This window comes from Tachypleus tridentatus, chromosome 13 (genome assembly GCF_004210375.1).
Source record: "Tachypleus tridentatus isolate NWPU-2018 chromosome 13, ASM421037v1, whole genome shotgun sequence".
NCBI classification, from domain to species: Eukaryota; Metazoa; Arthropoda; class Merostomata; order Xiphosura; family Limulidae; genus Tachypleus; species Tachypleus tridentatus.
The window spans coordinates 48,870,024-48,990,084 of NC_134837.1; the positions used below are offsets into that span (position 1 = coordinate 48,870,024).

A 120,061-nucleotide genomic window follows, 5' to 3' on the forward strand; every position below is an offset into this window, starting at 1 on the left:
AAGTGAAGATTGACAATTAATTTAAATATTTCCTTTTGAAATTAAAGCTTGTGTTAAAATCTTATTTGTACCATTGTTTTCAAATAACTACATGTAACTCCTGTCACCATTATATAATACCATACCTACAGTATTGTCAAAGAAGGATTATGAGCTCTGTATGCTGAGGGTGAAACCTTATATATTATATATAGACTGATTTAGTATAAAGAATATACTTTTGGTCATGTAATTACACTTCATGAAGGAGATTGGAGATTAATTGTTTCTTTAAAACAATGTATTATAATGAAATCTTTTTGAAATTTCAAAGCTACAAATTTGTACAAATATTACATACACACACACACACACACATGTATGCAAGTAATAAAATATTCTAGATGGTCTTACTTCCTCACAAACAAATCTCTCTTGATATCTTAGTTTGCCCTCTAACCATTGCTATTTTTTTTTTTTTGCATGGTAGTCTTCTTTTCCCCAACAGTTTTGCACACCTTCAGAACATGAGCTGGTCATGTGACTACCCTTACCAATCCTACTGCACTATCTGTGCTAGAACAGCTAGCTCACTCTATTATTCTAGTACAACTTGCACTTTCTTGATCAGCATTCTAGTATACAGATGTGTGTTTTTAATTTGTACATATGACTACTGAATTTGGATTATGTTTAATTAGATTTTTATCAGTTTTAACTTCCTATGTTTAATTTCTGCTGTTTCTACTATTTGTTTTAGAAATAACTCCATTTTCCAAATTCTAATTTTTCATATAAATATGAGATTTATTATGGCAGGTGATGCATTTCCATCCATAGTAGCCATGGTTTTGACACAATCTCCAGTTCTCAGGGTTGATGATGACTGTTGGGGAAACACAGACTTTGATTTTTAGGGATTTTTTTGTAGGTAGGTTCTAACTATTATGTGGAGATTTTTTTCTGTTGTACATTCCTACTTTTTCTTCACCTCCATGTAAACTCCTGGGTAAGGTATTGTTATTCTTCCCAGAATGTCCATGGTAAGTTTTACTCCCTCCCAGTAAGTATATGCACATTTAGCAAGTCATTTTAGCTTTTGGAGTGGTCTAATTTTCTTACTCTATATGTTTGTTTTTTCATGTTTTATATGTTCACTGTTTGGTAAGTTAGATTATTATACTTCTTTTATCATCTCATACTTTAGTTTCAATATGCGTTTTGTTTCATTTGTACATTGGTTTTGTTTAATTGTTTATATATGTCCAGGTTTTGCAGGTTCATTACTGTTTTGGATAATTATAACTTTAGCCACTTTTGTGGGTTTGTTGGCTCATTATTTGTACTTCCTTTCACTGTTTATGTTTGTAAGTTGCTTTTTTTTTACTACCAGTTGCATCTAATTTGTGATTGGATTTGAGTTTCAAAAATAATTATTTTTATTAACTGGTTGCCTTTTTATTCTCATGTTCTTCAGGGTAGGTTTTATTTTTGTGTTCTTTGTATTTTTTGAGTGGACTAACAAGTTTAACGTTTTTTGTTTTTTTTCTTCTAAGTTCATTTAGTGGTTTTATACTTTAGGTGTTGCTTATTATTTTTTGTTTTAAGTCCATTTTCATAGTTTTATAGGTTTGTTATTTTTCTGGACAACTGTGGTCTGTGGATAAAGCAGATAAGAATTTTTTTTGTCTATCCATACTGACTCATGGCTCCTATAATTAGGGTCTTTCTGTATAGGGAATTGCAGACACCCATAGCACTGTATTTGCTGTGTCATTCCTCTGGACTCTCCAACATGTATTCCATTCCCTTTTCTTCTAGTGGAGTAGAGGAGTCCTTTCCACTTCCAGTTCCCAGTTGTTGGAGTGGTAGACCAAGGAAGATTCCTCCTGAGTAGGTTTTGTACAATAAACTAAAATTGAATTTGTAGATTATCTGTACCTACTCAACAACAAGAGGGCTAGTATTATTATTTGTACTGTGATACTGAACAATGATTACATTGTAACATAATCAGGATCCAAGGTGCTTCCCCTGAACGTTTTTGCTCAGAATGACTGCACTTGTTGCTCACAAAATTCTTATGAAAGGCATTTCCACAGGATATTTTCTGCCCAGATGGACTGCACTTTACATAATGTCTTAACCCAAGGTACTTCCCCAGCATGATTTTATACCAGCACTTGACCATATCATATATATATATATATATATATACCAAAGGTGCTACCTCCTGGGTGTTACCAGGGAAGACCTTCTCTTAGTCTTTGGTCCTCCTGCTTCTGTAAGGATCAAAGAGAGGGGGTTGTTTTGGCAAGGCTACACATTGGTCACAGGTTTTTAATCCACCACTTCCTTTTATCTGGAACTGGTGCACTAATATGTGGTCTATGTGGCATTCAGATCACAATCCTCCACATTTTATTATCATGCTGTCGTTACAACCTAGAACGAGGACACCATTTTAAAGATATTTGTAAGGAGGGTTTATCCTTGACTTTGGCCCATGTTATAAGTGATACTGCTCATCTCACTCATGTTTTTATGTTTTTAAGAGCCATTGGTCTTTTACACTTAATTTAAAGGTTTTTTATCAGACTATATAGTGTTTTAGCATGGTTTTTTATCAGACTATATAGTGTTTTAGCATGATGTCTTTTACATATTTTAATGTTTTAACACAATTTTTTCCACACATTTTAATTTTTATTTTGACTTGAACCCAGGACTGGAAAGGCCAACTTCAGGTGACTGTCAGCAAGGATGCACTTCTTGCTTCAGTCTTTTTGGCAGTTCCTAATTTTACATATTTTACTTTTCACCTTAATTGCCCTACACCTATACGGTATCATATCTTATCTGGTGCAGATAACATTGTAGCTTTGTGCCAATAAACATTGAATACCTACCTACCTACAGAAAGGTATGCAACAGTTCTGAAAAATCTATTAATTTGCAACATAAAAGAGTATTAGATGGTTTTTATTTTAATAATGTGCTGTTATCACAGCATTCAAATCAAAAATTTACTATTTCTAATTCAGTGTTTCACACACTGTAAGTAACAAGGTCATTTACTACAGTGCAAAGATAAGCATTGCTAACAAAGTATATTTGTGTGAAGAAATGCACTAAGTTCATAGAGAAAAGTATACAAAATGAAAGAAGGTCAGCCAGTTACACAAAGGAAACTAAAACTTTAAAATAAACAAAGTTGAACAAAATACAAATTTCAGAACCTGTGTAAAACAAAATTACTCTTTGATAGCTGTATATGTGATATTTAATGTGATAAAGCCTGTTTGGAAGACCTAGCCAAAAGACTGGTGATCCACTCCAGATGAACTGAAAACACCAATAAAACAATGTGAAACAACCTCCAGAAAGAAGACAACTTCGACAACAATTCCATCAACAACCTATCTATCCAGGTAGAACTGAAAACATCTATTTCCCCAAAACACCTTCAGCAGTATCTTAAACAACCTTTTCAAATAATTTTCACACGAAACTATCAACATAATTTCACAAAAGAGTAAAAAACAACCTCACACAAAAATATATTATTTCTATAAACAACTTAATACAAGACAAAAACATCAAAATTCTAAAAGCAGATAAAGGCAATGCTATAGTTATAATAAACAGAAATGAATACATTCAAAAAATGAACATCTTATCAGATACAACCAAATTTAAACTATGAAACACAAATCCAACAAAACCACATGAAAATCAATTAAACAAAATACTACTACAAATGAAAAAATCCAACCCAATATCAGAAAACCACATCTGTACAGCAACTCCAAATCTCACAAACCTAATTGTCCACTATGCCCCATAATGTTGACCTACGAATCATTTAACTACAACCTCGGTAAATATATAGCATGGGCATTTTCTAAATATGTAACATCAGCTTGCTCCATTTTGAAAGACTCTTTTAACTTTAAATATATTCTTAATCATCTAAATAATAAAGCCTTAATGGCTAGTTTGATGTAATCTCCCTCTTCACAGAAATCCCAATGAATGGAGCCAGCAAAATATCTTTAGAACTTCATATCCAAGACCCCAACCCATTGATACACATCTACAGCAACCAATTAGCAGCCCTTATAGCATTTACTACCACCAAAACTAACTTTATGTCCAATAACCAAAACTACCTTAAAATAAATGGCCTAAGTATGAAGAACCCCATATAACTAGTTCAAGCCAACATTTTTATGACACAGATTGAATCACAAGCTATCAATTCAACCTTACATCCACCACTATACTGGTACAGGTATGTTGATGATACAATTGCTAGATTCACATCTACAGAACACACACTTACTTGTTTTTTCAATCACGTTAACTCTATACATCCCAACATTAAATTCACCTGTAAACAGGAAAAAACAAACAAACTAACCAACCAAATAGCATTTCTTAACCTTAAAATCACTGTAACTGATACACAATTCAAAACAGAAATCCACAGAAAAATTACCCATACTAGATTATACATTCCCTGGGACTCAGCACATGAAACAAAACAAAAACTCAACATATTAAAAAACCAAATAAACACAGCCACAAAGTTATGCTCACCTGATAAAATTAATGATGAAATCAACAAAATAAAACACTTCATCAACATTAACAAATTTCTTTTAAAAAAATGTGGAAAAAAAATATGCACATACCTAGACCAACAACAATAAATCCCAAGATGCTCCCAACATCAGCTAAAAAAATAACTAACATTTGGAAAAAACTTATAACAAAACACAACATTCCAGTAAACACCAAGTTTATTCAAAAACCAGGTTCAAAACTGAAGTCCATACTAAGTAAAAACTACACTGACAAACACAACATCAACATAATTTATAAAATACAATGCAACAACTGCCACAACTTCTATAGTAGAGAAACAAGCAGAAAAATGGAAACTAGATTAAAAAAAACACCTTCACAGATTTTTGAACACTGCAAGTCAAATAAACATAACACAATCAGAGAAAACACCCATATAGTAAGTAGGGAAACAAATATAAACAAATGCAAAATCAAAGAAGAAGCTCTACTTATACTGCAACCAAAACCAAAATTAAACCAATGTAAAGGAACACCTTTATACCTATACTAATTAATTACCTAACAACCAACTGCAACACCCCCTACAATCCTGTACCCATTTATATTCTTGTCCCTAAGACATGTCTGGCAATTATCATTTGCAAGCTCTCTCTTTCTTAACCTGCAGTTGACCTAGGAAGGTTGAAATGTTGCTCTCGCCTTGTCAATAAAAGTGATAATACCCATACCTGCCATTCCGAGATACAGAAACACCATCTGGTTTCTTCTATACCATTATATGCCCCCTTCCATACAACACTTAGACTTATCATGGTGGTGGTAGTGGCAACATCTACCAAATTTACAAGTGTTTGTACTTTATTCACTGTATCTGTAGACATGTGCTATATTTTTGTTACAAAGCTGTACAATATTGTCAATTACACTGCCTTCTGTTTTTCTAAAAGGAAACAATCATTACAAGCACTGGCAAAGTCAACACAGTTTGCGACATGTAAGAAAACATTGGACAGTTTCTTAAGCACACCTCTTGTCTGAAGTCTCTAAAACAATAAAACTGGTCATGATTTTTTTTCTTATGGTATCAACTAGCACTGAAACTACCAAGGCAATTCATCTTCTGATATAATTCAGTGAGTGATATGTGATAAAATGATTAATCACTTCAGAACTTTTTAGCAAATGGTTTTAAGAAAATATCTCAAAGATTGTAACATTGTTTAAACTCAAAATTCCTGCCTGAAATGTGTCCCTGCACGAGAATGCAGAGCACATGCCACATTGATAGAAAGCCAACAGCACCAGTAACTGCAAGTCTGGTAAACAATCAGTCAACCATTTCTCTATTCATGATAGCATAAGCTTGGTGTAGGATATTAAAAGTAAATTATAAATTTTCATACCTGAACCTATATCAGTAAAATACATTTGTACACTACATACAGCTGTAAAATGGTTAAGATATAACCACACATGCACTATACCCAGGTTTTTATAACCAAAACATGAACAACAAATGTTGTTTTAAAAAACAAAAATACAAATGTATTTGCTTAAATATGACTGGAAATAGATATCCTTACAACCATTATTATTAAATTTCATAACAATGACAGGTACTATTGATTCCCATATTTCAAGATTTATTCCACAGTCTTTAAGGAAATTACTTAAATTTTCTTCACTATGTAGTTATGGCTTTAGTGTTTTAAATATAGTCTTAGCCCAAGTGAAAAGATGTTCCAAATTTTTTAAATAAATATATATACACACAAGATGTACAATCATTCATGTTTCTTCATATTTAATTTCATCCATTCAGAAGTCAGACCCAAAACAATGATTCAGAAGACATTTTTGGAACAGGATATCAAGGTATGTGAACCTGTTACAAACAAGAACAGCTGAAGACTGAATATACAATAATACACAGTAAAGAAGCAGTAAGACATAAGCATCTAACAAAATATATTGAAAGAAAGGATCATATCAGATTCAAACAGAGGTATAAGTTAGAAAAAGACTTCCTCTGTTGATACAATCAAATCACATTAGACACTAATATTATGTAACAGTAAAATATTTTATTACACAAAGACTGGACAAAACAACAAAAACAGAGTGTATGGTTATAACGTTTCACCAGGTTAAGCTAATATTACCGATAGTAATAAACAAGTTTTTCTGTTACAATGATAGTATATTTCCTTAGTATAAGTAATTTAGTCAATAGTTTGACATCATTAACATTATATAACAATAGGCAATACGCGAGTGCTCGTCTCACATTAAATTAAAAAGTTAAAAAAATTCAATAATTTCTTGAGCAAGTAGTAATACTGCTATTTTTATTACAGTTTATCTTTTAAGTTACAGCATACACATGTGACAGAAGTGCAATTTATACATGGAATCACATGACAAACTATGAACATACAAAATAATTGATATAAATAAATATACAAGATGATGAAAAGTTGTTCAAAGCAGCATATAATTACAAAACCATCATTGCTATTTACAATTTATTATGTATTTTGACAAACAACAACTCACTTAATGAACAAATTATGTACACTGTGTACTTTTTAATACTTTATGCAAAAAACAAACACATTAAAAACATACCAAACAGCACATCAGCCATCATTTTGAAGCCTAACTACAAGTATTCATTGTACTAAACTCTAAAAAATACAATAAGATGACCTTGTGATAAACACAAATAGATTAAGACACCTAATGATTAATAGCTGAAACAGGTGTATTTGTTGCAAGAATAGAGCTGATCTGCCTCCTCTCCTGTGATTAATTTATTCTATTTAATTTTGAAATGATACATACACATAAAATGTGTAGTTATGCTGTTTGAACAGTTCTAATATAATACAGGAAATAATCAGGTAATTTTAACATTAAAAAATTCCAAATCCACAGATCTCCAATATAAATGGCCCTCTGCTCATACTGATTATAAAAATAAATTATCTTCAAAAATAGAAAAATTATAAAAACATGACTGCTTTCATAAACAGATTATAGGGTTTTCATCACTTTTATTTCAAGAACTCTTGAACCTATGGGTTTTTCTGGCATCACTATTTCAAGGATCAGTCATTAAATTGTTTACAACAATAAATCAGGAGGAAAGTTGTTTTTAAAAGACTGTAGGTAATCTTTGATTTGTCATTTTTCTATTATAAAAAGGCCATATTAAACATTCTACTTCAATGGTGATCACTTGGACATGTATGGAGGTTTGGCCAGAACTACCATCCTTTGTAAATAAATATTCTGAACAAAACGTCAAAATACAATCTAAATTTTCAAAAATTATTGAATCAACAATTAATGTAATCATTGTAAACACTTAAAAATTGAATTACTGAAAATATCAAGTTAGTTTTGGCTATACAGAAAAGACAACAAATATGTAGCAGCTAAACACATTTGTTGCACTTCTCACCAATTCTGAAACTATGACTAGAATGTCACGTGAACAGTCTTTAATAGTTTGAATATTAATCTAAACAAGTCAGTTTCCCAACTATTAAAGACTGTCCACGTGACATTCTAGTCAAAGTTTCAGAATTGTCGAGAAGTGTAACACTGTGTTTAGTGTAGTTTCAAAACATTCTTTTCTTCTCAGATAATTCTGGAATAAGTGAACCTCATAACTTTTACTTCCAAACCTCCCGATTGTTTTTATAGTAGAGCCACACTGATCTTTCTGCTCTGTCCTGGATTTTAGTGTTTTAAGTCAGTAAAGTTACCACTATGATCACTATCTAGAGACAACTTCCTGAAATGAAATTTGTAAACAACACTCTTGGCCTATATAATTCAAATACATCTTATGACATAAGTTGTCTTTTTTACAAAGATGTTGGTGACCTGTGGAGTACAAAGGTTAGGAACAGCATAATCATACCTTGGTATTTGAAGCTTGACCTTGGAATCTTGGGAACATTTTACGAAATTTCATCAAATCTTTGAATTCATAAGATTTGAGGACTTTATTTTCTAACCTTAAGAAATGTAAAAAGGTCCAAGGTAAAGTATGAAATATTACCTTAACTACTGATGAAAGTGTTGTCTGACTGGTGTCAGTGTCACCATAGTATCGACATGTACCAAGGGTCAATGTCCTACATTCTCCATACAACAAAACATGGCTTGTCTGGGTTGGTAAGGCTAATAATTGGATGTTCAAGTCAAGTTGCTTAATTGCATCTGTCATGTTGCCATGCTACAAATTTAACATCCTGTCATTAACCGTTGTACACTAGTGGATTCTTATAGTCAAAGGGTGAGCAAACTTATAAACCAAGAAACCAGGATATCCCAGCCCTTGCCCCTAAATGCATACTGCTTATTATATATTTTGAAATAATTTAACTTTTATTTAAGTTACTTTCAATTAATCAAGCCATTCCTCAATATTTCCAAACATTAGCACTTTTTGAAATAATTAATTGGTAATGTTCACTCTGCAACCTAATGTTATCAAAAGCACAGATTTGCAAATAGTAAACTCAAATCTGTTATCCATCTCACTTGCATGTAAGAAAAGGAAACTTTACTTTCAAAGTACAAGTAAAAACTCACTCTTTTGATAATTTTTATACTGCGATAGGTTAAACAATCTCAATTAATTTCATTATTAGCAGTACTGTAGTACTATTAATTTAAAAATTCTGCTCAGATCTTAGTTTCTCATCAAGCATAAACAGAACTTTTGAGAGAGTTTGGTGATAGGGGAGTATGCATTAGAACTTTAATCAAGTCATGTAGAAATATTACATTCGTGATTCAATGTGACTGACAGTTTGGTGTCTTTGTCATAAAATCACAATGGTTTGTATTTCATGAGGGCTTAAAAAAAACTGAATTATCATGGCAAAACCGAGACAACTGATGTCTCTAAACAGCTGTATTTACTGCTTTAGTGTTGCAATCAATGTTTGCATATTTTAACAAGTGTATGTCTGACTGAATAGAAAAAAAAAAGTGTTTATCTTAAAGGCTAAACACCAAAATGAAGAGTTTGGTTGTTGAAACACATAAAAGATGTTTTCTAAAATGTTAAACAATGTTTGTTTACTGTGCTTTCATTACTCTTCTTAGAAAACGTGCATCTGATACAGTGGACCTGCCATCTAGTGTTCAATGTTCATATTAAATTATACTGCATAACAAAGTTTTTGCTTTTTAAACACTGTTGGGTGCTCCTTATAGATTTTGGGCTGCTGATCACGAAAATCACATCCAAATTTGCCCATCACATACCATTTCATCAAAATCTTCAGTTTCACCAGGACATTGCTACAATTTAAAAACAATATCAGGGCAACTAGAATCCATCGATGCTTGTGGACTACTGTTGGACACTGCAATGTGATGCACTGGACATTGAATACAAACGAAAATCAGGAGCAAAACACTTTTAATTATGTTGAACTTAATAGTGTATTAGAAACATAAATGCAATTAAATACGTTATTGCCGGTAAACAGTTTACTGTCTATTTCTCAGAGTTCCTACGTGATGAAGCAAAACCAAAACTATATTTGTGTATACCCACCAGGTACCTGTCACAATCAACAAAAACTTTTCAGGAATCAAAACTTTTTAAAAAAATTGTTGTGCAGCATTACCTGCCTTTAGATGTCAAATTTGTAATAAATTGAATGTTGTTATTTCTGTTTTTCACATTATAAATAATACACTTTTATGAAAAAAAAACCTTAAAGTTCAAATTAACAAGAGGTTAGGTGTTTTTCTTATATGCTATAGTCTTTTTTTTCTCTCTTTTCCAGAATGACAAACTGCATACAAAACATATTACATTTTCTGAAAAACTCTAAGCTTTATATTCTGCCATGCAAGTAAAGTCACGTATTTAAATGATCAAAGTCATATCTTACAGCCATTTCTTCCTCCAGCTTTGGATGAGTGAAAGTAAACACTGAACACTCTTCAAGTTCATTGAAATCTTGATACTCAAGTTCCATTCTGTGTCAGAGATAAGTGACCATGATGTAACTAAAGGTTGCAGAGATATTGCTGTAGAAGTCAAGCCTCTATTGAAAACAATCAAACAAAGACGAATGGTATTTAAAATCCTTCAATAATGCTTAGCTAAAGGACCCAGACTTAAAGGAATTGTTGACGAGAGACCCAAATAATGTATTTATTATTATTTGCATGATAAGTTGAAGGATACCATCATGTTGGCTTTAATGAAACACAAAACCAAGAATGAATATGATTTTACATTCAGAGCTAAACGAAAGACAGCACAGATTAAAATGTTTTCTAACAATGAAGAGAACCAGATACCAAGGAAATAATAATGAAAACTGAAGTTTTGCTATCTGGATTCATGGTTTAGCTAAGAATGCCATTCCTTCAGGGCAACCATCTGACTGAAGTAATGAGAATAATGTTTCCGAACACTAAAAGCAACCAAAATATGAAGATAACCAAATCATCATATTTGATGGAAGATAGAATCACTTATAAAGTGAGTAATTCATTGTTCTCAATGTGCAACAATAGTAAAGTCTCTCTCTAATCATGGATGAATCCACTGAGATTTCCATCTCCAAATTCTTGGTGCCAGGATGGGATTCTACCACAAAAGGAAAGTAACAGATGCCTTACTGAAGACTGTTGGAATGAAAAATGTTTGTACTGAGGGCTTTTATGCTGTTGTCATGAATGTTGTTGAAGAGAAGTCACTTCCTTTCAACAGTGTAGTCACATTCTAAAATTGCTTTAAAATGATGGGGGCAAATACTGGCTTCAAAGGTTTACATTTATGATGTTTCATCCACAGATGTAAATTTCATCTATTTGTTCTCTGTGCAAACCATGCGAGGAACTGTCATCCTTTGTGATTGGAATCATTTGTCAAAGATGTATGCTGTTATTTTTCATGAAGTTGTAAGCGACAAAATGAACTAGACTTTTACTCAGGATATGGACTAAGCAACTCATTATAAAGTGCTCATATTTTCGCAAACCCAATGATTCCAGACAAGCTATTGATAGAACCTTGGAGCAAATTCTGAGTTCCAATAAAACTGTGTTGGCATAGCTGCCCAGTTCTACAAAACGATGACTATGGTTATAATGGAACATACACTTACTTTTTCCAACTATATTCAACCTAGTCCCCCAAAGGGACAGTGGTAAGTCTTCAGATTTACAATGCTAAAATCAGGGGTTTGGTTCCCTGCAATGGACAGCAGATAGCCCAATGGGGCTTTGCTGTATGAAAAACATATTCTACTTAAGTTTGACAAATTTAATGTTCAGTTTATTACTTATAACTAACTTACATAACTGATCACAAATGTTAATGAGAATGTGTCAATCAGTTCTGCATATATCGGCAACTCTAGCACGTTTAGTAGGGTAGGTCTAACATTGAAGTCATCTTAAAGGCAGAGTTTCAGAAGCTATCATCAATCACCACTGAAAATTTGTTCAGGAACGAAGTTCCTGTTTAACGATTACCAGAAAAATCAGAAATTCAAATCCCATTTGCTTAATCATTTCCAATCTATTAGATGCAAGTACTTTTACTTTATTTTTGTGGGGCCTAACATGGCCCAGTAGATAGGGTACTTGACTCCCAATCTACAAATCCTCATCACCAACCATAGTTGCCCTTTCAACCATGGAGATGCTGTAAGTGTGGCAGTCGAATCCACCACTTGTTAGTAAAAAAACTAACGTTAGAGTTAGTGGGGAATGGGGATTGACTATCTGCCTTTCCTCTAGTATATCACTGTTAAATTAGGATTGGCTAGTATACCACTTTTTCTAGGTTTCTGATTTTTTTATTTGTATAATCTAGAGATTTTCTAATTTCCAGAGTGGCAATGCTGGTTTGAAATTGATGTTGACAATCTCTCTTCATTAATACTTCCCAAGAGTGTAAGTGGAAAAAGAGATGTTTTGAAAACTTCCCATGCTCACAAGCTCAGAAAAAAAAAAAAAAAAGAGGAGGAAATCCTCAATAGCCACATCATTTGAGATTCTTTCAGGCAGGATTACAGTAAATTAATCTATGACACTTCCACCCCTTCTTCTTAGCCATATTTTTGTTCACTGGCAATACCAAGTAAAGGCCGTGTATTTACTCAATTTAGTTTTATTATTCATCAGAATCTCTATCAGTCTACCCTCAAATTGAAGTTATTTCAGGCAGGATTAGAGTAAATTAATTTACAAGACCCTGGATCTGGTCAAACATATCAATCTAAAGGGTTTGACCTTCTGAGTTCAAAATTAAAATTATATCCCAAATTGGCCAAGAGATGACAGAGCTATGAGCCAAGAATTTACACTTCAAACTTGCAAACCTCAGATTGCAAGTTGAGTATCCTAACCACCTGGGATGGCAGAGAAGAGAATGGCATTAACATACACCATCTAGTAAGGGGTGGGGGGAATAGAGTGAGAGTGATAGAATACTCACAACCATCTCCTAGAATAAACACTTTTAAGGCTGTTGGTGTTCATACGGGAAAGTTGACTGAACTATAGGCTGTAAAATGGTAATCAAACAATATTTTATACATTCATCACCTAATGGTAACATAAAAATAAAGTGTACTATGTTTAAAGTAAATACAAAACATTAATGCTTTGTACTACTTGTATATTTTCCTTTTTTATGTAGTTTCCTTATTAATTTAATGTACTATTCACAATTAGATTATTTAGTTGCAATTACAAATTGTTTGTGATGGCACAGTATTTGCTTCTTTACTGAGCAATTATACAGGGACAAATAGACCACAAAGTGAAAGCTATGGATGCTTAAAGGGTTGAAGAAATAGAAGTAACAGGGCAACAAAACATAAACTGATGGCAGGAAGGCAAAAGACTCAACAACAAACAACAAGATGTTAGTGTCCAAATAAACTGTTGATGTTCCTTCTCTGTACATGAAATAACTTTGTTACAGAAGCTCCATAACATAAAATATTGTAAAAAGACAGCTTGTTAGTTCAGTTAAAATAGTAGCAGCCCTGGAGAAAATCACCCCATAAAGCAACTTGTATGGACTACAATATTAAAAGGACAGAAAATATGCATCAACAAGGAAAATAAGTCCACAGGAATAGCTGATCGACCAAACTTTTGAAAGTTTTGGAGAAAAAAGAATTCAGAGATTGAGAATGGCTTATAGTTAAAATCTGAGCTGAAAAAACCAGTTTAAAATAAGGTTCATTACCAACAGAAATGGAAAAATTATTTAGAAGATAAGAGGTTCATATAGGTGTTCCCTGTACTACAAAAGTTGAGATCAAGAGTGAAGTGGCTGTGAAGCCACAGCAACCAAAGCAAAACTCACCAGAATACCTGTAGTATTTTGAACAGAAGGAATGTGAAAAGAATGATAGAATACTTGATTAACCATTTCATGTCATTCAAGTAGGGTCAGTATTTAAGTATCTTAGAACATTGCTAAGTGACCAGCTGAACTAAGTCAGTGAAAGTTTGCCAGGGAAAACTGTGAGGTGATCATTCCTGTTCTTTAAAAGTATAAGGCAAAGAAGCTTGGATAAAACATTAGGCTTGTTTACAAACAGGTGAGTAAGGGTAATGTTCTGTGATATTTATGTCAACTGAAATGTGAAGTCTCGCAGAGAAAACTACAGGTGATTCAACATTCACAACCCATATATGTTAATTAATGAGTGAACGAAACAATCACAGGGTCTTTTTGTAGATCTGTAGTCAATTGTGGAAATAAGACTTCAAATGATGGAACAGAAGCTTCCAAATTACCATCAGAATTAACAGTAAAGTATGAATTCATATGAAAATAATAAATGACCATTAGTACTAAAATCTGGCTTTGATCTGGAGGGAAGATTTTACATAGGCTTCTGATGCAAGCTGAAGCAACTTACTGGAAAAGTGCAGGAGGAAGAAAACTATGAGCAGGTATGAGGCAAGTCTTACAAAGCATCAAGAACATTCTGAACTTCAGGCTAGAACAGTGTTTTCTAAGCTTTTGTCATCTGCACACCCACATTCAATAAATATGGTTTTTTGAACATTCCAATTCTTTTCATAAATGAGTGAAAAAGTGAGTTAAGTGATAACATATAATACATGGATACATATTAAAATGTTACATGTTGTAGTAATTACTTATTTCCATTAATAAAAAAATACATTGAAATGTTTACTTTAGCATTTTCACACAACTTACTCTACCATAATCACATGTGCTCCCCCAAGAGATTATTTACACCCATCTAGGGTAGCAAGCAACATACTTTGTGATACACTGGATTATGTAATATTGAGACAATGTTATACTCAATGTAAAATGACAAACAGCAAGTCTGCCTGTTTTGGAATTATTCTTATCATTGTTAACCTGTTGTGTATAGTCAAATTTTACTTACTCTAATAGTAGTAGTATTTCTACTTTCATAATGGCACTCACAGTGTGGACAAAATTCTCTCTCTTTATTCTTTAGGTCGCAACCAATTTGTGACAGCACAACTCCATCACAATTACTGAAACAAAAAAAAGAAGAGAGTAAAATGTTCATAATTAGTAATTCATAACTAATATTTTTTATCATTCGTATTCGTTGCTGGGAGTAAATGTTTTCCCAAAATATCAGATTTTCCCCCATACCTTAAACCAAGATTCCTAAACTTTTTCCCTGATTTTTTCATAGTGCTTAACTGGTTGACGACAGTGGCATAATAGTGATGTATAACAAAACAATTTTTTAATTAACTCTTGTGGATTTTTGTTATATTTGAAACATATATGAAAACTTACAAATATATAATACCAGTGTAAGTTTATCTAATCAATAAATCAGTGATTTATACAGTTGTTCAGTCAGGTGTACAATAAAATTAAATAAACAATAACAGATAAATTAACAAGTTTTATGTTATTTCACAAGACACTTTCCTTCCTTTCTGATTTAAACAGATAAATACAGATAAATAAGGTTACCTATAGCAACAAGTATAATAAAAATTAACTTTATAAAAACATGTAGGGATCGATATATTTGTAAACTAGTTAACTTAGTAACACATAATGTGTTAATGCTACAAAAATGTATCGAAATAGGAAAGTCAAAACTATAAAAAAATGTGTTACTCGAAAATTAAAAAATAATTATCCCTACTTTGACAAATCACTGTAATTATGTTAGTCTGAACTAAAGTGGGGTCATAACATTTTATCATGAATGCATACTAATGGATAACCTCTGATCCTCATTCTACAACAAATCAACATAAAGCAGGTGGAGGAAAACATCACCACTGAACCCGATACTCCCAGGTCTACAAATGACTTTAAAAACGTGTGAGTTTGGAAAAGCATTACAATAATTCGTATTAAAACTATCTGTACTCTGTGAAACTTATATTTATTGCTTTGGGTTTCGATGTCTTTCGCGAGAACAGCAAGCATTGCATATCTTTGCACTTAGCAACAAATAAAAAAAACTTTTCATATCTATGCGATTAAAATAAGTTTTTAATTACCAGTTGAAGCAAGAATCTATTTTGTTGTTACCATCCAATAGTTTTCTTTACTAAGATACTGCAATTTACATCTTGAAACTACTGTCGAACCATCCTGGCTTGTTCTAACATAATTCTAACAGAATAAGTTCAAAGTTTTTGTTTGTGAAACACAATTAAACGGTTTTGTCTGTATTAATTTTCGACTCCAATTATTTTAATTATTTTGATTCCTTGTGATATTTTAAATACACCTGTCATAGAATTGTTATTCACCAAAATTTCCATTGTATTATGGTAAAAATTCATGAGAATCACGTGACTGTTCGAATGTGGAGAAAGAATACTAACCTTGGAAGTATGTTTCAGTATGTTTCAGACTTCGTTTTCATGAAATATTACCTAGGACACTTCGAACCCTTTGTCAGGATTTCCTTCACAACTCAGCGAGATAATGAAATGTTAAAAATAGGTGACCTTTCTTTCAGTGCGGTCCACTCCTTTATTTATAAGACCGGTTTCTGAAAATAATATCCTCCTCCCCAGAGAATTTGAAACCTAAACTAGACGACGAAAAAAAAAATCAAAGTAAAGCACGTGAAAGGATCATGTTACTCGAACAAGTATTAGGGTTTGGAATATTTAGCAGGTTATTCTGCATTTCAGTTCTAGAGTTACTTTTATTTAATCTGCCCTTGCATATTGCCTGCTCTTTACTGATATATGATCTTCCTTTGAATATTGTCCATTATTAAGCTTATATCTTTGACTGTTGTTTACTTTTAAGTTTACTCTGGTCTGCCTTTGAATATTTCACAATCATGAGCTTATATATGGCCTGCCTACGAATATTTTTGACTAATCTAAAGATGTGTGGTTTGCCTTTGAATAACACTTGATATTAAACTAATATCTTTTTTTTTCTTTTAACTCAAATATTGCCCAATATAAAACTTGTACTTTATCTGCCTTTGAATATTTACCAATCTGGTCTAGATCAGGATACTGCCTAGTCTCAAGCTCATATCTGGCCTGCCTTTAAATACTACGTAATGTGGTAAATAATGTTAAATATTTAATTTTAGCAAACAATATCAGAATTTTTGAAATTATTCACTTTGTTCTAGTTTAGTCTTCAACTTTAAAGTGGGGTCGAACGTGGCTAAGTAGTAGACTTGAAATACTACCCTCAGAAAACACCAACAGTTAGACAGACCATAAGCTGAAAACACCACTGTTAATTCAAAAACGCTACCTTTTAAGCTCACAATTCTGCTATGAGTCAAGTTTTTATTTAATTGGGTTATCCAATGATGATGCGTTTTTGTTACGCGGCACAGCGGCATATCTGCGGACTTACTACGCTAGAAACCGGGTTTTGATACCCGTGGTGGGCACAGCACATATAAGTTTATGCTTAATAACAAATAAACAACAACTTTTTGTTACATGACATTACAATACCAACGTTACCATTTACTTTTTCATTACGTTTTAGGCTCGGCATGGCCAGGTAATTGGGGCGCTCGACTCCAAACATGCTTGCCCTTTCAGCCGTGAAAGCGTTATAATATTGCGGTCAATCTTGTTATTCTTTGGTAAAAGAGTAGTCCAAGAGTTTGTTAGTGGATGATGATGACTATTTGCCTTCCCTTTAGTCATACAATGATAAATTAGGGACGGATAGCGCAGATAGCCATCGTGTAGTTTTGCGCGAAATTCAAAACAAACAAACTTTACATTTTGAAAGACTAAACTGAACAATTCAAGTAGCCTCACTCGAATTCTGTGCACCATAATTAAAGATCAAAGAACTGTTTGCATCCTGTATTATTTTCGCAATTATTACACTAAATTCCTCAATGGTTGGGTTTAAATCTAATCCACCTCTAAACATATTAAAACTAGCAACTTTTGACAATCTCTCAGTAAACTCTCGTTTGTTAAAACTAGTGTCACACTTATAAGCTTTTTATTTTACTTATTTGTTTGTCTATTTTTTTTCTTTTAGTTCCAAATATATTGGACAATAACCCTATCATAACGGTTAGAAACTTTCCATAAAAGTTAATCTCTCCTCGAAATTCAATTGGTGGCCTATAAGACAACTACTTGTTCAACTTACCAATGTATTTAGTTTATACAGAAGCATAATTTCTTTGTACTAAAGAACTGACTGTCACTATTTCAACATTAGATCCAATTAACACCATTTTTTTTTTACTTCAGGTATTCTGTCACCTCATTATTAGGTTTGCAATTTCTGGATAAAACACAATTTTGTGGCTTCTCTATAAATTGCACAACTTTATACTGAATTTCAGCAATATAATCTTTAGTCTCAGTCCCTTTATTTTAGCAATATATTTTTCTTACTGAATGTTATTCAATACCTTGAGGATGACGACTTATTTTGTGTGTGTGTCCAACCAAGATTTAGTCTCTCAAAATGGTAGGTGCGTTACTCTGCACTCGTTGTAGCAAAAGGATTCACAATTCCATGGTGATTTTACTTTTTCTTAAATGTCTCTCGTGGCTGGCATATTGCTGGTTTTTTTTTTTAATTCCCACTATCTTTAGAGACGTCTTATCGACATATATCTGAGTCAGAACATTTTTTTTCTTCATGAAGTAATTTTGAATTTGTTTCATTGTTTAACTACAAGTTAAATATGGAAATTTCTAAGACAATGAAGACGGAAAGGGCCAAGCTATAGGTTTTGAACTTTCCTTCCTTTCCTGTCTGTTTTGTGAAGATTCTACTCGATCGCAGAACTTAAACTGAACATTGGAGTCATATCTTCTTTTGTAGTCACGATCTCTCGAGATACATATATTTTCCAACACTTTTCGGAGTAACAACTACCACGAAGTTTTGTCAGGCTTGAACTGTAGCACGTCACTTTACAAAACATTCATCAGTAATAGGTACTGTATATTCTACCTCGGTTTTATCAGATTATCCTGATTTGCTTTTTTATTATCTCAATTGGCAAAACAATATCAGGGCCACGCAACAGAAAAAAGCAAAAATTCCATTGATTTATGGACATTTATTGTAAAAGCAAAGCAAAAAAGAAAAACATATTTTGTGGATTTTACAACACACTTTTAGGTATTATAACTAACAAGCAAAAATACCCGTCCTCAGTGAAGGGAAGAGTTTAGTTAATCTATAAATTTAAATTATTTCATGGACTTTAAAAAGGTTAATTGTATTGTACTCTTGGTTTCACTCAGAGCCAAGGTTCTGAGCTACTTATATCGCCCACCGTAGAAAGTAATTGCTGAGTTTTACAGCCGTGATAAGAACCACTCAACAATAATTTACATTTTTATTCCTTAAGTGACGTCACATTTTGAAATGCGAATGATAGTGTGATTACTTCTTAGAAATTCAGTGTAGAATATCCTGCTTGTGAAATAAAACTTGGCATCAACATTATTCACGCCTGTTCTACTGGCATTTCAAAAGTGAATGTTGAGCTTTGCCTGCGTGCGCAGCTTTTCAAATGGGAGACAGACCGCTCGGACAGAAACGGCGGTTGGAAATATATATGAGATACAGTGGTAAGGTTTCATTGTTCGAAGTGTTGTTGGCCTTCAGTATTAAGCCAAAACATTTAGTTTTTATTTGCGCATCTGTACTAATTTTATGTGCTTATTTCAAAAAAATATATACTATTTTACGTTCTCGTTATGTTCTTTTGACAAGTATTTTGGCCTGGCATGGCCAAGCGCGTAAAGCGTGCGACTCGTAATCCGAGGGTCGCGGGTTCGCGCCCACGTCGCGCTAAACATGCTCGCCCTCCCAGCCGTGGGGGTGTATAATGTGACGGTCAATCCCACTATTCGTTGGTAAAAGAGTAGCCCAAGAGTTGGCGGTGGGTGGTGATGACTAGCTGCCTTCCCTCTAGTCTTACACTGCTAAATTAGGGACGGCTAGCACAGATAGCCCTCGAGTAGCTTTGTGCGAAATTCCAAAACAAACAAACAGACAAGTATTTGTTGCTACAGTCTTTAAAAACATTTGAAAACTACGTTTAGTACAGATTCCTCTTTCGAAGTTTTTCATAGTCTAACTGTTTGACAGAAGAGTGAATAAGGGGATTTAGGGAATGAAAGAGAATGTAAGGTCAGTATGTCGTAATTGTTTGTGCGATGCAGGATTATTGTTTATATGCTGTGTTGTTAAAAAAGAACAAATACTATACAAAAAAATCTAAAAATCGCTGCAGGCCTTTTTTCTTTCTTGTGAAAGTGTTAATAAAACCTTATGAAAATATTATTAGGAGTAAAATATAGCAAGATAAATCATTGATTTTGGGCTTAAGGGTTACTATTAATTAGTTAAGTTGTATTTTTATAAAGTAAAAAGTAATTTACACACAGAAAAATGAGTAATGAGCCAAAATTAATTATTTGTGGACTTTTTTTGTTTGTTTGTTTGTTTGTGTAATTTCGTGACTAATTACAAACAATGAGTTCTCTTTGCTCTGCCCACCATGGGTATCGCAACCCGGATTCTAACGTTGTAAGTCTGCAGACGTTTCGCTGTGCCACTAGAGGGCATTTGTAGAAGATCAGAGCTATTTTTGAGCATTACTTAAAATAATAATGATAATAAAAACTATTTCATAATCCCGGAAGTAGTTTTATTTCAACCGTCTATAACCTTGATCGCTATTGGATCAGCGATTTTGTTATGGATCGTTCCTGCTCAAGGTCCACTCAGTCCTCGCTATTCTGACGAGTTTATTTCGTCATGGTTCGTTCCTGCTAAAGGTCCACTCAGTCCTCGCTATTCTGACGACTTTATATCGTTATGGACCGTTCCTGCTTAAGGTCCACTCAGTCCTCGCTATTCGGACGAGTTTAATGACGATATGAAAGCTGGCTGTTCTCTTCAACATTACTTCTTTCTAAAACTCGTTTCTTACTTTTTGTTCTTCATTAAATATGTCTAAGTACGTTTTTACTTCTTACATAACGGAAAAATGTCATCAGAGTTTGAATACGTTTGTTTGCTTGGTTTGCATTTTGCTCGAAACTACTCGAGAGTTATCTGCGCTAGTCTTTCCTAATTTACCAGTGTAAGACTAGAGGGAAGGCAAATAGTCATCACCATCCACCAACCAACTTTTGGACTATTATTTTACTAAAGAATAATGAGATTAATCGTTTCATTATAACACCTCCACAGCTAAAGGGGCGAGCATGTTTAGTGGAACGGGCATCCGAACCCGTGACCCTTAGATTGCGAGTCAAGCGTTCTAACTACCTGATCATGCCGAGTTTGTCTGTGCTCTGACCGCCATGGGTATCAAAACTCAGTTTGTGGCGTAGTAAGTTCAGGGACATTTCGTTATGCCATAGGGAGGGGGACTCTGGATAAGATAAACATTTGGTGATGCTCCACCTTTTGTTTTACTGTTAAGCTTTGGTCGTTTAGGACCAACAGTGTCAATGGAAGTAGGTTTGATTAACTTATTATTTTATTAAACCACCTTTTGTACCACAGTCAAACATGTAGACTAAAATAGGTAACAAATTGTGTTTTATCTTTAAAGTTTTATCTTGAAAATTAAATGATATACGTTCTATTTAAAAATATATTTTTCTTAATACTGTGAGTGTAAATTTTTTTTAAAACGAACGAGTCTAAGCATATTATTTTGAGATAAAGTTTTAAACTACATGTATCAAAACACAACCAATTTACCATGTTTGTTTACCATGTTATTAACTCTGTTACATGCTGGTATACAGTCTTTTTATCCTTTTACACGTTTGGTTAGTACCATGTTATTAACTCTGTTACATGTTGGTAAATGATACTTTTCTTAATACTGTGAGTGTAAAATATTTGAAAATGAACGAGTCTAAGCATATTATTTCAAGATAAAGTTTTAAACTACATATATCTAAACACAATCAATTTACCATGTTTGTTTACCATGTTATTAACTCTGTTACATGAATTTTAAACTACATATATCTAAACACAACCTTACACAGCAAAAAGCTAATTAACAATGTAATATGCAAATTAAAAAAAAAATACATTTAGTAAAAACTTCAGTTAATCTTGTCATATTTATGTCAACAAGATGTTTAAACATAACTAACGATAAACTAAATAATTTTACAAGTTTTTAAAATTAAATCCTATGTTTTAGCTTACTATCCTGTTACGTGTTGGTCTGGTATTTTACTAATAACTGCTATACTTTGGCCCACTGCCCTACTAGTAACGATTTTCAAGTTTCTTTATTATTCTATTAGAATGTGCTACATTTTGGCTAGTATACCATTAATATCTCTGTTACGTGTTGGAGAGTATTAGCTTATTATCCTGTTACATGTTTGTCTGGTATCCCACTAGTAATAATGTTCCAATTTGATTTATTATCCTATAAGTAACATTTTCCACTTTTATTTTGTATCATATTAGTAAGCGCTATATGTTGAGCTGTTACATGTCGGTATACAGTCCCATTATCCTTTGAGTACTCTGTATTAGCTCTGTTACATGTCGGTATACAGTCCCATTATCCTTTTAGTACTCTGTTTTAGCTCTGTTACATACAATCCTATTATCCTTTTACACGTTTGTTTAATATCCTGTTATTAACTCTGTTGCATGTTGGTGTAAAATTCTATTATCATTGTACACGTTTGTTTATCATGTTATTAACTCTGTTACATATTGGTTGAATGCTCTGCTGTTTTGTTAGATGTTGTTATAGTATCTTACTAGTAACTGCGTTACATATTGGTTTAATATCCCACTAGTTCGTCTGTTACTTGTTGATACAGTATCCTATGATCACCGTTACATGTTCATATACTCATTCTATTATTTTGTTACGTGTTGGCCTATTATTTCGTTGCTACTACCACAGGACTTCAAATATGAGGTTACAACTGCTACGCGGTTGTCATGATTTTGTTTCTCTTTTTCATCGCGATTTAGTATCCTAACGTTCTGTGAGATGGCGTTTTATCAACTTCTTAAAGGATATTTGTTATGTGTAGTGTTGACTTTGCCACAGCTCTTACAAAGCACATAGCTTTAGAGTTATGTAAAGAAATGTACAGGAAGGAACGCATTAGTCGACATAGGAAAAGAGTTGCGACTTCGTTACAGGATGTCATCAAATTATGTTTACAAGTTCATTTACATATCAATAAGCATGCTGAGTAATGCGTGGGCGTTTTATTGCACAAAACTCGCCTACGATGACATTTTGCTACCTATGAATCATGCAAAATGTTATTGACAAATAAAGTTTGTTTTTCTTAATGATGCACTGATGGCAGCGCCACCTAGCAGAGTTAGCAAAATGCGACTGAAAAAGATCAAAGGATCATTTTTGGAACCTCTTTTTCCGATGAAAATATAAAAGTTTTTGATTTATACTTAAATATATATTATTTTCAATTATTCATTTCACTGTCCAAATTTCAACAAACACTAAATTGCACGACTGTACGAATACGTTACATTTGTACAGGAACAAAACTGGTTTGTTTCTTGTTTTAATAACTTTCTCACAGTCTTGTTGGAGCTTTGTCAAGACTTGGCATGTATCATACTAGCTGCTGTAATGTATGCGACTATTATAATAACATATTTTTTTATTCCCACGCTGTATTCCCTACATGGTCTTCTCAGCGTACACGACACTCGTTAACAATCTTGGTAAATATACGACTGCTACTGAAGTGCCATACGTCACCAACTTGTCTGTATTATCACAACACGTACTGTATGTTTAGGAAACCTTACAAAACTAACCTAAACTAGACAAAAAGCAGGTAGTTATCAGAATCGATCTTCGATTCCTGGATTACTATAATCACATAATGAGACTTCACTGTCACGCTTATAATGCACCCATGGCCCGAAAGTGCGAAGCGCGATTTTTTGGCAATGAAACGCAAACCATGAACCTTTAGACTCACAATCCGGCATTCTAACTGCTAGGCCACAACCATCTCACGAGGTAACAAAATTTTAAGAAGAATTTTAAGAGTAAAAAAATGGAAAACGAATTGTAATAATCAACACAACTTCAAAACGAAAAAAGAAAGGTGTGTGTGTGTGTTTTTTATTGCAAAGCCACATCGGGCTATCTGCTGAGCCCACCGAAGGGAATCGAACCCCTGATTTTAGCGTTATAAAAGAAGGAAAAGCCACTTATGTGATTGAATATTCGGTGGTTAAGGCGCTTGACTCGCACGCTGCGTGTCGCAGGTTGGAATCTGCGTCTCACCAAACATTCCCCCCTTCAGACGTGGGCGCTTTATAATGGGACGTTTATTCCCATTATTCTTTTGTAAAAGAGTAGCCGAAAAGTTTACGGTTGGTGGTGATGACTAGCTTCCTTCCCTCTGGCCCGGCATGAGCAAGTGATTAGGGCGATCGACTTGTAATCGGAGGGTCGCGAGTTCGAATTCCTGTGACACCATATACGCTCGTTCTTTCAGCCGTGGAGACGACATAATGTGAGAATCAATCCCACTATTCTTTGGGAAAAAGAGTAGCCCAAGAGTTGGCGGTGGGTGGTGCTGACTATTTGTTTTCCCTCTTGTCTTCCTCAGCTAAATTAGGGACGGCTAGTGCAGATAACCCCCGTATAGTTTTGCGAGAAATTCAAATCAAACGTAAGTATTTATTTCCTGATTTTTACCTTTCTTAAATAAAGTAGATATTTACCCTTTTAGAAAAATTAAATGGATAACATAAAACATAAACTAAACTATGACATTGTTTTTCTTCCCTTAAAACCCCCACAAACAATAAAAGTGATCTATACTCTAAATATTAAACAAATTATATTGATGTTTGTTTGTTTTGAATTTTGCATAAAGCTACTCGAGAGCTATCTGCGCTAGCCGTCCCTGATTTAGCAACGTAAGACTAGAAGGAAGGCAGTTAGTCATCACCACCCACCGCCAACTCTTGGGCTACTCTTTTATCGATGAATAGTGGGATTGACCGTGACATCATAACACCCCTACGGCTGAAAGGGCGAGAGTGTTTGATGTGAAGGAGATTTGAACCCACGACTACCGCATTACGAGTCGAGTGCTTTAACCACCTGACCATGCCGGGACATTTTTGCAGAGAAAGAAATACACTTCCGAACAAACGGCTTACCCTTACGGATTCACTGTAATTTATTACATACACACGCAGATATACCTATAATAATAAAAATACGTGTCTGTGTATTTATGTTTGTGATAGCCATTACTCAAACAGAAAAGAACCTAGAAATATAAATTTTTTCATCCTTGCTAAGCAGACCCTAATGGTTTGTACCTTTGTATTATTGCACATCTACGTTCTTATCTTGTTCTGCGAAAATAACACAGAAAACAATTTGATCACCACAACTCCGAGAGGAAAGAACCTAAAAAATCTGAAATTTTGCATTTATGCTAAGTGACCCCTGAGAGTCCGCACCTGGGCATTATTACTTATCTTGCGTTTTTAATGACGCAAGCTAGCGAAGTGGTTCCGTATATAGCAACTTCTAATATACACTTGGATGAGAATGCGTTTAAACAGTTGCTTTATATCATGCTGTTTAGCAATAAAAGTATAACGCAATATTATTGTTCGTCTATGTAATAAAATTATAAAATGAAATCTATAAACTACAAAGTCTATAAAAAAGTTTTTGTGTTCTTATTTACAGGCTCCATTAATAAAAGAGCTTTATTATATTATTTGTTTTTATTATTTAAGTTTAAACTCGAAGAACGAGTCAGAGGGAAGTTTACCTTTATAAACAGGCCACATTCCGTCAAGTTCAACAGAGATTATAGAGAGTAGCCTCAAGGTGCAGCGGAAGCGGCATGCCGGGAGATGTTTCAGGAACTTGACCAGGAGAAAAATCTCATCATTACAACAGACAGCTCGTTCATATCAGAGATCATGAGAGCAGGTTGGGTATTTGCTGTGTTTGTGGATGACACACCCATAACTGAGAAGTCTGGAGCATGCACCCTGTACACAAGTAACATCAGGATGAAGTCTGGAGCATGCACCCTGTACACAAGTAGTACCAGGATGGAACTTGAGGCTGTCAAGTAAGCTCTTGAATGGCTTGTCCGAGAAGCTCCTGATGTCACCACAGTTGTGTTTGCTACCGACTCCATGGCAATGTTGCAGAGAATCAAATGTGGCTGGCTACATGATGGGTGGAGAGAGGCTGCACCTTATCTCCATGATAAATCTCCCACCTCTGTGTATGTCCCAGGCCACGCTGGTGTCAAGTACAATAAGAAGGCTGACTAACTGGCAGCAGCAGCAGAACCAACAGACCAGATGTCACTATTTCCTTAAGATATAACACTCTTGTGCCAACAATCAGCACGCCAGAGCATCAAAGAGTCTCTCATGCACTCAGAAGAGGGGAGATAGAATTCTCGGCCTCATGACTCCTTTTGGCATCTCTCGTGACAGCCACAACAAAGGTCCAGATAGATATCACAGGAATCAGCTGATCACCGGCAACATTAGTAGAAGTACACTCGACCTCCTGTTGACCGGAAGGGTCAAGGCGGAGAGGATTTGTGAACCTCTGGACACACCCGCTGGCCAACCCAAGTAACCTAAGTAACAATTCCATGAAGGAAGAACAAAAGTATACAAGTTATATTTTTCGTGCTAAAATGGGCTCAGAATACACATGCTGACATAGTCATCTCAAATATATCAACCTAATAACCCAAGTGAAGCCGGATACTTATCCTGTTTTCCAGTATCGTTAATGTATTTTACGGATGTTAAAATTTTCTGTTTACTTTTAACCTGATTTAATATACCGTAAAATTCCTGTGTAAAGTGCTCAGAGCAACCCTAACAGCCAACCAGCTGTTGTTTAGTGAGTGGTATATTGTTATATTGCTCATGTGAGTGAATACAATTTCCAATTAATTAATCGTATTGCTTAACTTATGATCATCAGTAATTTGTGTATACATGATTTTGGACATGTCCTGTACGTAAAACATGGGAGAATGGCTAAGAGTAAATGTTACTGTAAATGTACTATAATACAGGATAGTAAAATCATCCTACAACGCAGCACAAAAAAGCTTTCATGAATCCAAAAAAGATTTTCCCGATTACATTTGCACTGATCAGTATAAGCAAGCACCAGTACTTTAACCATGTAGCTTTTACAGTTCACTAAATGAGCCCGTTAAACATTTTTTATCTAAAGCCTAAACGTTAAATGTCAGGAGTTCAGTCTTTTGTCATAGATGGCCCCGGTAATTCACTGGTACGTATTGTTACGTATTATAATTTAGCTCGCACAAGTCTCCGATTTATTATGTTACGTACGTTACGTCTTACGATTTCAAAGAGCTGAAATTTTAATTTTAATTTAGAAGTTATTTGAACGTCGATATTTACTAGATTTATGATATTTGCCAACAAGACTGATATATACAATTTTCTTTTTTAACACCAATATATTTTAATATACTGAAAAAACAATACAATTTATAATAACGTTTATTACAAACAGTTATTACAAATAATGATTTATACACAAAAGTTTTACAAACTTACAAACAGTACTAACTTTTTTATCTGGGCTGGAACTAAATATTTTAACGAAGGTTCACGAGGAGAGAATATACAGGTACAATTCACTTAACGGGGAAGCTAGCTAGCTGCTTCACAGGCACCCGCGAGTTTTTCACTAACGAAAATATCTAATGTGCTCGTAGAAATACTAACGTCCGAAGTTAATTTTCTGAAGTTAAACGGCTTGCAATATTCGAAATCTGTAAAAGTTTCTGGTCTAATAGCTGTAGTTTTCCGATCAATAAGCGTTTATTCAGAATTTTAGCTTCCGAGGTTTATAGTATACTGACTGTAGCAAACCAACAACAATATTAAACTATCTCTCCGCGTTGCGTTGATTACCTTGTATAAGCTTGAGAAGAGACTTTGTAGAAAAATTGCAGATAAAGCAACAATACTGATATTTTACAGACACACATCATACATTGTTGATTCTTGCGCTCGAGAATATTCTACAAATTTAGTGAATAGTCGGGACTTTCGTTATACACATTTAACAATATAAATTGCATGAATTTCGAAATACATATTTAGCTAAAAGAAACATCGATATTAAAATAAATATACAATAATAAATCCGTTACAGTATTTATTTTTAATAATTAATATTTAAACTTAATATTTTCTGACATCCAGTGATCTGACACTGAGAAACGATTACTTCAGAATACAAGATGTGTTGAAGAAACATTCATACAGAAAATTCCACCTGAAAAAATACTGGAAGAATACTGCTTTTTCTTATAGTGTGAGCTTCATAGTCCAGGGCGTAGATTTCTTTACACCCGATGGGGAGGATGATATTTACAACCACTTATATGGACTGTTCAATTTGCAAATTGATAATCTCTGATTACGTGAACCTGAAAGCTGTAAACATGCAGTCACAGAGTAATCTTGTTGCCACGATACTTGGATGTATACTTAGGCCTGCTGACTGATACTTACGAAGTTACGAACTACAACTTAGATCGAAAAGCTTAGAAGCACGCCTATGTTAAAGATGTACATTTCGGCTATTGAAAAAGCCTACATCTAGGACTAATTATGTAATTCGATTGGTAAGAACACGAGAATCACAAGAACAAACACACAGTTTGTAGGCCTGTGATGCAATAAAACAATTCAACAGACGAAACTGTAGGGGGGATGATTGTATGCACCATACCCCCACCTAAAATGAAGGGGGATGTATACCCTCTATCCCCCCACCAAGGATCTACGCTCCTGCTTGAGTCAAAATATTCTGGAAAAATAATGTGTACTATACGTGGGTACTTACTGTGCGTTAAAATTAATGTTACGTACTCCATCATTTGCAGTAATGTTAAGGATAATATTTAATCAGTATTGCTTGTAGAATTGCATAGGTAATTTTAGGCAAAAGAAGCAAAATAATTTTATATGTCAATTTTCACAAACTCTTTCTCTAAATGCTTATATATTGATGTTTGACCCCGTATCCCTAAAAAAGCCAACTTAAGAAGGTTCATATACAGAGATTAGGGTTAGTTGTGTGTCTTGTTTTGTATAATCAGACGGTACATATATCTACTTGAGCTCAAGGCTAACGGGAAACTGCTGTGTCTAGAGTAAAGCGTAAAAACTAGTTAAAACTGGTTCAAGGACTAGGTTTTTATATATAGATTATTAAGAAGATTAGAAGTTCCTCGTGGGGCTGCATGTCACGGTATGCTCTCGATGTGGTATAAAACCAAACAATATTCGTTTCGTTGCTTAATAGGTAAATAACTTGTTTGTTTGTTTTGAATTTCGCGCAAAGCTACTCGAGAGCTATCTGCGCTAGCCGTCCCTAATTTAGCAGTGTAAGACTAGAGGGAAGGCAGCTAGACATCTCCACCCACCGCCAGCTCTTGGGCTACTCTTTTTACCAACGAATAGTGTGGTTGACCGTCACATTATAACGCTTCCACGGCTGAAAGGGCAAGCATGTTTGGTGTGAGTGGGATTCGACCCCGCGCCCCTCTGATTACGAGTAGAGTGCATTAACCGCTTGGCCATGATGGGCCGAGATAAATAACAAACAAGAATTTAACATTGCCGCATTCATGCGGAGGGCATGCTGCTCTGTTTTGTTTTCCATTTTTATTGTTCACTTGTTTTCTCCGATATTTCATCAAACAAACTTCATTTATCAATTATCTTAAATAAGAGGATTCGTGTGCAATGCAATGATTGGTTCCTACTTAATGAGCTTCAAAAACAAGGTTATCTTTTATTGTTATCTGATTTATCAAACAAATGACTCTTATTATTTTGGTTGATGAATAACAGGTAGTTTCTGCTTGTTTGTTTTTTTACAGAGCATAAAACTGCAGAAGGGATTCAACTGTTCCCCCCACGGTAACTGAACCCAGAATTTTAGCGTTATGAATCATCAAGCTTATAGACAAGCCACCTAGTGACTAAAAGTCGATTTATAAAGCAAAATAAAAGCCAATGTTACGTGAAAATGGAGATGGGATTCTCATTCGTAAAATCTTTTAATATATCATCAAAAGTACTCAATTTCGTAACAGTAAACATACTTAAACTTTAGTGTTAGGAATATCGAATAACCCTCAGATTATCAATGTATATTCATAACTACAGGTACTTGTTGCAACACATAGAATCACTTTATGGTTTTTCATTAACATCACACTCAGCGTAAAGAACTTTCTTATATTTGGTAACGAGGAATTTGCAGATGGGTCCGATCCTATTTGATAATTCTATTCATCTTCTGGACAAAACTGACATGAATACAACTAGCAGATGTAGCAGCGACGGACTTCAGAAAATTCACTGTTCTGTTGAATATAAATCTCCAAAACACTCAATGTAGTTCTTATTCGTTGGCCTATAATTAAATGAAAAATTATGAAATTATATCCGAGCATTTTATCAATACCTGATTTCAGTTCTTATATATACACTACTTATCAATTTCATTAACAATAATTTAATAATCATAATTTAATTATATTCTCGTTTTTAAACTTTATTTTAACATAACGATTATTTCTATGAATACTTGTCCTATTAAAGAGTGAGTGGAAGTTTTTTTTCTACGAATATATTTTGAATTTTGCGTAAAGCTGCAGGAGGGCTATCTTAGATGCCAGTCCTTAATCTGGTGGCCAGGCATGACCAGGTGGTAAAGGGACTTGAATCGTAATTTGAGAGTCGCCGTCACAAAAAAAAAAAAACATGCTTGCCCTTTCAACCGTGGGGAACGTTATAATATTACCGTAAATCCCACTATTCGTTAGTACAAGAGTTGGCGATGGGTGATGATGACTAGCTGCCTTCCCTCTAGTCTTACTTTGCTAAATTAGGGACGGCTAGCGCAGATAGCCCTCGTGTAGCTTTGCACGAAATTCAAAAACAAACAAACCAAGTAAATGTCAAATATTCTATAAATGACTTGCTTCAGATACTTTTTAATTGACTTGAGAGCTATTTGCGCTAGCCGTTTTTAATTTTGAAGTGATTGATCAGAGGTGAGACAGTTAGTCAGCACCACCTACTGCTATCTCTTTGGCTACTCTTTACCAACAAATAATTTAACAAATAGGAATGACTGTCAATTTATAACGCTCTCCTGACTGAAAAGCTACAACAGGATTCACTACCGTGATTGCAAGTCGAACGCCCTAACCACCAGCCCTTACCAGGTCAGCTGTTATTAAAAACGAATGATAGCAAACGCATTTATGTGTTATACCAAAAGGTTTGGTTCTTATTTATCGACTCTTTTTTTTTTCGTTTAATTAATATTATTAAAAATGTGATTTTTATTTCAAGGTTATTAAAAGATGTTCAAATAACATAAACATAAAAATTTTCAACTTCAGTGACTAAGACTGACAGATAGAGCATTTGACCTCGTCTTTGTTCCAAATACCAAGCTCTTTTGATCAGCTCACTGGGTGAGGGTAATTTCAACATCAATTATGGTCCCAAGATGCTATCAGACATGATTCACATAATCTGATTGAGGACATCAGAGATCTGATGTTATTTTTTGATACGTACTGTGAGCTGAATATATCTGAAATATCAGATTTGATCTATATACATTAAAAAAGGCTTAGTAGTTTATGTGATGACTTGCGAGCCCAGAACGTTTGGCTTGCGTCGCTTTGTCGCAACAATACTTTCACTTTGTTGATAAGGGTATGCCTAACAATAAATTGCATCTGTTAAAGAACACAACATGAATGTACCTCATCTGTCACGTTCCATGACAGACGCAGGCTTAACGAGTCACTGTGTTCACATACAGTAACTTAACAACTACCTAAGTAGCCATATCGTATTATGTTAATATAACTTATTAAAATATGAAAAACAAAACACATATTTATTGTATGTCATAGAAGAATGAATTATCTAAAACTGTTTAAGTAAGATAAAATAACATAAGTTTCATGTTAAATTTTGTTTATTTCTATGAAATAGAAACGTGGAAGTATGCAAAGCTATATAACATAAGTAAGTTGGAGAAACTAACACAGATATCATGCTAAATTTTGTCTACTGAAATAAAATAAAAATGTCGAACTATATAAAGTTATAGAACGTAGGTATACTACGATTGTAAGTATTCCTTTCAAAACGTCCAACAAACTGAGGCTTTGAAAAGTTTCGAGAGTATTTGTTATTCTGGCACTTAATTCTTTACATAATAATCTTTCTTCTATATAATATAAAAAATATGTTCTATTACTCAGAATCTATTTTAGTCAATTATATTAGTATAAGAAGACAGGGCTGCTGGAGAGGGGGACAGTTGTCCTACAACCTCCACACACCTATCCTTGGTTATATGACGGTTTTTTTGTTTTTTTTTTTTAATTTCGCGCGTAGTTACTCGAGGGCTATCTGTGCTAGCCGTCCCTAATTTAGCAGTGTAAGACTACAGAGAAGGCAGCTAGTCATCACCACCCATCGCCAACTCTTGGGCTACTTTTTTACCAACGAATAGTGGGATTGACCGTCACACTATAACGCCCCCAGGGCTGAAAGGGCGTGCATGTTTGAACCCGCGACCCTCGGATTACGAGTCGAACGCCTTAACACGCTTGGCTTGTTACGTCCCATGCCCGTTATGGGACGGTTAAAAATATTATAATTTTGTTGTTTTTTTCTGTTAAGTACAAAACTACACAACGGTCTATCTATTCTCTGCTCAACACGGGTATCGAAACCCAGTTTATAGCGTTGTGAGTCCTCAGGCATGACGCTGTGCCACTGATAAGACTCACACGGGTAAACTTAGCTGTCATATTAGTTATATAGCGACTCAAGCTTTTATTATTAACGTATTGCAACCGAAATAATATAAGCAAAAATGACAATGAATCATTAAAGAGATATACCTGAAAAATAAACACGTAAATATAATACATTTGTAACATTAGACTTCAATAATGAAAAGGTTTTTGTCCAGTAACAAACACATTGGATTAGCTCTAACATAACGACCCGAGCTAACATGACAACAATATATGGATGTCACAAATCAAATATATTGAAAAACGTTTTTAAATGAGACGTGTGTCCAGTTTTTTGTTTGTTTAGTTTGGTGCTGCATTATTTTGGTTTGTTTTACATTTTTTCTTCTTTGTATGAAATATAAGAAACTTCAACATACAATTTTTGTACTATTTGATAATAGATGGCAGCGCGTGCATCATAACTTGTACTTTACTTCGGGTGCTAATAGTTTGCATATTATCGTATTATCTCTTTTTTGTTAAAATAATGAAGGGGAAAAAAGGCAATAACCACAGTTCTTTTCTATTCACTAAAACCAATGATACCAACAGCTGGGAAGAATTTTTTAAAAAATTGATTATGATATCAGTATTAGGCAATAAAAGTAAGTTCTTTACTGAAAAATGAAACAAGAACCAAAATCCTTTAACCATCAACGTCATCTATGTTTCTCTAGCACTAAGGGAAAAACGAAACATATTACAAATAAAGATACACAAAAAGTAGAAAAAATTTTAATTAAACGGAAAGAGAATGAAAAAAAGTGAACAATAATATAAACAAAGCAACGAGGATAAAAAATACGATATGCGTTTAGTTTGAAGCACAACCTTACCTGATATAAAGAGGTTTTAGTTCATAATATTAAATTTTTACTAGATTAATCTAATTTACCACAAGTAAAAGCCAAGTCGAAGTTGTTGATTACGTCCGTTATTTTTTTTTGTCTTTACGTCCAATATGGAATACGAAAAAAAAGCAAAATTTATAGTGCAAAATGGCTCCAAAACTGATACCTGTTCTTCTCAAATGAAATATAAATATATATTGAATTAAAGTTGTATGTTTATGATTTTTACATCATATATTTTATTAGTATCATTTTTACTATGACCAGTCTTTTTTACATTTTCCAACCCACATTTGCACATTAACGGATACCCAAAGCACGTTTGCTAAGTTTGACCTTTTCACTTTTCGGACTTCTGTTGCATCTATATATAACTGTCACTCATAATTTTCATTTTCGTTTTTAACCGTAAGCTACTATTGAGTACCTCCAGGTGGTTAAGGCACTCGACCCGTAATCTGAGGGTCGCGGGTTCGAATCTCCGTCATACCAAACAAGCTCGCCCTTTCAGTCGTGGGGGCGTTATGATGTGACGGTAAATTCCACTATTCGTTGGTAAAAGAGTAGCTCAACTGTTGACGGTGGGTGGTGCCTTTCATCTAGTCTTACACTGCTAAATTAGGGACGGATAGCGCAGATAGTCCTCGTGTAGCTTTGCACGAAATTCAAAACAAAACAAAACAAACTGGAGAGAGATTATAATGTAGTGTTAGATGTTTCTTCAATAATTACAAAAGCTAGCATGAAGGAATTGTTGTATGATAATCTTTCGGCTATTTTTTATATTCGGTATTTGTTTTGTTCTTAATCGTCGAGGAAACTGTTTGTTTAAAGATGTATACAATACACCTACGTTCTTGCGTTTTGCTCGAGGGCAGAATGTATTAGAATATTATATCACAAACGACCCAACTATTAATGACTAACCTTGCTCCCTATGACGGCGGTAGCAGGAATGGAAGCAGTGAGCATAATAGTTAATAGCTTAAGGCAGTATAAAGCATCACGTTGTTTTATCACTTTCATGAAAACACCGGTTTTAAGACAGACATATTATCAGTAATCGCTGACTTCAGAAGTTAAACAACTCACGTCTTCCTCTCGAAGTGAAAGTAGACGATACTTGTAGATGACTCTTCTGTGAGAGTTTGCACTGAAGCTGAGCAATGTTACCGGTCTTGAAACTGTTACTGAAAACTGACATGGAAAAAAGAGGTTGATGGGACATCAGCGCTTCAGTAGTTAACTGTCCTTGCATCTTTACACCTGGACCGCGTCAGATACAAAACGTAACGTTCCACGTGGTGGTACACTAGCGCAGATTCAATTGAAGTTCGGCAAGCAAAAGGAAAGGACGTGGAAACACACGTAAGTAGAATTCTCGTGCGGGCCACGTTCCAAAGTTGGATAAGGTTAGAAGAACTTTGAGTGTTATAAGAATAAAACCGTGTAAAAGGCAGGATTTAGACGTCCTGGTATAAGTGGCTAGCGAATCAGATTTATTCTTATGTACTCCGTTTAAAAAACTGTAAATATATATTTGATGTCGAGGTAATACGTTAATAAATAATTCAGTAACAAAGTGACCTTGAATGTCCTTTCAAATTAAAAGGATTGTCATCAGTTTAACACTAATGACCATCGAGAAAAAAACCGATAGCAGTTGCTCATAATTACAAAATGTCTTTTATATGTGATGGGTAGTTTTGTATGTTTACTGAATTATCAGTATTTATTTGTTACGTCTACTACTCAAGCCTGCAATATATTTTTCTTACTTATCCGTGCAAAAAAAAAAAAAAAGAACTGTTTTAAATCATCATAACAACTTTGTATAATGCTGATGTCTTATCTAGGAATTATCTGATTAGTTGAAACTTTGATGCTAAACAAAACCGACAGTACTAAATTATTTTTTATATTTAGCATGTTAAAACGCTTTTTACCTAAATGTGTATTATTACCCTTAGATTTGTACTGTCAGCAACGGTTAGTAGTTTAGTGGCCTGAAGGAGATGTAAACTGATACGTTGAATGGCTATGCTCATAACAACAAGACACTGGGTGGGGTAAATATCTATATAACGTAGCCCTCTTTACCAAAGAGGGGGTTAAAATGTGTCCGAATGAATAACCTGCCATTTTCCATGGGCACTTGCCTCAGCGAGTTTTTTTTCTTCAGGTATGACGCTCTTAGAGTATTTAAAAACTAATTGAGGATAATGGCGAAGCTTGATCATTACATTGGGGCGTCTATGAATCATAGGAGGAGGAAGTTATGAATCTTGCAACGGACTTTCGTTATTTAAAGATGGTTACAACAAGCAACATTTCGTATCCTATATTAATTCACGCTGTACGCTTGTTTGCGAATTCCTTCCGTAGTTTCAGTTAGTAAGACCAAATTTGGCAATCAGGCTAAGGCTAGCCCAGCGGAGGTATCCTTAGCTACATGGTGTAGCTCCATAACTAAGGGGAGGTGGCTAGAACGCATCCACAAGATCACCGGTACATAATGTGGATCCACAAGTAATTTTGTGGGGTCGTCAAATTTTATTCTGGGTCGAGTTGTGAATTTCTAACCACAAAGGATGGCATTTATGAAATTTTGGCATATAAAAGGGGCTGATGAAACAATCTAACGTAACCAAACTTGAATCACGCGCTCATGTACAATGAGTAGACTTTCTCTTTCTGCTACGGACCTTCTTAGGTTTGGTTTGTTTTGAATTTTACACAAAGCTACTCGAGGGCTATCTGTACTAACTGTCCCTAATTTAGTAGTGTAAGACTAGAGGGAAGGCGGCTCGTCAACACCACCCACCGCCAATCCTTGGGCTACTCTTTTACCAACGAATAGTGGGATTGACCGAATAATTATAACGCCTCCACGGCTGAAAGGGTGAGCATGTTTGGTGTGAGGGGGATTCGAACTCGCGACCCTCAGATTACGAGTCGAGTGCGTTAACCACCTAGCCATGCTGGGTCACCTTCTTAGGTAGCTACAGAAGTAACTGCGGTTAATGGAGGGGCTTAGATTTATTATGTCGTCTGTAAATCACGAGGAATAATTTCAACCACGGAAATGGGCACAGGTATTTAATAATAATTGTAACAAGGAGTCTTGTTTGCTTATTGCTAAGTCGTCTTCAAGAGTTTATTTATAATTTATACCTTTTATCATGTCATGTGATATCACAGTACATTGTTACTTACATGATTCCTTGGTCAACCTTTATGCAGGGCCGGTCTTCGGTATTGTGAGACCATGGGCAGAGTTCGGTAAATGGGGCCCCCAAAATAATAAAATTCAGAAGTAGATTAAAAGGCATAGCATGTTCGACCCCGGGCAACTGTTCAGTTTGCGCAACAGGTAAGACACGCCTATGTCGTGATTGATGCATCACGACATGTCAATGCAATCATTTCGTGATGACGAGAAACCCACTTGAAGTAAAAATGTATCTCAAGACGGCTGGTATGGGTATTAACACTTTTGTTAAAATAAAGCAGAGAACAACGTTTCGACCTAAAGATAATCTAAGAAGTTCGAAACGTTGTTCTCTATTTTAATAAAAGTATTGATACTTATACCAACCGTCTTGAAATGCATTCATTTGATGACCCTTTATCACTTTTTAATACTTCTTATATATATATTATTATTTCTAGTGGTGGTCTGGTATATAAAGTTATAATATTTAGAGATTCAGCTAAAATTGTAGATTGTCTTTCCATAAAAGTGCTTGTTGTGTTGTTTTTATGTGTTCTGCTGTACCCGAGTTTTCTGTTTTTTATTTTACTTAACAGTTATGTTCCCGTTCTCTATATTTTAAATTACTTTTAGGCTGACCAAAAGCCCCTTGTTAGTACAGCGGTAAGTCTGCAGATTTACAACGCTAACATTAGGGGTTCGATTCCCCTCGGTGGGATTAGCAGATAACCCGATGTAGCTTTGCTGTAAGAAAACACAAACACACACCTTGACTAAAATAAATATTCCCACCTACAAATTTTGTTTGGTAAATCTCAGTTTTATGTACTAATTTCTTTTATCTTCAATATTCTTTAGCATTTATTTAATCTTGTTTATAGGTTTAAATGCTTTATTGTTTATTAAAAGCTTTAAATGATTGATTTGTTGTACTGGAAGTTAAGATAAACTTGAAGTTTTTTTTCCTTATAACTGGATCTTAACGAAGTAGTTTTATCTAACACTAAAACCTTTGCGAAATGTCTTAAACGCTCTGTCAACTACATTTGATTCAAATTCTGTTTCAATAGCTACAGACTTAATCAGAAACAGTTAATTACTTAAATATTCTTGTCTTAAACATATTTGTAAAGCTTTATAGACATGTATAACATACAGAGAGTTTTTGCATCTTTATATACCAACAATGAGTTATAAGAATGTTTTAATTTACGTATGAAATTGACAAGAATAATCATGAACCACAATAATTGTTTGTAATAGGAATCACTCGGAAATTTCACAAAAATTCTAATAGAACACACGGCTAAGACAGCTAAAATATAGTTAATAGCAGAAACGTTGACTTTATAATTGTTAGACAAAATTAATCTACTTGTTCTTCATACTATTATTGTTGTTGTTTCACAAGCTTACAGAAAAAACAAAACGGCTTTGGATATTTTATTAAATTCTGGGTACACCTACTAAAAACTCCTATGTAAAGCATAGGACTATTTTATATTGATTCTTGAAAGAAAATAAACAGATTTTACCAGTATTTTCAACACAACTGGTAAAGTTTCTCTTTGAAGCCATTCAAGCACTGAAGCCTACAACAAAAACGGCTACGTATGCTGCACCAAAAGTTATGCACAACTGCTAAACAAACTCCTGCGAAGGTTATAGTGCTATTTTTATGTTAATTCTTAAAGTCGAGATTTTCCCACTCTAATTTTTTTCTAGTTCTTCTCTATCAATATACATTTTTCGAAACTATTCCAGCACCGTTATACTAGCTGTAAATGCTTAGTTTTATTAGAGTGATAATGTGCATGTTTATAACAGTGTCTTCAGTCTTATTGTTATTGACTATAATTTTACAAGTTGCTACAGAAAAAACATGGTTACGAATATTTTATTGAAACCTGGGCATTAATAATAAACACAGTATTGAATAGGTTATAGGGTAGTTTTAAAATTAATTCAAACATCTTAGTTTTTCATCCTGAAGTATTTCTCTAAGTCTTTCACTTGCCGCCATTTAAAAATACAATGTTTTATTAATTTAGATTAATCTGAAATAATTTGTGCTATTTATAGCACATCAATTAGAAAGCGCCACATTGAGGATTCATAATTTCCAAGTTCTCTGTTTTTCATTGCTTTTCAATTTTTCTGTTGTGCCTATTTTTAAAAAGTTGATTTACGTGGCTATAAATATAATACATATGCGATGTTGTTGTGAGCGGCTTCCTTTGTACTCGATACTTGTTAAATACTTGTTTTACATCAAATCTCAGGCACACAACCACCTATCTCAGTAAATAATGGTTTGATAGAAGAACAGAGTCAGTGGAGTAGTAAACTGTTGAAAAAATGTAACGTTCAACTGAATGCATATGCACATATGTAGCTTAAAATGTATTCTCGTGGACTTAAATAACATAAGAAACGAGATAGTTAAAAATTGCTAAGTTAAAAAAGGGAATAGAGGGATCGTCAAAAAAGAGAAAAAACAAGTTGAATCAAAATGCCAATATTATACACTGCTGGCCAAAATCTTAAAGCCAATGAACATAAAGAAAAAATATCCATTTTGCGTTGTTAGACTCAACCACTTATTTGAGTAGAGTTTCAAAAGATGAAAATAAGAAAAGGGAAAATAAAAAAACACTTTTAGCATTTAATAGGGAAAATGTGAACACTATGAAATTAGTTTAAATACTAGCTGGTGAAAAGTTTAAGACCATATCAAAAAGAAGTCCTAAACAGGGTAGGAAATGCCCAACGATGTCTCCAGGGTAGGAGACCCAAAAGGTCTCAGTAGTGCGTTGCACAGCTGTCGTTGCGAATAGCTTCAAACATTCGCTTTGGCATGGTCGATATAAGCGTTTGCAGAAGACTGACTGGAATGTTATTCCAAGTGGTGAAGATGGCTTCACGAAAATCATGCACTGTTTGGAATTGACGTCCATTTCTATAGCCTTCCCTTGCCATCCACCCCAAACATTTTCAATGGGGTTCAGTTCGGACGAACACGCTGGATGGTCCAAAAAAATCTCGTTATTCGCCATGAAAAAGTCCTTTGTCTTGCGGGCATTGTGGATTGTAGCGTTGTCCTGCTGAAAGATCCAGTCATTTCCAGACAAGCAAAGGCCTTCAGTCGATAAGGATGCTCTCTCCAACATACCAATGTAGCCAGCTGCTGTATGATGCCCCTGTATAACCTGAAGCTCCATTGTTTCATGAAAGGAGAAAGCACCCAGATCAAGATGGAACCTCCTCCGCTGTGTCGTATAGAAAATATCTCCGGTGGAATATCCTTATCGTACCAGTAACGTTGGAAGCCATCTGGACCATTCAGGTTATTTTTTTTTCTCATCAGAGAGCAAAACCTTCGTCCACTTTTCTACGTCCCATGTTTGATGCTTCTCAGCAAAGTTTAACCGAGCTGTTTCGTGGTGTGGAAGGAGACGTGGCCTTTGAAGATGTTTACGGTTTGTAAAGCCTTTCTCCCGTAGATGCCTTCTTATTATTCTTGAGCTGCATTCTTCGTCCGTAAGGGCCTTAATCTGGTTCGACGATCGGCTGGTGTCTTGCTGGACAACCTATCGAATATTCCTGCTCAAAGCAGGCGAAATTTTCTTGGACCAACCACTTGAAATTCTCGTTCCGTATCCCTCAGGGTCTTTTAAGAAATTTGCAACAGCAATTTTACTACGCCCAATCTCACCAGTGATGGTACGTTAAAGAGACCTTGCTTTTGCAGCTCTACAATTCTGCTACGTTCAAACTCTGTCAACGTTTTAGCCTTTGCCATGTTTTTACCCAATGTTACATGTGACATTTCAGTGGGAGATGTTTACAACGCTAATTCTTGAACACAAATGACTAAATTTCATTACGTGTTTACCGATCAATGGTTCGTTTCAGTATGGTCTTAAACTTTTGACCGACAAGTATTTAGGCTAATTTCATAGTGTTCACATTTTCCTTATTAAATGCTAAAAAAGCTTTTAATTTTTATTTTCCCTTTTCTTATTTTCATCTTTCGAAGCTTTACTCAAATAAGTGGTTGAGTTTAGCAAGGCAAAATGCATATTTTTTCATTATGTTCATTGACCTTAAGATTTTGGCCAGCAGTGTATATTCAAGCTGGTAACTACGGATACTTAAGAAAATAAACAAACAAGGCTGGAAGTAGTGCCTACATTATTTTCGCAAGTTACGAATCTTTATTTTGACTCTATTTTTACAGTGCTTATTAATGTTAGTGAAGTCAAATTAGTGACTTGCAGCTTGAGCAAATAATATAGACACTATTTCCAGTCTTGTATGTTAACATTTTTTAAAGTTATTAGTTGTAGGCTTGAAAATATAATATTTGAATTTGATTCTACTTGATGTATTTTTTGCTATCCCTATTCCTCTTCTTCGTTCTTTATTTTATATCAACAATTTTTAATTATCTTGTAGCCTACATCTGCTTCAAGTCTAAATAAATAAATACACGGTAACTTGGAAATGCCAGTTTATAGAAAGTCCTTTGCTGATGTCATGCCGCCACACCAGGAATCATGCGATACAAAAACACACAAAATATCTGCATTTTATACATATGTATGTGGCGCTTTAAAAATATGTTCAAGACAGTAAGATTTAAGTAATGAACTATTGCTAATTTGATATGTAGCTCTTGAAATATGATTTGAACCAAATACAGTTGACATTTATGACATTTCGCAAAGGTTTAGTGTTAGTTAAAATTACTACGTAATGATCTAGTTATAAGAAAAACGAAAAATTAACTTCAAGTTTTTGTTAAATTCTAGGACTAGCAAGTCAATTATTTAGAGCTTTTAAGAAGAGTTTATCGCGTCTTTAAACCCATAGATAAGATTAAATGCTTGGGAATACTAAAGTTAAATAAAATAGAAGATAAGCTGATGTGGGGATAATTATTTTGCTCATACTAAAAGTAATTTAAAATACATATTACAAAAATATAATAATATGATAAAAATAAAATTATAAAACAGAAAATTCGGCTGTAGCAGAACACTTAAAAACAACACAACACAAAATGTTATGGGAAAACAAAGTACAATTGTAGTTTAACCTCTCAACATTTTAGTTTTAAATGTGAGAGAATCACTACAAATAACAAAATACAAGAAATGACTACTAAGAAGAGATGAAGGGCCATCAAGTTAGTAAAATAATATTTGGCTGACGTATCATAAAGTTTGATCAAGTTATTATGTAAGTAACAATGTTGTGTAATATCACGTGACATGGGGAAAAGTATAAATTATTGTGTCTTATGTAGGACATTAATACAATGCTTTTTTACATATACAGTGCTTTTTTAAAATGAAAGTTGTTGATGGCTTTAATAAAAATTTTTAAATTGTGTAAATATAAAATACCGATTTTGGTTATTTTATCAAATTTTAAACAAGCAAGGTTTCACGCAGCAACAAGCGAGAAATGTATCTCATAATACAGTCAGCAAACAGAACTTATAATTGCAGCATTAACAGTCACGTGGTAGCACTACTTGTGTAAGGATGGCTCGGATTGTTCATTGAATTGGTAATTTAAAGATCTACTGAATAAATCATCAGAGTTTTACAATGCTATAATGTTTCTTATTTTTAACAATATCTGTTTGATAATTCAGTCACAAGTTCTGGGAATGTTTGGAAGTATCATAAATAAATATTAAATTTCTTGTTCTTCTGCCCACCTTATTTACTACCTGATGACTCAAAAACCAAAACAATAGCGTCAACCAATATCACTAAAGTAACAGTATCCACTTCCGTAAGTATTATTAATAGCAAGTAGCAATTTTTTTTAAAAAAAATTATAACTGTAATGTAACCGATGTTATTAATCCCTGAAGTTAGTTTTCTTACACAAATTTGATGTTATTTTAAAAATCTTAAGTTCAGGGTGAAACAGGAATTACTAGCCAATAATAGATAAACAGTGAATGACAATTGATGTTACAGTTGAAAGCTCATTGTATATAACTTTGTTATAAATACAATCTTATTACGTCTATTCACTACATTAAAAATCAAGCAAGCAAGTAAAGAAAAAAATTTAGAAAGTAACTGAACGTGTAGATTATGTCAATCATTCAAAAACAATGTAAACAAGATAGTAGGTGGAGCAGTTGTATATATAATAACACAGGCAAGAATTAACACATAACAATATACATAACTATTCAATCATTTAATTTATCCTATTTTTGTCTGTTAACATTCTACTACACTATGTGTCTGTGATATTATGAAGAAATTATGCAAATACCATCCGTACTGAGGCATGGCCAGGTGGTTAAGGCGCTCAACTTGTAATCTGAAAGTCGTGGGCTCGAATCCCCGTCTCATCAAACATACTCGCCCTTTCAGCCGTGGGGGCGTTATAATGTGACGATCAATCCCACTATTCGTTGGTAAAAGAGTAGCCCAAGAGTTGGCGGTGGCCTTCCCTCTAGTATTACACTGCAAAATTAGGGACGGCTAGAGCGAAATTTAAAAAAAACAAAAACAAAGCCATCCGTACTATCTTCTTTGCATTATTTTCGAAGAATTGATATTGGCCATCCATACGTTTAGTCCTTTTTTTTAAAAAAAAGTTTTCTTTACTTGTTTTAAATATTACGATAAAGACCGTACCGAGTTTGTTCTTGAATGTTTTTGTGACTCAACTGACGAATTTAATACTTGAAATATGGATAACTTGATGACTTCATGTGTTTAACTTATGAAGGTTATTAAAACAACACAAGGAAACTGACATAAGTTGTAAAAGTAAATTTTAAAGATAATAATCCTTTGCTTTTAGACATAAATATAGGAGTCAAGGCTGTAATCCATGCTTGCCGTTGACAGTTCGTGTTTGACCAGAGAATCGGATATTTAAATCATTACTGTTAAATTTGGTTTCTGTGGGGGTGTGAAAGCACCCAGTGAGTTGTAGTTTTTCTGTGAACAGGACGAATGCATATATTTTGTATGAAATAAATGTCCTAAAAGAAAAATTTCAAAAATTTATCAAGTGACCGAGGACTCGAAGATGTCAATGTTGTGTTTTGGTTTATTTCATCCAGTGAAAGCAAGTACCTCTCGGGAGAATTTATTGATAAGAACAAGAAAATAAGGCCATTTGACTTGAGCTCTTAACTTACATTTGTAGGTTTCACTATTTTTTTTATTCGTATTTACAAGAACAGTTGAAAGTGGATGAATTTTTCCGAAAAGAAAAATTCCTCTAGGGAGCAAAGTTGAAACCTTCAAGCCAAAGTCTGCATAAAGTAAGAGAAACAAGTAACAGTGGCGTAACGTTGAACTAGGTTTCTTTAACCTTTGGCCAAAATGTAGTAGTGCCTTTGTTATAGTCGTATTATAACCGTTCTGGGACTTTCGTCGTGTAAGATGACAACTTTTTATGTTGATCCAATGATCCTAAAGTTATTTATTAAAATATATTAATTCATTATTTAATCGTTATATCTTGAATTTCATTTATTAAAAATGTATTTGACAACTCCAAAATGGATATAATCGAACATCCAAGTTGCAGCTAAACCTAGTAATCTAGTTGTTATATTTCGTTGCTTTAAGACTGTTTCATTAATGCCTCAAGAAAGCTCGTTGTTGTAAAATGTCTCCTCGAGCGGCCTGATTAACATCATCAAAACAGAACTGTAGGCATAGCTGAGTTTGCGCAGACATTTCTATCTCCGAAGCTATTTATTTCCAAGATGGAAAAACATGTTAAAGCGATAAAGTTTATCGGAATAAAAGAGCATAACAACACACGTGTGTGATTTAAATTTCATATGAAGCTTATCACATATCTCATTTAACCTAGTATGTAAAAGTTTTCAAATATGGTGTTAGGTCCTATGTTTGGTGAAATTTACCTACAAGTCATAGAGACACCTACCATTTACATTTGACAATCTTTAAGACACTAATGAAGCAATCGGAGAACAACGGAATACAACAGATAAATAATTATGGTTGTGTTTCAGCGTTATTATAACTAGTCTTTAAATATTTCCCACTGAGATAGCGATAAGTTAGTGGACTTACAATGTTAAAATCCGAGGTTCAGTTTCCCACTATAGACACAGCAGATAGCCCAACGTGGCTTTGCCTTAAGGCAAATAAACAAACGTATACAAAATGGTTTCAGACCAAGCAAAATCTCTTACCTGACTTCTCATAGTATATAATTAACAAGATGGACTTGTTCTTATATTCTGGATTCCAATATATGATTGAATATTTATGAAAAGAATTGAATCCGAATGAATTTAACAATAAATAAAGAGTTGAGTGAATTTAGTAAAAGCCAATACCACCATATCAAGGCTTCATTCTTTTATATGGTTATTTAGGCGTTCAGTAGCACTTCGAAGGACTAATCCAACGAAACAACAACTTTCTCTCGAGACACTTACATAAAAAATGCAATAAATTAAAACATCTAGGGAAATAACACTTAACATTTTTGACGAGGATATTGTGAGCAGTATGAGATTATCTGTATAACTATATCCAAGTAACAGACCAAAAATGTAATAAAGTAAACTAGCTACTTGAAATAAATAGTGTTTTACTATAGATGATTCAAGTTTAAATTTCATTAACTACATGCCAAACCTAACAATTTTATAATAGAAGCAGTCTGACAATAAATAGTCCACAAATATATTATTTACACACCTTAGCTAACTGTTCCAAAATTAAAGCAATCTGGCCATAAGGTGATTCGTGGTTTTAAGTATATTACTTTCAGGCGTTAGTTAACTGTTTTGAAATAGAAACAACCCGACAATATATACATGGCCGTTTAATTGGTTATCTATAGCTAATAGACTCCAGTAAAACTGCGCATACAACTATGCAACTTATGATAAACTCTCTTTCATGATTCTATATTTACAGTTGTTAATAATGATGCATTATCATGTAAAGTATTTTTATTAATTAAATATTCTGGAGTAATTACACATTTTTAACGAGTGTATATCAATTCATGGTAAATGTTGAAATGTATGAGATTATCTAATTAATGAAAAATAAATTTTGTGAAGTAGATGTTGAAATACATTACAGTATATAATTAATGAAAAGTATATTTTGTGAGGATATTTCATAATTATATTTATTGATGTAAGACTAGCGAAGGTAATTGAGCATAACTGAAATATTCGTACGTTCAGTTCAGTATAGGAACATGATATTCATATCGTAACAAATCACTTAGCCTCGTGCTGATCATAGCTAGTCTCTGATTTTAAATATATTATTTATAAACAATATCTAATGATTTTGAAATGTAAACAACCATGAAAAATTAATAAGTTAGGGTCTAAAAATAATAAGCTCAATGAGTTGCGCCCCCTAGTGGCTCAGCGGTATGTCTGCGGACTTACAACGCTAAATTCCGGGTTTTGATACCTGTGGTGGGCAGAGCACAGATAGCCCATTGTGTAGCTTTGTGCTTAATTCAAAAACAACAACAACGAGTTGCACATACTAACTATATTTCGAAACCAATGTTTAAAGGAATTTAAATTTGTAATTTGGACATTTTATTGTAATTGTATATTTGAACCTATTAAATGTTAGGAAAAATAAAATAAAAAATACAAATATTATTTAGTTTCTGATTAACAACCATGTGGTCATTGGAATGGAGGAAAATGTAAAAAAGAAATGGCTTACATAAGATTTATTTTTACTGGTAACAAGTTACTTTAAAAACTAGTTGTGTTTTTCATGAGTCTTGACGTGGCATAAGGCATGTTCTTCACGAGACTTTCAGTTATACACGCTTGTTAACAAGACATCGACGTAATACTTTTTTAATGATGTTAAATAACGCAAATAATATGTTTCTTTAAAGTTCTAGTTTCAATCTCAAAAGGCAGCGATTTTACTCCAAGTGCATTTACGAAATGCCGCTGATGAAATGGATTTTGTTCATCTGTTTGCTCATGACTTTTTAGTCAATGCACAAATGTTCAAAGATTTCGAATCTATTAATCAATACATAGCTAAAGTAAATAAACTTTAATTAGTAAGATAAGCAAAATGTAATAGTGTAAACATTAAAAAACTTTCAAGCCATTTAATATATGGAAGATATGGATAGAATAGATGGGTTAGTGTTTACCGTAATTAACTGAAGATCCAGATGTCTATGCTACTGACTGCTTCCCTTCCCTCTAACCCGCAATTAAAAACAAGGAACAACTAAGTACACCTGGACGTTTACCCCATTACTCAAATTAAAGTGTCAGTGTTATGTTAACTAACAAGCAAGTCTACTAAATGTACCAGTGTTATTATAGTTAAAACCGTGACAATATCTGAGGAATAAAGTGTCGTTTAGGTGAACTAACAAACAAGTCTACTAAATGTACCAGTGTTATTATAGTTAACACCGTGACATTGTCTGAGGAATAAAGTGTCGTTTAGGTGAACTAACAAACAAGTCTACTAAATGTACCAGTGTTATTATAGTTAAAACCGTGACATTGCCTGAGGAATAAAGTGTCGGTGTTAAGTTAAAATGTGCTATTATAGTTAACACCGTGACAATATCTGAGGAATAAAGTGTTGTTTAGGTGAACTAACAAACAAGACTACTAAATTTTGCTAATGAATTATAATGAATTTATGAATAACTTACTAATTCCATATAATATGATACATATTAAATAGCTATATAACTTAACTGATTTTTTGAGCTGCAAATTTCATACCCCACACTGCCCTTGGTGGAAGTTCGACAAGTAAAGGTAAACTATCAGTTCATAATGGACTTTCCTCCATTTTTGCTCTTTTGAAAACATTTAAATTTTGGTTAAAAACGAACAAATTATTTGTGAAGATTGTCAGTAGCGCTCATACTCCAAGAAAATTTTTATAAGACAGGAAAAATGGATCGAAAGTAAAGAGGTGTAGAAGTTAAGCTCAGAAAACTTAGTAGAAATGGCAAAGCAATTACGTCACGTTTTGTTCAAGAGATCCTATTTGACAGTAGAGATGTGGTTAAGATTTCTACTACCTGGAATTGGTGCAGTTAATGCATTAAATTTAATAATAATCGTGAATTTTGCTTTTATGAAAAAACTTTATTCTACATCAAGAAATAAGTAATATCCTAGAAATACTTTAATTATGAAATACTTCTCTATTTGAGGCTTAAGCGCTTATTCTAACCATAGTAGAAACTGTAAGTTAAATATATTAACAAGAGTAGGGAACTTAAACAGTAGCAATAAATTTATTCTCAGCATTGTATCTGGATATTTTATCACTGTATAATTTGGTTATTATGGGAGACAAACCAAAACGCTGAATATGTTCTTTGCTACCTTCGATTTGTTGAATTTTGTTTAAACTCAGCTGTTTACAGCAGCCTCTGTAATAACGACGTATGAATTATTCTACAAAATATTTTTATTCGTACAATATTAGAAAGCTTAATAAGAATTTGTATGCGCTTGAACTACTAAAATAACATGGAAAGTTTAGTCTGGATCTGTTAACTAGTTTAGGAGGAGATGCGTCCACAGACAAACAAAACATTTTCCTTAGTATTGTGTAGTTACTCTACTGGTATAGCTCAATGTGTCCAGCTCATGTGTGAAGAACGCCTGTACCCAGATTTTTATACCGGGCTCTGCTGAGCGTCGCTCGCCAGATCTAGAGAAAGGGCGGCAAAATTTTCAGATTTAGAGTGATTTTTATATATATATTATATTACTTTTATAAATCTGCCCAGAATTTGTAAAAACTTTTAAATATACCTGGATATACCATCATTACAAACGACACAAAGAATTATCGTTTTTTCTAGCAATTAAAGACAGAGTTAAAAATAACTCTTTAAGTATTGGGGGAATTATGGGAAAATAAAAAGAAGAGAAACAAAAATATGTTGTTTATCAGTCGTATTATATCAAGTACGTAAATATACAAATCTGTTTCCGTATATCTCAAGTAAAGTTGATTTACTAAAGGCTAGAGGGAAAAAATCCGATAGTAACAGAAACTGTATACAATAGTAAAGTTATTCATTTCATATCATTGTTGTCCTAGATAACCTGACAGGAAGGGATATAAACTGAAGTAAAATAACTTTGACCTACATCAATACACTTCAGTCAATTTGAAATGCATTTAGACAGCTCAAATAATCAGATCAAATCCTTCAGAATATTCTAAAGGGTTTTCGTATCAACGAACTTAGGCCAGTGTGTTTTTGCTATAAAAGCTTAACAGAGACGTAAGTTGCAAAATTTTGGAAGATTGGGATGAGTCTGGACGAATCCATTATTCTGTTTAAATTTTAATGTTCTTCTCGTAAAACTCTTTAGCTCAGAGTACGGAACGTATTAAAAGGCATCACAACTCGAACTTTGGTCCTGTTCATTCGCAGCCCAGCACACTAACCACAATGTTCTTGTGAAGTATGAACTACGGTCCTGTGCTCAGACATGCAGATTTTGTTAGTAACTCAATATGAAATAAAATTAAATTTAATAATGTTAATCTGTTGACAATATTTATTATTTTATTCCTTTGAAGAACAACAGTCAATTATTCGAAATAACTCAAGTTTTGGGTTTCGTTTGAAAACATTCTTCCTTTAACGGTTAAAGACACTAGGAACAGAATATAAAGCCTAGAGCAAACGCCTTTAAAAGCTCCTGCCTACGAAAAAAATCCCATAAAAACTGGATACATAGCTGTGTTAACAAGAAATAGTTGTTCAACTGGTTTTAGACGCTTAGCTAGAAATGAGAGAGGGAAGAAACTGTGATGTTATCGTCTATTGGCTCCTTTTACCTTTTTCTTTTTCTTATTTTTGTTGTTCAGTTTTTAAAACGCATCACGTGATCGTGTCACTCAAGCCGTGATGCAGAATAAATAAAGCTAGTGATGATTACATTTCTTCATGTATTCTAAACATCGCCATGAATTAATTTTTTGATGAAGCTATGGGCAAACTTCAAGGTACGTCCGTAATGCATAACGAGCGATAGGAATGGTGTTCTAATGGAGGTCACTTTGAAGACCTCTAGAAATAATTCAAAATAAAAAAAAGCTAAAACTAGAATGAAACGGAGGCTAAATTCTGGTGTATATAATATTCCTAGAAATAAATAAATAAACTATATTGATGTGTAGAAAGCTAGACACTGGGTTATTTGTGCTGTGCCCTCCACTGGTATCGAAACCCAATTTTTAGGGTTATAAGCCTACAGATTTGTCACTGAGCCATTTTGGATAAAAGATTAGTTTATTTAGTAAACGAAAAGATATATAATGAGCTGTCCACCACCGAAAATGAAGTGCCGAAATTTAGCTTTGTAAGTCCATAAACTTAACCTTTGACCCACTAAGGGACCTTTAATTTTGTTCAGTGGAGTTTGTGCCAGTCTAAAAAACTTTAGAAATAATTCAAAAAGAAAAATGAATGCGTGAAACATGCAATATTGTTGCAGTTATAATATAATATAGAAGTTATATTCTAATTGAGATAAGATTACAGTAAGTTGAAAGATACCGATAGAATATATGCAGTTGAAATGAGATTAGATTGATTCAGAACTACAGAAATAACTTACAGGCAGAAATAAAGCAGGGTGAAAGCGATGCATAAGAGATCACAGATAGAAATGGTAAAAGAAGGTTTGATGGAATATATATAGAATAAATTACAAATACGAGAGATAAAATTAGTCAAGATAAGAACATTGCAGAAGAGATTAGTGATAAGGGAGTATAGTTTGTATAAAATTACCGTAATATCAAAGAAGTCAAAATGCATTAAAGATAGTGACAATATTCTGGGATGGAATAGTGGTAATCGTAGTCTAGATTAAATAAGATGTTCTCAGATGGAAAAGCGACAGTGAAATATAGTTAAAGTAAAATGATAAAAACTGAGTGAAATTTGTTCTATTAATGAAATATAGTAGTTGATGACGTGAGGACAGAGTTAGGACCACAAACAGTAATATTAGTAAGTTTACAGATGTAGGCTAGAGTAGAAAATTCAAGTGGCTACTACTTCGCTAGACCATTAGGAATTAAATAGAACAATTTCATTACCATCTCGTTTTGGAATGAATTTAAGTCTTACGCACTGGCAAAAATGTTTTTATTATTTAACTTAAAATGTTGTGGCTTCTCAACATTTTCTCCAGACAACATGTGGTAAACAAGCATTTAGCACTTTAATGACCTTTGTCTTGTATGACTTTTACACATGTTTTGAAAAATTAGCGTTTCCAAGTTTTTTCTTCACTGAGCACTTTTGTTTTTAACACAAAAGACTTCCAATGACTTAAATATTTATATATTTACAATAGAAGTTTTATTTATCTCTTTCATAACAAAAGTACTTCCTGAATGTGGCTTCCCAGTGGCACAATATGTCTGCGGACATATACTGCTAGAAACCGGTTTTCGATACTCGTGGTGTGATCATAACATAGATAGCCTGTTGTGTATATTTCTGCTTAACAACATCCTGAACTGATTTATTACCAATGTTTTCTATATAGTATTGATTCCTAATACTGGTTAGGACATTCTCCTCCTTCACAAACTGCTGTCCCAGTGTTCTAGCATTATCGACCTTTCTGTGTTGTTTTCTAGAACACGCAATACCTGGTGGCTTATTCAAGTACATCATCACAGAATGTGCCACGGCATGCTCCAAGTGCCATGCATACCATATAGGCATCCGTTTCACTTACTCTTATCTTCCAGAAGTTAGTTGGTATAGGCAGATCATCATGAACTGATTTGACGAAGATGCTTGACCCCAAGTTCCATTGTTCACAGCTTTCCATCTCTCTTTCAACTCTTGCCTCATCGAATAGTTGGACTTGTCCATCATTTTTATAGCACGATATCTACTACCCCTTCCACATAACGCAAAGGACACTTTGCGATGATGTGCTGTGAAATATGAACTCTAGAATTCACAGTCCGAGCACAGTAACCGCAAGGCCAAGCCTATTTCTAAAATTACGAAATAGTGTTCTAAAATACGAAATAAAACTTGTCCCGATACTTAAAAACACTTGAGATAAAAAAGATAGAGATGTATATTAATCGCAACCCAGCCGCTAAATCAGTTTCTCAGTTTTCCAGCTGGTATGCTTAGATAATCGCTCGAAAGCTCAGTAAAAACACAAAACATTAACTAGTGTTACGACCACTGCAACTTATGTTTAAAATACTTTAAAGTTTAAAAGTAGTAGTTATCATGTACACGTACTTGTTTACAAAGTACATTACAAGAAAATAACTCCATTTAGAAAACAAAAGGATACACGTACATACCATGTGCTTATTTTATGTTTAAGTACTTTCATAACGATTAAATATTTGAACCCGGCATGGTCAAGAGGTTAGGGCATTCGACTCGTAATTTAAGGGTCGTGTACTCAAATCCCCATCAAATCAAACATTCAGTCGTGAGGGCGTCTTTTGTTACAGTTAATCTCACCATTTGTTGGTAACATATTAGCCCAAGAGCTGGGGGTGGATGGCGATGACTACCTATCTTACCTCTAGTCTTACACTACTAAATTAGGGACGGCTAGTACAGATAGCTCTCGTGTAGCTTTGTGCGAAATCCAAAACAAACAATTAAATATCTTTGATATAAGCTGGTCAAATGCGATAATTGGTTTTGTTAACAAAACTAGTCCATTTTTAATATTTCATTCACTAAGTAGAAACGGACATACTGGAGCAAATATTCACGTTCCAAAAATTCTGTATAAATGTGCTGAGAGATCGTAATGGAAAACAGAGATAGCAGTAATTCTAACAAATGTATCACGTTGCTCAGTTAAAAGCATAGACATGACAACGATGATCTGAACTGAATATATACTCATATATCAAAATCTTTCATTTGTAACAAGAACTTTCATTACGAACGAATAAATATATATATACAACACAATCAAAATCATGCGATAAGATAAAATATAAATCACACGAGAGAGGAGGAGAGGATAATTCTACAGTTTTTAAAGACGCTGTTAGAGTTAACTGTCTAAACTAATGAGTAGTGGAAACATAAACGTCATGACGAAAATAAATTATCAATACGAACAGCGCTACCTTCCGGATATGAACTTGAAAGTTGTAATGACGATAAAACCACGTATGTAAACACACATACAGGTTCTTTACAACGTTTCTTTACGTGCTCGAACATCAACAAATAATCCTATTTGGCATTCAGCAATATATTTTCATGGTTACACCGATAAGACAATGAGGAACACGGATCCATGGTCATTAGAGATGGTCGTAAATTGACTACATTATTAAGATAACGTGATATACAGCTGAAAGAACCTGTCCACTGGTCAATACATAGTCCACTTGGTTTTTATTCATAGGGATATATGTATAAAATCAGTCGTGTATTATAGAACTGCTGTGACATTGTCGAACTTATTGGATGACATCTGACAGCAGTTAGCCATTTTAAATACTGAACAGCTTCATTCTGCTATCTGCCACGTCATCTTAAAGTCGCAGAAATCTTTGATATGGATGATGCTAACACCGAGTCGTTTTCAGCGCCCTCTGGCTATGCCTTACGGTTACCAAAAATTTATGTTTCCTGTGGTCTCGTTGGTATATGGCTGAGAATTATAGTTCTGTGACTTATAGTATGTGTTTTATAAATGTTCAAATACTCAATCAAATTGTGTAATAATAATGTATGCAACGTTAAACTTGACTATTAGTGATCCGAACGTATAAAACAGTTGGTTAGTGGTCATACTCTTAGTAATAATTATACTTCTATGAAAAACATTAAACAGAAATTGTAAACTAAAGAGAAACGATTTCTGATTTTTTTTTTAATTATATAGGTTCCATTTTGATTTGGATGGTAACCTTATAAAATGTGCCAAGGTTTGGTAAGGTCGTTGGTAAACTCCTACTTACGCTATGAATCTTCCGGTTGTGAATTCACGGTCTTATAACACTAAAATTTGATTTTTCCACGGTAAACACAACAGCTAGTTCAGCGTGGCTTCACTCTGAAACAGAGCACCAGTGAAATGTTCCATAATTCCATATAATCATTTTCGTTCATAGATGGACATGTTAGTCGATCTATAAGTTAATGTTCACTTGTAAACTCTTGATTAAGTATTCTTCACCACGATAGTGAGGTTTTAAGCCTTGTTTGTTCTCAGTTGCAAGTCTCTTCCAAGCATGATTAAGAGTAGAGTTCATGTGCTAAGGAAGTAGGTTAAATTCCTAACCTCATTTTTTGTCTGTTATTGAAAGCTGATCATGACAGCTTATGTCTGGAGGCGCACGTGTAATGTGACATGCTTTAGCTTTGAGAGTGCATCAGCGTATTCCTTAAACACCTGTTGACAACCAACGTGATATGTAAGTATTATCTTCACATGTCCTTTTACCCAAATAAGAAGGGGCTTTGTGGATTTATATCATCTTTATGTTTATTAAGGTCCTTCGACAAACAAATTACGTTACTTAAAATAGTTAGTTGTGTATGAGACCGGGACTGTAGCACTTAATACGTTTTATCATTCTCTAGAGAAGTTTCCCAAAAGTTTTTTTTCCGCAACGCCCCCTTCATGATACAATGAGCTCTCATACACTTCTAATAAATGTTTGTACCATTGAAATAATTTACTAAAATGAAAATTGTAAGGCAATAATAGTCAATTCTTATGGTTTTAATAAAACTCTCTAAAACATTTAAACGATTCTGTACGACCTCCTGCTGCTCCATCAAAGTTTACTGCCCCATGAATTTTAAAAACGCCCACTAGGAGTCGCCAAGGTTGGGAAACACTTCTCTAAATAATAAAGCTATGTCTTCCCGTCAAGGTTGGGAAACACTGCTCTAGAAAATAGAGCTATGCCTTTCCGTTATGCATAACATCCACATGAATCCTAGTAAAATGTATTAAGTCATCTCTGTTTCTTTGAAACCGGTGCAACTGATTATTTATATTTACTGTGACTATTTGCATTACACTAAAAAGCTCCAATAATCCTAAAAATATCTCCCAAAAAATGTGCGTGCTCTTGTTTGCTGTATTTTTACGAGTATTAGAAATGCTTTTTACAATGCAAAAAATCCTAATAACGTTTCTTTGTATTAGGAAATTAAAGTATCTCCTAATACGTGATTTTCTAACTCTTGAAGTCCAGACTTCAGCAACTCTGTAATGATTTTAATGCAACTGAACTCATTTTGAGGCACCCAAAATTAACATGTTTACTCTGTTCTCGTTTCGTAAAAGAAAAAAAGTGTCAAAACGCACTGTATAAGTTTAACAACAGTTAAACATTAACTAAAAATAAGCACTTTTTTAGTTAATAAAACCTAAAAGTAAAAACACGTTGAAAATACAATTAGAACAATACATTAACAAAATAGTAAACTAGAACAAAAATTTAGAAATCAGAGACATTGAAAGATTAGTGTTTTTTTGTTCGGGAAACTTTTTCAATATTTTATACACTGTAACTACTGAAAACTAACGAGCTGATGATAACAAGCTATAGGTGTGTGCTTTAAGTTCGTAATCACGGGAATGTCGTTTGCACATTAACGGTGTGTATTAGTTCATAGATATTAGGGTTATTTATTTATCTGCTTATTTCACATCCGGTGTTCTTAGAGCATAAAAGGAAATTTAAACCGAACGACGTCTGTAAAAAAATGTTGCAGACACAAAATAAATCAACAAAAATATATAATATTTCTTTTCATCTTGTAGTCTGGAATATTTTTCAAAGCGATCGCTTAACTGAGTGTGTGTTTCTCTATTTTTCGTTTAGCAAAGCCATATCGAGCTATCTGCTGTGTCTTCCGGGGAGAATCGATCTCCTTATTTTAGCGTTGTAAATCCGAAGACTTATTGCTATCCCAGGGGAGGACTCTCTTAACTGACTAATCCTATAGGTCATTTTATTATTGTTGTTATATTTAGCAGTATTATATTTGTCTGCATAGCTTTATTATTATTATTCCAGTGGAACATGAGCAAAGTAGTGGGGCTGACATGGGTCCAATAAACTCTTAAGGGTAGGAAGATAGTTTTTAGTCGAGGTAGCTTTTGTTGTTTCTCTGTGAATTAGAAATAAAACTTATACATTTTCATGGTTTTTAAGTCAGAGTAGCCTAAATTTATTCTGCACTCTTACACACTGTGTGCACAATTCCGCTGATATATACAGCATTTAAGCAGAACTTTGCTTTTTATTGTCCTTTTTTCCACTGCACTTACCATATAATATCCCAGTTACGGCAAGATTTTTGTGCAGCGTCTACCTTTACTATGGAGCCTTTTGCAACTACGCTGCAGGGTTATAATCAAGATGCACGATCGTCGGATAGGGAATGACCGTACGTGGCAAAGTAGACTGTAAAGGCGTGATAAATCAACAAAATCGTTTTAATATAACCTACTCAATCCTCTGTATATTAACATACGTAGAAAATATATATTAATTTTGTACTTTAGAACAATGCTAAGTATATTGAATTGTGTCGTTAGTGATTGTGACATATAAAATAGCCTACTGGCCAACAGACTGAAACAAGGAATCAGTCTTAATCTATCTGATGTTACAGTCATTAATCCCATGTTGGCTTAGTAGTTTGTGATGTTTTAAATTTAATGTTTTACTGTGCACTTTGTTTCGAATATTATTTCAACAATAGGCATTTAAAAATAACGCTTGTACTGGAAGATCAAGATATGAGAAATAATACTTTGAACACTTGAATTATGTGTGTATGATTTTAAAATACCTAAACTGTCATTTAAAGAAGGAGAAAACTAAGAAACAGATGATTTGACCTCGTGCGTTGTTTGTTTGTTTTCATGTTTCAATTAGAAACAAAATCTTAAGTTTATTATCGAAATCGGAAAAGTGAAAAAAATATTCAGTTTTGTTTTGTTTTAAATTCCGAGGAACACGTTAGGAATTATAGTTTTATAGCATATTAGATATTCTTTAGTGAAATGGTTAGTATATCAGTACAGTGATTCTATTGCTACAAAAACGCACTACATCTTTTGGCGTCATGAGTGTGCTATAAGAGTGACAATCAACTCCCATTATTCGATAAGACAGAGGTAATCCAAAGTTAGCCGTCGGTGCTGTTGATTAGCTTCCTAATCTATCCGTTCAAGACGAAGGATAGTTATTCAGAGAGTAGCTCTACGTGTAATTCTGAAATAAACAGAGTCCTTTATTACAGACTCTCTTCGACTTAACGATAAACTAAAGTGCTTATAACTCTAAAATCCAAGGCTCGATTTTTCATTGTTCAGCTTTGCGCTTAACAATAATTAGAACGAAAATATTTATAAACCGTCTGCTGTGCCTTGGCTTCCTTGATGACCCAGGACTCCAAGTCTAAGTAAAACTCTATTCATTTAACATTTATAACACACGAAAATTTGGATGTTCTACATTAAACCTAAACGTTGATTGATGTCATGTTTCCAAACAGTTTGAAAGTGTTTTCTTACTTCACTTATACCAAAATAGGTAGACTGAATATATTAAGCGTGCGTGTTTATTTTTTCCAATTGCTTTCTTTTTTATGTGTGTTGAACTTACTTTTATTAATGCCATAATATTCCAGTATTTTGCCAGACTAATCAAGAAATTTTAACTTAATAAAAAGATTAGTACACGATATACTCATATACAAAGAAAACCGGTTAAAATACTTTACACAAAAAACACAACTTTGGTCGTTTACTAATCGTCAAGTTGAGCTGGGTCAGTTATATGTGATAACGTAATAACGTAAACATAACTTAATTGGCTGTCACAAATCATCAGTTCGTTAATGTTTTTGTTTGTGGGATACTGGATAAAAGACTACAAGCTTTAGAATACTGAAAATGAGTTAAGTTTCAGGAAGGATAAACTTCTGGTCAGTATAATATCATGCAAAAATATGTCTGTAGTTGTGGTATTTTAACGAACAGGACAACGTCAGAGAATAATTCTTATTACAGTTACATTCTGAGGTTAAATTGGGGTGGAACAAAGTTCCGCCTCTTGAGGAATTAAGCCATTAGCGTTCCTCGTCTTCTGATTGGAAAGTTAGAGTGAATCACGAAAGGGAGGTTCACCTGTTTCTGAATCCCGGTTTGCTCACTGACTATATCTTCCAAACGTGCGTAGACAAACTTACGGAATGAAAACTTGAATTCCTAAACAAACTTTTGTAATAGCAAACAGGCCAACTTTTCGTACGGAAACAAAGTGAGAACTGAAAGTGGAAACATGACTTCCATTACGTAAGAAAACAAATTTACAAAGGTGAGTGGGAAACTTGATCGTAAAGTTGTTAAGCAAAACCTAAACGAGAGATTTTTCAGACATGCGCTCCATTAAGATAGAAACCGCTAAAAACATGTAATACAGAGCAATAAGAGTTGTTACTGTCCAAAGTAATTTACTAAACTTAATGTTGCAGGGTGTTGTTTTATTTCATTTCACAGTATGTGCTCTTTAAAGTGTTTCTAGTCAGAAACAAAATATTTAAAAGTCTACGTGAGCAAAGACTAAAAACAGCGATAAAAAATCAGTTCGAAATTGATGAATGGCAAAGTGATACCATGTCCTGGATTTAAGTAAATTTTTCGTTTCGATTTACAACATTAAAAAATAATTCGTATTTTGGAGATTAGGAAAGTTCGTTTTGAGGATAAAAAAATACTCGCAAAATATGACCAGGAAACGAAAACATTATTCATTAAACTCAAAATAGGTATCATTACGAAATAGTAATAACATCATATATTAAAATAAATTAAAACATAAATTACGATAGAAAAAAAACACACAAACAACCCCATCTTACCCATAATGTACCAATACTTCCACTAAATATTGACGCAAGTTTAGAATAGGTTTCCATTTCGGTTTCTAACTTTATTCATTGCCTGCAACCTTTACCATATACTGAATCTAATAAATTTTCATGGTATCATAACGTAATACATGAACATGATAATAAAAGGCAAATGAGTCAATATAATTATACTGCTTTTGACATTAAAACAGTGTCAGCACTTGAATGTCATTATACAACTGATGATATCACAATATAATATATGAACATTATCCTTTTTGAAATAGGGCGCAATACATGAATATCATAATATTATTGTAGTATCACAACAGAATTCAATAACATAATATTTTTGTGACGTCTTAAACATGAATATAATATTTCATGGCATCAAAATATATAGGAATACCATTATGTTTATAAAATGACACCATAAATAGATATTATTTGTAATATAATACTAAATCATTATTTTTATATCACATATTTCTCTTTGTTGAATGTCTTACATTTTTGTATGATTCCCCGTTTCCCGGTTTAGGTGTTAAAAAACGTGTTTGGAGATTCCCTAAAGACATAAAGTATTAAGAAAGCATACAAACAATGTAAAAGTGTATGTAAACACGATGAGAAGGTCGTATCCAAGCGTACTGGATTCTACTTATATATGTTATTGTTGTTGCTTGCGTTCTCTCTATGAATATTTTAGCTACGCTATTTCTCAAACTAAAGGTTAGTGTGCCCAAACTGTGAATATAGTTACCTGTTCACGTCCCATTACCATAAAAACACTATCCGCACTTTTGGGCCGTGGTTGGGTTGTAAGAGTAGTGGACTAAACTACTTTTGGGTTAAACAAGAGTTAGAGGTGGACACTGTTGACTTCTGTCTGTCCTCTAGTCTTACAAATAACCATGGAATGACTTGGATTGGTAATCGAAATGGTATTTTAAATATCTTCTTAATAGGTCATCAAAACTTTACCATACTAAGTCACGAGTTCTATGAAAGTTCGTAAATATCAAAGTAAAAAGTTTGAATCTCTTATTCTCCTTTCTTCTGTCCTTATTTATTACTGATAACTGGAAAACCAACACAGTGATGTCAACCAGTTTCACTGAAGTGACATAGTTTCACAGTATCAAGTATTATTAATACATAATTTGTTTGTTTAGAATTAAGCACAAAGCTACACAATGGACTATCAGTGTTCTGCCCATTACGGGTTTCTAGAGGTGTGAGTCCACAAACATACCGCTATGCCGATAGAGAGGGTTAATAACTAGTAGTAATTACAAATTAAAATCGTAATTCTAACGCCATCCCTGCCATCTTGTTTGTATTATGTTCAAAACCTTGATTTTAGCCATCCCGGCATTTACTTCTTTTTTTGATAAATGCTTGCTGTACTTTAGGTACATAAAATTGCCAATATAACGTACTAGCTGAATTAACCGTACCCTACACAGGTGTCCGAAATACTGAAATAGGTATTTAAAATTACTTTTGAGAACATTTATTTAAAAAAGCAATAATTTTCATAACAATTTTAATTTTGAACTAAACCTTTGATTTTTAAAACAAACAAAAATTGTTGGCTGTTGTTCCTTCTTCAGACAATGTAAACAGGTTTTGATGACATTCAACATTACTTGTGAGCCAACCTTTAATTTCAGAATGTTTCCTGGCATCCATGGTGGTTCAAGATAAGTTAGGAATTCAGTTCGGTAATTTTTGTCATCAGCTGTAACTGGAACACTGACAACTAATCTGTAAGGTGAATTCCTGTGCAGGAACAGTATCTTTTAAAACTGCAAGAATTATTTTCTTACACGACCATTAATAATTTTGATAATATGAGAAATATTAGGGAATACCTTTTCTTTCAGCTCTTCTGTAACCTTAACTAAGTTACTACACTTGTTTGGAATAGTAATGTAATTGTTTGATTGACTGGAAAGATTCCAAAATTAACTTAAAAAGAAGCTTCTAAATTATACCGTTTGCTTTCATATCATCAAAGTTATTGAAACGGAGAAAACAAAAATAAACCATAAATTAACATATACATTACGTTTTCAAATAAACAAAGTTATTAGACTAACAATACCGTGATAGTTTGGGTGCTTGGGAAGATGTTTCTTACCAAAAGAAGGGTGGAGCGAATATGTCTTCTTATAGACTTTATTCTACGTTCACCGAAGGGAATCGAACCCTTGGCTTTAGCATTGTAAATCTGAAAGGCTTACCATTGTACTACGAAAACAAAAACAAACAATTTCCAAAAATTAATTTTAGGTTACTAAATAAACTTGTTTGTGGGAAACCTCTTTGAAGTTTTGGCCATTATTGTTACTTCTGCGGACCGAAGGAGTCATCACGCCAAGTTTGGTAGTGAATGGTCAAATAATGTGCCAGTAGTTAAGTAGTTAATTGTACTCAAAGATTACTTTCTGTTTACAATTTAAGAAACTGAAGAATAGTTTCAGTTTGCAGAAAAGACAAACATTGTTAAGTAATGAATGCATAGCTACATAACTTGTCGGATTTGTTTACATTAGTTTGATATAGAGTAAGGTATTAGAATATACTTAACTATTAGTTATAGGTGTTCAAGTAGTCTTTCTGGCATCAATTAATATTGAGATTTTTGAATGAATTATTTCTTATAGTGACTATACTGAAAAGCAATAAAACTTGAATTGTTATTGACCTTAAAGTTCAGGAAAGGAAATTACATGCATAAATTTTAATTTCATTTAATGATACTGCACATGCGCAGTCGTTCTCGTAATTGATCAAAACGTAGATCGTAATATCATTGTAACGTGATAAAACTTCGGTTCAGTAGTTTAGCTATAAATGGTGGAATGTTATCTATATCTATATTTCTAGTGGTTAAAACATTTATTTTTTTCTGTACATGTAAATAAAGAGGTGAACGCTTACTTGCAATTTTCTTTCACTTGAAAGTAGGGTAAAAGGTGATCGTGCTCTTATAAAGCACGTGCTTAAATAGAGACGCGAAGAGCGTGCATTGATATATCGGACATGTTTGGGTACACGATATTGCAAAACGTACAAAAACGTGTTAATAACCTCTTCGAGGGACGAAAGAAACAAACTGAAAAGAACGATAGAAAAATTAGTTGCAATTGATGAATGACAAATTGATATAATGATTTATTATTACGCTAGAATCTGGGTTTGTTAGACAATTTTATTATTCTTAATTTTTGTACTATTAAAAGGCCAGAAATGGCCAGGTGGGTTAAGGCGTTCGACTCGTAATCTGAGGGTTGAGGGTTCGAATTCCTGTTGCACTAAACATGTTCGCCCTTTTAGCCGTGGGGGCGTTATAATGTGATGGTCAATCCCACTATTCGTTAATAAAAGAGTAGCCCAAGAGTTGGCAGTGGATGGTGATGACTAACTGCCTTCCCTCTAGTCTTGCACTGCTAAATTAGGGACGGCTAGCGTAGATAGCCCATGAGTAGCTTTGCTCGAAATTCAAAAAACAAACAATACTATTAAAATTGTACCTTATTTTAGGAATGAAAAAAAAATCATTTTGAGGATAGAAACAACACATATAAATTATTATTGATTGTGTACGATTAAGTAGAAAGGTACACACGGGTATAAATTATGACCAAGAAGCCTGCGAAATTACGATATTGTACAAATAGATTGGATTGGTTTGTTTTGAATTTCGAGCAAAGCTACTCGAGGGCTGTCTGCACTAGCCGTCCCTAATTTAGCAGTATAAGACTAGAAGGAAGATAGCTGGTCATCACCATCCACCGCCAACCCTTGGGCTACTCTTTTACCAAAGAATAGTGGGATTGACCGTCACATCATAACACCCCCATGGCTGAAAGGGCGAGCATGTTTGGTGTGACGGGGATTCGAACCCGCGCTCCTCAGATTGCGAGTCGAGTGCCTTAACTACCTGGCCATACCAGGCCTGTACGAATGAAAAAAAAAAATATTTAAAAAAATGAAAGTGTACGAATGAGTGTACTAAAAGTGAGCAAACAAGGTAGGAATGGGCATGGTGTAATAAAACGTCTTCAATACAACCTCACATCCGATTCATGTCTACTTCGTTTATTCTTTCTATTCTGTATACAGTATGCCAGGTGGGCTACATTTATCAAACTTGGTTATGCTTATCATATAATGACTAGAGGTTTCTGTGAATCTAATAATCAGAAGCAATATGTGTACTGTAAAGTCTGTTTATATGATTCCAGAAGATATTCGTGTGGATCCATAAATTGTTTATTTTTTCTTTAGAAATTGTCCTTCCTTTTGAATTTCATGGAAAGAAAAAAATGATTTAGTATGTTAGCTATGTAGGTGGATTAAATTACAAGGTTAAAACAATCCTAAGAGATTTCTGTGCATCTACGTCATGTATTATGTACAAAATTAGAAGATCATAGACACGAGTATGCATGTGCTCATAAGTTGTATGATTTTGTAAACACATAAATACGTAGACATGGGCCGTACATTGGACAGCCCCACTGGGAGGTAGTAAAGAGGAAGATTTATTACATTCTGACTTTGTTTCCTCACTTCCTGGTGCAACTATTCGCACACTTTAATTTTTTAAATATTTTTCCACTTGTTCATGCACTTTCTGCATACAAGGTGGCGTGATCTTATGCATAGTTCGTTCATTTGTGTTGATATCTTGTAAGTAAATCATCAGTGTAGGTGTGCGGAGTAATATTAGGATACGTATTAAACGCTTCGATGATGTAAATTTGATTTATTTTGTAGTACGTATTGTTAATTCCTTAAATAAGAGCGCAATTTGTCTTTTACCCTAGACAGTGAAGCACCTAGTGAGACCTACCCCACGTTAGCATACCCTGCACCACTCACAGTTTCCAGATCGTGTCACACTGTGCTGTAGGCCGAGAAGACCACACCTCTGTGACTGTTCTGTTTGAACACACTTATTAAGCATACAGAATCAGTGAATGGACGTATGTATTTTAAAATGACATCTGTGTTTAATGTATTACTTGATGTATGTCAAATAACTCTTCATTTTGGTAATGTTTAGTGTGGAAAGTTGCTAGCACTAGCACGTGGTCTCTGTGCTATTGTTCTATTTTGTGTACTTATAACAATTGTAAATCTGTTTGTTACACAGCTAGAAGAGTTCATCAATACCAGTCAGTCAGTGAGACTGGGAAATTTGTGTTTTTTGTGATTTTTTTTTTTTTCTGCTTTGCTGTATTTGTTTGTTTACAACCTCTCAAACACTTTTGAAGATATATTATTTTGTTGTTAGAGATGTATATCAGTAAATAGTTTTTATATATTGCGTATCTCCCATTCATACGATATATACTATCTTACTTATTATATTGAAAAAACATAACACACCAGTGACCAAGGAGGCTACAAAACAATAATAGTATATACTAAGAGAAACGTTATAGTTGGAGGTATCATAGTGGTTAGGTAGCTACTCGCAATCATCTAGTCGCAGGATCGAAACCCGGAATTGTTTTTTCAGCATTATAATGTGACGATTAGTTACACTTCTTATGAGATACATATATATATATATATATATAGTTACGAGAGGTTGAGTGTTTTCTGAAAACATACCTCATAAATTCTTGATACGTATATATATATAGTGAAATGAAAATTTACTACGTCGATGTATTTCTCAATTCGTAAGGACGCGCAAGTTGGCCCTACGGTTGAGCTCTGAATATCGGAGCTGGCTATTATAAACGGATTTTTCACATCATCTCCTTATGAGCAACTTTGTGGCCATGCTATCTTCGCACTTCGCTTTCCTTTAAGCTTGGCCCGGCATGGCCAAGTGGTTAAAGCACTCGACTCGTAATCTGAGAGTCGCGGGTTCAAATCCCCGTCACACCAATTATGTTCGCCCTTTCAGCCGTTGGGGCGTTATAATGTACGGTCAATCCCATTATTCTTTGGTAAAAAAGTAGCCCAAGCGTTGGCGGTGGTTAGTAATGACTAGCTGCCTTCCCTCTGGTCTTAAATGGTAAATTAAGGACGGCTACAGCAGATAGCCCTCGTGTAGCTTTGTGCGAAATTCAAAGCAAAAAAAAAACATCAAATAATCCCTTAAACTTTATTAAAGTTTTATTGATTTCTCTCTGGAAATGGCTTGTACTAAAATTAAACATAATAAAGTTATGTTTACTACTATACTAATAACATAAGAGAAAATTGGGCTTTGTTTCTTACTGGTAGTTTTCTTCCTATGTCTCTCTTTATTTGGTCGCTCTCACATCATTTGTTTCCCTTTCTTTTACTAAAGGCCTGTCTCTTTCATTGTTCTTGAAACCACATCATCTGTCCACACTTGTACATTTAATTTCCATAATTATGGTTATAACACTCATAATCACAGGGGGCACCTTAAACCTCATAGCGACTAAACAAGCAAGACAACCGATTTCTCCGATAATTCTTCAGCCACTTTGTACTGTAATCTCCTAATTCAGTGTTTCTCAACCGGTGAGTCGCAACCCATTGGTGAACCGCGAGAAGGTTTAAGATTAAATGACAATATTTTTTAAAATCTTGCAAAAATATAATGCACTCTACTTAATACCTCACAAAATATTAACTATAAAATAACGGCAATTTTAATAAACTGTCATAGAATTTATGCTGAACTTAATACTGAAATTACAGTAATTTCTTATTGAAAAACATTAAGACTAAAGATAAATATCAGTTGATTTATTTTAAACCAGCAGACGTGGTAGCACTGCTTGGAACAAGCAATACATGCCACCAGACATGAACTCAGCATAGCAACTACGAAACAACATTGTCACATGCACCCTAATTCTACAATTTTCTGCAATGAACCGCAGTAAATCTCTTGAAATTTAAGAGGATCGTGTTACTAAAAAGAATGAGAAACGTTGTCCTAATTTCTTAAGGGCTAACCAAACGTCGGCTGCTTTCTTACCCTAAACTTCATAACACTAGGGGGCCGGGTTGTAAATCGTGCGATACCACATTTGCTCTCTTGATGTATTATAAAAGTAAGAGTTAATTACTTGATATGTGTTATGGATGGTAGGATGTTGCTGATCATCACACATTCTTCTAATCAGTTGTTCAAAATTAGGATAGACAGTAGATAGTAGTTTTGTTATAAATACAAGTACTTCTATCATTAGCCTACTATCGTAGCTTGTACCTCAAATCTTAAATTCCCTGGTGGAATGACTGAAAGGCAATCTTATACTATTGTATATCATAGTTTATACCTACTATTGTATTCTAACGTAAAATCACACTCCAGGTATATGTTTTGAGCTATATGTTCAGACTCGTAGTATGTAACTTGAGTCAGAAAGTCTCGCTTTTGAGGTATAGGTAAAGTATATAGCATATAACGTTGGTTATAAAAAGCGTGGACGTAAATACCGAACGTGGCATAGTGGTTAGCATGTTGGTCTACAGCTCGAAGATTCAAGAGTATGAGAAGCGACGCTGTTGAAATCTCTCTGTGCTTAGAGTTGTGGACGCATTTATAAAAGTTGCAATTATTCAGGTTATTCGGTTCAAAGACTTGGACAAAGTCTCCGGAGCGAGCAAGTTACATTCATTTCCTGCTTTACCTTTCGTCAGTAGCTCAAAATCGTGGACGGATATACCCGAATCTTGAAGGTCTCCAACCAGATCATTGAGCCTACGTGCGCATAAGGTACAAATCATATTTTTAAAATTTCGGTTCTCAACCCATATAATAAATTTTCAGCTATAACATCTTATTCGAAAATTCGTTGTAACCATTTAATAAAATCTCCCCGACATAAAATCACTTTTTTTTTTTTTTCTAGTAACCAATAGTTGATTGAAAGTTGTCAATTGTTATGGTTGAAATTGATACAAAAATACACAGTTGTATTTCAAAGCACTTAGGATCATTTCAATAAAATCATCAGCAACGATACTTAATAACCAGAGCTCTTTCGGAAAGCCATGAAGGTTGTTGATACAGTGAAATAACACCCGTTGTATTTCAAAGCAGACAGGATCAACAGATAAAAGCATCAGAAACGATACTTAATAACCAGAGCTCTTTCGGAAAGAAGTGAACTTTCCTTCTCTCCATCAGTGGTAAATAAAGAAGTGAACTTTCCTTCTCTCCATCAGTGGTAAATAAAGACGTGAACTTTCCTTCTCTCCATCAGTGGTAAATAAAAAAGTGAACTTTCCTTCTCTCCATCAGTGGTAAATAAAGAAGTGAACTTTCCTTCTCTCCATCAGTGGTAAATAAAGAAGTGAACTTTCCTTCTCTCCATCAGTGGTAAATAAAGAAGTTAACTTTCCTTCTCTCCATCAGTGGTAAATAAAGAAGTTAACTTTCCTTCTCTCCATCAGTGGTAAATACTTGATGAAGGAAATATCAGTCGAAACTTTTTAACTTATGTTATTTATTGTTTCTGAAACTATAACATTAAATATTATTTTTCTGTATACACGCGTAACATTTCACTTTCGTTGATTTACTGTTTGTTCGCAATTTATTAGAAATTACGTCATAGCTAATACCAGACGACAATTTTTCCGTTCATTTTCCTATAGGTAATTTCTTTAACATTTCAATATTTGACATGACTTATATCACCGAGTGAGAGAAATTGTATGTTAGGTTTTACCAAACATTTGTTTTGTCAGACTTTTTTTTTTTTAAACACGATCTGAGAACAACAGTTGAGAAATCGTTGTTAATTTTACATAGGCAATGAAATGCACTTGAATTTGTGAGGGCAATCAAAGATACACATCATTATTTGGTCAAAATTGAGGTACATGCCCCAGTACCTTCCTGTTTTACCGCCTATGTTGTCATGTTTGTCATAAGACAAAAGAATTAGGTTTATTGATTATAATTTCGTTTCGCAATCAAAAGAAATTCACAACGAGAAAATCTATTAATTAGTATTATTTCTGGTCATTTTTCAGGAACTTTTATTGAATTTTTACTTCAACTGAAACAATGATGATAAGTTCACTTCTTGGGCTGTTGTTCGGAGTGACGTCAGTGACTGTTTGGAGTCAAGGAGATGCATCATCTGTTGTTCTATGTAATACGTTAATAGCCAATCAGTCGATGTTCTGTAACTGTGATAAAGATGGAGTGGACGAAGCAGCCTGGATGTCTTGCTTTATCATCAATTCTTTGAAACCAGATGATGAAGTCTGGAAGGGATTCGCGCGGCAAAGTAAATTGACTAGTCTGACAATAACTTCTCAGCTTTCCTCCGGTTCTCTAAATTTCGTTCCAACAGAAGCTCTTTTAAGAACACCACAACTTGAGGAGATCAGTATTAAACAGTGTTCAATACCAGAGCTTCTTTCTAATTCCTTTGTCAATTTAGAACACCTTGGTCGATTGTCATTGGAAAATGACGAAATACGGTATCTTCATAAGCACGCTATTTCGCACCTGCCGAGAATAACTAGTCTCGTCCTCAGCGATAATCCTATTCAAGAACTTAGGGCGGAAGCACTCTTCGACTTGCCACGATTAACATTTTTAGTGTTGGACAGAAATAACATATCCTGGATCGACGATAATTTTTTCTTCCATCTCTCCAACCTAACGGAATTAGAACTGTGGAATAACAGGATCCAACACATTACACCGTACACTTTTAACGGTCTGAAAAGCCTCCGCCGTTTAGATCTGTATAAAAATCACTTGACAAAGCTGGATAACTATGTGTTCATCGGTACACCCAGGTTACACGAACTTGACCTGAAGGAAAATAGGATATCGCAAATTGCACCCAACGCCTTCCATGGCCTTTCTTCCTTGATGAGTCTTCACCTCAACCGAAACCACCTAAGGACGCTCCCCGCCCACGTGTTTAGGGGCATCCCTAATGTGATGATGTTGGAGTTGTCAAATAACAAACTTGAGAGTATCCAGCGCAGTGTGATAGAAGACCTACCTCGTATGATTAATGATCACTTCATCATGTACTTCAGGAGTAAGTGTACATTTTTATACCTCACAGAATGTTTAACCCTTTAAATTTACGTTTTAAAACAACAACTCTAGAATAATTTGTGAATATTACCGCCATCAGCCCTGAAAATACATGTCTTAGTAGTTAAAAGTTCAAAGATACTATCAGGTAACGTCCTTGTGTGTGTGTGTGCCCAACTATTTCATAATACAGTGTTCATTCAAGCTTAGCTGAACGTGTATTATTTACAATAAAACTCAATAGATTTCATGGAAATCTGTATTTTGTATTGACGCACATATTGTAATTTTAACATTTTATGAACCTTACTAAAGTGCTCATACCTGTATAGCTTTTTAATCTAACGAACCCTACAAAAGTGTGACAAATAATCCGGTTTCTTTATATAACCAGAACTGCAACATATGACATCTAACACTTAATTATCAGTTGACAGAAACACTGTTACAATTACAACTAATACTTGTTTTCCTGTTCATTTGTGTATAATAACCAGTTCGCTGTAAGACGAAAACTTACTCTAATTTTGTTTTTAAGCAAAGAGAGTACAGAAGTATTAATATAAAGGCATAAGAAAGATAATATCTTCACTACACAAGAAATACAAGATCTTATAAATTATTCCAAAAGATATTAATGGTAGCTAGAGGCTAAATTACGTCCATGTTTCTTATTGTTTCAAATTAGCTAATATATTCTCAGAGTTTCCATAGGAGGCTGTTCTTTCTAATTTCTCTTCAAAAGATTTAAAAGACATAGTGATATATAAAATACTTTTCAGAGTGTTTTTTATTTTTTTGTGACAGACGAAGATAGATATGTAAAACTATTTGCACACACCTTTCATTCGAAATTTTAAAGGTATGATTTCTTCGAAAGTGTAAGAAAACTATGTTCAAAAGTGATCATAATTAATTTTGTTAGCTCTCGAAGACATGTTGTTTTCCCAGCTTCAGTGGTTTAAACAATCCCATTAATTGTGATTTGTTGTTGTTATCAGGGGCGTAGATTTTTTACACCCGTTGTGGGGGGATGATTTTTGCAACCATTAATTGTGATTTGTTGTTGTTATCAGGGGCGTAGATTTTTTACACCCGTTGTGGGGGGATGATTTTTGCAACCATTAATTGTGATTTGTTGTTGTTATCAGGGACGTAGTTTTTTTACACCCGTTGTGGGGGAATGATTTTTGCAACCACTTATGTAGACTGTTCAATTTTCAAATTGGTAATCTCTGATTACGTGAACCTGAAAGCTGTAAACATGCAGTCACAGAGTAATCTTGTTGCCACGATACTTCAAGGTTTCCATGTAGGATTGTATAAATGAGGTGTTGTGAACAGTTTTCAAAATGTTAATAGAATAAAGACAAATGTGTCACAAATTAACTGCCACATGAATTTATTCCTGCACACTGCACAGTATAAAAGATGGCCTTTATACTTGACAAGGTTACTAATAACTTTCGTTGCAAGAATTACGTTTTCAAATATTAATAAAATTAGTAATTACCCTTGATAAGTTTATATCTACTGAACAACTGTTCATGTTGTTTGATAAAAATAATTAAAATGTCTTTGCAAACTCTTGAAAATCACACATCAATACAGTGTAGCACATAATTATTCATACTTATCATTGAAGTAAGATTCATTTAGTCCTCTAGTCTACATGTTCCCAAACGTAGACCTTCTTTGTGATGATCTGTTTATGAATGCTTTCATAAGCTCTTCTATATTTATCTTGTCGACCTCATCTTTGTGAGTGTGACAAATTGCCACATGGTTGAGGCGGCACTGAGACATAGTTGACCTTAACCACGTCTTCAACCGTCTTAATGCAGACAAGCTGCATTCACATTCCCAGCTGGATACTGGACATACAAGTAAAATTGTCATGAGAAGAAACACTTCACTAAACATCTGCTGGCTTGTTTCATGCATCTTGCCAGATGTGATCATGTTCTCAAGTGCCATATATGCCTCAAGTCATTGTTGTCTGCATTGAATCTAGCGGCCAGATGTTCTATGACTGTGTCCACAAATTCAAAATATTGGCTTCTGTAGTAATCTCTAGCTGTTGCAGAATGGTGTTCTTAGCCATCACCTGTGATCCTTCTTGGGGGTCTGCGAATGCGTGGTAGTTCAATAGGCACCAGATCTAGGGAAGTTACCTTTTTCTCAGCTTCATCAAATATCTTGTTGTAATTTTCCTCTGTTTGTAATACCCGCAGCTGCTCAACTGTCATTGCAGATGCTTCAGTCATGCCAGATACTGTCGCTGATTTTGTTTGGAATGCACGGTTTAGTTCCTCTAATGCAGCTAATGGATGCTGAGCATCAACAATCCTAAAACTGTCTTTTCTTTGTCAAATCTGTCCAGCAGACCTCGTGCTTCCATTGCTACATCTGATTTTTCATTTGCTAATTCAGACAAAGAATCAACAATGTCACTATAGTGATCATTAGCACATGTAATTGCAGATAGGCGGCACCACCAACGTGTTGGACACAGTGAGCGGATGTATTTAATTGGACCATTGTGGCTGCCTGACGATACAATATTTTCAAAGATTGTCTTATATTTGCCTGACCTCTGAAGCAAGACACCAAGTTCATGTACCCACTGGATGGAATCTCGAACACATTCACAAGCTTCAACTGCATGTTGCATTATTAAATTAGCCTTGTGTGCTCCGCAGTGAAAAAACAAAGCTGACGGTTGCTTTTTTTTTTTTTAACCTGGCATCCACTGTACGCACCACTCATGTTAGCGACTCCATCATAAGTTTGTGCTCTTAAACCTGACAGTGGTAAATTGAGTCTGATCAGTACATCAACTACAGTCGAGGATATTGTTTCACCAGTTGTATTGGAAACACTGTACAAACCAAGAAATGTCTCATGGACATCAAGGACGTATCATACACATATTGCTTCCTGTTCGGCACCTGTAATATCTTGAGTGCCATCAACCATTAATGCAAAGATTTTACTTTGCTGCACATCGTGTGCTATGTTCCTCAGTATTTGATGGCTGAACATCTCCATTATTTTATTCTGAGCCTCGGGTGATGTGAATGTGGTTTTCTTTGACAAGTAGGCCGTCAACTCAGGATCTTCCTCTTCCAGAAGCTTCATTAACTGCTGGTAGTTCCCCTTCGTATCAGTATGTCCACGTAATGCTAAACCTTGACGCGGTAAGAAACGTAAACTTCTGAATATTTTGACTAGACTTCTTTTGTATTCTTCCTGCTGCTTCTTTTTTCCATCATGTAGCTGGACAGTCACTGGAGTTACATCAAGTGAACCTTTTGAAGATATAGCGAATCTGTGTTGAGAGGGGGATTGGTGTTCGTTGAATTTCTGTTTTGCCTTTTTCCAGTTGCAAAAACCGTTGGATATGAAGGTATACTCCACTGGCCTCTCCAATATCCCTGTAAAAAGGCCTCTATTTTCCGCCTTGGCACAATGAAAGCATATGACTTTTTGAGTCTGATTGTCGAAGTGCAGCCATGAGAACTCATCCAACCACTTGCCCTGGAAGTTAATATTTTGAGATTTTGCTTTCTGTCGTGGTATTAGTTGTGCGTCTGGATGATATGGCTTTCCACACTGTATTTGTGGAGTGTCAGATTTTTCATTACTGCACAAACTTGTTTTACAACTATCTGGTGGTTCATGATGTGCAATAGCTGCACAAGCATTTTCAGACTCGTCCTCTGATGAACATATTTCCTCTATATGGCAAGTTTCTATTCCTTTGCTTGAGGTTGTTGGATTATCTGCATCTGCATTGTCACTTGTAGTACTAGTAACTGGCTTGTAGAACTGTCTAATATCGGAAAGTTTCAGACGCTTGCTTGTCATAATTGGAATCTGTTTCCCAGATGACTCAACAGACTAAAATACAGTCTTTATTGAAAAACTCTAACGCACAACGAACGAAGATAGAACAGAATGGAAGTAGGACTGAACTGTGCAATGTATTTAAGTCGAACGCGCAAACCTCACAGTGATTACCGAGCCGACTGACCTCCTGGGCATCGCTGGGACAATAATGTGTGCTAGTTACAACACAGGTAATTTCCAGTTTTTCGAAAAATACTTAAACAATCACAAATATATTATATTCCTGTTGAAGCTCATCAAAAGGCAAACACGTTGTGATATAATGTCCATAAGCACGTCTATTAAATAAAAACACCTAAACAAAAACTATCAATACAATTCGAGTAGAGGCTTTAGGCCGTTGAAATCTCTCCTTTTGTGTTCTAATTATACAAGAAAATACAATAATTTTACTACCTATGATGAGAGAATATATTGTTCTTTTACCATAAAGCACCAGCACTTTATTAGAGGGCGGTGATAATCTAAAATTTCATGGATTAATGAGGGCCAGAAACACAGGTCTGATGAATCTTGTAAAATCGAGGCTCAGACTAAAGGGAGCGGAGGGGGGTGATGTAGGGCGCGTCTGAATCCGAGCGGCCCGAACCTGTCGTTAACTGTACACTAAACGTACACTATGGTCAGTGGCTTCGGCAGCTAAGGAGAGTAAGGCGTTCGACAATAAAACCGGCTAAACATGCATAAGAACAAATGGCGTAGGAAAACCCGCACAATATACACATAAGATTGATGCAGCTACAAGATACAAATGGCCTGCCAGATCTAGATCACAGAAGTTTACGCTTGGGAGTAATATTTTCGAATTTCATGCTCTGTTCAATCTGTTGTGATGAAAATTTTGCTTAATCTTACACTACGTACAAGACGTAGGTAGATTCTGTGATAGTGCTTGCAAGTCTTGCATCTATACTTAGGCCTACTGACTGATACTTACGAACTATCGCTTGGATCGAAAAGCTTAGAAGCTCGCCTATATTAAAGATGTACATTTCGGCTACTGAAAAAGCCTACATCTAGGCCTAATTATGTAATTCGATTGGTAAGAACACGAGAATCACAAGAACAAACACACAATTTGTCGGCCTGTGATGCAATAAAACAATTCAACAGACCAAACTGTAGGAGGGATGATTCTATGCACCATACCCCTCACCTAAAATGAAGGTGGATGCATCCCCACCCCCCCCAGGATCTACGCCTCTTGTTGTTATTAGAGTTTTTGTAAGGAAACCAGGCATAGCCTAATAATTAACATGCTGGAATTTATTAGTGCGTTATTAATTATTATAATAATCAAATATGTACAAAACTAAAGTGTTTAACATCGAACTTCGAAAGAAATAAAACCGTCAATTTGAAAGTGTTCATAAGCGTTTTCATTTCCTTCACATTTCTTCCACTTTCACAGGTTATACATTGTGTTATCTATTTTTTTAGTGTGTTTATGTGTCAGTAGTACAGGTTCTAAACTTGTTTCTGTTGTCCTACAATCATGTTCGTTCGATCTTGTTTCTCTATGGAATGCATCCAACAATGATTTGCCCCAAGGTATAACAACATTGGCAGTTTCCTTTCATTATATGTTGCTCAACGTTACTTTTACAAGACTGCAAGCGATAAATATCTTGTTGTTCTCAAGAGGTCATTTTTTGACTAAGTTTGACTGATAAAGCTGTTACAGTAATCCTTAGTTGATACGTTTGACAAAAACATTATGTTCAAAGGTTGTTCGTCTCATCTGTTAATTCACAATAACTTCCCATTTCTCATTGATTTTTAAACTGTTTTACATTTCGAATATATCCAATGTTATCTAATTTCCCCTTCCTTTGAAACAGCTTGTCTTCACGTAATGCAATTAGATGAAATGTTGACAGTAAGTTACACGAGTCCTGCCCCATGTGTTCGGCTGTAATATGTGTTTGTTTGTAAATGTTATTTGTATTAATATTTTTGTTCTAAATATCATTCATTCACTTCCAAACAGTCTGAACAGAATTGGAACATCGGTGTCTGGTGACAAAATTATTAGATTTTCCGTTAAAAATTGGCTGTGTATTACCTTTGGAAGTTTCTGTGATGCAGGCAGTAACCCTTGGCGGGTATATCGTCGAAACGGGTGCAAGTGCTATAAGGCGTATCGCGCCTTGCTGTTTCCCCCACCCTAATGTTAAACGTTACCTTGACATTCACTCACTGTTTAGGAAAATTTCTTCACTACAGAATTCAAAGAGAAAAGTGCTGTTTTAACAACATTTGTACATGTAGTTAAAGTTAAATTAATAACTATTTAAGAGATAATGAAATAGTATATGAGACTCACCCCGATTTATGCACTTTAGCAGGTTGGAAAATAAACGGTGCGATTTTCAAATTGAAAGTGACTTTTGTTTATAAACATTCTCAGGTATCGATAATTCAGCGGTGTTTGAAATATCTGTTACACTATAGCATGCAATTATTACAAACCTCTTGATGTTGTGTTTTTAATTGACCCGTCATCAAAGTGTTTTAGAACAACACCAATAGCATTACAAATAATTCTTATATATCAAATACAGGCTTGCTTGTACCCAAAATTTCCCTCTGTCACGCATTATTTTTTTTTTTTTTTGTTTTCTAGAATTATTACCAGCTGGAACAGTTTACTTGTGTAAGTTGAGGGGTGTTGGTAGCTTAAACTTTGAGAGAACTGATTTTCTTTTCTGAAAACGATACATCTAACTTATTTGTTACCCCCTAGTGGCACTGTGGTGTGTCTGCGGACTTACAACACTAAAAACAGGATTTGGATACCTGTAGTGGCCAGAGCACAGATAGCCTAATGTGTAGCTTTTTGCTTAATTCTAAACAAACAAACAAACTTATTTATTACGTTTAAGCTGTTGGTTAGTTGCGTGATAAACTAAATAAATTTTTTTTTACCAGTGTGTGTGTTGTTGATATGCTAGTTTTCATAAATTTTACAATCACTGTTATAACGTTAGTGGTAAGTAATTAATAATATTTGATCGTACTTTTCTTCTACTTTCTGTGGGTAGTGGGATTAGTTCTTTGATTATCACGACTGTGGTAGTTTTGGTTTTTATAATAAAGTTTCTTCGAGTAGCGAGAAGAAATATTGCACAATTTTAATAGCAATATTGTGTTACGTTATGGTAGTCAGTAATAGATTGCTCCACGTGTCACACAAAAACTGTAAACACGATTATTTAACAGCATATGTTTATAAAATAAAGTCTGACAGGCACAGAAAACATATTAATAGTGGTATGTCACGTGACTTGCGTTACAAACGTTGCATATTTAATAGTGGCATGTCACGTGACTCACGTTCAATTTCCTGCTTGAATGAAGACCGTTGGATTTTACAGAAGGAAATAGTTTGTTTTTTGTTTGTTTTTTGGAATTTCGCACAAAGCTACTCGAGGGCTATCTGCGCTAGCCGTCCTTAATTTAGCAGTGTAAGACTAGAGGGAAGGCAGTTAGTCATCACCACCCACCGCCAACTCTTGGGCTACTCTTGTACCAACAAATAGTGGGATTGACCATCACATTATAACGCCCCCTTGGCTGAAAAGGCGAGCATGTTTGGTGCGACGGGGCGAACGCGACCCTTATATTACGAGTCACACGCCTTAACCCACTTGGCCATGCCGGGCCCCAAAGGAAATAGTTGAAAGAGAAAAAAAAAGATAACTTTTCTAATGTTTCTTCAAGGGAAAGAACTTTACATTATCATCGTTAGAACGTTTATTTGGTTTATTTTTAATTTCACGGATATCTACCCTAATTTAGCAGTGAAAGACTAACGGAAAGGCAACTAGTCATCACCACCCACCGTCAACACTTAGGCTACTCTTTTAGCACCAAATTGTTAGATTGACCGTCACATGATAACGTCTTCATGGCTGAAAGGGCAAGCATGTTTGGTGGGACGGCGATTCGAACTCACGACCCTCATATTGCGAGTCGAGCACCATGACCATCATGGTCATCACAGAAAATAGAAATTATTTAACGATTGTTTACGACCTATGAGATGAAACAAACAAATAAATTACTTTCTCGTGAATACTAATATGGGCATACTCTTTTGCCATCGAATACTTAGATTGACAGTCACATCACGGCTGAAATGGTGAACATGTTTGCAGGACCCGCGTTATAGAAATATGTATAACACGAGCTTTAAACTTTTTTTGCTGTTATTTAGATAAACTAATGATTGTAATGTAGACACAAACTTCACGCGTGAACTAGCTACTAACTCGTTACAGCTATCTTCAAGCTTCTGTACCAAATGTTTTGTGTTATGTCACCCGAGACTAAAAAAAAAAGAAAAAATTTTATCCAGGCTTTAATGTTTTAGTGTGCTCAGACATTGTTCGTATTTTTACTAATCTCGACCAATTTCGCACTGGGAAAGAGATTAAAAAGAGAGATGCCTAGAGTAGACTGACGGAAATTGTGGAAATCGTCGTGATGGTGAATCGATGTGTCCGGAAACATGTTGAAATATTCCACATTTCTTTATCTTTTTTCTTTTTTTAGCACGAAACTAAGTTCTCTTTTATCGTCTCTTTTCGGATTTAATCCAACGCTACTCGAGAATTATTAGCTCTAGCCTTCACAAATGTTGGTTTGTAAAAGTCACCCACCGCCACCTTTTGGGCCGCTCTAACTGTATAAAGGGATTTAACCGTCATTCTTATAATAAACATGATGCTGCCTCAAAGTATCAGAGGGGTATGTCTGCGGACTCACACCGCTAGAAACCGGGTTTCGATATACGTGGTGGACAAAGCACAGCTAGCCCATTTTGTGACTTTGTGCTTAATTCCAAACTATCAATCAATCACACAACGCTAGAGTCGAGAGCGCCATTTTTTTTATCTTTGTCTCTAGCAGAAACAGGAATCTAACGAATGACCCCTTATCCATAGCGCGGTACGTTAACCAATTAGCAATTCTCAATCCAAAAGATACGAATACTTAGAAGCCATTAAAGCTATGCAGTTTTACAAAATCATATCTTGGTTAGTGACGCACACTTTTACTAATTTTATGGATCGGACCTAGTCTAGTGCAATGGCTCAAAACTGCTGGACTGTGTGTGTGTGTGTGTGTGTGGTCCTCCAGACGATTAAAATAAAATGTGCCTTAAAACACATCTATCCAAGTATATTGTTTTACATCATGCCTTAAAAGTACTTAGAAAAATTAATATTTTACGAAACGGTCCGTGAAATTTTGGGATCAGGACTAGTTGGTTCTCAGTTGGGAACCATTGGTCTGTTGGTTAGCATTCCTGGACTGTGAATCTGAGAAGATTTTATTGCTCGCGTCCCCTTGACATGAAAACATTTTCCACACTTTAGAACCATGGATGCACCATAAGAGTAACAGTCAATTCCCACTATCCATCCAAACATGAGTAGCCCATAAGTTGACGGAGTGTGATCTTGACCACCCGCCTTCACTCCAGTGTACCAAACATTAATCACAACTGTGCACAGATAGTCCTCTATGCAGCTTCGCGCTGAAATAAACAAATCTATTAAACAAATATATCGTACACTAGCTGAGCTACCCATTCCTGTACGGAAGTTATGTAAATTTATAACTAATGAAAGGTTATCTTAGGACCTGGGAAGTTGCTTCCCTTATATGTTATTGTAAAAAACGCCCATTGAAACTGCAAAACACAAACATGTGAAATCGCGAACTTGCAAGTTTCTCTGTGCGGACACAACAAGCCTTCATGCAAATTTGAGGAAGATTCATCAACAGGGGATGAGGTAGTAGTGAAAACGCAAAAACGCCCATAAAACCCACAAAATGCAAAATTTGTATATATCACCTCATGAACTTAATGAACCTACATACAAAATGTGGTGAAGATTCATCCAAAGGGGTTTGGGTAGAGGTAAAAAACGCTCATATAAACTGAAAATTAGTATGTATCTTCCCATGGGCACAAAAGATTTTCATGCCGAAGACCCATCCACACTCTGCGAAGTTATTACATAGAATTACAACAAATGACAGACAGTATTGTTTTGAGACGACTTGACGGGGTAATGAAAAAACAACAACTTTATTATAAATAATGTGTCGTACAGTTACAATAAAGGTTTTTCATTACCCAGTCAACCCAAAAAACCTTTATTTTCTGAGCAGTGGGTTTCTCGTTTACACTTCGCACCCTCTTTTGTTTATTCTTTTTAAACAATTTCGCCTCCCGCTAGTACAGCGGTAAGTCTACGGATTTACAACGCTAAAATGAGGGGTTCGATTCCCCTCGGTGGGCTTAGCAGATAGCCCGATGTGGCTTTGCTATAAGAAAACACGCACACAATTTCACAAAGTTTTTTGTTGTTGTCGTTATTGTTTTTATTGCAAAATGAGTTATCTCGGCTGTACCCGCCACAGGTATCAAACCCTAAAATTGATAAAGTAATAAATTATTAGTTCATTAATACACCCATAAAACAGCCATTGCCCACTGCTTTATACTATTTACCTAGTTAAGCTAGTGAGAGATTTTTTGCTCAGATCGGGAGTGAAAAACTGGCCATAGTCTAATCAATATGAAACAATAACTTTAATGGGAGATTTTATAAAACCATAAGGTAAAGAAAACTCTAAAGTTTGATTTGAATAAAGGCTGTACTAGCTGAAACATTTGCTTGTGTATATATATACATATATATATATATATATATACAAAATGTATGGAATTGTAAATATTTACAATTTCCAGATCCTGGGCAGGGTTTGAAATGTGATGTCTTAATACGAAGTGCTGCATTGCCAGTTGAACTATTTAGTGTATCACTTCAGGACAGAGAGAGAGACGGAACAACGTCTATGTGGGAGGTGGATATATGTCCGTGTGGGCGGATTTATGAGCATAAGGATGTAATACGAAATTTTACCTTGAGCAATAGTTTGTTTAACAGTTCCGGTCTTTCTTTCTTTTTTTTAAATAAAACTAAATAACAAATTACTAGGACAAACCATTTACTTTAACGTTTCTTTAGTGTTAACTTGTACAAACAATAATGCAGATAATGCTTCACATTTTTCTTTTTGATCTCGTCCTTAATTTAATACGTTCCAATTACTTAAAACAATACTCTGCTAAAATAACCACATCATTGTTTAAAAGCCTAAAGATATATATATTATATCTTATCTCTTTAATTTCCTACCATTCCTCCACATAAAAATGGAAAATACATTTATTTCTTATGAAATATAATTTTCAACCAACTGTTTCAACAAACACAGGCTACGGTTGCTTTGGTCCAAGATTATATATGTAAAGGTTGAAGTATGCATATATGTTTATCTTTTGTTTTGTATTGTTTAATTAATTTTAATACCGGTAATGCATACCGTAGAAATGATAGAAGTTTACAACGAAACAGCTTTCATAAAATAGCTCTTGTCGTTTGTCCATTTAGTATAGTTCCTTTTAAATTCATGAACTAAAAGAAATGATCGTGTGTAATTGCATGTATAAGCTCAAGACTCGTGAAAGTTATTTGTCACCACAAGAAAAGCTGGCCCGACTGGCATGTGATTCTCTCACTTCAGTGACCTTTCCTGCATGTTGGAGGAAGTAGTTGTTTACACTGGGGCCTAGCTCCACTTTCCTTGCGTGGTTAGCCTTCTTATTTACATCTGTATTACACAGTCAGGCGATCAAAGGTTGAAAGAAGGCGATTAGAAAAGTCATGGGCATGTGTCAAGTTACAGTTGTACACAGGAAGCCAAAGCTCAATGTACAGTTGTTATCATATTCCCTAACCTGGCCAATTACTGAAAGGGAAGAAGAATATATAACGTATTCTTCATTCACTTTGAAAAGTTACCACAGCTGATGACTGGTGGGAAGAAAAGGTCTTCATTCCGTGAAGTTTAGTGGAATCGTGGATGGTATAGATAAAACTCATTAACATCATCATTACTGCTGAAGTGATGACATCAAACTGAGCATGTCATCTATTTGATATCATCTCTTTGATATTGTTTTCTGTCCAATTTGACAATAAAGCTCATTGTTATAATTTATTCTGTTTTCTGAATATCCTTCATACGTTTATAGTTATCATAATTTTATAGATAAAGATGTCTGATAACATGTAAAAACGTCAATTCAGAATTGAAATCAATGTATATCACGTATGGCATTTCTGCAGGAAAACAAAACAAAAACATTTAGAAGTTCTTTGATAATAGAATACTCTAAAAAGCAGTACGTTATATACTGAATCTCGTTCCTTAATCTGTATGTACAAATATTTCCAAAATCATCATTTCCAACTTTAAAATTACACAAAACTTACTTTTATCCTCACCAGAACCCTTCCAAAATACTTAAAACTGGCATTTTCAATCACAAAATGACAAGAAATAGACTCTGAACTTTACCACAGTCCTTCCACAACACTTAAAATTGCTGTTACCAAAACTGGCATTTCCACCCATAAAATGGCAAGCAAATGACACAGCTTTATAAGATCTTGCCAAAATCCATTATAAATAATTACTAGAGTGAAAACTAGGAATTCTGGCATTCGAATGAAGGTAAGTTAGATTGTGAAAGTATTTACTTAGCACACAGTTCATGGGTTCGAGTCCTCCGAGATCTCAGTTTTTCATTTCTTCAGCAAAGTTTTTGAATTCGCAGAACAATAGGCCACCATGAGAATCCACTTAAAGCGACATTATTATTCTCTTTGATAAAACAGAGATACCCTAAAGAGGCATTATTATTCCCTTTGATAAAATAGAAGTACCCTAAAGAATTATTATTATTCTCTTTGATAAAACAGAAATACCTTAAAGAGACATTATTATTCTCTTTGATAAAACAGAAGTACCCTAAAGAGACATTATTATTCTCTTTGATAAAACAGAAGTACCCTAATGAGACATTATTATTCCCTTTGATAATAGAGAAGCCTCTTGTTAGAACATATTAACTGTTATCTCACAACGAATACTTAGAATCCACAGTTATCAAGAACTGTATCCTTTTTTAATTTTATCAAATTACAATAAAATTATTCTCGTTTATAAATTAAATCATAATATGTCGATTTCTGCTTTGCTACTCATAGTTTGAAAGACATTGTATACAATAAAAGATAGCAAAGGCAAATACAAATCCATGTTTCAAAGTATATTGCGAATATATTCTGGGTAGTAACGTATGTATTATTTAGATTCTATCAATTATAATTTTGACGCTAAGACACAGTCAGTTTCTTTAAAAAAAATACTTTTTCAATGGAGACCCTCAGCCATGAAAGTTAAATGATATTTTCAACATGAACAGCATTTCATGCACACACAGATTAAATGACCAGCTGAGAAACTCTTATGGCTTGATTTTAAGTATATATGTTCCTAATTTTAAAGTAGAGACTAGAAGGAAGATAGCCATTCAGTATCATTAGTTACTACAATGGGTTTAGTCTTTTTGACTACAGAATGTCACTGACTGTCAATTTTATAATGTGTTTACAGACAAGCGTATGGAGCATGTTCAACGATATCGTGGCTCAAACTTTGGACGTTTTGATCTTCACTCAGCACTCTAACCACCAGACCACGTCTGGTCGAGGCTTAGATTAAAGAATCCAAAACTTTAATAATCACATTCATTACATGATTCATTTTTTAAAGCTTCATCTAAATTTGACTATTTCCCTCTTTTTAAAGGCAGTAGTTATGAATAGAAGTGTTAACCTAAAACTTGACAGTGAGTTCTTGTTTCCTTAAATAGCCTTACACTTATACAAACTCTTCAGTATTTGGTAAGATGTCAAACTAAGATAAAGTGTGGAATGATATAATATCCAAACTCCAACAAACTTGCATTACTAGCTTAAAAAATAATACTGTGACGTACCTTCGTTCAAACATATGTCTTAATATAGTTTGTTTTTAAAATATATATATTCAAGAAATATAATGTTATATACGTCATCATAGATGGTTAGCATGGACGGGTGGTTATGGTGATGGACGTGTAATCTGAGGGTCGCGGGTTCGAATTCCTGTTAAATAAAACATGCTGTGGGGGCGTTATAATGCGACGGTAAATCCCTTGGTAAAAGTTGAGTTGTGATGACTGCCTTTCCTCTAGTTTTGCTCTGCTAAATTATGGAGGGGCTAGCGCAGATAGTCCTCGTGTAGCTTTGCGCGAAATTAAACAAACATATACTTCAAAATATGTACGACAGGAAATGAGGTTCAAGATACACAATATATAGGTAAATTTTGACCTCAAGATACATTCCACGATAATAAAGAACTACATCCAGATATCGATATATCACAAATGTGAATTTCCACCTCAAATAACATCACGAATATTAATTTGTTATACACACCATGTGTATATCAATTTAACTTGAAAAGTATTTCAGCGCTCATATGCGGCTCATTGAAATATCGCTTTTAGATATAGTGATCGTATAACCAGCATCTAAAATAATAAGATATTTGTTATACCGAAATATGAGCATTAAAAAACAAAACGTAATGTAAAATATTTTGTCTACCAACTTCAAGATAGTAGATGCTAATACGTGTAGTCCAAAGCGATGTTTATCACTGTCATTAGAATAAGTTCTCTGTAATTTTAAACTGTTTTTTTTCTCATAAACAATAACACTTATTGTAATCGAAGTTGAAAATTGATATATTTGCTTTGATGTTTTATCACAAGCTGTTTTTTTTTAAGTAAGTGGTGAGAAATTTCTATTTGGAGGAAAAAAGGTCTTTTTTTTTTAACCGAACATCATAGGAGTAAGGTCATCTGTCGAAACAGTTACTTAGAAATTGAAAAAGTGCATTAGACATCATTCAAAGTGATAAAGTTTAAGGTCTATGGATGCATTATATAACTTGTTTGTTTATTTTCCTTTTACCTAAATAGTAATGGACCCAATTCCAAGCTGTGTATGGCCTTCGTGTCAATTTCTCCAAGGCATACGACGCTCACATTGTCTACATACATAAAAAATAAAAACACTGGGCAGATGTAGTGTTTCGTCAGTTTATCTTGGATATGTAAAGACTTCTTAACAAGACTGCTTTTTGTCCATCAGTACATTCTTCCATATAGTCGAGTGCCACAGTAAATATGCTTTAATAAACCTTAAATATATATATAGACATATATTAATTAAATAGTGACAGCAGATTCCAAGATACTTGTGTATATCACTTTCTCTTAGATCATCTATGTCGTATTCTCTTTAAATATGGACAAGTGAGCATTCATGTGTACATGAAACGCAACTTATTTGTGGCTTCTACGAGTTGAGGAAATTTGAATGAAAGGAAAAACAGATAATACTCTTTATTGTCCATCTGTCAGCTTGTAGAAGCGATCGTTTTTTCATTGTACTCTGTTACTATACGTCTTTTCTTCCTTCATTATTTTTATTAATCCATAGGTATTCTGATCAATGTGCTCTTTGTTTTTTGTTTTTTTTTTAATTTCGCGTAAACCTACTCAAGGGCTATCTGCGCTAGCCGTCCTTAATTTAGCAGTGCAAGGCTGAAGGAAAGGCAGCTAATCATCACCACCAACCGCCAACTCTTGGACTACTCTTTTACCAACGAATAGTGGAATTGACCGTAACATCATAACGACCTCACGACTGAAAGGGCAAGCATGTTTGGTGCGATGGGGATTCGAACCCGCAACCCTCGGATTGCGAGTCGAGTGCCTTAACCACCTGGCCATGCCGGGCCCAATCTGTTCTTATCAGAAACATTTTATGTTGGGCGTGTCTTATTATAAGTCAGTTAGATCTAATATCCACCCATTGTCTTGTCTCATAAACAGGTTAATTATTTAACTTTTATTCATTCAGCTATCCGTTCTTCTGTTTACCTCTATAAATATTTATTAGATTTCGAGTCTTTACTCTTTTTTTTATACATTTGCTATTTCACATATTACAAAAAGAAGAAAACATGTCACCTGGTACCCATCAAAGCGATGTTTGGCGGTTATGTAGATAAAGGTAAATGTGAGTTGCACACGGTCGGGTTAAAGAGGTAAAAGGCTCATCCCTACCCGCTGGTGAGGATACGGGTTCCTGGGAAAGTTTTAAAATTTAACTCTGCGTTTGTACGTAATCTATAAAAAAGTAACCATACGAACGGCACAAAGTATTGTAAAAATTTACATTTTGATATATCATGGTTCGAATCTTGAGCTTTCCTATCCGTAGCTTGGTACCCTAATCAAATCCATCTCTACCAGGAAAATGAATTTAAAATGTACATACGTCAAATCCAAACCAAACATGATTCATTAATTAAAAAAGGGATGGAATTTATATATGTAAGACATAATTAATCTATGATGACAAATACAGTGTGAAAAATAAAAATATAAATTATTTCATTAGCTAAATTTCTCGTCGATCTTCCTCAGTTTGCTTCGTGAACTGCTTATTGAGATAACTTTTAATTTTTAGTTTTTATTTTTCAGAGTTATCGAGTTCCTTCACCCATTGTCAGACTACACAAAAGCCTTTAAAAGCAATAAAAATACTCCCACTTTACAACTGAAGAAACGTTCTAGTTTTGATTAGATAATAGTTTGACTAGATGCCTTATCTGTAGTCTTACACTGCTAAATTAGGGACAGCTATGCACAGGCAACCCCTGTGCAAATTTTTGCAAATTTTTTGAACAAACTTTTTTCGTGGATAAACGTGTATGTCTGTTTGACTGTGGGTGCGTCATTTTATCATTTAGCTTATTTTGTTACATTATAAAAGAAGTTTTATCGTAGAATTTTAATTCCATCACACCGAACATGCTCGCCTTTCCAGCAGTGGGTGCGTTATAATGTTACGTTTAATTCCACTATTCGTTGGTAAAAGAATAGCGTAAGAGTTGGCGGTGGGTGGTGATGACTAGTTGCCTTCCCTCTAATTTTATACTGCTAAATTAGGGAACGACTAGCGCAGACAGCCCTCGTTTAGCTTTGCGCGAAATTCAAAAAACAAAAAAACAAGAATTCTAATTTCGTTTCATTATTATTAGACACCAAATCATAATTATATAGCTCATTTCATAAAATTTTCTACTTCAACATTTCTTTCAATACCCATACGAATAAAAATCTATCATTTGATCACTTAAGCAAACCTTTTATTAAATCATTGTCAATATTAATTTGAACAGTTAATAAACGGCGACAAAATTTCCCAAAAATAAACGCACGTAGCACAACCAAGTGGTTTAATCGTATTTTTTTCTGGGCGTCATCTGCTGTGATACTCGAAAGTAAGATGACAGACATCTCTAGATTTTAAATGGTGGTTTGGAATTTTTAGTTACGTACCCTTTATAATCTCTATACAAAATTGGTTTCTTTAACGCACATTTTGATAATAGGGTTTTTCAAAAGCAGATGTAACTACCAATTATTTGGACAGTTTATGGACTTTTTTTTTTCGTCCATCGTAGTCTAATTGATATAAACTGTGTTGACGAGGGTTCGTTATAATCAACATTAACATCTTCTGCGTCTATCACTAAAATACTTAAGGGTAGAAAGCTTCAGTGTTTTTAGAGTTATCATTTCCTTTAAAACAGATAATTACTCAACAAGCAGAGTCCGGAGAACTGTTAATAACCTGTCGTTTAAGTCACGCGAGTTGCTAGAGAGGCGGATCTCTAGTTCTATTTTTTGTAATTCATCTTTCTTTGCCTGAGAAGATAGAGTTCCTAAGAGGGTATGCTTTATTTCAATAATATGCTGCTGATTGCTACATGTCTTTATAATTGTTTACGAAAAATCGTGTAAGTTTATAACGAAACATGATTACCTACTAGTAACTGACAGCAGATTTTAGTATGTCACAATCCACAGCTAGCGGTTTTAGTACAGGTCATTATATATCGACAGGGGTTTTAGTGTAGGTCATAATGCACTGTTAACAGTTCTTACTGAGGTCGCAAGAGATTGATAGCAGTTTTAGTCCAGAATGACAGAGATATTAGTAAAGATCAACGGATGAGACATTGAGGTTAGTGTTAGTACAGGTCACCAACCATTGATAGGGAGTTTAGTAAAGGTCGCAAGATATTATATTACCAGGTACAGATCACAAAACACCAATAGTATATTTCAGTATGGTCATAATAGATTGAAAGTCGTTTTCGTCCAGATCATCAGACGCTGAAAAGATGGTGGTACTGGCCACCAGACATTGACGGAAGTTTTAATATAGGTCAGAAAATGTTGAAAAATATGTTAGTAAAGTTCTCCTGACAAGATATTTACAGATGTTTCATGACAGAACACCGGCCTTTGACGCGGATTTTTATACCGGACAAAAGACACTAACAGTCGCTTTAGTATGTGTCACAATATATTGCCAACAGTTATTGATGTCCATCACAAGAAACTATCAACAACTATTAATACAGGTCGCAATGTACCACCAACAGTTTTTAGTGCAGGTCACAAGACACTACCAGCAAGTTTCAGTACAGGTTACCAGACATTGTCAAGGGTTTTAGTACGAGACATTAACAGAACATAGTCTTTAATCAGTTAGTTTAAGAATGTTCAACGTGATCGGTGTTTTATGTACACATGAACAAATTAGTCAGGCCAGATACCATCTGAATAAGGTATTAAAGTTCCTAATTTTAATTTTAATTTACTGACTAGAGAAAAGGTAACCAGTCAGTAGCTTCCACACCTACGAGGCCTATGTCGGAGTCTTTTAAACTGATTGGATTTAAATGTTACTCTTATAATGTTACCAAGCTGAAAATGTGAGGGGAGGGGGGACTATATCGTTGCGTGATTCCAGAAAACTTCAGATTCTTAGTCTGAAACGTTAGTTATTAGTACACGCACAACCAGCAGTTGAGGACTTTTTACTATATTATTGTTTTAATAGTTAAAGAAAACAGAATATTTGGGTATATTTCAGACCTTTATTTGAAATCAACTGGCAAGTTGGAGCTTTCACGTGAAATCACTATTTGTGTTATCTTAGTTTTTGTTCTATTAATAAGTTACTCTGTATTGCATAAAAAATAGGCCAGTATTTGGAGCTTAATGTAAATTCGGTTTATAAAAATAATGGTTTATCTTGTTCAGGACTCAAGGTTCAGACACAAACAACTCTAATTTACAACTCTTTACTACCATCATCTCAACACCGTAGCACAGCTGACAGCTACTTTTATACATGCATTTACAAGTGGAAGCGTTGAACATATTCATCAGTATATTACGGTTTCGAGCCTTAGACCTTATGATCTGTAGTCTGGTACGTTAGCCACTACGAGTGGAGTTATCGGTCTTGTGATAAGTTACTTGAGAGCTGAAGATCTGCCTATTGTTAGTTTGAACATATGATTCAGAAGTATCCGAACATCACGCCTAACGCACAAACCATTGATTTGTACCTTTACTAGAAACTACATGATTGTTTTAAAAATAGTTTAAGCAGTTTAATTCTAGGGGCAGAAGAGAAGATTATGATAAAAGTTATTGAAGTATTAATATATAGTATAAAATGTTCCTGACAGCTCGACATAGCCGTGTAATTAATTATTGCTTGGTTAATCAACTGTGTTCGGTTTACACTTATTGATAATGTTACGATGGTCTGGTTTGAATATGCTCATGTATAAATCGTTAAACGCTTGTTATATGTACAGTACCATTTACATTAAAGCTCAAATTCAGACCAGTCTGGTGATGAGTTGATAGAGACAAATGATCACCAGAATTTGTAACTTGAATATATATGTATAATAAAATCATTCTGCTATAACACAGTATTAGGTGTCACCACTTAGCCATAGAAGCTGCATTAGTAAGACGTTTAAACACGCTAGATGGTGTCATATACAACGGCAACTTTGTTATCTTTATGTGTCGGTCAATGTTCGAATACTTCTCAATTTTTAAACTGTAAATTTAATAACATTATGTTTATGAAGCCATACAGAAGACAAAAGTCGCTAGAACCAGCTACGATATAACAGTATAGTAAAAAATTAAAAAATGTAATCCAATAACGGTATAACAGTAGGATGAAAGATTAAAATATAATCCAATAACGGTATAACAGTGAGGTGGAAGATTAAAATGTAATCCAATACCGGTATTACAGTGAGGCGGAAGATTAAAATGTAATCCAATAACGGTGTAAGAGTGAGGTGGAAGATTAAAATGTAATCCAATACCGGTAAAAAGTGAGGTGGAAGATTAAAATGTAATCCAATACCGGTATAACAGTGAGGTGGAAGATTAAAATGTAATCCAATAACGGGATAACAGCAGGGTAAAAGATTAAAATGTGAATCAATAACAGGGATACTAGTAGGGTAAAAGATAATTTAAAACCACAAACTGTATAGTAACAGAGTAACATATCAAAAATATATATAAATTCATAACAGTATATCATTATGGTAAGGCCCGGTATGGCCAGGTGGTTAAGGCACTCGACTCGCAATCCGACGGTCGCGGGCTCGAATCCCCGTGACGCCAAACATGGTCGTACTTTCAGCCGTGAGGGCGTTATAATGCTACGGTCAATCTCACTATTCGTTGGTAAAAGAGTAGCCCAAGAGTTGGCGCTGGGTGGTGATGACTAGCTGCCTTCCCTCTAGTCTTACATTGCTAAATTAGGGACGGCTAACGCAGATAGCCCTCGAGAAGCTTTGCGCGAAATTAACAAAAAATCATTATGGATAGTCCAAAAATTTATCAAACATTTTAATAGAACATTCGGGCAAAATCCACCATAAAAGCAGACTCATTTTTAAAATAACATTCAGAATCTTCCTTTTCAATAGCTAAGGCCATCCAAATGTTGATAGTAAGTAAAGTAGATGATTTTAAGATTGTAGAAAAACTGAAACAAATTGTTTATTTATTCATATCATTATTATTATTGTTTCGCAAGCCTGCTCCCCCATTGGCTCAGCGGTATGTCTGCGGACGTACAACGCTAAAATGTGAGTTTTGATACCCGTATGGGCAAAGTACAGATAGCCCATTGTGTAGCTTTGTGCTTAATTCAAAACAACAACTTCGCAAGCCTACCGCGCAATAGCCCTCGTGTAACTTTGCGAGAAATTCAAAAACAAACGAACATTATGGTGAAGGATGAGCACGTAAATTAGTAAATGTATACCGATAGGATGAAAGATGAAAATGTAAACTTATAACAGTAGCACGAAAATCAAAACGTAAACTAACAAGGTTCCCAAACTTTACCAACCGACGGACCCACTTCAACTTCTTTACTGTATTGGTGGATCATCTCCCGTTAAAAGTAGTTTTTATCGTGTGTAACTTATGTATTATATGTGTATTTTATTACTTTAAAGCTTGATTCTAGTTTTAAGAGAAGAACAATGAAAAGAAATTTAAAAATGGAAAATTAAAAAAATATCTTGTGACATATTTTAATGTAAACAATCCTGCGGGTTTTTGTGGTCAATGTCTAACGATGCGGCTCCACTTTTATCTTTTTTCTATACTTCGATTTTATGTGTCAATTGAACTGTTTTTGTTTTCTTTGCGATCAACAGGCAACAGTGCCAAGTGCACAATGAATTTGCATAAATTAATTCATGTTAATTAGAATTATTAATTTGGGATTATATATATATATATTACTATATTAGTTGTATAATGTTTTATCATTTTATTTTATTCACTACTCTTTCAGTAAATGGTAATTTTATAAATTTGATGTATTACTTCGGACCCTCTTAATTACTACCATGGATCCCCAGAAGGTCGCAGATCACAGCTTGGAGACTTTTGTAATATACCATTAAGGTGAAAGATCAAACTGTTAAATTAATATTGTTATATCATCAGGACGATATGTCAGAATGTAAACTAACAACGGTATACCATTAAGACAAAAGGTCAAAATGTAAACTAACAACAGTACGAGGACTGTTAAAAAAATACGCGGACTGACGTCATAAAACAAAATGTACTTTATTTAGAAGTTACAGGTCTGGAACCCCTTCAAAGTACTCTTCTCCCCAACGCACACACTTATCCCAACGGTGTTTCCACTTGTCGAAAAAGTCCTGGTACGCTTCTTTTGTAATGTCCTCCAGCTCCTTCGTCGCATTTGCCTTAATCTCGGGAATCGTCTCAAATCTTCTTCCTTTCAAGGGTCTTTTGAGTTTGGGGAACAAGAAAAAATTGCAAGGAGCAAGGTCAGGTGAGTAGGGGGGTGGGGAAGAACAGAGATTAAGTGTTTGGCCAAAAACTCACGAATTCTGAGTATAAAATTTCGCAGCAACGCGGTGCATCTTCAATTTTTCGGTCAAAATCTCGTAACAAGATCCAACTGATATCCCACACTCTGCAGCAATCTCCCTGACAGTCAGACGTCGATTTGCCCGCACCAGGGTGTTGATTTTGTCGACGTGTGGGACGTCAGTTGACGTGAAAGGACGTCCAGGACGCTCATCATCTTCAATGGACTGTCGACCATTCTTATAACGTTCATGCCACTTGAAACATGCCGTACGCTTCATAGCAACATCGCCGTAAGCCGTGTTAAGCATAGCAAAAGTTTCAGTCGCAGATTTTCCAAGTTTAACACAAAATTTCACAGCAAGTCGTTGCTCCTTCAAGTCATTCATTCTGAAATCCGCCAAACAAAAAAATCGCACTTCACTTAAAACCGCGTAGCTAATACACAAATAAAGATATCTGCAATCGGGAAATGGCGTCGTAATCAGCTGATATGTGCGAACCTAGCGACACTAAGCGGATTCCCCTGGAACTAACTGGAGCCGCGCAATTCAAACAGTCCACGAATTTTTTAACAGACCTCGTACATCAGTAGGATGAGAGAAGAAATGTTAATGAACGAATTGTTATTGGTTATAATAACAATCTGATTTTGAAACTTTGCAGGTAAGTGACTAATTTTAAATCATGTGAACATACTAAAGTGAGAAAACTGGATCATACAAAATTATAGTTTCAATGTAAACTGTAAACGAAATCAAAACATAAAGTAGCATAGTTTTCTAAGACGTTCTGTACTTAATTATGCATAAGATGCTATGCTAACCCTGCTATATTTTTAACACTACAACATCAGCCTAGAACTTTATGGATTTTGAAGAACTATAAAAGTGTGCAATAACAGCGTTTCAACCACTCGGTATTCGTCTTATCCAATATTGACGTTGACGACTTGTTTTGCTCAATTAACAATACTTCAGGCCGGCTGGAAAAAAACGAACATATTGTCTTATTACGAATATTAATTAATTATAAAATGCTCCGCCAGCTTCTAGAAAGTGTTCACTCCATACCAGCCAATTTTATTCATCTGTGTTTATTTATAGATCTTAGCAATGCTGACGTCAGCATAGGTTTTCTACTTATATTTCAACGTATTTTTATATTTTTTATTTAAAAACTGTCACAGTATTTTGCTTGCAGGTGACGTATGAGGCAACGATTTAATGTTACTCCATACCTATCCAAAAACTAATTCACTTAAAAAACAATATAACAAAAAATTAAGGCAAAGAAATTAACAGTTCAAAATTTAGGAAAGAATGTGGTTGAACAAGAGAAATCAGAGAGATTGTTTACCCCTATATCAGTCACTCCTTTTCGAGATCACATGCGTTTGTATTGAATAACATTTAATTTCATTTTCGAAAACTCAGGAACTCCGTTTTAGATTCAGATGGATCAACGATCCGGAACGTTGTTTTGTAGTGTGAAGAGGAGTCTCAACCTTGATGTTACCACGAAATTTGGTACAAATCCGATCACACTTTACCAAGGAAATGTCCTATCGCCTTAAAAAGATACAGAATCCTGATCCGAGCCTAATTTGCAGAGAACTGTCCAGCACTGACTCCCCATCTTGTGTAAAATGTTCAGATACATAAGTATATTCATTTTTGAGATACGCACGCGAAAACACAGACAGATAGACACACTCGAGGGGGGCTCGGCATGGCCAGGTGGTTGAGGCGCTCGATTCACAATCTGAGGGTCGCGAATTCCCGTCACACCAAACATACTCGCCTTTTTTAGCCGTGGGTGCGCTTTAATGTTACGGTCAATTTCACTATTTGTTGGATGGTGGTGGATGGTGGCAACTTGCTGCCTTGTCTCTAGTCTTATACTGCTAAATTAGGGGCGGCTGGCGCAGATAGTCCCCTTGTAGTTTTGCGCGAAATTTGAAAACAAACAAACATCGACAGACAGACACACTCATGAATCTGCTTGAAATACCCTCGTCTCCGGGTATGAGGCGAGAATAATAATTCATCAATTGATTATTAGATGTCCTAGTAGTAAATCAAATATAAGTTAAAAATAGAAGTCGGTTTGTTAAATAATCATGATACAAGAGCACTTTAGAATAACCAACTGGTAGTGGATCATATTGAAGATCGAAGGGATTAACGTTTGACAAATAATAGAGAACATACTGGAGTTACATTAACAAATAAGTGTTCTCATTGTGAATTACATGTAATGGTTGAGAGAAGCAATAGGAAATCATCCTGGACGGAGAACATGATTTGATACCCAAATTTTCTAGTAATGTCGTAGCTGCAGGACAAGGTTTGTTTACTTTGGTGTATTTAAATATTCTAGTATTGCTGTGGACGAAGCACATGATTTGGTATTTAAATGTTCTAGTAATGTTGTGGACACTGGATATGGTTTAATGCACAAATGTGTTAGTGATGTCATGGACACAGTACGAGGTTTGATGCTAAAAAATAATCGGTGTTTGTTTAATTTTACTGATATCACATGTGAAATATGAACATGAGGTAAGGCGAAGACAAACATGCTGTTAAAGAAATTCGTCACACTTAAACTTACTGTCTTTACACTATAGTGTTCAAGTAATTAACGATGCGATTTATTTTTGTTTAGCAACAAAAGTGTAATATGGAAAGCAAATACCGACTTTTGACTGGATATAAAACACCGCTGTTTAATTGTATGAGTGTAATATATTTGAAAACCGGTTTATATTCTTTGTGAAAATGTAACTTAAACACCTCTCCGAATTAAAGTGTTTGAACCAGTAACCAGTACATAATATCAATAATGACGTATGTGAAGGAAACTTGAACAATGACAATGGAAATGAAATCAAAATTACAAATTAGCTCAATGTGGTTATGTTAAGAAATTACAAGACTTATGAGAGTTATGTTAAGCATAAGGGTACACAATAAGCAATCTGTGTTCTGCATACCGTCGGTAACGAAACCAGAATTTTAGCGTTTTAAACCTTCACACTTAACGCTGGTGCGTGTGTGTGTTTTCTTTTGCAAAGCCACAACGGGCTATCTGCTGAGTCCACCGAGGGGAATCGAACCCCTGATTTTAGCGTTGTAAGTCCGTAGACTGACCGTTGTATCAGCGGGAGACACCCCCAGGGGAAAAGCTCAAGTTTGCCTTTGTTTGTTTGTTTGTTTTTGTTAGGCGCAAAGGTACTCCAAGGGCTATCTTTCCTTTGCCAGTTGCGGGTGTCAGACCTATCACTGAGCCACCTGGAGGCGGTATAAAGAAACATTACTGGATAAGGGAGAGCACGAGAGCAAAAACATGTTCTGATAAAATGAAAATGGTGTAAATGAGCACGGCACATAGCTAGAAAAATAGTAGATGTGGATGAAAGGAAGCGCTACGTCAGCTAGTTGAAAAGAAGCGAAATACAGGAAGAGAAATGCAGAGGTAAATGGACGAACTAGTAGAATATTTAGTTGTGACAAGGTCGAGAAAAGTGCAGGGAAAGGAACGGTGAAAGGATATTCAAAGGGAACCCATTACCCAACTAATTGAATATAACAAGTAAAAAATAAGAAACTTAGATTACCAAGTAACAAACTTGTGTAGTTTGCGTATAATTACAAAACGTGATTCAGCTGTTGTTGTTGTAATTCAGTCAAAGAATGTTTGGTTTTTGGTCCCTTAATGTCATATTTTAGATAAATCATGTTTGTCTCATGACTCCAAAGGTCGTATATATTCCGATCGATAAATCTATTCACTAGTTGAGAAAACGTGCTGTTAGGTAATACCCTATAAACTGCTCATCATATGATTGGGTAAGCAAACAACGGGAATCTGATATACAGAACTTATATAAAGAACGGTGAAGATTCAATTGCGGTTGCCACTTTCAGTACAAATACATATAAAGTTGGACAAAACATGAACTTAAACAATAAAAATCACTCAATACTACTACTTTCTTTTTTTAAAGTTACACTTTATCAATCAGGTTTAGGTCTGGCAAGTCCTGATGGTTAGGGTACTTGACTTAGAGTTCGAAACCCGTCACTGAATATGTTTGTCTTTTCAATCGTGGGAGCGTTATAATGTTACTGTCAATTCTTTACACAAGGGTTGAATTGTTTTTGTCAATTTTTGTTGTTTTGTGGAGATAATTACAAGAATACATAATGAAATCACCGTACTGCATTCTGCGATTATTATTTATGTTTATGATAACATTGTTTTTAATAAATACACTATTACTGTTTGTTTGTTTTGGAATTTCGCACAAAGCTACTCGAGGGCTATCTGTGCTAGCCGTCCCTAATTTAGCAGTGTAAGACTAGAGGGAAGGCAGCTAGTCATCACCACCCACCGCCAACTCTTGGGCTACTCTTTTACCAACGAATAGTGGGATTGACCGTCACATTATACACCCCCACGGCTGGGAGGGCGAGCATGTTTTAGCGCGACGCGGGCGCGAACCCGCGACCCTCGGATTGCGAGTCGCACGCCTTACGCGCTTGGCCATGCCAGGCCTAACATTATTACTACTTCTTAAATTTACACTTGATCATTGATGCTTAGGTCTGGCATGGCCTGTTGGTTAGGGTTCTTGATTCGCGAGTTCGAATGCCTTCACTGATTATGTTCGTTTATTTCAATCGTAGGAGTGTTATAATGTGACAGTCAATACCCTTTTTCCTTGGTAATAAAGTATCCCCCGATTTGGCGGTGGGTAGTGTTGGCTAACTGCCTTCTCTCTCGTCTATCACTTCTAACTTACGAACGGTGAGCGCAGATATCCCTCGTGTAGCGTTGTCCGAAATTCAACAAGCAAATTATTCATAATTGTCGTTCTGATTAGCTTAATAGCATCATAGTGTAGGATGTGTAAGTTGCTGAACCGTTTTCTGTGACTGTTTTTTTTTTCACCTCGTTTCAATATGTTAAAATATTCAACTTGTAAGTTTTGTGAGCATTCCATTTAAAGTATGTAGAAATGTTGATGTACTTGCGTGATTTGCATATAGCATTTATTAGTCACAAACACGTGCGCACCTTGTAAAAATATGTGGTTTAACGTTACTCAAGAATACAGGAAACTAGGTCTATGCATTGGGTCAGTAAATTCGATATGTTTATTGGAGGGCTTTAACTGCGACCATCTTGCTATAATCTGTCAGTAACACTAACCACCACTTTAGGCGGGTGTATTCAATCCGTTAAAACTTTGAAAATTGATATGTTCGAGCGTTCTTGATTGACAGTGTTACTAAATACACTAAATATAAAGATGTTTATCGTAGATTTCTAGTTTAATAAGAGAATGAAATGTTTTTAACTAGAATAACTTCATCAGAGCCTGTTATTTTTCCATTAAGTATAAAGTTACGTAATGAGCTATTTATGCTATACCCACTGAGGGATATCGAACCTCATAATTTTGCAATGCAACAATGGGCGCCCACAGAAATATTTTCAAGGGGGCAAAACAGGTATGTAGGGGATCAGCTTTTACAATATTCAACATGTGAAAATAATATGCGTTAATGTGCTTAAACGCAATCACAAATTTACAGTTTTAATAAAAATTTACTAAAAATACTTCGTTTAACTACGGTGTTAAGTTTCCATCGTAATATGTGTAGATTTTTGTGATGTATAAGGTGAGACAAATTACCCCTTCCTGAAAGTGCTCATGGTTGTAAATCTGTAAACTTATCGCTGGCCTGCAGGGAAACATTATGGTATAATTATCGAGACTTAAAATACCAATCGGGAATTAAAATACCAATTGTTGTCCTTTTTCAATTACTACAATTCTCATAGACCTGTTTTGGGATTTGTTTTACAGTTTAACACAGGTTGAATTGTTTTACGATTTTTGTCGTTTTGTGAGTTAAATATAAGAATGCATCCTCTGTCTTCTGTCTGCGATTGTTATTTATGTTTGTGATGAATTTATTTTTAAATCGGGCTTCTGCATTTTGCTTCTGTTTGTTTAAAACCTCTTGTTGTACAAACTGTTATTTAGAAGGTGCTAGGCATGCATACTTTAACAAATCACAATGATTCAACATTCAAGTTATTTCCAGACATGTTTACAAGATGTCTCGTTTTTAAACAGCTGCAGTCGTTATTTTAAGTATACTCTTTAGCTACATGTACTGCTTACATGTATACAGCAATGTGCAGAAAGTTATACACATATTCCAAAGCAATAATGATCGTTATAGATATTTATTTGTGTTTGAATTTCTCGTATTTGAAGATAATGGTAAATAACGCCACCAGGGTATAAGCACTCTCGCCCCTTCCCCCCCTCTTCATGTCAGGTTTTTCAGTTGATTCACACATTAAGTTAGCAACTGGACAATAAATCCATGTCAGATGATACAGGAATGCTACTGACAACCTTGAATCACTGCTCATATTAAACATATTATCTGCCACAACCCCTTGATAAATACATGGAAATGCATAAGTGAAAAAATATACCGATAATCTTCGACACTTATCCTTGGACTTGTTTGTTGCAGGTACTTAGAAAAAAAGTGAATAATCTTGAGAAAGAATGTCGTAGCTCGAGAGAAAAGAGGGTGTTTAGAAAGTTCCTATCGAAAACTACCAGTGTTTAAAGTGTTATTTATATGGATGTGCAGATGAGCCCACAAATGTGCTCGTTGTATTGTAGTATTTAGAACTATGTACTGCCATACCCATTCTCTTATTCTAGTTTGAGGTACACAACAAAACCGAACATTACAAGTTTCATTAATAAACGCTTCCTTTCCTTTAGTCATCATACCAGCTTTTGTTGTTTTTTTTGCTTTAAAAATTATATAATTAATTTAAAGATTTTAAGTCAGAAATTTAGATTTTCACATCATTTTTTTAGTGTCACCTACTCTCTAATTCTAGAAGTTACTGTCATTGTGTCATACGTTACAGTCTTTCACCACAACGATATTAGTCGTTTTATTTAGGCACAAGTCGCAAGCACTGATGTGGCCTAATGTGAGTAAAATTCAAGAAGCTGAAACCAAAGTTCAAGAATACTGCAACATATTTAAAAGACCTCTATCCAAACAGATCAAGGTTAAAGTTCGAAATCGAAATCTTAGAGACAATTCTAGATAGTAAACCAGTCAATACCTTTAATTTCAAAAGACTAACATCCCACAGTTGAAAGTGCAATGCGCGCTCACTCTTGATCACTTATGATTATTCTTGATGCATAAATATGTCTCTACAAATTTTTTTAATAACGAGAGTTGAGAATACTTTAGTATTCTAGAAACAAAACAGAAGGGGGAAAGATCTCATACGCATGTTTTCATTTAAATAAAGTTAATGCCTCGTGATATTTCTTGTGAAACTTTATAAAGTTGGATTATAAATTTTGGATCACACATCTTTATTGCTTGATTTATGAGAGCATATCTGTAATAATTCAATTTTTACGTGTCCGTGGATCAAACCCAGTTTCTCACACACGGTAAGAGACAGCCCTCTACCACCTGCGTTAAATAATTAGCCTCTTTACCTACTGATAGTAAGGTGAATTTTTTAACAATTCAGTTCACTGGCTACCAAAAATTTATCAATACTCTATTTAAATGGGTAAACAAGCAACAAAACGCAGAAAACCTATAAGAGATAATTGTAAATGCCTGTAACTTCCTGATGATTGTTCAAAAACAATATTTATTCAATGCCTTTATACCTGCTGTCAGAGCGCTATATGTGACTGTCATGTTTAGAATATATAAGCTGATATAAAACTTCTGCTATTTATTAACGTTTCATTGAAAAACTAGACTTGTTGAAAAGGGTGTTACTACTTCTGTTAACAACTAAGCGTTGGTAATAAAATTGCAGTACTGATTGTACTTGCAGGTTATCCAGTTCAATATTAGTGAGAATGTTATTAACTTAAATGAATTTCGTATTTTATTTCACTTTCAAGATGGTAATTGAATTGCTCAAAATAAGAGGTTATTTTCATTTCAAACCGTGAGTTGTCACGCATCCTCATGTCTTGCAGTAAACGCAAGAATAGATCATAAGAAAAGTTTTAACATTACAAATTCTAACGATAACAAAAAACAGTTTGTTATTTCTGCTTACGAGTTGCATATCCATGAGACAAAAATTGTTTAAACTTTCCAATCAGTTTAGATGAATAGAGAGTTCTTTCTAGAACTACCTGAAGTTTATGATGTGAACTTTTTTTTTACTTTCCACCTATTTCCGTCTGGGTAAAACTCCCAACCACTTAGATAACTGAACTTACAAACTTACCTCATTTAAAGTTTTTAATATTGTTTTCTTATTTTTCCGATGGTCATAGAAGATGAAAACAACTTGACGAGTGGTGTTTTAGAATCACTGATCTCACTCACTAACTATGTTAGAGCGCCCCCGGTGTCACAGTGGTATGTCTGCGGACTTACAACGATAGAAACCGGGTTTCGATACTCGCGGTGAGCAGAGAACGGGTAGCCCTTTGTGTAGCTTTGTGCTAAGTTAGAAAAATAACAATAACAATACTTATTTACTTGCTTCTTTGACAATACCTTGGACTTATCATTCATTACTAGATGGCCTGGCATGGCCAAGTGGTTAAGGCACTCGACTCGTTATTCGAGGGTCGCGGGTTTGAATCCCCGTCACACCAAACATGCTCGCACTTTCAGCCGTGGGGACGTTATAACGTTACTGTCAATTCCTCTATTCGTTGATAGAAGAGAAGCCCAAGAGTTAGTAGTAGACGATGATGACTAGCCTTCCCTCTAGTCTTAGGGAGAGCTAGCGCAGATACCCCTCGCATAGCTTTTTCAAACAAAACAAACCAAAATCATTACCAGATAATCTCGTGTTTCTAGTATCATTAAACGTTTTGGATGTATTTGTTGTTAAGTAAGAAACTACAGAATGGGATGTTTGTGCTGTGCCCAATACAGGTCTCGAAACTTCGTGTTTAGCTTCATAAGCCGACAGACTTACCGCTGAGTCACTGGGATGTAGCTTGTGGGTTGTAATTTATATATGTATTTTTGTTTTGTTTGTTTGTTTTGAATTTCGCACAAAGCTACACGACGGCTATCTGTGCTAGCCGTCCCTAATTTAGCAGTGTAAAACTAGAGGGAAAGCAGCTAACCATCACCATCTACTGCTAACTCTTGGGCTACTCTTCTACCAACGAATAGTGGAATTGACCATCACACTATACGCCCCCACGGCTGAAAGGGCAAGCATGTTTGGTGCGACAGGGATTCAAACTCACAACCCTCAGATTATGAGTCGAGCGCCTTAACCATCTGGCTATGCCGGCCCCAACATAGTTAATTCAACGTGCAGAACATGAGCTCGGCTAAACAAATATAGCGTTTTCGGTATCATTAACATGATTGAGTGTACTGAACTTTGCATTTTTATTTCAGCGAATAACCCAAAACGATAGAAAAAATGTCCATACTATATGAAACTAAACAACCTTTTCCTATTTGAAGAATTTTCAATACTATTCATTACCCAATATTTCATCTTATGACTTCTTCAGAAGAATATTATATATAAAATAACGTAAAACGTTAGGATAAAACAGGTTCAAAGTCTTTGCAAATGTTCGGTACCAAAATCATACAGAAAAATTGATGTTTAATTAAAGAAATATATGGGTGGTGGTATTTAAGTTTTCTAGACACATATAAACGGACCTGAATGCAATACCCTCTTCCCCCATCCTCTGAAGAGTAGGGTAATCATTCCGAACCTAATGTAATAAAAGTTGATTAATATTTGAAAAGTAAATTTAATGGAGATTGATACATCATGTTAGATGTAGGTGTTGTAGTGCAGAACATAGAATAATGCAAACACTACATCAAAGTTTAGCCATGTTTTATAAAAGACAAGAATTACGTGTGATTGGTATGCTTTAGAAATACTTTAAGGGATGAAACAGATGAAAAACAATGCGCCTTACAGCATACCTAAGAAAATAGAAGATGGGGAACCGATATGGCATTATACAGCCAGAAAGCCACTGATAGCATCAGTAAATGAATTTTTTTGTACCTTCTGTAAGGCATCTGCTATCTACATAAAGAATAAGGCGCTGTTGATGAAACCCATAAGATCTTGTGGCAAAACTTTGGGATTGTCACCTGGTGCTCTCATTTTAACTTCGTTTCAAAGTTGTGTATCATTGGCTAGCGGTGTAATTAGTAAACTTTGAAAAAACAGTTTTGGTTATTACTTTACAGGGAAGACTATATCTGAAACAAATACCAGTGAATCATAATCGATTTCAAAAACAGAGCAGTCTGAATGAAACTAATATCAGTGAAACATATCTAATGTCAAAAACAGAGTAGCCTATCAAAAACAAATACCAGTGAAACATAATTGGAGTCAAAAACAGAGCAACCTGTTTACAACAAATAACAGTAAAACATAATCGATGTCAAAAATAGAGCAGTACTTTCTCATTCAAAAACACGGTGCTTTTTCCATTACAAATACGATATTTTTTCTATTATCAATACAGTGCCTTTTCCAATACAAACGATGTACTTCCTCCATTACAAATAGGGTTTTTCAGGAAGTTTGATATTCGTCAAGAAAATTAGTTTCAACAGATGAGAAGGGTTTGACCAATTATTGAGACTCAAACTATTATCAGAAGAATCCTCCGACGCCGTTTGGGTTAAATGTGGCTCATTAATTAGTGTGTCCATCCCTGAAGCTGAGAATAATTGGCTCGTGTTCTTTACCCGCCAAAACAAAATTCATGCTCAACACCTTGGATATTTTACAAAGTAACCGTTAACTCCTATTATTCTGTGTAACAAGACTAGCTTGACAGTTGGTGGTGGATGGTGTTGACTTAACTGCATTCCCTCTATACTATCAGTTCAAGGTTACGGATGGCTAACGCAGATAGACCTCGAGTACCAGTGCGTGAAATCCAATATTTCCTTGGAGCAGACTCCCAGTGGTAACAATCCCAATAAAAGATCTGATATCAAAATTTCGTCATAAATCATTAGAATCAGAAAGAATTAACGAGATCAAAATTATTTAAAATTCAAGGGCTTTGAAAACTGCAAACTCACTTATAAAAAGTGTATTATTCAAATAATAGGTGTCATGAATTATGAATGGTATCCAGGAATCTATCGGCTTTTTGAACACATTTTTATGAGCTACGTATGAACTTAACTGTTTCTGGATCAAAAACACGCGAGTCACATAAAAACTAAACAAAAATATTGCTAAATTGTAATTAGTTCCGCTAACTACTGCTGGATCACTTATGCATTTTACAAATGAAATGAGTGATTTCGTCTCTTTTGTGTGTTTTTTTTTCATTTCTTTATCCTGAGTGTCGTTTCTTTGTTTTCGAATTTCGCGCAAAACTACATGAGGGCTATCTGCGCTAACCGTCCCTAAGTTATCAGTGTAAGACTAGAGGGAAGGCAGCTAGTCATCACCACCCACCGCCAACTCTTGGGCTACTCTTTTACCAACGAACAGTGGGATTGATTGTCACATTATAACGCCCCTACGGCTGAAAGAGCGAGAATGTTTGGTGTGACGGGGATTCGAATCTGCGACCCTCCAATGAGAAGTCTAGCGCCCCTAACCACCTGGCCAAACGGGCCCTGAATGTCGTAATAGGAATAAAACAATCAAAATGATTTCCCAATATAATTCAATGTGTAGACCCCATAGGCAGTAAACGGTATGGAAACAAGTCGGTAGTTTGAGGTTTAACAATGCTTTGGTATATATATATTTTTAATAACGTTAGAGCCGTTCATTGATATTTTTCAAATATTTCACTAATGTTACAATGTTTCAACATAATTTAAAACAACAATTTGTGTTTTTGAGATAATTAAAGGTAGTAAAAGCACTCGTATATAGCTTCAAATAACACAGGATGAGTTAATCAACGACTTACCATTACTGGAACATTTGGTCAAATTATCTTCATTTTAACATATCAGTTATACTCATAAGAATTCCCCACGTGTACGTAACTAAAAAGTAAATTACAGATGATTATTATCATTAATGTCATTTTTTTATCTCCATTTATTCAAAACATTGTAAGCTAAACAGCTGTCAAGAAGACACACATAATTAAAACATTTTACTTGAAAGCATTTCTTTCTGGATTTTTTTTCAGGTTTATTTGTCAAAATAAGGGTTAAAGGGTATCACAGTTATGAATGCTCTTCTCAGACATGTCGCTCTTACTCATTAAATTACTAAAGTTTTCCTTCTCGTTTAGACGTAGGCGTCAGGGTTCTGGGTTAACATTATGTAAATATCTTATACTGTTTTTAATCGAGTCAGTTTGAAAAAACAATTAGTTAAACACCTAGTTTTCTTTATTTAATAATCCCCATTCTCTGTTAAAGTTTTTATAGGTTTTAACAGTTCATCTTAGATCGTTTAATGAGATAATGTAGAAGTTTGTTAGGGCCGGGGCTTGCTGGGATTCAGACTTTGAATCTGAGGGTCTATGGTGTGCACTCCTTTGCTGAAAAAATTAAAGACTGCTCCGAACTTTAGAGCTGCGAGTGCGTTTTAAACGTGATAGTTATCTCTCACTGTTCGCTTAAAAGAGCCAAAGAGTAGGTAGACGATGTGTGTCAATAATTTTCTGCAAATTCAGCACCGGGTTTTAGGTCACTGAAGGGTCAGGCCCAACCGCTCCTTCCATCCTTAACTATTATTTGAGACTGACAAATGCTACTGACAATGTTTGAAACATCGAGATCCATTTATACACTTGGCGCAACACAAAACGTTGATTTATCTTCGCCCTTCGAGAGCCATTAACTGTCAGAATTCCTTCTAGTCAATAAATTAAAAATTAGCAGTAAGTCTGCGAACTTACAAAGCTAAAATCCTGGGTTACATTCCTCCCAGTGGACAGAGAGCTTATAGACTTTTCTGTAGCTTTGAGCTAAAGACAACCAACCAAACTCAGGTCATAAGTTTGTTGTTTCCAGAAGTTTGGTTTGATGAAACTTTTTCACCTAGGATTTCATTGTTAATCCCACCAATAAAGACGTTTGGATAGTTCAGGTCGTTTTAGTGACCACTGAAATACCACCATTTGTATGTAGTATACATTGTTGAACTCAAAATTATTTTGAATTAGAACAAGTGTAGGTGAATAAATATCAGTTCTCACGGTATTCTGCTTTATTAATTCTAACACCAGGGATGTCTTAGGACTAGCCTCTCCTAACTCTTGTTCCGTGATAGAAATACAAATGAAATCCTTATATGTAGGTTTGGTTTGATTCGAATTTCGCGCAAAGCAACACGTCCCTAATTTAGAAGTGTAAAGCCAGTCATCATCACTCACCGCCAATTCATTGGTTACTTTTTTATAAACGAATAATGGAACTGACCGTCAGTTAATTACGCCCTAACGGCTGACAGGGCGAGCATGTTTGATATGATGGGGATTCGAGCCCTCGACCCTCAAATTGCGAGACGGTCGCCTAACAAACTTTGGCCAGGTGGCTAAGGCACTCGACTCGTAATCCGAAGGTCACGGATTCGAATCCCTGTCACACCAAACATGCTCACCCTTTCAGTCGTGGGGGCTGAAATAACATTCGGAATCTTTCTTTTCAATAGCTAATACCATCCAAATGTTGATAGTAAGTAAAATAGATGATTTTAAGATTGTAGAAAAACTGAAAAAATTGTTTATTTGTTCATATCAATATTATTATTGTTTCGCAAGCCTGCCCCCCCCAGTGGCTCAGCGGTATGTCTGCGGACTTACAACGCTTAAATCCGGGTTTCGATACCTGTAGTGGGCAAAGTACAGATAGCCCATTGTGTAGCTTTGTGCTTAATTCAAAACAACAATTTCGCAAGCCTACCGCACAATCGGCTGGGTATTTTGTACAAAAACCTAAATAAATATACTACATGAAGTGTTGCGAATGTCCCTGATCTATTTGAAAGTTGGTTATTTTTTACTGAAAGTTGATTTCCAAAGTTATAAATACATAATAAATGCAACTTGTTCTGAGCGGCTGCTTTTGTACATATTAAACGCGTGTTAACAAACAACCTTAGACACACAGCTTTATTTAAAACATCGTTTTAGTCGTATTTATTTTATTGGAAAAAGACTTATTTTCTACTGGTAAAATTTTTACATGCGCTTAGTAGGGATGATTTAGACATATTTTGCACATTGCTGCGCATTTAAAACAACACACATATGATAATTTAAAACCTACAAATAGGGATTGTAAAGAAGTAAGCAAGCGAGGCTGAAGATCTGTTGCTGAAAGTCTGTTAAAGCTACAAATTCCTATAAAACTATTGCAAGTGATATATAGTGTGGTGTAGGACCACACAGGAATTTTATAAAGACTGAGAGAGAACTTTTAAACTTAATTCGACCTCCTTAATTTTCTTACCCATTAACTTTCCACAACAAAAAATAAAATCCGGTGTTTTCCTAATATGATTGTTAGTTGGAAAATGCAACTCGTGCATTTTCTAGCACATTAATTAGAAATTTTCACGTCAAAGAATCCTAATTTTTCTGTTGCATATTGCTCATCGTTACTCAAGTTTGCTGTCTTTTCGTGTTCTGTATTTTGGCGATTATATTTTAACAATTTGTTAACAGTGGACGATTACTATAGTACATTTTCTTACTCAAACGATGGTGACGATTGTGTTTACTGTTTCTTTTACTTAGCTGAATTCGTGAGTGCATGTTCAGAATTTATTACCACTAAATATAGTATTATTTCATACAGCTATTGATATTTTTAAGTAGTTAGTGTCAAGTTAGCGGTTGTAAACGTTGTCGATAATTTGCGAACCATGTATGCATTATGTGTGTCACCCTATTTTAGTAAATACTTTTGCACAGCATTCCGTTGAAGAACATGCATATGTGTCATATATATCTAACAAGGTAAGCAAGTTACTGTTTCTGTTTACATTGCATTAATCTGTATTGTATTATCCCAGAATAAATCTTATTCCGTTATAATATGATTGCTTTGTTGCTGCTCATCTTTTGTTACATTACACTTGTATTCATGGAAGCCAGTCATTAAATCTGTGATAATGCAACCTTTGCCACCGAAAGGGTCCTTTAAAAACAACTTCACATTTCATTTGTTGTGGTAGCATACGAGTACACGCGTTTATTCTTTGCTGCACCTTTGTTATTTGTTTCGAGTAAGCTGAATGTGGTGGTTGGGCGGAAAAAAAAAAAAAGCCAATGCAGAGGTAAATTGCTGAAAAACATGTAACATTCAACTAAATGCATAAGCGCGTATGCATATTAAAATTTATTCTTCATAAAAGCATATAAAAACTTAGGAAAAACATGATTTGTATTAATTGTTAAATTGAAAAGGAGAAATCTGAATCGTGAAAAACGTACAGAAGCAAGTTGAATAGAAATGTAAAAATTATGTTTTCAAGCTTACAACTAGGGACTCTAAAAATTTTAGTGGAATTAAAATACGAATTGGTAACTTGAAAAAATAATATAGACAATATTACCTGCCTTGTTTGTTTACTTTTTTTAGATTCCCTAGTTGTAGACTTAAAAGTATAATCTTTGCATTTTCAATCAACCTGTTTCTGTACGTTTTTTATGATTCCTACTCCTCATTTTTATATTAATAAATTTTACTAATCTTTTACTATCACAAAACATCACTCTAACTTTTCCAACATAGTTAATCTCTAATGTAGAACTCTTTTGAAGCTGAAAATTAGGGACGGCTATTGCAAATAGTCCTTGAGTAGCTTTGTTTGTTTGAAACAAAAAACTATTTTATTTGATACTATTACTACTGGCTGTACTGGATCCATTAGAACCAAGTGTGTGTATGTTCTGAGCTGTTACGTTGTTTTTAACACTTCTCCTCATATCTTGTAGTCTATTACCATCCGTAAACTATATACTCCTTGTATGTGTTAAGGCGTTCTATCCCACTATTTGTTGGTAAAAGAGTAGCCCAAGAGTTGGCAGTGGGTGGTGATGACTAGACGCCTTCCCTCTAGTCTTACACTGCTAAATTACGGACGGCTAGCGCAGATAGCCCTCGAGTAGCTTTGTGCGAAAATCAAAATCAAAACAAAATACTCCTTGTAGAAGAAAAAAAATGTTTTCATAAACATTATTTTCTTTCAATAAATAAATACTGAACTCTCTGGCTCAGAAATGAATGAAATATTCGTGTTTCCTTCTTCTTCTTCGTAAGTACTTACGTTTAATAAATAAATCAGGGGGTGCTCAAAGATCAACCGATTCTCTTTTTGTCCCACTCATATTTTATAGAATTATGAAAAAACTGCATGAAAAAATATAGAAATATTTTATATTTTACTTTTCATTTCACCGAAACAAGTGCTTCAGATAAAAAAAGCCGAAAAAGCCCAGGAGCCATATTAATGTGTGGGTCTGCATGGCGTCGTTGTTTTAGTCTTCCTATTTCAGTTTCAAACTTTATATTCAGTTTCGTGAGGAACGTTACTTATTGATATTTTAGCCTCGTCTCCACTGGTGAGTCAGAAAACTGTCCCGAATGTTGTAAAGAACATAAATCTGTCGTTCTGTGTGAAGCTATAAAACTTCAAGGTGAAAACTGCGAGCCTAACGCGAAGAGGGTTCGAACACGAATTTGTGTAACTAAAACTGGTCTCAGCGGAGGTCGTCTTGTTTATGTCTGAATATTTATATATCCGTTTTTTCTTGTTTATTTCCTCCTCGATTCGTCAAAGTGCTAAACTAAGAAAGTGATGGGAATATCACCAACATAAAACTTCACTAAACAACATACATTCAAGTGCTTTATAAATTTTGAGTTCATGTACCTCGAGTGCGAAAAAATGGATATTCTTCTTGGATAAACGTAAAACATTTCTTCTAATCAGTTCCTAACATTTTCTCAGCCACTTTTATTTCTATGTTCTAATAATAAACAATATGCATCAGTTTTATGTTATTGTTTTTTTTTTAGGTATGAACACGTATGTGCGTCACTTTTTTTAGCTCTAACTCTTGTTAAAGAGCATGACGAACGACTTAATAAATTATCATAAATAAAAGTAGGCAAATAAGATTTTTTTTCTAAGAACTGGCAGTTTTTCTTTTTGCCACATGTATTCAAGGTATAAAAAACAAGATTTTACCCTTTGACTGTCATGTATAACTTGTTCGTGAACACTAAGTACTTTAAAATCCTAGTTCTGGAGACGCCCATAGTGATATCATCACAGTGACCTTAAGGTCAGAATGGTTTAATGTTGTTTAGAGGTAAGAGGTTTTCTAAAGAACAGCAAAAAACACCTTAAAAGATTCGCTTAAACCAATATTCTCATAAAGCGTGAAATACTCTAGTACTTAAAATGATTAACATAGTTTTGATTGGCGTGAATAGCCTTAACCTCATTGCAAATTACTATACAATAGTCTAGTGTTATGACTCTTGTAGTCATCCGCGCGATGAAAAAGTAGCAGTGTGTTATAACACTTTCAAGAATTTTAAGTTTTAACATAAATATTAAATGAATATATATATATTCCATTATTCTCAGACCATTATTCCTCGTCTACCAAATTTTATAGTTGGTACTATGCCTTCAGACAGATAGCGTTCTCCTGCCATCCGCCAAATACAGATTCATTCGTCAGACTGCCAGATAGTGAAGCATGGTTCATCACTCCAGAGAACACATTTCCACTGCTCCAGAGTCCAATGGCAGTGTTTTACACCACGAGTCCAATGGCGGTGTTTTACACCACTCCAGCCAACAATTGGCATTGCAGATATTGATCTTAGGCTTGTATAGGGCTGCTCAGCTATAGAAACTCATTTCATGAAGCTTCTGACGAACAGTTCTTCAGCTTGGAACTCGGTAGTAAGTGTTGTAACCGTGGACAGATGATTTTTACGCGCTACGTACTTCAGTACTTAGCGATCCCGTTTTGTGAGCTTGTGTGGCCTAGCACTAAATGTGGGATTCCTTTCCTCGTAATTATGAGAGTGTAGATAACCCATTGTGCAACTGTGCCCTGAAAATAACAACAGAACAACACTGAGTTCCCTAAGAGAACTAGTATTTCAAACATTGGAAGGTAACACCGGTGTACGTGTAGCTAATCAACGCGTGTAAGATTACGAGCCATTTTAGTTGAATGTGCAGACCACCTAAATTCCAGTAATATGACAAACAATGACCTTGTAATCTCTAGTAGTGCTTGGAATGTAACTACTAGAGTGTTTTCATACCCTAAGATTACGAACCCGTATGAACTTCAGCATAATAATTAGCAAAGCCGAAATATCAAGTAGAAACTTTGTAATGTTGTTAGTTAAACATCTTGAAGAACTGTTTTTAACTTTACCACACTAAAATGGGATGAAAACAAAGATCCTGCACATTCTTGACCTATCCATCTAATAATGTGGTTCAGTTAATCACTTATTTATTTATTGTTATCATTCGTGTATAAAGTTGGAACATCATGACGTTGATTGAAGAGGTAGGCACAAGACTGGGGAAAGAATTACTTATGTGAAAAATCTTGCAACTGTCTTTGCAGCTCCATGAGGTTTATGGGTTCACTGATGATTATCTAGATAAGGTTTTTTCCTGGCATTTAAAGCGGGGAATGGGATAGGGGTGGAGATGAGCTTGAAAAGTTATTAAATTTTCAAAGGCTTGCACTTGTGACATTACGTTTAGAAACATGTTCTTTCTGTGGCGAGGTCGAAACGTCATGACATTATGACTGTAGATATCTGAAACAGATTCAAACGATGGTTAGTCCTTGTTTTCTACGTGTGTTATAGGATAACTTAACACTGACAACTGTTTTTTATTATACTTTTCATGCTTCTTGTTGACGTGTTATGTATTTCTTATTGTTACCTAGAACCGGTATATGTTGATACTTTAGATGCTTTATATTATTAACTAGATCCGGTATTTGTTCATGCTTACGAGTTTTATATTATTACGCATTTCTCGATATTCGTTGATGCTTTTAGGTGCTTTATATCAGTACTTAAATCCAGTATTTGTTGATTTTTTACGTGATATATTAGTACCTAGATTCGATATATTTTGCTTTTCTACGTGCTTTTTATAGTAGTACTTAGATCCGGTATTTGCTAATACTTTATGTGCTTTACGTTAGTACCTCGATCTAGTATTTCATATGCTTTATGTCTTTTATATTAGTACCTACATCTAATGTTTGTTAATGTTTTACGTGTTTTACATTAGCACTTAGATCCGGTATTTTTGGATACTTTATATGATTTATATTAGTACTTATATCCAGTATTTATTGATGCTTTACGCGATTTAAGTAAATACCTTTACTGGTACTTTGCGAGCTTTATTTTAGTACTTTATTATTTTTGTTTGAGTTTGGTTTGCGTTTCAGTTCAATATTACTAATCAACTTCCTATTACAATAGTATTACTTAACTTCCAGTATATATACGGAAATTACGTTAATATACTTAAATAGTTTAAACCATTGTTCTAAATTTCTAAGGTAATGTTTGAAAGAGGAGTATTTTCTATTGATCACTGTTGATTTCCGTTAAATATTTTAAACAAATACTATATTTCTGATGTGTTAATTACTGATAATATGGCATTGTAACCCTCATTGTGTTACTTTATTGAAAAGCATAATGTAGTTTAATTTAATACGATAGTATTTAATAGTAGAGATCTTAATGAATAAAATGATGAATATAAAAATTGTTTGTTTTATACCACCAGCATATTAACAACGATTATTTCATAGTGTTGGCTCGACAAAAGTGAAGGTGATTGTTCTTATAAAGCTCCCTAAATCGCTATATACATGTGTACGGGAGTGAATCAAAATTTCACTATTTCAATTAATTTTCACTTAAGTAAGTAAGTAAGAGATTTTTCCAGATGAATATACAATGAAAATGACGAGCCTTATTGCTCCATTTCTTTCACGAAACATCTTGCCACGTCTGGGGTTCCAATTATTTCTTTTGTGTACAGAAAAGGATACTAATACAGATGAAACGATCTTTGGGCATGTAATTAGATTTGAGGATAAGTTGTGAGAAATCCTGATAAGTAAAATCGAATAGGGTATACTCGCGCCCCACGCTTGTTATTACTGGCACACAAAAATATAGCTAATAAAAAGGAAAGAAACAAGTATAAGAAAAAAAAACGTAAACTTTATAAAGACGATTAGGGATAGATAGATATATAACATAACCATAACGACAAGACTTAAAAAATGGAAATGGGGATCGTCATACAAAATACAGATATAATTTGAATCAAATACAAATATAACATTTTCAAGCATTAAGCTAAATTTATTTATTTGAAGCTAAACCCAAAGCTATACATTAGGCTATGTGTGCTCTGCCCATAACGGGTATCTAAACCTGGTTTCTACAGTTGTAAGTCCGCAGACATACTGCTGTGCCAATAGAGGGCTATAATTAAGGACATTAAAGTTGATAGGAACTGTAGACATTGAACGAAAATAATTATTTGTAGCTTTAGATAATAATGTAAACACTATTTCCAGCCTAATTCGTTTACTTTTGTTTAAGAGTCTCTAGTTGGATGTTAGAAAATATAATATTTACATTTTACTATTTTAACTATTTAACTATTTTAACTCAACTATTTCTGTACTTTATTATTATTTCTATTTCTCTTTTTTAAAACAACAATTTTTAATTGTTTTTAAATTTTTATGTCTATTTATGAAGAATAAATTTAAAACTAGGTACGTGCATATGTATTCAGTTGAATGTTAAATGTTCTTCACAGGTTACTGCTGCATTGGAGTTTTGACCACCCAACCATTATTTGTTGAGTCAGGTGGTTTTGCGCCTGAAGTTTGATGTAAACAAGTGTTTAACAAGCATCGAGTACAAAGGAAGCCGCTCACAACAACATCGCATATATCAGGCAGTTGCATATGAAATGTCTTATTTTCATGTGCAAATTTGAAACTGGATTTTTAGTGACCGAAAGAGAAGCTTTATCGTAAATTTGTCAGAATAATACATTGTATTATCTGGTTCACTTCAAGCTCTCTTTATTTTTTTTATTTCAGAAACTAACTCATATCTATACTGATTTTTCTCACCATGGATAAAATTGATATTCTTGTAATTTTCTTGTACGAGCTCAAGCTTGATCACCAAATGCAGCAACAGCAGCTCGTAATGTCAATCACAACTAATGAGCGCACAGCACATTGTTGGTTAAGGAGATTTCTTTTTGATGACACAAGCCTTTGAAATGAGCCTCGAAGCCGCCCTTAGACAGCCATTAATGAGGAAGAATTGAAAACCTTAGCTGCATCAGATACACGAAAAATCATCAGAGAACTTGCCAATAAACTTAATGCTATTATTCAACAGTTTTCCGAAATACTGAACAATTGGTAAAGTGAAAATGCTCGATAAATAGGTACCTCACGAACTGACTGAAATTCATCAAACAAGACGAGTTGAAATTTGTTCCTCAGTCCTTACACGCAACAAAAACGACCTGTTTCTCCATAAAATTGTCACTTGTGATGAAAAATGCATTCTTTAGAACAATCTATGATGATCCGGACAGTGGGTTGATTACGAAGAAGTATCACAACATATGCCAAAACCAGCTCTTCACCCTAAGAAGCTTACGGTCAGTATCTGGTGGTGATCAGCAGATGTGATCCATTATTCATTTTTAAACCCAGGATAAACAATAATTGTAGATAAATATTATTGTGAACTTAAAATTACGCATGAAAAGTTGTCACGAAAACATTCAGTGATAATCACTCACAGTGGACCCTTACTGTTTCATGTCTCACGCGTCACTGTCCAAAAACTAAACGAGCTTTAGTAAGAAACTTTACTTCATCCACTATAGTCACCAAGTCTTTCTTCTACAGATTATCACCTTTTTAAACATTTGGAAAATTTTAAAGAAAAATGTTTGCAAATCAAAGGTCAATTGAAAGTATCTTTAAAGACTTCATTGGATCAAAGAATGTCCAGTTATTCAAAGAGAGCATTTATAAACTTACAACTTGTTGGCAGAAGTGTATTGAGTCTAAAGAGCTTATTTTGTTTAAACATATTAAACAATAAAAATATGTATCTGTTTCACATTAAAAATCCGACATTTCTTATGCAACAGCCTGGTATTTTGTATTTATAATTAAGTGAATCAACTTTCAATAAAAAATAATATATTTTTGAAATAGGTCATGAACGTTCGTAGGATTTCGTATAATATATCTGTCTAAGTTTTGCAAAATACCCAGCAGATTTAACTATAGGATTCGTAAACAAAAATGATAATAATAATAAAATACGCTGTTGTTTGTTTGTTGTTTTGAATTAAGCACAAAGCTACACAATGGGCTATCTGTGCTCTGCCCACCACGGGTATCGAAACCCGGTTTTTAGCGTTGTAAGTCCGCAGATATATTGCTGAGCTACTGGGGGGGTATAAATTACGCAATTTCAGTGAAGTACAAAAATCAGCCAAATAAATCATCTCTCATAAGAGTAGACAAATCTGCTATAGTTATCGTCTACTGTCAGAAAACTCACTAAAATAATCGCAGAAAACACATAGAAACAAGGTACAACACCAAAATCGAGAACCAATGAAGAACAGTGAACTCAGAAATGATGAATTTTCAACTTGACAGCTTCCAATTAGTGCGCTATACGTTCCACAGATTAATTTAAAATTAATGCACATTAGTGAAATCCTGGATTTTCTGAATGGCAGAAAGTAAAGAAATTAGAGAAATTCTTCAGGGCAAAGAAACATAATGCTCAGGTTTCAGTAAAATATTCGCATCCATTTTTTCTGTAGTGGATGGTAAAACTATAATCAATAATAATAAGGCTGGAGATACTATTGGAAACATAACTCTAATAAAACAAAGTATTTTCTATTTATATAAAATGGAGCATTTCCGATTAGTATAACGGTGCTTAAATGGCTTCGAAAAAATTATGTTGATAACAAAGAAGAACTTAGAAAATTTTAGAAAGTGGAAATCTTGACCTTCAAGAATCAATTTAAAAATAGCCCTTCAACCTTCGCAGGAGTTTGTTTAGTAACTGTTTATAGATTTTCACGCAGCATATCTAGCCGATTTTGCTGTAGATTTTGGTGCTTAATTGGGTTCAAAGAGAAACTTGGCCAGCAGCGTTGAAAGTACTGGTAACATTTCTTTCAAAAATTAGCATAAAAACAGTCTTGTGATCTGCGCAGTGGTTTTATATTGGTTGATTGTCCAGGTTTGAGCAAAACATTCATAGCCGTTTTTCCTGTAGGCTTGTGAAATAAGAATAATATGAAGGACAACTGAATGTGTTTTGAATTTTGTCTATCAACGTGAAAGTCATCTGTTTTACTATTATCAATATTTTAACAGCCTTAGCCATAGAGATAGCAGGTCTTGAATGTTATTTCAACCTAACATAATTACAGTGATTTGCCAAAGTAGAGATAATATTACCTAAATTTTAAGTAACTTGGTTTTTGTAGTTCCTGCTTAACTTATTTTTAAAACGCCCCCCAGTGGCTCAGCGGTATGTCTGCGGACATACAACGCTAAAAACCCGGGTTTCGATACTCGTAATGGGCAGAGCACAGATAGCCCATTGTGTAGCTTTGTGCTTAATTCAAAACAACAACTGATTTTTAAAGCATTAAAACTTCCTCTATCATATAGTTAACCAGGTCACGTATATATCGACCTCTGCTTGTCTTTATAAGTGATGATACTTGTGATTATATGTTTGTAGGAATTTTGCTATGAAACTAGAAATATATCCATCTGATGGATTATAAGGTTAAATTCAAAATCAAATATTCATATATTTGGAGTCATTTTCTTATACAAAATTTGAGAAATAAAACATACATTATAGAGACAGAAGATAATCGTCGTAACAAAAAAGCGTACACGATTGTTTAGAGGGCAAAGTGAGCTTGAGAGCAAATTGAATACATGTAATTATTTTTCTAATGTTGTAATGTCTTTTTCTACTATTCACTTTCTGTTTATAATTCTTCTAATAATCACACGATTTCGTGTATTATTGAACTGTTTTTTCTGTATATCAACAGTTAGTATTCAGACCTATAACACTAGAATTCAGATTTCGATTTCCCGCAGTGAAGAAAGTTCTGTTAGCTCATTGTGTAGCTTTATGCTATAATGAATCCACCAAACTGATGTTTCAATGTGTCAGTGTAATGGATTTTGGATCTGAGGGTCCATATGGCTACCGAAAAACAAATTACGTTATGCACTTTGGGGCTGTTGGTGTAGTGACAGTAAAATTACATTCTGATTAGAGTAATCCAAGAATTGGCGGTAGGCTCTGTTGACTAGTTGCCTTTCACATAGTCTATTACTTCAAAATTATTTAAGGATAGCGCACATAGCCATTGTGTAGTTTTACGCGAATAGTTCATTCAAACTAAACTATCAACATGTACCACATAGCTAGAGTATGTAATAAAAAACAAGATTAATATTAAAATAACGCACGCACGCACACGCACATATGGCTGACCAACTACCTCAAAATAATCTATGTATGAATTTACGTTTTCAGACAACAACTTGAAGTGTGATTGTAGGCTGAACTGGGTGAAGGAGTACGCTGACCTTGTCAAACACCACATCTTGAAAAAGGAGTTAAATCATATGAAGTGTAAACACAACAGCGACAAGATTACCAAACGTGTATTGGATTTAAACTTTGACAACCTTGGATGTCTCCACACGACGACGCCAGTGACAACGACTTTCACTCAGAAAGCAAATAGGCTTAAAATTGATTTATACGAACATATCGAGGGCAAAGAAGATTCTTTTCCTGAACCTATACGAGTTATAACAACACCTCAAGGCTTCGAAAACGTTTCTAGTGCACAACCTTCTCGTGACAGAAACAGTATTTTGGAACCTGCGCCATCTATTGTTAAAGACGATAACTCAGCGGGACGTTTTTCACCAAGATATTATCAACTGGTTTCTACAAGCTTAGTTTTAATATATCACTTGATGTTATTATTATAACTGTTTCAGAAGTGATTAATAACTAACGAGAACAAAACTCTTCAACAAATAAAAACTACAGTGGATCAAGTTGGCATTTTTCCTTTTTGCAATTTAACAGAAAACTTACATTTTACAGAAAGGTATCAAGAAATTTAAAATTAATCCTGTATTCTCCGAAATTTATCATTTAGGCTTAACAAAACATGTATCTAACTACATATATATATATATATATATTTACATTACGTGGTCTCTCGTTTTTTGTTCATGTGTATTGTTTTGTCTAAGTAAATTAACGTTTGTCATACTAATGAAGTGGTACAGGTTTAAGTGGTGTTCGTGTTTAATCAAATACCTATTTCTGGTTATTGTTAATTAACATTGGCTTAAGAATAATGGTATAAGAGTTTAGTAGTTTTCTTCCATGTCATTAAAATTTCTTATTAAGTCACGTACAGAGTCTGCTTAATGGACTTCAACATTTTCATGAAAGTTATTGTTATTGGTCAATTATTCTGATCAATAGATTTATTTTTTTCTCCGAAAACTATAATTATACATTTCCACTAATTAGTCATTTTTGTTATTTCATATTTCTTGTTGCCTTACATAATATGAAATAAATACAAATTTATTCACCATTTCTTGGATTATATTTTGTAATCTTTCATTTGTAAAACCAACATGAAAAACATTTTTTAAAAACCGATAATTTTTAACAAATTAAAATGTTACGCAGCACATGTTTTCATAAGCTAGAAACTATCTTCTGTACAGTAAACGAACCTATTCACTAATTACTGAAAGACGTAGACACTTACGGAGTTACGGCACAGCATGGCCAGGTGGTTAAGGCACTCGACTCGTAATGTGAGTGTCACTGGTTCGAATCCCTGTACACCAGACATGCTCGCCCTTTCACCCATGGGGATGTTAGAATGTTACGGCCAATCCCACTATTCGTTGATAAAAGAGTAGCCCAAGAGTTGGCTGTAGGTGGTGATGACTAGCTGCCTTCCCTCTAATCTTGCACTGCTAAATTAGGGACGACTAGCGCAGATAGTCCTCGTGTAACTTTGCGCAAAATTAGAAAACAAACAAACACATATACTGTTATAAAACTATTCTCACTCTGTTATAAACGCTCTTCTATCAGTTACATTATTATGTTTTTTGTTCAGGAAACAGAAAATATTATAATGTGTCTGTAGCTGACAATGCAGAGTATGTTCAGTGACATCAAGTCTCGAACTCTTTACCCTACAGTCCACATCAGATGTCTAAACACTAGGCCATCCAAGACTTTGAAATTTTCCTTGTAAACCCTGATGCAACACTGAATCTACTCATTTTTTAAACAAAACTGACTTCTCCAACAAAAGAAAGAGATTGTGTTATGGTATGCCAAACAATAGAAACAGTAATTTCCCCTCGTCTTAGTAACCTATTAAACTGTGTCATTCGACTAGAGTGTCATATGAAATTTCTCGTGGGAAAGATTATTGTAAAGTTGAGCACGTTATATCGAAATAGACAGCAATTTTTCCCCTGAAAAAACCGTACTGATTTTGCATTGAGAACGACCATCAGTAATATGGGTAACGCTTATATCCTAAAAAGAACAATATTATTGTTTTCTCTAAGTAATGCTGTGTTTTCTCAGAGTGAAACAGTACTACACTTTGGACTAGTGTTAGAACTTGAACCCAACAGTAAAGGCATCACAAAATACGCTTTTTCTTAAACCTTAATTCTTGTGTTTAACATCGGGTTTTTTATTTCACTTTCCTTTTCTCTCTATAGTGTCGAAGACCGAAAAATTCAGATTTTTTTTCCATAATTTATTTTCTGACTGACTTCCTACCCGATTACTCTGAAGCAAATCAGTGAAGCTGAAAAAACCAGGATGTTGGTAAATATAAGTTGGAAAAATACTGAGTTTGTTTAGTAATCTTCGTAAACCCCGATAACACACATAGAGGTGTGGGTAGTTAGCTATACATACAAAACATATCGTCTGAAGTGGCTGTTTTATAAAGAAATAGTAAATGAAGGATAAACATAACAAAATTATAAAATTCGTTATTTTATAAAGTTCATCTTCTTTTATTACTTCACTGTTTTGTACACAGGAGTAATAACGTTACTAAATTTTCACTTAGTTTTGTCTGGTACTGTACCAGTACAAACATTCACACGCTGCGTAATCAAAAACACAGAAAAAGTTGAAAAAAGTATTTTACAAAATTCTGTTACGTTTTTACCTCCACTTGTAACGCAAAAAATAGTGACTTAAAATCGCGATGAAGAGAGAAATGTTAGTATGTTTGCGTCGATAAAATATTAATATATTTAATTTAAGATAAAACCTTTCAATCGTATCATCAAGTGTCTTGGTCACTATATCATTATATTCCAATGAAGTACGTGTTATGTTTAAGGCTTCATTACAAAGCTCAGTAGTAACATATTTCCACGTAATTTATCTCGCTGTTCGTCCCGTGTAACGGTTTTACTGCCATACATATATTATAATGTATACGTTTGTTTCAGTTTGATGCATGTCACACATATTGTTGGATGTGTATTGCGCAAGAACTGTCTCAGTTCTCTAAATTTGTAGAAGATTTCTCGAGAGCAAGAATCAAAAATGTAAGTTTTACGCAAATACTAGCGCGTCTTCAAATATTGTTTAACGTTTGAGAATCTCGTCTAATTGGTATAAAAGCTAGCCGATAGACAGTAACAGAATATTTTTAGGTTAGCTACAGTCAGTATACTATATATATAGCCTCGGGATCTACAATTGTGATTAACGCTTATTAATGGGAACTACAGAATTGTACCATAAACGTTCACAGTTTTCGAATATTACAAACCGTTCAACTTGAGAGAATTAACTTCAGACATAAGTATTTCTGAGAGGACGTCAGATATCTATTTATCCTTTGTGAGAAGTAAGTTTGTAAACCGCGTTAGGCCAAACAATGATAGAACTAGTTAGCATTCCCATCAAATTAATTATACCAGGGTATCAAAATAAAAGTTATTTGCGCATCGTTGACTTGGACCTTTGATAAAATATTCAATACCAGTTCCAGATAGAAGACTGAATATTGTGTAAGAGTTTGTAAAACTTTTGTATATAAATAATTATTTGTAATAACCGTTATTATAAATTGTATTGTTTTATTGTATATTAAAATATATTGGTGTTAAAAAAGGAAATTGTGTGTATCAATGTTGTTGGCAAATATCATATATTTGATACATATTAGCATTTAATCAACTTTTAAATTAAAATTAAAACATCCACTTATTTGAAATCGTAATTGGTAACGTTTGTTTGTTTTTGAATTTCGCACAAAGCTATTCGAGGGCTATCTGTGCTAGCTGTCCCTAATGTAGCAGTGTAAGACTAGAGAGAAGGCAGCTAGTCATCACCGCCAACTCTTGGGTTACTCTTTTACCAACGAATAGTGGGATTGACCGTGACATAATAACACCCCCACGGCTGAAAGGGCGAACATGTTTGGCGCGATGGGGATGCGAACCCGTGACCCTCCGATTACGAGTCGCACGTCTTAACACGCTTGGCCATGCCGGGCAAATTGGTAAC

General features: G+C 34.5%; 1 protein-coding gene and 2 long non-coding RNA genes across 13 annotated transcripts; 1 reads left to right on the top strand and 2 right to left on the bottom strand.

Moving 5' to 3' along the window:
• Positions 1 to 6,186: 6,186 nt before the first annotated feature.
• Positions 6,187 to 16,312, bottom strand: LOC143239268 (uncharacterized). Of its 2 annotated transcripts, none has more exons than XR_013021094.1 (3): positions 16,126 to 16,312; positions 15,012 to 15,126; positions 6,187 to 6,457 (listed from the first exon to the last, which is right to left on the bottom strand). It is a non-coding gene; the product is annotated as an uncharacterized LOC143239268 (long non-coding RNA). The 2 variants fall into 2 exon arrangements; XR_013021093.1 differs by lacking the exon at positions 16,126 to 16,312 and adding an exon at positions 15,762 to 15,976.
• A 3,230-nt stretch (positions 16,313 to 19,542) lies between these two features.
• Positions 19,543 to 117,087, top strand: LOC143240979 (uncharacterized). Of its 8 annotated transcripts, none has more exons than XM_076484337.1 (4): positions 35,082 to 35,222; positions 63,856 to 64,010; positions 68,008 to 69,038; positions 115,994 to 117,087. In XM_076484337.1, exons 3-4 carry the CDS (start codon positions 68,042 to 68,044, stop codon positions 116,458 to 116,460), a joined length of 1,464 nt encoding a protein of 487 aa, XP_076340452.1. In that variant the 5' UTR covers positions 35,082 to 35,222; positions 63,856 to 64,010; positions 68,008 to 68,041; the 3' UTR covers positions 116,461 to 117,087. The 8 variants fall into 8 exon arrangements, 7 of the variants coding, with proteins under 7 accessions (XP_076340453.1, XP_076340452.1, XP_076340449.1 ...); XM_076484334.1 differs by having other exon boundaries at positions 35,083 to 35,222; positions 63,852 to 64,010; XR_013022119.1 differs by lacking the exon at positions 63,856 to 64,010 and adding an exon at positions 112,176 to 113,042 and having other exon boundaries at positions 35,086 to 35,222; positions 115,994 to 116,125.
• LOC143240981 (uncharacterized) lies at positions 25,881 to 35,132 on the bottom strand. Of its 3 annotated transcripts, none has more exons than XR_013022120.1 (2): positions 34,782 to 35,132; positions 25,881 to 30,581 (listed from the first exon to the last, which is right to left on the bottom strand). It is a non-coding gene; the product is annotated as an uncharacterized LOC143240981 (long non-coding RNA). The 3 variants fall into 3 exon arrangements; XR_013022121.1 differs by having other exon boundaries at positions 34,947 to 35,077; XR_013022122.1 differs by having other exon boundaries at positions 27,631 to 30,581; positions 34,947 to 35,112.
• Positions 117,088 to 120,061: the final 2,974 nt, after the last annotated feature.

Excerpts from the sequence above, each read along its gene's own strand:
- LOC143240979 (XM_076484338.1), top strand. The coding sequence starts at position 68,042 with ATGATGATAAGTTCACTTCTTGGGCTGTTGTTCGGAGTGACGTCAGTG. Across the intron at positions 69,039-115,993 it reads CTTCATCATGTACTTCAGGA|ACAACAACTTGAAGTGTGAT; the intron begins GTAAGTGTACAT and ends TTACGTTTTCAG.